Below are 119,950 nucleotides of genomic sequence, written 5' to 3'. Positions count from 1 at the left end.
TGGCCTCGGGGGCCACACGGGCTGGTAGGGTCCTGAGGGGGAGGGTGGGCATGGGGTGCCGGGCAACTGGGCCGTGGGCCAGGCCTGTGCACCTCCCTTCATAGGGGGCCACTGTAGCAGTTTCAGATCCTGGCCTAAATGGTCACAAAAGACTCATTGTCAACTCCACCGGGAATCCAGTCCACCAGCAGGAGACATTCCTTTAAAATCCAACATTTCTGGAGAATTTCAAGATAAGTTAATTGGGGGTACAGATAAGGAAAAGTCTCACAGCCGAGAATCAGAAACCCCAGATCTAGTCCAGTTTTATTTCTTACCAGCTAGGTCATCATGGGCAAGTCTCAACTTCCCTGCAAAATGGGCATACAAATACCTCTGCCTAGAGCATTGCCGCACACTGGTGTGCCCCATTAACTTCACACTGAAGCCGCTACAGGCTACAGAAACATTACTGGGTCTCTGTCCACAAGGGACTTACTGTGAAAACATTCTGGAGAAAAGGAATCATGTGTAAAGGAATTCATTTATTTGCTCATGATTCACCGCAAACCTGCTCGGTGCCAGATACCATGCTGAACACGGGGACACAGTGCCCTGTGGGACATTGAGTTGAGTGGGAGACACAGGCAAGTCAATAGGCAATCGTTCCATAGTAGGTTACTTGCTATCTGTCATGGCGAAAATACAGAATCCTTTGGGACTATTTTGGAGGAGCATGTAAAGCCCAGGCTTGGAAGGTTAGGGGAGGTTTTCTACAAGAGGTGATCTGGAAGCTGGGGCCTAAACGATGAGATGGCAAGGTGGAGGAGAAGAGAAGAAGACGTGATGCAGGCAGAAAGGACAGCAAGTGCAAAGGCTGAGAGGCGAGAGAGGATGAGTGACATTAGAAGCCGAAAGTAGTTCAGGATGGCTGGAGCACCGAGGGGTAAGAGATGGGGGAAAGGCCAGATCGTGAAGGGTCTTGCAAACCGGGCTACGGAGTTTGGGTGCAATTGTAAGTGACAAAGGTTTTGGGCAGGGGAGTGACATAGTTCGATTTATGATTTGAAAAAATTCCTGGTTGCTTGGTGGACAGTGGATTAGGGACAAGACTGGTGCCCAGGAGACCAGTTAGGGGAGAGGGACAGCATAACTTGGGCCTGGGAATGAAGACAGTGGTAGAGTCCCAAGAGAGCTTTCTGGGTTTGGTGTCGACTGGCTCCCAGGGGATGGTGAAAACAGAGTCGAGGCTGACTCAGCAACTGACTTGAGCAACTGAGGAGATGAGGGTGCTGTTTTCTGTGATAAAGAAGGCAGGAAGAGCGGGTTTATGGGAAGACGATGGTTCAAGTCTGGGCATGTTCAGTTTAGTGTTCTGTGGGACACTGTGCTTTGGAAGCAGACTCCTGGGGCTCTAATTCCAGCTCTTCAGTTCCTGGTGATGTGATCCTGGGCAAGGAAAGTGCTTTCTCTGTGCCTCAGTTTCCTCATCTGTAAAACGGGGATAAGAGCAGTTCCAACCTCTAGTATTGTTGTGAAGATAGGTAGTGTGTTTACAAAAATGCTTGGCACAAGTGTTGGTATTACTCTTCTCTAAGTGAGACGGCCTGGCAGGCAGTTGGATATCCAGGGCTAGAGCCAGGTGCCCTCTCAAATGGAAAGCTGTGAGATGTGGGGAGGAAGTCAGGAGCAATGGTCTTTGTTGCTCTCTCCTTCACTTCCTGACAAGTGTTCCGAAGGCCAGAGACCTCCCAAAGTGCCAGGAAAAGATTTGCTTGTGCCAGGAGAAAGCAGAATAAATATCACTGATACCATTCAGAAAGGTAGCTTCTCTGGAATCCTTTTTTCCCTCCAGTCTGCTCTTTCCTTATCTAATGAGATTTCAACCCTTAGCATAAAATGCTCTCAGCGCTCCTTTTATGGAAGATCCTGAGTCTTTTAGGAATCTGATGAGATCTAAAGACCTTTTTAGAAAAATAGACTTTTACAAAAAGCGATACACTATCTCTGGATTTTCACATAACTGTCTAAAACCCATCTATTACCATCATAACCATCATCATCATAACTATTGTTATTGAGTATTGACTATGTGCCAGGCTCTGAGTCCACCATGTGAACAAGGCAGACACAATTCCTGACTTCCTGGTGTTTCCATTTTAGTCAGAGATATGCCAGAAAATAAATACATTAATTCAATTTATAAATAAATGTCATGAAGGAGAAAAGCTGGGTGTGATGAAAGAGAATCCCAAGGAGAAATAATAGAGATAAGGGGGTCACAGAGGACATCTTAGGGGAAGAAACATTCAAGCAACGTCCTGTAGAGTGAGCAAATATATGTAAGCAAATATCGTTAAGAAGACTGTTTCCAACATGGAGAAGCACATGCAAAGGTTTTAAAGCCAAAAAGAGCTCGTCATTTTGGATGAACTAAAAGAAAGCCTGAATGAGTAGATACTAGTAAGAAGAATGGTAGGAGATGCCTTTGGAGAGGTGAACAGGGACAAAACCACAACTGGTTTAAGATTTGGGGCTTTATCCTCTGAGTATTTGGAAGCTATTGGCCTGCTGCAAGCTTGAGGGGTGACTGTATGATTTACATTCTTAAAATTCATTGGCTGCTATGAAGGCAGTGGGTTATAAAGGGATGATGAGAGTGGAATCAGATGAACATAGAGGGCTATTGCCTCAGCCCAGGCCAGAGGTGGTAGTGCCTTGGAGTTGAGTGGTGGCAGTGGAGTGGACATATGTGCGATGCTCTTTGGAGAGGGAATTAGCAGAATGGATGGAATGCAGAAGGTGGAGGAATGGGAGGGTCAAGGATGATTCTCTGGTTTGTGGCTTAAGCAACTGGGTGCATAGAGGTGCCATTTACTGACTTTCATTTGGTAGGTGGGTGGGTGGGGAGCATTTAAAATTAAGAGTTCTATTTAAGACAGAGTTTGGGATGCCTATAGGAGATCCAAGAGATGTCAACTAAGCAATTGAACATACATCTGGGCTCCAAAGAAAGGATCAGTATACACGTATGAAATAAGGATGCCTGCATAAAGATGGTATTTAAAACTTGGGGAATGGATAAGTTCACCCAGAAGCAAGCCCAGAGAACTAACCAGCTAACATATATTGAACCCTTCAAGACTGGGGAGTGAAGGTAGAGATAGGAAAGGTGCCTGAAAGAGCATGGCCAAGCTAACTTTGTGTCCATTCCTTTCTACAGTGGACGGAGGGTATGGCTACCTGAAGGATGCCATGTGGTGGGCTGGATTTCTCACCAGTAAGTGGGTTCTTTCTTACTAACAACAGTGACCCTTTGATGGCAGAGGCGGAGATGAAAGGAGGGGCGGAGGGGGGCCTTTCTGTCTCCATTGTGCCAAGTGTGAATCTGAGACCCAGATTCCCAAGGGGAACATCTTGACCATCTTTGCAGGTTGAACATTTTACCTGTATTTCAGATCTCTTTCTCAACCCAAAGTCAGTCCTTCATCCATGAAACATTTAAGCCCAGAGAGGTTTGTAGAGAACTGGTAATGATAAAGATGTCTTTTCTCAACTTCCCTTGAAACATAGAGAGTTATCACTCCTGGTTGGAGTCTCTTGGATCTCTACATGGGAGGCTGGGGCTCCTCAGCCAATTTTCTCATTCCACAGGCCGTGTGTTGGCTCACTTTAGAACATGGCTGGTCTGCCACTTGCAGTTAGCCCAGATTTGCACATTCACACATTTCCCCTGCTTTCCACCCACCCTCTCTGGCTTTCAAACCCTAATTCTTTTGAATGGAAAATTATCCAGCTTTCCATTTATAAGTCAGGTTTTGACCCTAGTCATAGCCAGGGCTATAACATTCATCATCTACTTTCAAAGGGCAGACCCAGGTCATTCTCTACCAGCAGAGACAGAAAGGGCACTTTCAGGAGTCTGCAAACTAGAAACTCAAATGCAGAGAACTAGGCCCTTTGGGAATGTCACACTTTCTAACCACCTGCCTGTCAATCTGGGAGAGATGGCCTCATGACCAACTGGTACCTGGAGAACCAATAAGTAAATGTTTCTTTATTTGATAAATTAACCTTTTCTAGAACTCACCTCATATATACAGATGAAACATCAACAGTCCCTGAGATACATTTAGCCGTGCCTGGACTAGAAGCCAAGAGACGTCAAGAACAAGAAAGCATCCTTCCACAAACATGTCCTGTGACCTTGGACTCTGGGCCTAGCTTGCCCATCTAAAATGGAAGGATTTGGTCAGGATAGTCTGGGCCTGACCTTCTGATCAGATTGGCCATGGGGAGAGCATAAGGATCAAGACATTAAGGAATGATGGTCTGGGATCCTGTGAATGGTTGACCACTGAATGAAGCTGTCTCTGCCCAGGTTAAGTTGGGCTGGAGATGATGCATCGAAGCCACACTACCCTGTTTTCTCCCTTCATTTCCTAGTGGCTGCTGGAGAGGTTGCCAACTTCGGGGCCTACGCATTTGCTCCTGCGACAGTTGTCACGCCTCTGGGAGCGCTGAGCGTCCTCATAAGGTTATTGTCACCTCTCTTGCTGTCTCTGCCTCCTTCCCATTTTCAGTTTGTTGAGGTCTGGAACTGTCTAGTGGGGTCAGCTGCCACTTGCAGTCAGGGACATGGGTCGATATTAGCTCCCAGAAAGAGGCACTGTGCTGTTCAGAGCTCCTGATCCGTAGATTGTTTGCTGCTGGTTGCTCTAGCCTCTCCTCGAACGATGGGGCAATAGAAGGGCAGGCCAAACCCAGATCAGCTGGAAGGGCTCCCACTGCCACCAAGCTGACTGTCTCATGTCAATGCTTTCGTGCCCCAGTAGGAGCAGCATACAAGTTAAAAAGCATGAGCTCTGTATTAGCTGTCCCTGAGTTCTGACCTTAGCTCTGCCTAATGTAGTAACTATATTACCATGGGCAAGTCATTTAACTTCTCTTAGCCTCAATTTCCCTGTCTGCTCAGTGGGGATGCTAATACTACCTACCTGAAGGCATTGCTTCAAGGACTAAATGAGATGATGCACAGAAAGCACATAGTGCAGGGGCACCTGACTGGCTCAGCGTCCAACTGCGGCTCAGGTCACAATCTCACGGTGTGTGGGTTCGAGCCCCACGTCGAGTCGGGCTGTGTGGTGACAGCTCAGAGCCTGGAGCCTGATTCGGATTCTGTGTCTCCATCTCTCTCTGCCCCTCCCCAGCTCATGCTCTGTCTCTCAAAAATAAATGTGAAAGAAAGAAAGAAAGAAAGAAAGAAGAAAGAAAGAAAGAACGAACATAGTACAGAACTGGCAGTGAAGAATCACCATAGCCAACACATATGAGGGCTTACTATGTGCTAAATGTTTTAAATGTTTCCCATGTATTAACTCATTTAATCTTCACAGCCTCCCTACTAACTAGAAAGTAGAAGACACCTGAAGCCAAGACAGGTTAAGCAACTTGGTCAAGATCAGCCAGGTCCTAAGGGGCTAGGCCAGGATTCCCACCCAAGCAGTCTGATTTCAAAGACCACGTGCTCAAGCCACTAAGCCATGTTGCCTGACAGACATCCAATAGTTTTTAAAATAACTGATACTAAGTATGTGTGCTTCGCATTGCCTCATTCCTCCTGAACTATAAGCATAGTTCCTCTGTGGGGGTCTTGGAGCCCCATTTGAAGCTGGCTGTGATTATTGGCTTAACCTGGGAGCCCTGGTAAATGCCAGCTGACCACACCCAGCACCCATAGTTTCCTGTTTTGTTTTACCATCTTGATGACAATTTTGTAACGTTTACACAATCAAAAACAAACAGAACCGTGACTCACATTGTACAGTTGGCTGATGTAGTTGTGATACTTCTATTGCGTATCTGATTAACTTACAAATTCCCACTGCCAGGAAGTTGGGGGAGGAGGGGAATACTCCATCGCGTGACGTCTGCCTGTGCTCATGCCACCAGACTCTCTTGAACACACATTCCGGGTAAAATGTTATGGGTAGTTTTAAAGGAGAGACAGAAGACATTCAAAGGAGCTTGGACATTAATCTCCCCTCTCTTCATATCTTTAACTAGGATTTGGGGGGAAGAATTCATTCCTAGATCAGCCACTGATTTTTACCCTAAGGTAATGTTACCTTTGTAAGGAAATAGAAACCTACCATGAGATCATACCTGTCTTGCCCCATTTCCCTCCCTTCTTCCCTCACCTCTGCCATCTGAGGATGTGAGGGGGATGAAAATCACATCACCAAGGAATAGCAAGGAACTGGAGGTGTTTTACCCACTTCAGGGAAGTCACAAGAATTCTCTTCAATGAAGTATAGAGGAAAGACCATAGGCTTTATAATTAGACAGAAATTCAGCTAAAATCCTGGCCTTGCTACTTACCAGTTGCATGACCTTGCCAAGTTATTTTAATTTCTATAAGACTCAGTTTCTTGTCTGTAAAATGGGGATAATATATTTTACTTCTCAAAGAGTTGTGAGATGTGAGTGAGATATAATAAGTAGAAAATTCCTAGCCTAATACTTAGTACATATTATATATGCCCAAGACACAGTGCCTCTAATTTTCATTGTGGTTGTTTATGTTGGCATATACAAACGGAAGAAGGAATAGATTTGTTCCGTATAGCTCATGGAATAGAAATAGGAAATGAGTAGAAATTACCATATTTTTGACAATTAGAATGAACCTACAGTAGATCCATTTGCCTTGTGCAGGGGCGAGATGCTTGCCACCAGAGGTTTACAAGCCATGTCTGAAAGCAATCTGTAATGTTAAGAGAAGATGTGCTCATTGGTAGGAAGTTAGACAAGAGTGCTTTGAAGGACTTTTCCGACTCTTGTGTTTGGGGATCTTTTAGTCTCTAAAATGAAACTCCACACATACGTCGATTCCTCCAGCACACGCCATAAGCCTCCCCTAAATAAGTTTCTATTTCAAATGTTTTTGGAGGAGATCAGTGAGCCCTGATCTGTTCTCCATGAGCGCTTGCTCGGGCCCCATTTTCCTTCAGGACACTGGGACAAGTATGGCTTCTAATCTCTGTCTCCCATTTCCATGTGCAGTGCTGTCCTGTCCTCATACTTCCTGGGAGAGAGTCTGAATCTGCTGGGGAAGCTGGGCTGTGTGATCTGTGTGGCTGGCAGCACAGTGATGGTGATACACGCCCCCGAGGAAGAGAAGGTCTCCACCGTCGTTGAGATGGCTGCCAAGATGAAAGACACAGGTAGGCTCCGAGCCCCCGTGAGTGGGAAGGTCTGGCTGCGTGCTGACCATGCCAGGTGCTGCCACCTGGAGGAGAGGGAAGCTAAAGAAAGAAAGTTGGGGGGCTGGTCCTAGGGTTAGCTCACAGGCTTCCCAGCCTGATGTGTATTGATGCCATTTATCATGTGTTTATTATGTGCCGGGCATGGTTCTAAATATTTTCCATACATTGTCTTAGTATGTTCAGGCTGCTGTAACAGAATGTCATGGACTGGGTGGCTTATAAACAATGGAGATCTATTTCTCACAGTTCTGGAGGCTGGAAAATCCAAGATCAAAGCCCTGGTAGATTTTGATTCATAAATGGCCATCTTCTCTCTGTGCCTTTACATGGTGGAAGGGGTGAAGGATCTCTCTGGGGTCTTTTTTATAGGGACACTAATCCCATTTATGAAAGTGCCACCCTCATGACCTAATCACCTCCCAAAGGCCCCATGTCCAAATACCATCACACTGGGAATTAGGTTTCAACATAGGAACTTGGGGGGACATAGTCTTGTAGCATGTATTATCTTATTAAATCCTACCAAAAAAGCTCTATGAGAAAGGTCCCATTCTTTTAACTTATTATTTTATTTTAGAGAGAGAGAGAGAGCAAAAGCAGGGGAAAGGGGCAGAGGGAGGGAGAGAGAGAGAGAGAGAGAGCAAATCCCAAGCAGGCTTCATGCTTAGCATGGAGCCCATCATGGTGCTTGATCCCACGAACCTGGGATCATGACCTGAGCCAAAATCAAGAGTCGATACTCAACTGACTGAGCCACCCAGGTACCCCGAGAAAGGTCCTATTCTTAGCCCTGTTTTACAAATGAGGAAATGGAGGTCTTGCGGTTTAGTTAGTAACTTGTCCAAATTATTCAAAAGTTGTGTCATGGGACTGGAACCCTACTGTGTTACATCCCATCACCATGGATAGGGGCTCTAGATACTAATTGCATCCTCCGTAGCTCAGATTATCTATCTCTTCCCCTCCTGAAGGGTACATCGTGTTTGCTGTGCTTCTGCTGGTGTTCTGCCTCATCCTCATCTTCATCATCGCCCCACGCTATGGACAAAGGAACATCCTCGTTTACATCATCATCTGCTCTGTGATTGGGTCATTCTCCGTGTCTGCCGTCAAGGGTCTGGGCATCACCATTAAGAACTTCTTCCAGGGGATGCCAGTTGTGAGGCATCCCCTCCCCTACATCCTGTCCCTCATCCTGGCACTTTCTCTCAGCACTCAGGTCAACTTCCTGAACAGGGCACTGGACATTTTTAATACTTCCCTGGTGTTCCCCATCTACTATGTGTTCTTCACGACGGTGGTGGTTACCTCCTCCGTCATCCTCTTCAAGGAATGGTACAGCATGTCTGTAGTGGACATTGTGGGCACCCTCTCTGGCTTTGTCACCATCATTCTGGGTGTGTTCATGCTTCATGCTTTCAAAGACCTGGACATCAGCCAGACCAGCTTGCCCCACATGCACAAAAACCCAACCCCATCTCCCACCCCTGAGCCCACTGTCATTAGACTAGAAGACAAGAATGTCCTTGTGGACAATATAGAACTCTCCAGCACCCCATCACCAGAAGAGAAGCCCAAAGTATTTATAATCCATTCTTAAAGTGTGGAATACGAGAGTGAGAAGATGACCACTACAGTACAGCCTGACTTCTCAATTCCAGAGCCACCTGGTTATTTTCAGAACAACTGTTACCGATGGGCTCTCTTTTCTTGAGATGTTCATTTATACCTCATCATTGTTTCCAGAAGGAAAATCCCTACCCAGTGAGCGGTGGTTGCAGAACTTCGTGGAAACAGCCTCAGTGACCAAATACCCTACTTGATGTTGGTGCCAGCAGGTCCCCTGGACCTCCCTTCCCACTTGTTTCCTCAGTGCCATCTCTGTGTTGTTGGGAAGAAGATAGAATTTGACCCGTTGAATGTAGCACAGGCCAAGAACTTCCCTGAGATGCTGGTCGTCAGGAAATACTTAGCACTGGTTCTCCTGAGACTGAATCCCATTCCTCAGCCCAAGGACAAAGTGCAGCTGGCTCCTGGAGGCCCCCGAGAGCAATTCGTCACGCCTCCCATCCAGAGCTGACAACTAATGTGAGACGTCTTGCTGCTTTTGCTACTTCCTCTTCGGAGACAACAGCATGACCTCAGCTGACCTTCTTACTGTGAAAACCACCTGATGTCTCAGGGAACATTTCCACCAGCCCCATTCCCGGAGCACTCCAGCCGGGAGGTCAGCATCTTCGCTTCTGTCCACTCTACCCCCATCCCTGCCCCTTCCGTCTCTCTCTGTCTGTCCTAAGGAGTTGTCACTGAGACATTCAGCCAATTACCTTAGAACTCAAAAAACAAAATGACAAGGACAATGATCCTCTACAGCCAAGCTCTGCTGGCCCAACCCAGTGTTTCATTTTGCCTCCCTCTGGAAAGAGAACAGCATTTGCACTGCTCTTAAAAGTAGTCTGGCTGTCAAAATAGCATTTGGCAGAATGCACTTTCCTTTTCCTCAAGGAGTAAACCAAAATATGATTTGGGGAGATGGGGAGAATTAGGGGCAATGTCAGAATTTGGCAGAAAGCGGCCACAGGCCCTCTAGAAACCAGGGATGACTTTTGTGTTTACTCTGGTGCCCAAGAACCCAGGTGGAAAGGGCTCTTGGTACTTTCTGGGCTGTAGCCTTAGAGGCTTGAGCAGTGGGATCAGCTTTGAACTTCCGTGACCAAGTGAGGTGTAGGCTTGGCATGGGTGTTTTCTGGCTGTTGATCAGATGGCCACCAAGTCCTCAATGCCATTGATGAGCTACCCACCTTGGGAAGCAGCAGGTCGTGGCTGCTCCAACACCATCTACTTTGGGGACTGCCTTTGGTCCCCTCACATTTGGCCAGACGCATTTAAAAAACAAGAGCAGCTGGAGAGAGGGAGAGAGATAATTCCCTTCCTGTCTTCTTTCTAGCTGCAAGAGTGTGGGAGTTGGTAGAAGGGCCATTAAAGGGGAAGTAAGAGAGCCAGTATATCTATAAAGAGGGAAGGCTTGATCCTCAGCCCCCAAGTGGGTGCAGAGCCTCCCCTGTATAACCCCGTACCTGTGTCCTGCATTGATGTCCCATGCCCTAAGCACAGCCAAGCCCGGCCCAGACTCTTGCTGGCCTTGAAGATCTAAAGGCTCGGCTGACCAATACACTAGCTTCCTGCACCTCCAGCCTCAAATCTCCAGTTTTCAATGAATGTGGATTTCTGTCTGTAACTAAAATCAGTGCAACATGTTGGATCTTGAGAGAGGCAGTAATCTAAGGACCCTAAGAGCGTGGTTTACAGGGTCAAGAAAAAAGACCTCTGGGTATGTTTACTTGATACTTGTGTCTTGGCCTTCATCGGACACAGAACAATTAAATTGGTTTGTCTAATGCTGGGGGGCTGGTCTCTGATCTCTGGAGGGTTGTGACTGCCAAGTAAGTCCCTACAGTAACTTTCACAGGCACACTCTCACTACAGTGGGAAAGGCTGTTTGGGGAATAGTCAGTTGAAAATATTCATCCCTTGTTAATACCTGAGCCCATACTGGGAGCCAGGCATAGTATGAACAGCTTTATGTGGATTCTTTAAGTCCTCACAAATCCCCCAGGTAGATTTTTTTTTTTAACTTTTAATGTTTATTTATTTTTGAGAGAGAGAGAGAGAGCATGAACAAAGAGGGGCAGAGAGAGAGGAGGAGACCCAGAATCTGAAGCACACTCCAGGCCCTGCGCTGTTAGCATGGAGCCCAATGTGGGGCTCGAACCCACGAACCGTGAGATCATGACCTGAGCCGAAGTCAGACGCTTTGCTGACTGAGCCACCCAGGCGCCCCAAGGTAGATATATTTTTAAGCCCCATTTTTGAGGAAAGTGTCTCAGGGAGGTTATGTAATCGCCCAAGGTCACACAGCCAGGAAGAGTCCAAGTTGATATCTGGCTCTGGGTCTATAGTCTTACCCACCAGGCAATGCGTCTCTCCGAAGCACTAAACTAAGTCTGGCACTACTTTGCTCATTCCTTTTCCTGTGATCCGTGCTGTTTCCCCTGTCTGGGTATAAGCCTCATGGGAGCTGGTCTTTATTTGCTGCTTGTTTTCAATGCCGAACACATAGTTGGCACTCATAAAAACCATCTGTTGAATAAAGGAACAATACTGTTCCTTTGCCCAAACTGTCTTGGGAGCCAACTCTCAATCCAGAGCAGATATAAATAAAACCCTGGCATGTTCAGCAGGGCAACTCAAAAACTGATGTAGTCAGCAGTCTCTGAGCACTTAGCCCAGGCTAGGCACAGGTGGGTGCTTTCACACGGAGCACTTCGCGTATGATCACACTTTTGAGGTATGTATTACTCCCGCCATGTAGCAAAAAAAGGCCCCGGGTTCTGGAATTTATCCATTTCCACACATCTAGTAAGCAGCAGAGCTGGGATTTGAACCAGGTCTGTCCAACCAGGCTTTGCGTATTGCATTGCTGATCAATCTATGACTATCAACCCAGAGATCGGCTGGCAGAGTAGACATAGTGGGTAGTTTAGATGATAGATGTTAAACAGGCAGGGGTGTTTGGGTGGGGGCTGATTTCATGAGGAAGCATTTTAGTAGTCAAAGCATTTGATATCCTCAGGCAGTCTCAAAATCCTGAGAAGTTAGAAAAATATCAGATACCAAAGACCTCCCAGGGCTTTTGTGAAGATTAAATGAGGTAACGTACAGAAAGACAGTAACATACAATGCCTAGCATAATTTAAGTACTCGGTAAATGTTACCTCCTAGCATGGTTATTATGATTCTCTCTTAGAGAACCTCAAAACCAAGGCAGGGATCAAATGAGAGAATAAGGGTGGGATCTTTCTGCAGACTCAGGGGCACTAATGGATGGCAGTTGTTATCACATAGGGCTCTGGAATCAGAAAGCATACTCAACCCTAGCCTTGGCTCTGCACCTGCCCACCCAGCCCAACAGACCTTGAGCAAGACTCTCCCCATTTGGAAGTGCGTGTTACCTAGCAATAAGATGAGGAGGCTGACCAAGGGTCCTCGCTGTCTCCAAGCACAATAGTGTAGCCTGAGGAGAAACACAGCAGACAATCCCAGGATCATTCTTTCGTGCCTCTAGTGACCCCAAACCTAATTAAACTAGACTAGCCTGTGTCCAGGTACAAAGGTAAGCAGCCCTTCTCAACTGGTCATGGGAAAACCCTTTGCTGTGGCTTTGGGTCTTTCATTGTGGCCTCACAGATGGACTGGTGGTCTCTGTGGGAACTCTTCTCAGGAGTCCTCATGAGATGTACCCTATCCAGGCTGAGCAGTGGGAGATTAACACCAACAAAAAAGAACTGCCAAAGCAGACATTTCGAATGACAATTTATTTTAATTAAATACAAACAAGGGGGGGAAAAGGCACCATGGCCCATTCAAGTATTTTGCATAGATGTACAAATATTGTAAACAATTAATAGGTGGACAAGAGAGAAGAGGATCTGTTTTCCATGAACAATCTCCAAATAAAAAGAAAATTCACATGCCCTAGATCCCAGACACAGACGTACACACAGCGGATGGTGTGAGAGGATGAGCAGAAGGGTGGCTCTGGGGACACTGGCTTGGATTCTGCAGAACCCCTCTTAGCAAGCTTCCCTAGGGATGGGGCACCTTTCCAGTTGGCGTTCCCTTGGCTTTCTTGGGTGGCCAGCAGAGCTGTCATATACACATTTAACACAATCCTGACTTTAGAGCTGGTCCCCCATTTAAAATACACAAGTCTTCCATACCCTTTGCCAAAAAAGAACAAATTTGGACATAGGTAAGGGGAGGTTTTATTCAAAAGGATTATGGCAAGAGACAGCAAGGAGCTACTGCAGTATGGAGAAGGGGCTCTCACAATACTATAGGATCTGCAGGCATCTCAGAGCTGGGGCAGAAAAGGGCTTTTACAGGGAGACGTAAACAACGCTAAAAACAACCGACAGCATGTCGGTTCCTGGGTAAAACTCCCACTGAGACAGGCGGATGGAGATGCTAGCTCCCTTGCGATCCCTTGAGGTTTACTTTTCAGAGATGGCTCCCAGGTTCTTAAGAAAAACATTTACAGGGCTGTAAAACTGGCAGGTTAAGTTAGCTTTTAAAAAGATTTCCATACAGCTCCATCTGAACAAAGGACTGGTTAACTCTACCGGCTTTAGCTAGGCTCGTCTCCCCACCAGACTCTGAACTTGGGCCCACCCTTAGCCTGAGCCAACCTGCGGCCCTTCTGTAGCGGCCCCCCACAAGGAGGCTGAGTGCAAGGATGCTCCAACTGCAGTTCTTTCTAGTCACATCCACTCCATCCTATCAAATAAAAGGCCCCTTTATGAGCTTTGAGATACTTGCAGATCTTACAAGAGCTCACTTGAGCATTCCCCCCACTGCCAGCACCCTGCCCCGAAGGCAAGTTCCCTTTCCTTGTCTTGCAGTAATCCTTTCAAATAAAATCCCTTTTAACCTAAGGCCATATTTGTTTTTATTTGTCACCTCAAAGCAGCACAGGGGCACAGGAAGGAAAAGAGAGCACGCAGTGGTCAGTCTCACTCTTGGGCAGCCTGCTCAGCCTGCCAATACGGTGACTCCCAGTCCCTGGACACAGCCAGAAGTGAAACAGTAAATAGAACCGGCCACCAAAAGTCTCCATCAAATATAAAAAATTCAACCTTCTTCCAGTTCACAGTACAATTTTATGGGATAGAGGTGGTATTAAAATAACGGAAAACAAAAACAGAAAAAAAAGAAAACACAACCCAGGACTCTTTCTGGTATGGCTCCAGGGAGAGTGGATTTCAGGTTCAAAAGGCTCATGCAGCCACAATGGCTGTGGCATTTTCACTTCAGAGCCTTCGACCTCCTGGTATGTGGGAAAAAAGCTAGACATACCACAGGAACGTCTGTGAAGCATGCAGGTGGGCATAAGGGTGACTTTTTTTTTTTTTTGCCAGGGTGTTTTCACCTTTACTTTTCTGGGACCCAACCTTGAGGCCTGGGACATTTGGAGTAGCACAATTACATGGAAGGCTGTCCCCTGACCTAATCAGGCAGCAAGGAAGGTGGAAACTGGCTATGGGGATCAACCAGGGCCCTTGTCTGGGAGACAGACGCATGAATATCAGACTACCTGAGGGAAAGGAAACTCATTTTCCTGAGATCTTTCTAAATCTACCTCATGTGTGTCCCCAGGGGTACATTCCAAATCTCCCACTTGTCTAAAACCCGAGAACACATATCGAGCACCTGTTGTGTGCAGAGAACTGTAAGGGGGCCCTGGGTTGGTGGCTGGGGAGTAAAAGCTCAAGCTTCTTCCTTGTATTGAGGTTTTCAAGCGTGAACAACGGCTCACTGCAGGAGGTGAGGACAACACAGCACCCTTCTGGGGGTGGAGACCGCCACCAGAGAACATCTCCAGTGACAAATTGTCCAATTTAGCAGAGCACCACAAAGCCTTCCTTTCCTGCTCTGGGGAGGGCAGTACCCAATGCAGTGGCATTTTCCCAGCTGCTCCGAGTTCTTTCTATAAAAGTCAGATAAAGGCAGTAACCAGAAGAAAGAACATGAGGAAGTGGATGATAAAAAGCCTGGTGGCTCCAGCTCTGACTCTGTTCCATCAAGACTGCCGACTGCTACTTCTCTACAGATCTCTAGGGACAGGTCAGCTCTTTGCTCAGAGGGCAACAACCGTGACTCTAATCTGTAACCAGACCTAGGGATAGGCTGGGGTTCTGCCCCCTTTGCTGCCCTCCCTGAGGACCTTACTTAGATTTCCACCAGGGAGTAGAGGGTAAGACACCCTCACTCTGCTGAGGTCACAAAACCCAATGGGAAAAAAAGGCTTCGACCCCCACAGCCATGGCCTGAGTGTCCTCTGGTCAAGAGCCGTGAGAACCACATAGGAAATCCAGTGGCCAACCCTTGCAGCAGGACCCTCACTTGTAACTCACAAGCACCAGGTCTCTGGGAGGCTGGGACTGCTGAAGACCCACTCACCGCAGCACCACACCTTAGGTAGATCTGAGTGGGGAAGGAGAAATTTCTGAAGGGAGAAATCAAAAGCGCCGGGCACTTATTAAGACAAGGAAACAAAAGGCAACCAAGAATGATCCCGAGGTGAGAGCCACAACCTTTGGCATTGGCTCAGAGGAGGCCCAAGCCTGGTGCTCCCTCTGCTGTCTATACTGCCCACAAATAGTACCTGTTGGAGTCAGGGCGACCCGTGTGAATAAGGGGAGGTGGGGGTTTAGAGGGGTGGGAGGGGAGCAGACTTCACTTGCTCACATGTGGCCACAGAGCCAGGAGTGGTGGCCTCGACCAGGCCCTGGACAGGGCCACGGTAGAGGCTGGCCTGACCCCTCTCAATCTCAGAGCTAAAAGGGATGAGTAACTGCCCAGCCTCTGTCAAGCCTGGGACCTTCAAGAGAGATAGAAGAAATGGAAAGCTCTCATGTATTCCCTCCACCACAGGATGTGGATGAATGGCTTCTCCAAGCCAAGTCGTGGGCTGAAGGGCTGAACAGGACTTTTCCCAGCTGGGCCTGTATGGTCATACAGCCCAGACCATCCCCACTGGCACCTCTGAGGTGACAGGCCAACCCAAGGGAGGTTGGAGGAGAAGCTTCCATTTGTCTTCATCTGTGTTCTCTCCTCCCTTCCCTGGGGCAGTATATTGCACAAAACAACATTTTGATGCCACTGGACAGTAGTCTCTCTGGGCCTCCCAGGAAGCCAAGGAGGCACTGAGTCAAGAAGGAGATTTTTGGAGATGTGGTGGTTCTGGGAGGAAGGAAAGAGGGGAGGAGGAGCTTGGAGGTGGCCAGACATGCTTTTTCCAGGTTCCATGACCACGGATCCTTTGGGATGAGGTGGGGTTCAGAGTCCTCAAGGAAAGGCAGAAACCCCTTTAGAGGGGTTAGATCTTCGGGCCAATCATCCCCCCAGCCCTCTGTGATCTGTATTCAGGAAACTGTGGAAACAAAGAAAGGGGAGGGAGAGAGAGATCAGCTAAATGTTGACCAATGGGGTCAACGGGATCTGTCCTCTTGCTTTTGACAGGTCAGGAGGATAGACCATCAGCTGGAATGGTTTCCCGTAGAAATGTGTCGCCGTGCCTGTGCGTCCAGACTATCAACCCTCCAGTGAGAGGTGAGGTGGTGCCCCCAACCTGAGCTGCAGTTCAGTTTACACATTTCCCAGGCCTGGTGGGAACAGAGGGCAGTCGGCCAGCTTCCTCGCCTCCTCCCCTCTGCCCCAACTTCCAGGACTGGCAGCCTGAGAACATGTCAGCCCCAGGGGAGAGGGAAGAAGATGGGCCATTTGTAAATAGCCTTTCACTAGCCAGCAGTGTATATAAACTAACTGCCTTGACCTTCACAGCAGCCTGATGGGGCAGACTACTGCTGCTTCTTATTGCCTCTTTCCAGAGAAGGAAGCTGAGACTCAAGAATGATTTGCTCAGGGCTATTCGGCTGGCCAGTTGCAGATCCAGGTTTGAAGGCACCACAGTTCAGACTCCTAAGCATCACCTTTCATATGAAGGAAAAAAAACTCTAACCCTAATTTAACGGATAGTCAGGCAGGCACCAGGGAACACTAAGGTTTGGTCCTTGGCTTTTGCTCTGGAAATTCATCCCTGCAAAAAGGAGCATGAATTGGTCTGTTTTCTCAACCACATTCTTGCCTCTTGGAGCCCTCTGACTCCAGCTTATACCTTGAGGGTTTCCACAGACTCACCTTTGGGACAGGTGCTGCCAGAGGCCGGGACTGAAGAGGGGTAGTGGCAGTGGGCCGCAGCATGGAGGCGCCACCTGGCCTGGGGAGGCTCTTACGGCCTGGCACAGGGTTAGCCGGCAGTGCCTTCTGCGGCGGCCGCGGCCTAGAAACATCCTGGGGAGAAAGTCACAAGTCTTACTCAAAGGCCGGAGGGGCCTGTTTGAAAGAAAATGCTCCCGATATATTACAGATCAAAATCAGTTGAGAAAAAAAGGATATACTTTATGGTCTTATTTTTTTTTAATTTTTTTAAATACTAAACCTTTCATTTTCTTAAACCAGTTTTGTAAAGTGGAAGTGTAATATACATACAAAAATGTGAATCATAAATATACAACTGGATGAATAATCACAAAGTGAGCACACTTTTATAATCCCTACCTGGGGCATGAAATAGAAGATTAACAGCCCCAGAAGCATCTACAGGCCCCTCCCAGGCACTGCACTCCCCTCCTGCCTAAAGGTAGCCCAAAGGGAATCCTTATAAAGGCAAAGTGGATCATGTCACCATGCCCCCACCACTGCCCCCTTCCCATGGAATGCAGAGCAAAGCCTTGACCAAAGCCTGTGGCACAGTCTGGCCCCTCCTGATTCTCTAGCCTCATCTAACTCCTCAGGCCCCAGAGCCATGACCTTGATGCTCCTTCCTTCTGCGGGACTCTCTGCCATCATAAAACCTCCTATCAGCAGGTCCTTGGGCCAGGAAAACTCTCTCCTCTCTCAACCCTCACGGTCTGCCAACTCCTGCTCATCCTTCAGCTCTCACTTCAAATGTCACCTCCTCAGGGAAACTTTCCTAGATTTCTTAGAGTAGATCAACTCTTGCTGTAATTCCTTCTGAGCACCCTGGACCTCTCCTTTATAGCATTGATCACCACTGTAACTACACATGTCTGAGTCTCTTCCCTAGCAGAATATGGGCCCTGGGAGGCACGGATGGCATCTGTTTTGCCCACCAGGGCCTGGTATAGATTAGAAGCTCCTAAATATTTGTAGGGCATAGAGGAGGCTACAAAGTTTCACCACTACCTCTTGAAGGGTGGTCCCTAGAGACCTCCAGAGTGATTACCTAGCTAGGAATGGTGCAGCTGAGATCTGGACTGCGAATGCCCCCAAGACAAGATGATGTTCCCTTCAGCTCGGGGGATCCCAGGGCCTAAGCCAGGACCTGGCACACAGGGTGGTGAAGGGTTTGGAGTCAGACCCTGATTTGAAGCCTGGCTCTTCCACTTACAAATTCATATGTTGCAGCCGTAAGCCCCAGGACCTCAGAATGTGACTATATTTGGAAACAGGAACTTTAAAGAGGCAATTAAGTTAAAATGAAGCTGTTAGTATGGGACCTAATCCAATCTGACTGGTGTCCTTGTGAGAAGAGGAAATTTGGACACAGAGACATTGGGGCCCAAAGGAAGGACCAATAGAGGGCAAGGGAGAAGGGAGTCATCTGCAGACCAGAAACAACCAACCCTACAGACCCCCGATCTTGGGATTTCTAGCCTCCAGAACTGTGGGAAAATAACTTTCTGCTGTTTAAGCCCTTGCTCAGGGGGTCAGTGGGACTCAGGGTCTCTCCAGCTGATGAATGCACTTGCCGCCTCTGCTCATCATTTCTGACCTCTTGCTCTTCTCCCTTCTTCCCTCTCCTCTTGCTGCCTGTCCTTCCCCTCCCTTTCTGCATGGATATTTTCCATCCCACCCTTGACTCAGATGAGAAAAATGGGAGACAGGCAGATTCACATCATTGGCGACCCAAAGCTGATGCTCTCAACTCTGCCGAACTGTGATCCTGCCCTGTGTCCCAGGGAACCTCCCAGAGCTGGTGCCAAACCCACGGATGGGGTCACCCGGGGTCCCAGTGAAGCCCAAGGAAAGCAGTCCCAGAAGGAAAATAAACAGGTCCTCTGCCCCACTTGAAGGGTCACACCAGAACACATAGGACAGCTCTGGAAGGTACCGTGCTGGGACACTGCCTGGGAAAGATTTGTGCCTATGCCGTGGGAACTCCTGCAAGACAGGCACAGACAGGCCAGGTGAACAGGCTGCTGGCAGGATGACTCACACCTTCCAGGGGCCTCTGTCCCTGACTGCCCTCGAATTAGCATCCCTCAGTAAGACTTCCCGACTAGTGGAAAGCTCAATTTGGTGGAATAAGTACTGTGATAAGAGAGGTACAGGGGCACGAAACTCAGGCTTGGGGGTCAGAGAGGGCTTCTGGGGAGGGGGGAGTGACAAGTAGGAGGAGATCTGAGGATGAACAGGGCTGGCCATGCAAAAGGAGGAAAGAGTGTGCCAGTCAGAAGACAAAGCATTCCCAAAGGCCTAGAGGAGAGAAAAAGCACAGCAAACTGAAAGAAGTTCATTGAGGGCACTGGGTAGGTAGTGGCGTGTCAGAAAACAAGCCAACCAGGAAGGAAATCCTCTGCAGTTCAGGGGCTTCCTGGGGAGTAAACTTCCCCAAGGTCACCTCTCTCACCCTCTGTGTGCCCCTGCATTCACCAGGATGCAGGGGAAGTGGCCACTCATGACTCAGTGAGCTCCATCTTCACAGCCTCTGTCATTCCTTGCTGCCGGTGGCCTTGAAAACAGCATTGCTGAGAATCTGCTTACCTGGGAGAGGATGCAATTTGGTGCCGGGGGAACTGGCCGGCTGGGAGGAGGCCTCCTGGATGACTCTTTCCTCTCTACTTGGGACCCGGCCCCTGGGGAGCTCCTAGCAGCCCTGCTGAGGTGCGTTGGCAATGGTGCTGGTGGGGATCCACCATGAAGATAGTCTGGAGGGGGCCGAGGAGGAGGTTGGGAGGGCTTCCGTGGGGTTTCAGGGGTGTTGGTCACCTGTATGCATAAGACAAGGAATGTCTGAGAAACAGGAGCCCTCAAGATACTGAAAAAACTCAAGGAAGGGTGTCCCTGTGTGTCTCACTGAGAAGACCAGAGACCAGAGGAAGGACATGCTGACCTGCCAAATCTCCAGGTTCCCAGAGGTCAGGTACAATCTTTAAAGTCATTAGGGGATGTCGGAACCAACTGAATCTCTCTCAAGCCAAGTTTGGCTTTTTTACCAATCCCACAGGCCCACAGAGCCTTAGGAAAATCCAGCAGGGTACTGAGGGATAAAGGAAAAGCGGCAAAATTCAATGGTACAGAGCCCTTACCTTTCGCTTGCCCTGGGGAGTCTGCAACTTAAACGTTGGGTTAGCATGGCCAGTTCCACTGTTCTGAGACACCCTGAAGGGACAACTGGTAACAAGGAATGGGGGAGAAGGAAAAGGGGAAATGTTTATCAAGGGTCACTGCCTGAGTTCCCTCTGGCTCAGAATGGTCCAGCAAGCAGCTAAATCTCCCCAAGTCTTCTCTGGAGAAGTGAAGACTCCCTACATATGGAGACACTGTGTGGCCAGTGGAGAACTCTCACGTAAAGAGTTGCCCCTTACAAAACAGAGTTTTCCTCATCACCTTCTCTTTACGCTTTTAAGAACTTGCTCCCTCAAGGAGACACAAGGATGTCACCAGCCATCAACCAATTCCCTTCAGGCATAGATCCAGAAAGACTTGGGATTTTAAATCCTTCCATGAAAAGTATAATTTAATAGGGGACTCAAAAAGTACACATCCCCAGGATCCAAAGGAATGAATCACTGGGAGGAAAAGAAAGCCTTTGTCTTGAGTCGATATCCAGCCCCCCCCCCACCCCAGGGACTGACTTAGGTTAGTCCACCTGTATTGCCTCAGTTTCCTGCTCTTTAAAATGGAAATCAAATCAATTACAAAAAAGATGGCAAACAGATTTCATTTTACATTTCAACTTGAACTGGTTAGGGGCAGTCTGATGAAAAGGATTCTGAAGTGACAACCAGTAGAGAATACTTAGAGTAAGATCAATTAGTAATGTTTGCCACATTGGTGAAGCAAGGCAGAAGGGAAGATGGCGGCATGTACTGCTCATTTGCCTTCCCTGATTTAGACCCACTATCACCAGTTGTTTTTACCCGGTTCTGCTTACAGAAAGCTTTATGGTCCATCAATGGACCCAAGTCCTTCATGGCACCCCATCATACCTGAACTGTTGCCTCAACTTGGAAGGGAGGGCTAGAGGCTTGAGCTGGCCCAGTTTGTTGTTCTGTTTACAGTAGTGGTACATCAGCATAAGGAATGCCAGCACAAATATGGCCGTGAACACTCCAGCTATCACAGGACCAGCACCTTCCAGAAAGAGAACCCGAATTAGAAATTTAGAAGCTATTTGGGCTGCAGCAGTGGAATTCAAACACTGTATTCCTGATTCTTCTTCAGATATTTTATTTGCACTTAATTTGTATTATTTATTTTAACTTAAGAAGTATAATAAACACACACACATTATGTACCCCTAGGAAACTGCTAATATTAGCTTAAACAGCCAGGTCAACTTGCTTTGTGCAGACCTCATAGTGAAGCTTCTTCAGACACTTCTGTTTAATTGAAAAGTTCCTTTTGAGGCAAGGAGTTCAAGTTCTATTATTATTTACCACTAGCTTTTAGCCTGAATCATGGTTTTTCTGGACACAAAGCAACCAACCCCAAATGCTGAGAGGCTGAGACCAACCTAGGACTAAAAGTCTCATGGATAATCCACAATTTTATATTTGGTTTCATCAAAGCTGCCTCAACTGTCACAAATTACAAATTTAAATGTACAATGTGCATTTAAATGTAAAATTTAAATGTACAGACACACTACTTTTGTCTGTTTTATAAACTAGAGTTTCTTCTCTAAGAGATTCTGTTCACACAAAAGTACTTTGGTATTAAAAAAAAAAAAAAAAAAAGCTTGGAAACCAAAGGGCTAGAATCTCTGTGGTTTACACTAAAAACTGTAGTACATTTTTCTGGTTGTCTGTTTCTCCATTTGAAGCTTGTTCATTCAGGGAATCTGAACCATTATAATGTGCCCCAGGTTCATGATTGTTTTTATGTGGCTGAGAAGGACAGGTTGTCACTCCACTATCCAAAACTAGATGAGATCATTCAATAACCTCTGATCTGTCTCAATCTCTCTTTCAACCAAGCAGTGTTGCCCTCCTCAGTAGAAATGATAGAGAAAGAGCAACTGACATGAGCCCCACGGCAGGCTGCCAGCCTCAGCCACTCTCCCACTTGGCCCTTCTTTTGTGTTCCTTCGTCTACAAAATCAGGATAATGGAGCTGACTCATTCTTTCTCTACAACAGGCCACCCACCCAACCTCACAAAAATGGGCAGAGGCTCTGAGCAGGCCAGGCACTCACTCTCAGGGGGCATGGGCCCACTGTCGATGCTGCCCCCTTGGCCGGGGGTGTTGCAGAAGGGTGGGGCCCAGCCTCGGAAGCAGTGGCAGTTCTGGTTGTTGTTGCAAACCTGAAGCGAGGGAAGGGCACAGGTGTCAGCACCCTGGAGAGGTCCGGCCTCCCCTAGGGCCTGCCCCCCCCCCCCCCCCGCCCCGCTCCAGTGGACATCAGTGCAGGGGAACCCCGGAATCCCCCCGGGGCACACGCACCCCATGGCCATTGCACTTCTTCCCACAGCCTTCCGTTTCAAAGAAGGAGGTGTTCCTGCACTGCCCCTCGAAGCAAATCTGTATTGAGGAGGAAACCAAACTGTCAGTGCCATAGAAGGGACACTGGTTAGCAATCAGGAGATGGGGGTTTTACACTTAGGACATATGGGACTCGAAAATGCAACTCACTTCAGGTTATTTATTACACTGAAAAATTGAAAATGACCTAAAAACCAAGGACGGGATGATAGTTAACTAAATTCTGCTATTAATTTTGTGATGAGGGAGAAAATAATAAACATTATATTATTAAGACATTATATTTAGGGGCGCCTGGGTGGCGCAGTCGGTTAAGCGTCCGACTTCAGCCAGGTCACGATCTCACGGTCTGGGAGTTCGAGCCCCGCGTCGGGCTCTGGGCTGATGGCTCAGAGCCTGGAGCCTGTTTCTGATTCTGTGTCTCCCTCTCTCTCTGCCCCTCCCCCGTTCATGCTCTGTCTCTCTCTGTCCCAAAAATAAATAAACGTTGAAAAAAAAAAAAAAGATTAAAAAAAAAAAAGACATTATATTTAATATAACAAATAGATGTTATTACATTCTATATTAATATGTTGGTTGTATGTTAATTACTTATGTGTATATTAATATGCATTAATTTTAATATTGTCCTTAAAAATAATGATGGTGACAGCAGTCTACTCTGTGCTATACCAAATAAATGCTTCACGTGTTTTTTCTAATTTCCTTCTCAGTTAACTCTGAGATAGGTGCCTTTATCTTCCCAAGGCTCCTAGACTAGAGTCTAGTCCATTTCTTAAGTCATATAATAATTCATGATGAGGACAAAAGTGATAACAGCTAGCCCTTCTAAGTGGTTTACAGGGATTATCTCATTTAATCCTTACAACAGTTCTCTGGGGTGGGCCATGCTATTACTGACATGTCTTATAATGGAAGCCATGGAGACACAGAGAGGCTGGGAAGCTGGGATTTGAGCCCGGGCACCTTTCCTCCAGAGCTCACATCTCTCAGTCACTCCCCTCTCCCTTGAGTGAGACTGGGACTCACATGGTTGTAGCCACACTTGGTCCCGGTCATCACCAGGCCCGGGTCCAGCATGTCCCCCTCCTCCTCAGGACCACGGTAGACATGGGTGCCCCGGCATCGGATCTGCCTCCCGTTCAAGATGATGGTGGTGTCAATGGGCACTGCATTGGACTCCAGGGGCCGGGCCTCAGAGCTCTGACACTGGATCTTCCCACACTTGGCATCTCTGAGCCCAAGAGAGAGGGGGAGGGAAGGAGGTAGAATCAGAGGAGGGGAAGAACTGGGGGACAGAAGAGCTTCAATCTTTCATTGCTCAGGAGAGCAGGCGTGGATAGGGGAGGGGCCGAGGAGCAACGAGTGTGCCCTAGGGACCCAGCAGGAGAGATCTCATGTGAACTTAGACTAAGGATAGAAAATTAGATCCTTGTCCCCAAGCAGATCTGTGCCAGAGAGCTGGCCTTGGGAAGTCCTCTTTACTGCAAGGACAACAGCCTTACCTGAGCAACCTGCCCCTTATGCTCCACCCACCCCCCTGCACCCAGGAGCTACAGCCAGAAGCCTGGTGTCATCCCCACTCCCCATTCTCCCTCACTCCTGCATTCAAGTAATTCCCAAGCCCTGTCAATCCTCCCTCATATATATTTACCCCAAATCACACCTCCATCCTTTTGTCACCTGGACAGCAAGAAACTGATCTCCCTGCTTTCAGCCTTGCCTCCACTGGTGTCTAATTTCCAAACTCCTCTCAAGCTAAAGTCCAAATTCCCCTAGTCATGCATTCAAGGCTTTTCATGATCTGGTCCCCCTGCTCAACTGTCCAGGTTTGTTTCTCAGTAGCTCCCTCTCCACTGTACCCCAACATTGTACTTGAACTATAACAAAGTTATCAGCTGCTTTTCCCACCAGTGCTCTCCCTCGTACCAGCACAAATCCTTATCTTGTTCAACTGGATAATTTCTCCAGATCTCAGCTTAAGCACAGTTTCCCTTGGGACACCACCTTGACCTACTAATACCAGATTGGGTGGCTCTCTCCACATTTCCATTATCATACAGTATCATTTATTAAAAGTTCCATGTACTCAGCATAGTATCTGGCACACAGCAAACCTTCAACAGATGGATGGATGGATGGATGGATGGATAGAGGATTGGGTGGATAGTTGGTGGAAGGAAGGAAGGAAGGAAGGAAGGAAGGAAGGAAGGAAGGAAATGAATGACAGGGTATTCAGATGAGGGTATAATTAGCATTCCACAGAAATGACCCAAGAGAGCTGATTCCCTGCTCAACTGTAAGAAGGACCCAAAAGGAAGTCTGATCAGCTTTCTAGGAAGCACTGCCATTGATACCCTCCCTTTGACTTCCTTAGGCTGAATGGTATATCATCCAAGAACAGGCCTGGAACAGCTGTCTGACTCTGACAATTTACTTAAAGACCCAAGTGGCTTAGGTGGACAGGAGTGAGGACAGAACAGAAACTGCTCTGTCACTCCTCATCTTATGGGGTCAGCCCTATGGTCATCACCTCATGTTGCACTTCTTGTGTTCCCCATTCATGTCCTTCCCGCAGTTTCCAAAGGTGTCCCCTGCCACATTCACCTTCTCAAAGCAGAGATCGGGAGCGGGCCGGGCTCCTGGGTGGGCAAGAAACATTTATCAGCACACTAGCCAACTTTAGGAGAAGTCAGAAGCCCCTTAAAGTACAAAGCTAGCCCTTGGTAAAATCATGAAGTTAAGAACATTTTTTGGGTGGGGAGGGAATGTTGAGCTTTTTCTTCCTGTATCCCCATCAGATTATTCCACCCCCAACTTCTCATCAAGACCTACTCATAGAAAAGGATGTTATATCAATTCTTTATACCTTACTGAGATTGTATACCTGTGGGCGGTTTGTGTGCTAAACCTACTGTCTAATTAAAAAGCCCTGTTCCATTTTAGATTTTAAAATAGGTAATATACGCACAAAATTATAAAGAAATAAAGCATGTCTTGATATTTCTAACTAGCCATTCCAGCTCCTACTTCCCCACAACCTGGAGAAGCCATCACAATTAACAATGTATCTTCTATCTTGTATCTATCTTGTGTATCTTCCAGAGATATCTATCTAATTAAAAATGGCAGCAATGTTTTTTTCACTTAATCTATTGTACGAAATGGGTTTCTTCAGTACATACAGAGTTGCCTCTTTCTTTCATTCAGCTGCACAGGGTTCCACTACAGGGATGTACCAGACTTAATTGGTCCCTACCGGAGGATATATAGGTTGCTATTGCTATTACTAACAATGTTGCAGTGAATATCCTTATAAACCTATCTTCACATACATGTGCAAATAGAAGTGTAGGGTATACTCTTAAGTAGCAGAATAGATTGGTCCAGTTGTATGGTACCTATAATTATTATTAAATTAATTTGATTAATTAAATAATTATGTTAATTTTTCAGTCTTTGTCAATCTGATATATGAAAAATCTCATTTCATAGTAGTTATAATCTGTTTAATATGAGTGAGGTTAAATATCTTTTCATAGCTAAGGGTCATTTGCATTTCCTTTTCTGTCTCCATGATCTGCGCATTCTTCTGTTGGGTTATTCTTACACATTTACCCGCTATGAGAATTTAAAGCATCAAGGAACTAGGAAGAACACTGTCCACTGTCTCTCTCTGAAAGCCTACCCTGAGTCAAGGGGAAATAAAAAGGGAGTATCTAGAGATGCGATTTTGAAACCAAGGATCTAAGCTATGCTGAGGGCATGAAGGGGGAGGCTGGCTTGGAAGTGGTGAGGCAGGAGGAGGGACATTCTCTGTAGGAGAGTCCTTACCAGGCCCCCACAACTGCTGGCACTGCTCCTGGTAGGTGAGGCACATGCCATTGTAGCAGTAGGCCTGGCCGCCCTCGCAGGGAGTGCCGTCCATCTGGTAGAAGTTGGTGGGGCATTGGGGAGACTTGCCCGTGCAGAATTCTGGGAGATCACACTGCCGTGCCTGTTCACGGCACAGGGTCCCAGGGGCCAGCAGCTGGACCGAGGAAGGAGAGGGGAAAAACAGTCAATTTCCCACAGGCCCTCAACCCTACAGCAAAGGATTCGTGAGCATCACTTTTGTGGAACACAATTTTCCATTTCCATTATTCCAGAGACCGTTATTTTGCATGACCTCGTTAGCTCAGATCATCATCATCAACCTTACAATAATGAATAACGACTCAGAGTTTTCATGGTGTTTTCACAAATGCTAGCTCATTTTCTCTTCTAAGTTTTAAGAAGTAGATAAGAAAAAAAAAAGAAGTAGATAAGAATAATATATATGCGACAATTTACAGTTTACTAAGTAAACTGCTTTACTAATAACAGCTACTTTTATGGAGCTCCCATGTAAGTGCCCAGTACAAATATTCCCTCATTTACTTTTCATGAGAGTCCTAGGTAATATGATATAATTATCCCTATTTTACAGATGATGAAACCTGAGGCAGACGAGGTTAAGCAATGTATCAAAAGTCTCATGGAGGGGTGCCTGGGTGGCGCAGTCGGTTAAGCGTCCGACTTCAGCCAGGTCACGATCCCGCGGTCTGTGAGTTCGAGCCCCGCGTCGGGCTCTGGGCTGATGGCTCAGAGCCTGGAGCCTGTTTCCGATTCTGTGTCTCCCTCTCTCTCTCTGCCCCTCCCCCATTCATGCTCTGTCTCTCTCTGTCCCAAAAATAAATAAACGTTGAAAAAAAAAATTTAAAAAAAAAAACAAAAAACAAAAGTCTCATGGATAGTAAGTGGCTGAAGAGCCAGGCCCACTAATATATACACACAAATGTGTGTCCACACATGCACATACACGCACTAAGCTAGTATTCACAACATCTCTGAATTTACAAAGCACTTTAGCAATAATATATCCCCATTATGGAGCCAAGCACTGGGCTAAGTTATACATACTTATCCTATGTGATCCTCACAATATCCATGAGGCAGAAGCTGCTATTTGCCTCTTTCTGAAGATAAAATAACCCGATCAATAGCACACCTTGGGCAAATGGTAAAGACTAAGTTTCCAGCTTCCCTTTGAATTTTTCAGCTTCCCTTCCACTGGGTGGTCAGATAATGTGCCTAGACTCAGATGGTTAGTAGGCTGCCACCAAATTGCATTACCAGTGCTTGGACTGAAGGTCTCAGACTCTAAGCCTCATCTTTCTGCACACGCTTCTCTCCAGAGAATCCTTTCTGAGACTCAAACTGAATGGGCACTGTCCATACATACTTATTCTTCAGGCCAACGTCCAAGACTCAAAGGGCCCCGCCCAGCACAACCTCCATGGGGAGACACCAGGTCTACTCTAGAGTCAAACCTAATGGTGAGTTTCCCCAGGCCTGCAAGGAAAGGTGCATCTGAGAATAGTGCCCTCCCTACTTCCAGGCGACCCCACGCAGGGGAGAGAGAAGGCAGAGAATGGGCCCAGCTGAGCAGCTTGGCAAAAGCATGGAGCCTCAGCTGCAAGGGTGGGCACTGGCCGTGTGTGGAGGAGGAAGACGCAGGACAAATCTCTACCACCAAGGAGTAGGATGGAGATGGAGAGGATCCACCTGGAGCCAGCCTGCCTAGATTCAAATCCCAGCTCCTTAATCAGCAGTGGGACCTGGGGCAGCTACTTAACCTCTCTGGGCTAGGACAGAGTAAATGGGGATAATAACTTTCTCATGGGATTGTTAGAATGAATGCATTCAAATAGAGCACTTGAACAGCATCTAGCACATAATGAGCACTTCGCAAGTGGTAAGTGGAAACATTAAGTCCACAATTCCTAGCCAAAACTTTGGGGCCAGATGGGCTCAGACTCCTCAGATTTCAGAAAGCAGACATAACACATATGTACATACACATGTATGTATATGTATATGCATGCTTTCATTACATATGTATATTATATAACCCCCAGCAGGGCCTGGGGTTATACTTTATAACCAAACACATTAATATTTCTGCGACATTATAAATATTCACTTTAAGTGTGTCTTTTTTCTTAAGTTTACTTATTTTGAGAGAGAGAGGCAGAGAGAGAGAGGGAGACAGACAATCCCAAGCAGGCTCCACACTGCCAGTGCAGAGCTTGAGCCAGGGCTCGATCTCACCAACTGAGAGATCATGACCTGAGCTGAAATCAAGGGTCAGACACTTAACCAACTGAGCCACCCAGGCACCCCTGGACACTTATTTTTTGAAGAAAAATCTCCCATCTTCCAGGTGGTACAGCCCTCTGAGCTGATTTGAACCCAGTGAGGCATGGCACAGGAAATGGTAAACTTGGACCAAGTGGCATCCCAGCTCCATGTTTCTGAAACTTTGATGCCATCACTTCCCCACCATGGAGGCTGAATTTTGGCCACCAGCTCCCAGCAGAGCACTGGGCTGTCCGGTCAGAACCCCGGGCAGGGGGCAGTGGGGAGGGCCTCCTACCTTACACTGGTGACAGCAGGCACCGTGGGCACACTCCGCGCCTTCTCTCAGGGTGCAATTAGAGGCATTGCAGCAAGGGTTGTTACATTCCTAAGGAGGCAAGGGAGAGTGGCCGTGAGCCTCGGGGGCAGCAGGGCAGGGAGACAGGGGTCAGGGTGCGGTGAGGCCTCTCACCCACCTCCCACATTTCCTCACCCCTCCCCCATATGCCCCTGGGGCCCAAGCTCCCCAGAAAGTCTTTACCAATAATTTCACTTTATAAGTTTATCATGAAGGCAACGTATACTGATCACAGAAAATACACAAATGCATAATCATCAATAACATCACAACTCAGACACAACTACATTTTGAGTGTGAATATTTACCCAGGCCTTTCCCCTTTCACATATATAGATATGTACTTATTTTGCAAAATCCTAGTATCCATACTGCTTTTTAATGTAATACAATAAGTACATTTCTTCCTGAAATCCTATAATCTTCAAAAACATGATTTGTAGCATAAACTTATACTACATAGGAATACTGAGATTTTTCTCATCCCCAATAGAACAGTCAGAGACCCTGTCTTCTATTGCTGCCCTCTGGGTCCCCACACATTCCCAGGGGCTTTAATCTCATTTAAAAAATGGCCATCAAAAGCAAGGGCATGCGGGAACAACTTCTGAACACAGTTTATGTCAGTACTGGGGCCTGCTTCCTCAGACTTCTCTCACTATCTGCAGCTCTTCCTCAACCCGCACTGGCCCAGACCTTTCTGGGAAAGAAGGTCTCCAGGGGTTCCATGTTCTCCTCTCTTCCTTCTTGCCTTATGGGTCCTGATTTGCTGATGTATAGCATGAGACTTAAAAAGATGATGAGACACCCCAATGACTCTAAGTGTCCTTATCCCACTCCTACTATGTTCACAGGCCTATTCTAAACCATTTCTTGACAATGTGCCAGGCTCCATATGCACAGGTCCATCACAGCCTTGTGAGGCAGGATTGCTCCCAATTCATAGATGGGGAAATGCAGCTCAGACAGGTCCTATGGCTGGTCAGGGCACACACCCGGCAAGTGCTGAAGCTGAATTCAAGCCATGTCTGCCTGGGGCTTGTCCCATGCTTATGAACCATATCATAACCATAATGGTCCAGGTGTAGCATGTCGGAGACATGCATCCCATGCCTGACTATGATGCTCATCTGCCTGTTTCCCTAGGAGAAGGAATAAGGACACTTTCCTTCCATTAATCTCCTCCCATCCTGGGCCCCAGGCAGACTGTGCTTCTCCCGCTTCAGGGCATGCTTCCTCCTCTAGCTGAAATGTGCCTTCTCTCCTTGTGCTCCTTAGTAACTCCTAACTGGGCCTTCAGATATGGAGTCAGAAGTCACATTCCTACCTGAGTAGGGCAGCTCCTCTCATACTGCAAGTGCTCATAGCGCAATGGCATTGGCCCTCCTAAGCCTTTAGCACGGATTGTACTCATACACTTTCGCAATTATTTGGTCAGTGTGTGTTTCCTCCAATAGACGATGTGTTCCACAAGGACAGGAACTACATCTATTTTTGCTATCCATCCTATCCCTAGCACCCAACATAGGATCCCACACTCAGTAAATATTTGCTGAATAAGCAGCTGCTCTGAACATAAGCCAAGTGGCTGAGCACACTCATGGACTGTTCCTCAACCCCACTAGACCCTCCATGATGATGGAGAGGGGCAACTCCCTCCTTTCTGATGGGTCTGGACTGATCTCTTTGAACTATGGTGGTGAGAGTGGCAGAGCCTTTAACTAATTCTTGATTTATTATGAAAGTTACGTGCTGACGTTAAGAACAAAAATCAAACCACAGAGAAGGCTATAAAATCAAATAGTCTTACACACACCCTCAGTCTCCCCTCCATACTTTACTGTTTTGCATATGTTAACGTACATATTTCATCCTTCAGAAAATAGACATGAAACTATCCAGTTCTGCTTTTTGCAGAACACACATCTGCCAAAAATGATAGAGCTATGCTGCATACCCCCGACTCATCTGGAAGATCAGAAGGAAGGAAAGAGCCCATACACAAACAGTTCTGTTCCTTCTTCCTCCTAGCAGCCCTTTCCAGACCTAACAGGACTTCCTACATCTCCTTTCAATTACCTCTTCTTCAGGATACGCAGTACATAATGAGCATTTAGCAAGTGCAAGCTTGTTATTTTAAGCAACCTCAAGGCCCAGGTTCAAATTCATATATCCAGCTATGTGGTCTCCAGAAGAAATTCAGTGCAGCTGGAGGACCAAGGAGGCCATCTGTAACTCTACTGGGGAGATTATGGGTTTTGGTTAGACCACACTCTCACAGGAAGAACTCCACCCTGACTTGGACACCAACAGTGCCAACCTCAAACTGAGAGAGTCTACATAAATGGTCCCTATTGAAAGCTTACTCTCCACATCTTATTTGTGATGGGGTCTTTGATAGCCATGTGTATGTGGGAGATGCCTATGACTAAGAAGTGTTCAGTTGCATTCTCTTTGACTTTAAGATTTAAAACCAATGCACATTCTTCCCTTCCCACTAGCACTACAAAGACACCTTACCTCTTCCTCCCCACAGTCACATTCTTCCCCATCTTCCAGGTACCCATTCCCACACCTCCGGCCTCCATACAGCGTCCTGGTGTCTGGCATATTGGAGAGACACATGCCACCGCCTGACTGTAGATACCTGTCCAGCTCCTTCCTGTTGCATCTATTGAACACTCTTGGAAAGGGGTGCCTGGCAGAGAATAAGGGTGGAGTTAGTTGGGAATCTGGGCATCAAGCAGCCAGAACAGTGTTAATCCTGCTGCCCATAAGGCTGATTCCACCTAGACTCAGACCCCTGTAGTCCCCTACATGCATTCTGTTCCCTCAGAACATCACTGATACAGGGGCGCCTGGGTGGCGCAGTCGGTTGGGCGTCCGACTTCAGCCAGGTCACGATCTCGCGGTCCGTGAGTTCGAGCCCCGCGTCAGGCTCTGGGCTGATGGCTCAGAGCCTGGAGCCTGTTTCCGATTCTGTGTCTCCCTCTCTCTCTGCCCCTCCCCCGTTCATGCTCTGTCTCTCTCTGTCCCAAAAATAAATAAACATTAAAAAAAAAATTAAAAAAAAAAAAGAACATCACTGATACATTATCTTACAATTTTTTCTAAGCATTAAGAAATATTAACCACCCCATAATGTTCTTTTTTCCCCCCTCACTGTGCATGGAGGAGGTATTTGAGAATCAGAAGCAGTGATTTCTGCCCTTTGTAGGAAGGGGTTGAAATAAATAAAGGGTTATGAATATGTTACAATAGGTCTGAGCCTTAGAGCTGAATAAAATACTAGCCAACTCAAATTTTTCCTAAAGCTGATATTAAACGGAGATTTTCTTGGGATGGAAGACCAAACCAAAAAAGGCCAAGATCATGGGTTAGATTTCTTCATTAGGTCAGTGATCTGATGACCTCTATTCTAAGGATGCAGGGCAACACTCCAAACTCAACCAGCCAATTCACAAATGGATAGTTTTTATCACAAGATCATGAAAGGTTCTAAGTCCTGCTATTGGAAAAAAAAGAATCAGAAGTCATATATTCTCTAGTGGCAGGTCAGTACTGCAATGTGAGTCTAAAGGAAGAGTTATCTAATTCTCCAAACCAATTAAAAGTTAAACGGTGGAGGGTCCCCTTCAGTTGTCAGCTGTGTCACAAGGAATTTGTTGCCAACAGTTTTTAAACTACTTTAGTAGTTTTTAAACTACTTTAGTAGTTTTTAAACTACTTTAGTAGTATATTTGCATATAGTTTAAAAATGAATTAGAGTCATAATTAATATAACTCTCAACCATATGACTACAAATATGCTTTTTAGATTGAGAAAGCGATAAACTTAACCATGAGCTCTTAGGGATTTGAGCATGACCCATGGAGTTGTATCCTGCATGTCAACATCATCCTTTGTATGTCACAGCTAAGAAGTGACGGACAAACACTGGCAATGAAACTCCAAGAAAACTGTATTTCCTCTTGGAGACACTGGAACACCGTTCTCTAAGAAGCACAAGCAGGCTCTAATGGTTTGGGGTACAGGGAACACAAACTCCCATCATGATGCCTTCCAAAGAGTGACTCAGGTCTTAGAAGAACCCAGTGCTCTCCACCGTATGAGCCCAGATACTAAATATTAAGAGTTGTGACTAAGAGTTGTGGCTGCTACCAGAATTCTCTCTCAAAGGCTCGGGTTAAAAAAATCCTTCACTGTAAAATACAGGGAGACAGAGCTGGCTTGTTCTTCTTCCTCACGGTACATGCAGTCTGTAAATTCCCTGAGGAGTCATTATGTGGGCATGGATGCTCCCCTTCCTTTCTCTTGTTGTGGAGGCTACCTCAGAACTTTCAGTCACCACTGCCCAAATTCCCTTGGGACAGAGGGACTTAAGTTTTGGGGCTGTTCAAAATGGGTCCTCTTCAAAAATTCATGAAGTGAAAAAGACACATGTGGTCGAGCCAATTTTACAGCTAAAGACCCTAAGACAGAAATGAAGTCTGTCTAGGGTTTCACCGGCACCAAATCGCCTGCTACAGACCTAGTGCTCCTTGCACACATTTACTTTCCTGGTTCTCTTCCAAGTTCTTTGTTGTCAACCACACTTCTCTCCAAGGCCCCCACAAGAGGTATAACAGAGGCTCTTAGGGCCAACTGGGAGGAACACTTGGGTTGTACCATCCTCACACGCTCTTGCTCTCCTCACCTTGCTGCTTGACTCACCCAGTGGCAGCTGCCATGATGCACCCGCCATCAGCTGCGCTGGCCGAGCAGCAATCCGCAGAATCATGGCTCATGCCGAAGTTGTGGCCCATCTCATGGGCCATGGTGGCAGCCACGCCAATGGCATTCTCAGAGTGGTCCTGCCCAAGGGGAGAGTTCAGGTCAAGAAGACAGCTCTCCTTACTCCCTATTCCTGTCTTTTCTTAGCCGGGCCTCAAAGCTCTCCACTGATGCCACGATCAGCACATACAAGCTTGGTTATGAAAGCCTGTGCTTTTAACTGTCATGCTACATCTGTGTATAAATACGGGATGGATAAAGGGGTGGACAAACAGATGGGTGGACAAACTCCCCACAGGTTAGAAATGAATATTCAAAACAGTCCCACAAAGCCAGAGGGAATTTCAAAAGAAGGCAGTAATTTCCTAACCAGGACTTTGAGACAAGCTCTTGTTTCATAATGATATGCATAAAAACACAAGACCTAGGATAAATAATATTTATCTCTATTATCTTACTATTCTCCAGCCCCTGGTTTGGAACACATGAGGGATCTAGTGACATCACTAGATGTAACATAATCACTTACAGGGTTTTCTTGAGTTTGAATATTGGGGATAAAGTATAATAAATGAAAATTCAGGGGCACAAGGGTGGTTCAGTTGGTTAAACATCTGACCCTTGATTTCACCTGAGGTTATGATCTCAGGGTTGTGAGATCAAGCCTCATGCAGGCTCTGCTGACAGTGTGGAGCCTGCTTGGGGTTCTCTCTCTCCCTCTGTTCCCTTCCACCACTCACACCCCACTCTCACTCTAATAAAAAATTGACTAAAAAAAATAAGTAAATGAAAATTCATCCTTGGGTACCTCCATCTCTTAGAACTTAATGACTTCAGTTTAAACAATTGCCTTACTAGGGGCACCTAGGTGGCTCAGTCAGTTAAGCATCCGACTTTGGCTCAGGTCATGATCTCACAGTTCATGAGTTTGAGTCCCGTGTCAGGCTCTATGCTGACAGCTCAGAGCCTGGAGCCTGCTTCGGATTCTGTGTGTCTCTCTCTCCCCCTCCCCTGCTCATAGTTTGTCTCTCTCTTTCTCTCAAAAATAAATAAAACATTTAAAAAAATTTTTAAGTAACTGCTCTACTTGATCAACTGTTTTTCCTGAAATAATAAATATAAATTTTTTTTCACAAGATGACCTCCTATCCTATGAGGCAGTTTTCTGCCTTCTGCAGCATCAATATATTGGCTGATCAACTCACCATGTTGACTCCTCCAGACTGGTACACAGAGCACATGGCCATGAGGGGGGCCAGCCCAATGGTGGTGCCGTGGAAGGACATACCCCTGGACGAGGGAACAAGAGAAGGCCATTCAGATGGGAGTTGAGAGGGCTGTTCCACTGTGCCCAGGAGCAGGTGGCCATCACGGTTGTTCCTTGGCCCTGCTGACATCTCCAGATCACTCCCAAGGAGAGAGATCCTGGTATTCTAAGCCAACTGGACAACTTCCAGGTCACCACACCTCTCACTTCCTCTCACCTATTCTCTTACTGCTCCAGAGAAGTGGAAAGAGCAAAAGGTCCCCTTTTCCCACAAATATGCCCAGAGCCCCATTCCCTGGAAGGAAATGGGCAGGTCTTGTAAAGCTGCATCCCATTCCTGCTGCAGAGGAAAAGGTCAGAGGGAGGGGTTGAGGGAAGAGTGGCACAGGTTCTGATGCTGAAGTGACTCATGACCACTTCCGCCAGCTGCCAGGGTCCTGTGCCATATCCCCAGCTCTGTGGTATGCATATGGGGATAGGGTGGGGGGATTGGGCAGCAGCTGTGGGGGCTGATGCTTCATTTCCACATCACTTCGAGCCAAGGAAACAGATGTGTCCCATCAGGAGCCTCACAAAGTGCAGCTGGGTGCAAAGATGAGCTGTTTCTGCCTTTGTTTTGCAATTTGTGATCCTAATCTTCCAACAGCCAGCTACATTCCCCCAGTTCAATACATCCCTCTCTTGGCTGTATCTATCCAGGGCAGGGGAGAAGGGATGAATAAAACACTGGTATTCTCATGCATGCTATAAATATGTAATTTATTTAAAGGTCTACAGAGAAATTCATTATGTGGTACTTTCATATTGTCATGTTTGTCTTCTCATCTAGACCATGATATCTTTGAGAGCCAAGATGGCCTTATTTATTTTGGGGTCACCAGAACTTAGCATAGAATCTGACACATAGGGTGTACTTAATAAATGTCTGCTGTATTGAAGCCAAATTCTTCTTCAGAGAAACAATCTGCAAAAGAATACATAAAATAGGGGCGCCTGGGTGGCTCAGTTGGTTGAGCATCCCACTCTTGGTCTTGGCTCAGGTCATGATCCCATGGTTTGTGGGATCGAGCCCCAACTTGGGCTTTGAGCTGACAGCATGAAGCCTGCTTGGGATTCTCTCTCTCCCTCTCTCTATCCCTCCCGCCACTCTCTCTCTCAAAATAAATACACATTAAGCAAAATTAAAGAGGGGTGCCTCGGTGGCTCAGTCAGTTGAGCATCCTATTTCAGCTCAGGTCATGACCTCACTGTTTGTGAGTTCAAGCCCCACATTGGGCTCTCTGCTGTCAGAGCAAAGCCTGCTTTGAATCCTCTGTCTCCCTCTCTCTCTCCTTCTTTCTGTCTCTCTCTTACAATAAATAAATAAACTTAAAAAAATTAAAAATTAAAAAGATTATAAGAAAAGAATACATAAAATACATGCAAATTGATATGAAGCCCCACGGGTTATTTTATAAACTTAGACATAGCTCTAAGGAAGTCCTACTGGATTCAAGATCTTTCCCAAAGCAGGACATCAGGCTTCCAAAATTCAGGCAAAACCCAAAAACTTCCTAGGTGAATGTATCATTGTGAATAACCAGAGTCCAGATTTTTGGTAGTTATTTCTCCATTTCTTTTAAAGAGTGAACAAATGTTTAAATGATTGTTGATTCAGAGAGATTTTTTAGGGAACAAAAGGAAAATAGTTTTATTATGTATGTGCCTTTTGTTATAATGGTGTCAGAATACCTTTGGATGCCAACACTAAAAATACCGGATAATCACCCCCTGGGGGACATCAGGTATCACCACGACCCCTGTACAGGGTCTATTCTTTCGGGGATTGAAGATATTCCGACACAACTCCCCCACCCCACCCCAATGTCTCCCTCCCACCAATCGCACAGCTCCTGCACTGTCTGCCACTTGCATGAGTTCAGGCTGTCAGCCCTGGGCCCCTGGGAACAAAGTGTAGGACGACCTAAGGAAGGCTCCCTCCTGCTACTGCTTTGGGAGATTGGTATGCGTACGGAAACAAAGCACCAAGAAGACCACAGTGAGCCCCTTAGAAAGTCTGTTTAAGAGCAGCCAATGAGAGTCAGTCACCTCCCAAATACACACCCAATCGGTTCTGATGTTCAACTGAATATGTGTAAATCTAATTTTTTTCATCTAGATTGTAAACACTTCTTGGGGTTGTTATGCCTCTCAGGGTTTTAATATTTTGCTGGGTGTGCTGGGGGCAGAGCACAGGTCTGAGAAATAAGTAATTATTTGGACCAGAGATGCAAAATGGCCAGTACTCCCAGTACTCAGCACTGGGGGGAGGGGGAGGGCAGACAGCATACACACACACACACACACACACACACACACACACACCGAAGGCAGGGGGGTGCAGCCGGGGCTGAGGCAACCTATATGGAAAAGGGCTACTCACGTGATTAACTGTGCATTGTCGTGGTTCTTCTGGGTGAGCAGCTTGCGCCTCCAACTGAGAAATGACCAGAGAGTAGAGTAGGGGTTCTCCGAAACTTCACACATATTCCCATGAGTCCATACTTCCAAGCCCACAAGGGCAATCCGGATGTTCAAGGATCGGTAAAACTGAAAGCACACACAGAAAAGCCACAGCCTCCTCCGTCAGCACCACCTGAGATTTATAAGCCCCTTCCTAGCCTAAGCACTCAGATACCAGATTCCTCTTCTGCACATTCCTCTAAGGACAGGGAGGCAACAGGTGTGGCTATTCACATTTTTTCAGGAGGGATCGGTGAGATTCTGAGCACAATGTGCAACATTCTGGTGGCAGAGCTGGGGTGACTTAGCTTAGAGACAGGACAGGACACAGACTTGCTTTCAAACATGTACAGGGCTTTCACGCACAGATAGGATCAGCGCTGTTTCACTCAATCCTACAGTGGGGCTCATCCAGTAGGTAAAACACGTAAGACCCCTTTCATTTTAAAATAGGAAAAAAGCTTTTAAATAAAGTTAGTCATGAGTAAGCTCAGAGCTAAGCTCTGCCATTGTCTGTAAATAAGCACCTATGGTCCAGCTGCCTGGGAGTCATCTCCCCCAATTCCTTACATGGTACTTACCTGTTTTATACGTGTCTAGAAAGTTCTCTCATACCAAATTCCTCTTGTATGCTGAGGTATAATTTAAATACCATCAAATCCACCCATTTGGGGGTATACAGCTCAATATTTTTAGTTTATTTACCAAGAAGTAAAGTGATCACCATAATCCAATTTGAGAGTATTTTCATCATACCAATAAGGCCCCTCATGTCTATTTATAGTAATTTCCCATTTTCACCCTCAGAACCAAACAATCACAAATCTATTTTCTGTCTCTATAGATCTACCTTTTCTAGACATTTCCTATAAACAGAATTACAGAATATGTGGTCTTTTGTGTCTGCGGCTTCTTTCGCTTAGCATGTTTTTGAGATTCATCCATCTCATGGCCTGTATCAGTTTGTCATTATTTTAAATTGCTAAATAGTATTTCGCTGTATGGATATGCCAAATTGTATATGGATTATTGTGTGATGTCTCCCACTCCTTTTGGAAGTGAATGGCTGTAAATGATATACAAGTAGAGAGAGAACGCTTATTCTCAAAAGTTTCCTTTCCCATCACTGGAGGTGTTCAGGCTTTGTCAACAATACCACAAACAGGTTGCCAGCATTGGTCCGCAAAGGTCCAGATAACCTTCAGAGTTCTGACCAACCCAGAGAGCCTAAGAGTCTATAAATGACACCTGACTCTCAGGATCCTTCAGATTAGAGCTACACCTTACCTTTGTGACACAGTGTCTTTCATCTCACGTACGTAAACAGGAAGAGGGTTTTCTTTAAAGCTAAGCACTACTGGAAGGCGTATGTTCAAGGGATTCTTTGGCCTACCCTAGAGATCACTTGAGGCAGTAACTTTGAAAAAAAAACAACAACGCATGTAAACCCGGATCACATGAACAGAAGATACTATCTTAATCCAAAACCCGCGGGGGCTGCAGCAACTAAAAACAATCCTAACACCAATGTTTATCAAGCACATTCTATGTACCAAGCACAGAAGCTTAGAAAAAGTCAGTAACTTGCCCAAAGTCTCAGAGGGAGGACGGTGGAGCCAGGATTAAGGCCCAGGTTATCAGATCAGGTCTCAAAGTCACTCAAGACCCTCACTGGTTAAGTGCTGGCATATTAACACATCCAGAGAATCATCTTGCCCCCGGCTGGAAGTTGTGCTGTAAGATGGGCTCCAGATTCAGTGAAATATCAGTAGATTTCAAAGGAAATTTTGATTTTCCAGTTTTGTGCCAGGTCGATCATTACAGAAAACAAAGGGTTTGGATTCCAATTTGAACTTGCTTCGTGAGGGAGCTTTTAAGGACTTAAACTTGGCTTTTTCACAGTTAAGGAAAAAACATTTTGGACTGCGTTCATGATTCAGCAAATTAGTGTGATTCATTCCAGTTTTAGTTCAACAACAGTTCAGTTCAAGTAGCTGGGTCAGCAAGCCTCAGAGAAGTGGGTTTGCCTTCCCTCACCCCAGTTAGAGTGACTAAAGTCAGCTGCTGAGGAGAAAACCAAGAGTGCTCGACAGAAGGGACCAGCTAGCAAGGCTAGGGGCTTTGAGTAAGGGCTGGGGCTTGGTGTCCCCTCTTTTCCACTTTTCATCTGCACTCCTGGTTCTACCACCCAGAGCAGCTGGAGAGTCCAGGAAGGGGAGACCCAGCCAGGCCTCCCACCTGCTGAGTCTCCAGAACAATAGATGTCACAGGAGTGAGGCAGGATCTGCCTCCTTGGTATCCCCCCCAGGAAACAAGCTTTTCTTGTTTTCCCAGATGTTGAGTGTTTGGGATGTAGAATCATTTGAATGTTATTGTTGAGTGAATTAAGAGCTAGAAAGAGGACTGAACTGTGTCCCTGGAGTCCTTCCTTCCAGGAAATGCTGATGTTTGACTTTCACCTGTCACTGACCAGTGTTTTCGGAGCCATCTAGGCCAAAACAAAAACACAGACCCCAGACCCTCTCACCTGATGACTTCAGAACACTAGCAAATTTGCTTGAAAATCCATAAAAAAAAATTTAAGTTATCTTTTTTTATCTATTAGTGGCCAAAAAAATAATAATAATAATTTCCCCTGTAGACTTGGGATCCATGAATCCCTAACAGGCCCAGAATTAAGCTTCAGAAGTGCTATGAGTGCCCTGAAACCATACAATAAATGTTTTCAGATTCTCGAGAGACCTGTGACCCCAAACATATTAAAATCTACTTTTAAAAACTATTTACTACTAGCCTATCAAGAGGTTTATCTTTTCCACTGCAGTTTGCAGTTTCACATAAAGTATTTCCAAGTCCCCGACCAGCCTGCTCTAGGAAAATTCAAGAATTTGGGTATTTCCTAAGGACATGTTTAAAAGGGCCTGATCAAGGAAAGCTAACCATTCACAAAGACTTTCTAAGAGACAAATAATTTTAGAATCATTTTACAGATGGAGACTATACAGATTGCCCAAAATAACCCACTCAACTTTTAAGGCCCTGTACTTTTCCCATGCTGACCTACCTCAATTCTCCCCTAAGTCAGAAAATTTCTGGGCTTTATACCTGGAAGGAACCTCAGAGAACCTTAAAGCAGTCTTTTTTTTTTTTTTGAACCTTAAAGCATTCTTAAACTAGGTTACCCAGCAACCATTGCAGGGGTGAGGGGAAGAAGCGAGAGGACATCACTTCAGATCCTCACCCTTGCTTTGGTTTAGAGCAGTCTGTTTTCGTCTGACTTTTATATTAGACATCTTCCTAAGATTTCATTTAAAAGAAGGATTCCACCAGAAAAACAAAAATAATTGCAGGCCATTGGTTTAAGCCACGCCCTCTACTTTGTAAATTAAAAACAGAACAAAACAAAACTGCAAACCAAAGAAGGTAAGTTACCTGGCTAAGGTCACATAGTTGAGGGCTTTGTCATGACCACCCTGAGCCTCTATACCATTGCTATTGCCTCTCAGAAACTGGCTGGGTGACCAATCCACGAGGCAGCTCAGGGGCCGTGTGATCTCCTACCCTGCAGCACCTCTAAGGTGCTGGCACCTTTCCCACAAAGTACACACCTGGTCTCACCTTATCAACGTAATTGGCGATCTCCATGAGCTTGTGTTTGGTGGCATCCTGGTCTCGGCGATTCTTCTGAAACTAAATGGAATAAGCAGAGCTAGGTGAGACCCCAGGACCCCTCCCTGTGCCCCATTTCTTGTCTTTCAATTAGCTTTCATTTTCTCCAGTCTTCTATGAGCAGTTATTTTTATATGACTTCCTCCTCCCTGCCCCTACATACAGTTTCAGCTCAGGGATGGTAGAACCTGGGTCACATTCATCTTGGTATCCCCAACTATCAGTTCAGTGCCAGGCACACAGTAGGCATGTAATAGTTGTGTAGTGAACTGAATTATCTTCCTCCAGCCCTTGAAATCAAATCTGTTCTTCTGTCCTCCAAATTACCAGGTCTCCTGCAAACTCTCACTGGGGCTTAGAAGTGGGACCAATCTGATCCTTGCTTTGGTCATCACCCCAACATGAGGCCATCATCACAGGGATCTCATGAGGACTCCCTACATGTGATCAATCAACACTGATCAAATAGCTGCTGAATGTCTTTGATGACAAGGCATTGTGTTTGGGACGAGGTAGGACACAGTGTGTGAGATCCTGGTACTGGTCTAGAGGACCTTAAATTAAAACAGAAAGAGAGCCAGAAATAACAACAATGGCAGATTCTGTATTTAAGGAGTACACAATTAAAATGGGCACATAAATACTGCATGAGGCCACATGAACGACACACATGGGTGCTGGCAACCAGGACTATAAGCCCTTGGAAAACAGGCTTCATCTGGCATGCCACTCAGACTGATGGCAGTGCCTTTCTACAAAAATTCTGAGACTGCATGGGGTTCAGTAGGAAAGAGTGCTGTGCTCGATTATAAATGTCTGCCATGGGTACCAGGAGGGAGACATTTCAGTGTATAGCCTCACATTTATCATTCCTGCCTGAATGGGATAGATCTCTTTCAGCTGCAATGATGAAGGAAAGCTTCACAATGTAAAGATAAAATTTGCTACAATTGCAACCTAAATTTGCAAATTATGGGCATGTCCTGTACACTGCTATTGTTGTATAAAAACCTATGTGATTTATCTTATATACACACTTATATACATTACTTCAATTCTAACCCTTCACATCCTTCCTCCACCCCATCCTGCAAAAATATCCAAGCAAAAAACACAAAGAACAGCCAAATAAAACACTCTGGGGTATTTGTTGGCACGGGTGTGTGTCCCAGACATGATACAGGGGAGAAACCCAACATTTCTTATTCTCCCACTGCTTTTGGACTTTCCTGGGCTTCCTTAGGACTGTTACTCATCAGAACAGTCAATCATCTCACCTCACCATTGCCTTTTACAGAGATAAATTTAATGCAAAGTCCCATGACTTGGACCTATGACTTGTGAATCCTGAAGTTTCTCTTTATGGAGTCTTCCCATTTCTAAATTGATCTTCCTGCAGAGAAAGTGTTGTAGCATTTACCGAATATTTATTAGAACATCAGATTTCATTGTTTTTCACATATATTAATATTCAAATATATTAATCCTATCTTCAAACAGCTGCCTGATGTTACCACGGTAGTTTAAGTAATGTACCATGTTGTCTAAGAGTCTCAAGCAGGGGTAGCAAACTTTTTGCAAATGGCCAGATTGTAAATATTTGAGGCTTTGCAAGACACATTGTGTCATCTCAACTACTCCACTGTGCCACTGCAGTTCAAAAGCAGCCATGGACGATACACACAGCAGGGAGCATTTGCTCCAGTAGAACTCTATTTACAAAAATATGTGGTGGGCTGGTTTTGGCAATAGGCTATAATTTGCGGACCCCTGATCTAAAGAAAGAAATATCTCAATACTTTCTAGGGTGACACAGGAAGTAAAACAGGGTCACCACCTGGCCTTTCCCAACTACCCCACATTCTGACCAGAATATGAAAGCACTTTGCATGCCTGTTTTTACAACTATCCTGCATCATCTTGCAACATCCTATCTTGCACTTTCCCCGCCTAGATTTCCCATTTCACTTGAGGACTGAATAAACAGAGAACCACCCCAGGCCCTCCCACCTAGGCCCAGGGAGTGAGCAGCTGCCTGGTCATTTTTACTGCAACAACTCTCTCTCTCTCTGCGGCTCTGCTCCCTGCACTGAGTTCAGAGCCCAGAGAAGGAGCCTGGCCTGTCTCAGCATCAGGTTGTAAATCACAGATAAGGCAGCCCTGCCCTGCCTTGTCTTCCCAACCTCTCAGATTAATTAATTGTCAGGGATACATTTCTGCCTGCAGAAGGTGAGAGATCACTTGAAAAGGGAGTCAGGAAGGAGTGGTGTGGGGAGGCGGGGGGTTTGTGAGCCTGTGAACCCAGCCTGGCTGATTACGTCCCACTCCAGTGAATCATTCAAAGCCCAGAACGCTGAGAAATGAGCATATTCCCGATCCACAGGCTGCACGAATCACCGCCTATCATCAATGCCTATGAGGCTGGTGCTGGAGGCTCTCTACTCTGGAACAGGAAGATGGCTCTAGACCACACCCCAGTCCTAGATGCACCTTGGGAGCCACTTTTCCTCTTGGGGGTTTGCTGTGACCCTGAAGGTCAAGAGACTAAAGATGCCCACCCAATACCTACCCCACCCCCACTTCTTCAGCTTCCAGAGTTTCGCACCTAGTAGGTTTTAGAACCCTGAAGCAAGATTCCACTGTGGCGAGTGCAGGGCCAGAGGGGAGGATCACCCCACCTTTACATTAGAGCAGCAGGGTACCAGGAGCTTTCATCTGAACAAAAGATTCTGTGGCTAAAAAAAAAAAAGTTTCAAGACCACTGTATTAGATGATCTCAGATCATCTAATAAAAGCTTAAATGGAAAAATGTCCTGGAGTCAGGAACTCAGCTCTTTTCCAGCAGCCCTCTCACTATAAGGCAGTCCTGCTGGGCAAGGGCCAGCATCTGTTACCTCTCCCCATGACGGCGGAGCCTCAGTTTTTAAATCAGCTTTAGATTTTTCTCCCCACACTGCTCTCCTACCCTACACATACACCAGTCTTTGGAAAGGAAAACAAAAAGAAAAGAAAAAAGAAAAAAAAAAGGAAAGGCTGCTGGAGAAACCAATACTGACATCAGTTACAAAGCTAAATTCTTCTCAAAGCAGAACATGATGTCCCCTTGGCCTGGAATGCCCTTCACCTCCACTTGTCTGCCCCGTTAACAACTCCTTGTCCTTTAAGGCAGTGCAAGGCCACCTGCTCCTGCCACTAATGCTCTTGAAGGCGGCTCTTCAGGCCTGAAGCCTAGCGTTCTTCCCATAAGCTGCACTGCTCCACAATCTGTGCTCTGGGATTATGGACTAGGTAAAGCCACCTTGGGATGAGTTCTTTCCAGGGAGCTGGTAACTGCACCATCTGGATGGGGAATGAGACAGAGCTCTGGGGGATCCCCAGGCAAGGCGGCAGTGTTAGAACATGGGAAGTACTCAGCTCGTCGTGCCTTTCCATACCCAGATGTGCTTAGTTGTGGGTGAGTCACTACATGAACTGAGAACTGGGGGTGAAATATGACGAATTTAGGCAAATATGGGTTCTAAAACCTGAACCCATTCTTCAGGTGTCAGCTTCAACATCACCACGTGGGAGCTTACCCCAATTCCCAAACCATGGGGCACTTCTCATTATCTTGGCTCTGATCCTCTATAAAGACCGATCCTGGCAGTTACCACACTTGAAACTATAGAGTTCTTGTGCTCCTACCATAAACTCTGATGTCAGGGGCAGGTCTGTCTTAATCTCCTGGGGCCAAGCACTGTGCTTGACATATAAGAGAAAATCATGACATCGCTGATGAACAAATGAAATGAAAGAGTGAGAGAGACAAGACAAGTGTTCACCAAATCTTAGAAGCCAAGGCCCATGAAAACCTGGCGTGATTTGAGAAATATAGAATTAGGCAGACAGCTTTTCCTTAGGTCAGCAGTTCTCAAACTTGCCTGTGTACAGAGTCACCCAGAGGGCTTGTTAAAACATTGGATTCCTGGACCCCAGTCCCATAGATTAGGACTCAGCAGGTCTGGGGTGGGGCCCAAGAATTAGCACCTCACAAGTTCCCAGGTGCCGCTGATGCTTTGGGAACCATGGTTCTCATTTGGCACGAACACGATTACAAAAATGGACCCACACATGGGCTGGAAAATTATATTCAATCAGATGATTGCAAATACACTTTTTGTCTTTGCAAAATAATTTTTTTTTAAATTTCTATAGAGAATTTATGGACTCCCTAAGATTAAGCACCAAAACCTAAAGATCTTCAGACTCAGTTTAAGAAATGTTCATCTAAATAACACTAGTTGCCTGATTTTCTATCTGATTAATGTATGGAGACAGAAGAGATTTTTCCTTTTTCCCCCCAGCCCCCCAACTGTTCAAAATAGCAAAAACAGCCCTTGGTCAGATTTAAGGCCAAAATCACATGACAAACTGGGGAAAGATCAATGTTTCAGCATTTCCCCCAAAGTGGTTTGAAGCCTGGAATGGAAGCTATCAAAAGAGTGCTTTTCTGTAAAAAAACAAAAACAAAAACAAAAACCCTTGTCTCCCCCTTACCTCTGCATAATCAGCCACAAGGTAAAGTTCCACGTACTTCATAGAGTGTAAATCTTCCCTTTTCATCTAAGAAAGAGATATATGCAGATCAGAGCTGTAGAAATGATGAGTGTTTCCTCATTTTGAAAAACTACTAAGATATTGAGGAGGGCACCTTTTGGGATGAGCACTGGGTGTTGTATGGAAACCAATTTGACAATAAATTTCATATATTGAAAAAAAAAACTACTAAGAAATAGTGCTAGTTGATAAGCAGTGCTGGTTACTAACTTTACACCCGGCACTAGAGCCATTCTGGCTGCCATTACTTTCACTACACCTTCTGCCTGCCATCTTGGTTATCACTGGGGCTGCTCTGAGACTATCAGTCCAGTCCTCTTTATTCAAAAAGTAATGAGCTGGGCTTGCTAGTACATAGGCCAACATACTGTGAGGGAACATGCTGAAAGTCAAGTTCCCAAAAAGCATTTAAACCACATAGCTCTATTTTCAGTATACATAAATACAAGCATTTTGTGCATATGGTTAAGTGGCTATTCCAAAAAGGGAGGCATAAATTCTTTTCTCACATTTTAAAGTTTCTGAAGTCGGCATCTCAGGGTATTTTAAATGTCATAGTGTTTTTCCCATCCAATTTATCCCATCCCATACAAGAGTATCTCACAGCAGTGAACAAGATAATAACTTAGACTATAAAAGAAAGGTAATTCCTCCTTCTTGGCCATCTCTTTTAATTTAGAAATACCCCTGGATCCAAAGTAAGGATCCTCAGAGGGGACAAGCCTACCCCCAGGTTGACTCTTGCACTGAGACTCACCCTGCGAGGTCTTTTCTTGGTCTGGTTCGTAAACTCAAGGACCCAGTCCCTGGTGGTGGACTTGTAGTGCTCAAACCCACAGTTCCCTAGGGGCAGCTTGAGATGTTCAGATCTGTAAATGAGGTGGTGGCCCTCACTGCCAGGAAGGGGCTCGATGATGTAGCTGAGGTTACTTCTCACCATAATCAGTCCTCTGTCAATGGGAGAAACAGAATCTCTGGTCAAAGATTATGGTCCTGGAAAAGTCTCTTGCTCAGGCTTCAGTTTCCCCATATGCAAAATGACATGTTGGTTTTGATCGTTGGTTTTTAACCTTATTATGGGCCATGCATAATGACTTCTGGTGAGAATCTGATGCAAACTTAGACTTCCTCTCCAGAGAAATGCACATGCATATGAAAGGTGGCACACAATTTCAGGTTTTAAAAGCTTATTATGAAAAAGCTCAAAGATTCCAAAAAGGCTCACCTGGGACAGTTAATAATAGAAAGGATGGTGAGACCAGGATTCCCAAAAGCCTCCCAAACTCAAACATGGCATATGACAAATCAAAAACAAAACTTTATAGACTCAGAAAAAAATGGTATGGTGACCGGAAAGGAAACACTGGTCTAGGGGTGAGGAGGCCCAAGTTCTGGTCTCAGCACCAACATTAAGCTGTCAGATGGACTTCAACAAACCTCTTAAAAAAATAAAATCACTCCAAGCCTCAGTTTCCCCATGTGTAAATGCAAGTAATTTACTAATTTAACAGGACTCCAGATGATTAAATGGATTAAATTTTTGTGTACAGAAACCAAAGCTAGAGGCATTACCGATAGCATTCCTACTAGCCACAACAAGGCCACTCTTTAGTGAAGTGATGTCCACAACCAAGGACATATGATTACTCTGTTCTCTTGGTTAGAGAAACAATGATTGAACTCAGAATAAGGACATGTGTTCATTCATTATATTCTTTCACTCAATGAATCCTTAATCTGTACTAGATGTGATTTGGATATAATCCCTGTCCTTGAGTAATTCACAGCTCACTGGAGGGCAGTCATTCATTCCACAAGTATTTCCTGCGCTCCTGCTATGTGCCAGGCATCAGACTAGTTGATGAGGATGGAAAAGTGAACAAGACAGACAAAGTGCTTGCCCCCACGGAGCTTAGATTCTGAACATGGGAATAAATCACTAGAGTATATAACAGAGAGCGCAAAAAGATTTCATCGCTCCTAACACTGATGGATTAGACACAGCTGCCTGGGAGTGCTACGTCAATGAGGCTTCTGAGAGCTTTATCGCCACAAGGGGAGAAAGAGTGCCATGACTTATTATCAATCACTATCACAAATAATCAATGGAAGGGTGAGTAGAGGCCCACATAGCAGGTATTTGCCATCCTTGATGCAGTGAGATGAATACTATAGCAAGAGAATGCACTCCGTCAGGACTCTGGGGGAGGAAGGAGCTCAGCAAGAGGTCCTGAGGCATCAGCAGCATTTCATGAGCTCCAAAACCTCAGGCCCTCCTCTCTCCAGAATGTTCAAAAGCTGAAGTATCTCCAAGTCAGTCTTTGCCACTCCAAACTGGCAGGACCTCTCTCTGGCTGTCCTGGCTTCCACCTCCGCCTCCACCCCATCAAAGCCCTGCCCAGGCTTTGCCCTTTGGGAAGAGCCCGCGATGCTTGTGGGAGAGATAGAGCCAGCCTCTGATCAGCAGCAGCCTTCCTGGAATCCATCCCTGGCTGACCTCACTCCGGTGCCAGGGAGCCTGATGACTTCCCGTCGGCCTCACCCAGGCTGACGCAGCAATCCTGGACCAGCCCCACAGCAGGACACCCAAGGTGCCCCCTGAACAGCTGGGGGTGGGAGTGGGGTGAAGAGCAAGGGTCACATCCGCTCTTGAGTCCAGACAGGAAAGGGCAGAGGGCAGAGCCACTGCGGGCATCCTGTTCCCAAGCTTTCTTCTCATCTCAACTGACTAAGGCCCCTCCTGTCACCTCAGTTTCTCCCAATGGCTCCAAACATTGGAAACAGAGGGCTTGACCGCAAATCAGATGATGGTTTTGTGTGCATCAGTTTGTGGCTATGAAGATAATACCCAGTGAGTGGAAAGTTCCACACAGGAACCAGTGAAAGTTCCAGTGTAGTTGACCAGGCATCATTTGAACAAGCCTCTGGGCCAAATAGAACAGAGATCAAGTCAAAGACTGGTGCATGGTGAATAATAATAATCATGGTGGCTATATAGAGGCTTTGCTATAGTCCAGGCACTGTGCTGAGTATTTTATTATTCACACCAACATTTCTGATCTTTACAAATGTTATCCCTGTTGTACAAATAAGAAACTAAGGCTAGGTGAGGATAATAAACCGACCCAAAGTCACACAGGTAGTAAGAACCTAAGCAGTCTGGTTCCCACAACCTTAACCATAATCTCACACTGCCTCTGTCACAACAGCCCTGTAGAGTGGATCAGAAAGATATTCCCAGTTAAGTAACAGGCACCAGAAACTCTCCCTGAGGTGTGCTTGGCCTGTCTGAAGTAAGATATCAGTCTGCTGGGAGATAAGAAGACAAAGGAGGCATTTAGCCTAGTTTTCATTTTTAGATGCCATTTTTTGAGAGTTAACCATATGCCAGGCATTGTGCATACAATCATCATTTTCATTTCATCAGTGTTATAAGGTACCATCATGAGTCCCATTTTATAGATGAGGAAACTGAGTCCCAGGGAAGTTAGAAAGCCAGGTCTGGCAGACTCTGGACCCCATGCCCTTAACCTCTATGCCATCTGCCTCCATCGTCTGCCTCCATTAGCAAGTTCCAAACCTATGGGTCAGAGACCTCAAGGATCAGAGCTCTCAGAGCTATCTATTAGAATATTCTACAGAGTGTATTAAAAATACAGATGGAGGAGACTCAGATTCTGTAGGCCAGAGCTTCTGCACTGTAAACAAGTCCCCCGGTAATTCCCTGTGCAGTTACACTCAGGAAGTTTGGCCCGCAGCCCAGGCTTGGGGGCAGGAGCCTGTCTTTTCACAAAGCCCCAGGCGATTCTGCTTCAGGGAGTGAGCAGATTACACTTTGAGAAACACAGGCTCAGAAGGACACCAAAGGTCCTTCCAGCAGTAAGACTCCTGGCCACTTCCGTCCCCTCCTCCCTACTGTATTCCTTGGTAACTCACCCCGTGGCACGGTTGCAACCCTCCCAGACTGCCTGGTTTGGAGGAGAAGCTGGCACAAGCCCGAGCACTTTATAGTGAGCACCAGCTTTGAAGATGGTGGGGGAGGGGGGTTCTGAGACTCTAGTTTCTGGGGCCTCCCCTATCACCACCCTCAAATCCTGCTAGCTGCTCTCCCCTGAGCACCTACGGGTCATTTATCTTTCCAGGAGCCTCAGTTGATCTAATTTGCTAAATGTAAGCACTGGCAGAGCTTAGCCAGAGGGCACGGGAGGGGGGCCCAGGAGGCCGGGTGGCTGGGACCTCACACGCTATCCTCCATTCCATTCTCCAGCCTATTTCTCATTGTTAGGAGCTTGATATAAATGAAATTATACAGAGGAACCCAGGCAGGGCAGGACAGGCAGGCAGCAGTGAATGATTCATGTTTAACTCCTGAACAACCACAGGACTTACCCAAATGCACCCTTGAAGGAACCAGGCACAAACTGCTTCCTGGGAACGTGTCCATTCAGAGCTAAACCCAAGGGGACACATCCCATGCCCTTACATCCAGAGCTGCTCTAAAAGGTAACCACCCTGTTACCCTGCTTTCCCTCTTCCCTCCCCAGTCTCCATCCAAGGAGAAAAAGTTACTGGGAACATCAAAGGCAGCACAGTAGGCAGAAGGCATATAGGTGACGTGCGCCCTCCGGGATAGGGTGGCAAGGCACAAGCGGAGAGTGTGGGCTCAGGAGGGAGACACATCTGGATTTGAATTCTGGCTCTGCTGTCTACTAGCATTATGCTAAGTCAATAATGCTGGCTGGCTCACACTGTGGCTGGGATAACTGACTGAACGAATAGGCAGCCATTTGGTAGCCCTTCAACACAGGTATATTGAACCTACTATGTGCCAGGAGCTGTTGTAGGTGCTGGGGATGCAACATGATCAGAGAGTCCCTGCTCTCAAGGAGCTTGCTCTCATCACCTAATGTAAATCCACCAATGATGTCATGACTATTCCCATTTTATAAGCGAGAAAACTGACACTAGAGAATTAAAGTGAGTTGTCAGGTTTTTAAAAATTTTTTTAATGTTTATTTATTTTTGAGAGAGAGAGATCAAGAGAGAAAGATAGTGGGGGAAGGGCAGACAGAGAGGGAGACAGAGGATCTGAAGCAGACTCCGTGCTGACAGCAGAGAGCCCAATGCAGAGCTTGAACTCACAAACCGTGAGATCATGACCTGAGCCGAAGTTGGACACTTAACTGACTGAGTCACCCAGGTGTCCCGAGTTGTCAGGTTTTAAAACAGGAATGGCTTGAGTCCGGAATCTACACCTGTCATGACTGAACGGTACTGCCCTGTGAAGACTTACTCTGTGCCTGATACACAGGTAGCATTTATTGTCTGTTCTTCAGAAGGAAGGCCAGATATTCAAAAGGGAAAGGCCATGCCACTCCTTGGCAAAGCGAAGACAAGGATGGACTGCCATGTACTTATGAGCCACCTCCTCCTGCCCCAGGTGCCCAGCTCCCTGAGACTGTCCACTGTCTCTGCAACACAGAACTTCCAACACGGAAGAGCCCTTTGCGTGATCTGATCTACCTTCCTTTTTCAGATGAGAGGAACCAAAGCCCAGAGAAGAAGGAACTTGTCAAGGTCAGTAGCTAGAGCCAGGGGGAAGAGCCCAGTCTTGTGATCAACAGGCTCCTGACTCCCCAGTGGGATCCTGACACCAGCCCCCACCCCCAACGCCCACCCGCAGCCCTTGCACCATGAGCAACGTCTGTAAAACTGAGTAAGACCCATGGGAGGTGCCAGCCCAGCCAAGGTAAAGCCAAGGAGAAAATGATTTGGGGAGGGGAAAGCTTGAGATCACACAGCCAGGAGGCGTGGAGCTAGGTCTCAAATACAGGTTCCTTGACTCTAAGTTCTGAGCTCCTTCCAGGCCATCATGCACACATAATCTTGCATTCACTTTTAATCTCATATTCTTTCTCCCTGGCCTCTCTCACAGACTTGAGTCCTGGGCAGGAGTAAGGTATAACCACAGTCAGTGGGGGCCCCAGAGTTTTGAGGACAGAGCCACTGTAGGAGTGAAGCATCAAATAAAAACCACAGATGATTTATTGTATATCCTTCTCTGTATATGAACTTGCCAGACACATGTACATATGCAGCCATGCAAAGAATGAGGTAGATCTACATGTGTCTAAGACATAATGTTAAGCTGGAAAACAATTACAGAATGTTATGTACCGGGTAACCTCGTTTGGATTAAGAAACACCAGGTATGCACACGGGTGTGCCTTGCATTTATGTACACCCCCAACAGTGATTATACATGGAGATGCAATTGGATGGAACCGTGGAACAGGATACACAACTTGCACTTCTTTTAACTGGATACTTCTGGATTATTTGAATGTTTAACACACTAGTTGTACAAGAATAATCTTTAATAAGCATTTTCCTTAAAAATAAACAACTTACCACTGAGGTAAAAAAATGTTTTGGGGTGCCTGGGTGATTCAGCTGATTGAGTGTCCAACTCCTGATCTTGGCTCTGGTCATGATCTCACAATTGGTGTGATTGAGCCCCACATGGAGCCTGCTTAAGACTCTCCCTCGCTCTCTGCACCCCTCGCTTTCACTCTCAAAATAAATAAATAAACTTAAAAAAATGTTTTTTTGCAATCAATACCTCTCTTGATGACAGTGAGCTAGGGACACACACACACACACACACACACACACACACACACACAGTGTATCTCCCAGAACCCACAGACTCACTCACGATCACTTCATCTCAGTACTCTCTAGATTTCTTCACAAATAATCATCCCTCCTCACATTTATACTGTGTGTTACTTTGCAAAGAATTTGTACATGTGAAAAGTCAGGTAGACATCTAGAGGATGAGTCGTTGATCAGAGACAGGCTTCAGGGGCATGGACACCCAGCATCCCTAGTGAAATGGTATTTCACTTGTGTATTTTATGAGTATCCACAGCTGTCACGTGATTCTCAAAGGTGTCAGTGGCCCAAATGGGATTACAAAACACTATATTACATATCAATGTTCTTTTTTTGAAAAAAAGTATTTCTAAAAGGATAAATAAGATAACTGGTAAGAATGGCTGCCTCTGGGGAGGGAGGAATCTGAAAATCCTGGGTGAAAAAGAAACCTGTCCTTCATTATACCCTCTTTTGTACTATTCGAATTTGCTTTTACTATGATCATGTATTACTGCTTCAATTAAAGTCACCCAAAGTACTGTTTTGGAGAGACGAGGGGGCCCAGCAACAATCTGGAAACTCAGGTGAACTCCTCTGTATTTGTATTATCAGCCTGAAGATTCCATTTAGTAGAAGTCCTACCTATTTTCTCCAATCACGAGGGGCATGTTCCCGGGAGGGAAGCACAATCACGATGGAGATTTTTTCCATTGCAGCATCGTTTTATGAGCCTGGGGAGTGACTTGGGGGTTACGTGGGTTAGAAGGCTGCTGCAGCCTCTCCTTCTCTAGAGTCTGAATCAAGACATCTGGCATGCGTCTCTGGCTCTGAGGTCAGCTGGGCCCACAGACACCCGTAAGTTCTTAAGGTGTGTAGTGAGAAGGCTGGAAAAGTCAGATGGGTGGACTGCACCAGAGGGAAGCATGCAAAATAGAAACACATGGATGGCTCACCCGGTTTCCCCCTGTCAGCACGGCTGCGGGAATGATTTGCAAGAGTCCAAGCCAAGTTCCCACTGCTCCAGACCATGGAGACAGAGGAAGAGAGAAGCAAGTCACACCTGCATGTTCCCTTTCTTCCTTCTTGGGAGACACATTGTTTACTTGCAGACTGCAGGTGGTGGTGGCTGGGCCTGTAAACACCACTGGGAGACCAGTTGGTTTGGCTCAACCAGGTCATCTGAGCAGGGGATCTGGAGCCACAGTTATGGTCTCCCAGCCAAAGCTTGTTTCCTGCCTAATTCCCTCCGGCAGACTCAACACGAGGCCTTACAGAGGAGACATGGTCCAATTTATAAACAAACACATGGGATCTGCAGCATGAGGGGCCTTGCACTTGCATGTGAGCCTGGGGTAAGTCTTAGTTAGCATGGCTTCCCTGTTGTAAAATGATAATAATCCCGTAATCCCGTATGTCTGTAGAGTGCTATAGAGCTAACACAGCACTTAACATGGTCTACCATGCCTATCATCAACGCCCATTTTACAGATTAGGAAACTGAGGGCCCAGAAAATTACTTTTCAATGTGTGTCTTTCCTCTACCTGTGTAGGACATGGGCTTAGAGTAGGCACCCGATATTAATTTGAATGAAAGAAACAGTCACTGAATGAACTGACCAACAGAGAGGAAGGGTACACAGTGGAAACACCTCCTACTAATTCATGGGAGCCCATCGTGTGCATACCTCCCAAAGCTGCCTTCAGTAACGTCACGTTCATAGCTTTAAATTGGTTATGGTGGGAGTAGTTCTACCAGCATATTGGCAGATACTACAACTCAGGGCTTTTTTGCCCCTTTTTCCCCCATAGTGCCAATTCATCAACACACTGGGTATAGGTGCCACGTAGTATAGGCAATTAAAACCCAATTGTAAAACCTGTAGTATTGGCAATTCGAATACAGGTTTTTCAGATCCTCATCTCTTTTCCAAAAGAAAGAGAGAGTGGGAAGAGTCTAAATGAATGATATTTATTACTTCAACATACATGTGTAGATCCTACTATATGCCAAGCACTAGCATAGGCTGGAGGAGAGAAACAAGTATTTGAGAAACATGTATTCTCAGGTACAAACTGTAATGTGCACATGAATCCCCTGGGGATCTTGGTAAAATGTAGATTGTGATCCACTTGTTCTGGGTGGGACCTGAGATACTGCATTTTGAAGAGGCTCCCAGGTGGTGTCAATATCGCCCCTCTAACGGGGCACACCTAGGAAGCAAGGGGCCAGGAGGCTGTTGAGTGCTACTTTATGCCAGCCAGTTCTGAACGTTAGAGATCTATTAACACATTCAATCCTTGTGACACTAGGGACATTTCCCCCTTATCCACATGTTACACAGGAGACCACTGAGGTCCAGGGTCACCCAGCTGGTCAACTGCTCCTGGCTCAAACCCAGGGAGTCTGGCTCAGAGAATGAAGAGCCATTCTCTTTCCAGTGGACCTTTCCAAGGACCTAGCTGGACCTTCTTGAAAATGACCTTGCTTTGCCTTTCTCTTCTCCTCTCCTCTTCCATTTCCTTTCTTACCGCCTACAAGTACTTCTACCAGAGAAGAGCAAAGGAGAAGTGGGAATAAGTGCTCACACTCATTTCAACTGTATGAACCCTGTCTTTTATTTTCGATATTCTGATTCTTTGACAGCTAAGGCCTTGCCCTTCTCAGGATCGGCCCATTCCCAGGATGGTAAACAACTTTCAAATTCAGGCTCTCACCCTCTGGGCCCCTGTCCCCCTACCCTGGTCACCCCAGGGCCAGGTTCCAGACAACTGGGAAGAGCCCCTGTGCCTCAGATCCCACTGAATTATTCCAAGTAGCCAATACTAAACATACTTACCCTGCTTCGCCTGTTTCTTCCTGTAGAAACCACAGTAAAGACTCTTGCCCACATCCTCCCATCTCCCACACCCTGCCCCATGACTGACCCGTATGCTTCCCTATGTGGTGTGCCCCTCCTCTTGGGATCTTGAGTACAATAAACTATTTTTTCAATGGCAGTCATCTCCTGGCCTGTTGGCTTCACCATCCCTAAATAATAATAAATTCAAGTTCCTCAGGAAAGAGAGAGCTCAATCCAAGTGAAAATGTGGATCATCAAGGATTCCCCTCTTCTCTCCCAAGCTCAGCCCTTCTTAGAACTGGCTGGCATACACTCTCAACGGACAGCTTCTCAAGGACCCTGCCCAGGGCCAGCCGTACCACTTGCCTAGAGAGAGGGCCAGGTGCTCCGCCAGCACTGTCAGGGCCTCTTACCTTATTCCCCGGCAGGTGCTGAGTGTGACACTGGACTGTTCTGCCTTCCTCACCGTCCCGTGGTAAAAGCAGTGGTCCTAGCAAGGAGAAAAGGGGGGTGGTCAGGCCAAAGGACACTGATAAGCATGGCGATGTTAATGTCTCGTGAAGGTCAGGGATGATTATATAGATCTTAACTTACACTCTGCAAAGAGCTTTCCAAGCCACCATTTTATTTGATCCTCATAATAGTCCTGGGAGGTGGGACAGGGCAGATGTGATCATCCCAACTGAACAGATGAAGCAGCTGAGATTCAGAGAAGCAAAAAGATTTTCCAAAGGTTTCCCTGCTAGTCAGAGAAGCCAGGACTTCAGGCCTAGTTCAGAGCTCTTTCCAGGACATGTGACCACAGGAAACACTGGCTGGGGTCACCTCTGTGGCTGCCCCGCAGAGTTGAAATGTGTGTCCACCCAGAACCTGAGTGTGATCTTATTTGGAATGGGGTCTTTATAGATGTCATTAAATTAAGATGAAGTCACACTGGACTTTATCATTTTTCTTTATTAGAAAAAGAGGAGAGGACACAGAGAGACAGACAGACAGACAGAGAAGAGGCCATTGGAAGACAGTGGCAGAGATTAGAGAGATGCAGCTACAAGCCAAACAGCACCACAGACTCTGCCAGGAGCCACCAGAAGCTAGAAAAGGCAAGGAAGCATTCCTCCCAAGGGACTACAGCGGAAGCCTGGCCCCTGCTGACACTGTGATTTTGGACTTGCAGCCTCCGGAACTGCGTTTTACACTCCCGAGTTCACACTGCTTTGCTATGGCAGCCCTGGGAATCCAACAGCCCCCCTTCTTCCCCACCTCCCCTGAGTCCCTGCGTGTCTGGATCCGACTTGACTTGGCACCTGCATCCATGGATGCATGGAGCTCTGATGCTCTTCTCTCACTGCTGTGTCTCACAGCCATCTGGTCTTCCCGACCTGGCTGGACTCCTCGTGACTACAGACAGCTGCTGAGCACCGCGCCATGCGCCAGGCCCCCCAGCCAGGCCCGGGAGACACAGCAAGGAGCGAACAGACACAGCTCCAGCCTTCCTGGGGCTTACAGGCTTGTGAGAGCCAATCTTAATTAAAAAGCCATACAAAGATTTAATTACAAACTGTGAAGAGAGGCTTGAAGTAAAAGTTGGGAGGTGCCAGCAGAGTGTTTCATAAGTAGGCGCACCAGAGCATCTATGAGGCCAACACAGCTGTGGGAGCACTGAAGCACAAACCACGACTTTCCCCTACAGGGTGATAACGAGGGACGCGCTCCTCCAAGCCTCTTCCCAGATAGTTCAAGAGAGAGAAGCTGGTCAGAACAGAGAGAAGGCAAAATCCCCAGGGCAGAGCCAGGTTCTGCAAAGGTCTTAGGAAGGGTACAAGCTATGTAGCTGCACACCCAGGAGCTCTCTCTTTCCCCCCCAATGCAGAGCGGGGCCAATCAGAAATCTCGGGCATCACGGGATGCCATGCTGACTCAGTCAGTGAAGCGCGTGACATTTGATCTTGGGGTTGTGGGTTTGAGCGTCACGTTGGGCGTAGATGGAATCTTTAAAAAAAAAGAAATCTCGGGCATCAGCCTACAGAACAATCCAAGTGATCCATCACCAGGACCACACTTGCTTGTAGTTGTTCTTTGATCCCCAGCCGGCAAGGATGTGACCCAGGAGACAGCTAACCCATTCCTGCATATTCTCTGGTTCCACCTTCCACCCACCTCGAGGCAGGACAGCCCAATAATTAAATTCAAGCATTTTGGCACAGCCAGGCCAGATTTAAACACAAGGTCCCACACCTGCCAGCGATGCAAACAGTTTACAATGTCTCTCAGACCTCCAGTGTCTTCAGTCTCTACCTCACGAGGTGGCTGTGAGAATACAGTACATCAAGGACCTAGTGCAGGGCGCCTGGCCCAGAGTGGCCGGCAACAAACCTTAGTGGTCATGTTATAGGCGTTAAATTCTCCTTGTCAAAGGCAAAATGTGGCCTCGAGAGAGCTGGAAGCCAACCAAGAACCTGAATCCTCAGTCATCGCCACACCAATTCTATGTCCCATGCAGCTGAGCCACGCAGTCAGATCACAGGACATGGGCCAGGCTGGCACTCAGTTCAGGGTCAGTCCCCAGACCACTGGTGGGTGCCCTTCCACCTGGTGACAACCCACTGGCCAGCAGTGCGGCTCCTCCACCCATTTGGCTCAGGCCCTCCGGACAAGGGACAGGCAGCAGTCCCTCTCTGCATCAAACTCTCCTGGACATCAAACAAGTCAGATCCTGACCAGAGGTGCACAAAGGAAAGCCACTGTATTGCACCTATGAGACAAGGTGAGGCAGGGACAACCTTTTTTCCAGCCACGATTGCATCTGCTTGCAAATGCCAGACTATCACATGGTTTCTCCCTCCATCCCCAGATTCCAAGACCTGGAGACGCATCATCAAATGCTCAGATTCTGAACCTGATCCTTAGAACTCAGCTACAGGGCCATGAACTCCATGGCCCAGGATCATTCACAAGTGGAAGAGGGGGCCTGGCTTTTATGGAGTAAAAGGGGTTAGCAGATGTTGGAATGATGGGGAGTCAAGAAGTTCAGAATGGGGGTCAGCTAGTTTCAAAAATCTAAGTACCTCTACAGATAAAGAGAATTCAGATCCAGGGATGGGAGTGAAGGATCCCTGTACCTCTTTGTACATCTTTGGACTGATGTGTTCACTGAGTGCTCTCTGAAATAGCATTAACAACTGACTTTTGTAACATGCTTTAAATTTACCAGGGGCTTTCACACACATCCTCGTGTGTGATAATGATCCCACCATTTCCTGTTACAAACAATAAGGGCTAACATCTATCCAGCCCTTACTACTGGATAAAAAACTGATGTCGATTTTTTCCTTTTAATTCTGACAATCTCACAGCCTTAGGAGGTAGATATTATTATTCCCATTTTTTAAAAAGGGAAACTAGGGGCACCTGGGTAGCTCAGTCAGTTAAGCATCTGAGTCCTGATTTCAGCTCGGGTCATGATTTCACGGTTTTGTGGGTTCAAGTCCCACATCAGGCTCTGTGCTGACAGTGTGGAGCTTGCTTGGTATTCTCTCTCTCTCCCTCTCTGCCCTTCTCCCACTCATGCTCTGTCTCTCTCAAAATAAATAAATTAATTAAAAAAAAAAAAAAAAGGAGGTGGGGGGAAACTAAAGGTTGGAGAGGTTTCAAGTCTTTCCCAAGGTCACACACCCAGGTGGAGACTGGAATGACAGCAGCCTGACTCCAGACTCCATAGCCACCCCTGGCAAAAGCAGCCCCAGGAAAGTGCACAGGGCTTCATTTGTTACAGCTCTTCTCTCTTCTAGCACCAAGGAGGACTGAGCTCTAGTCTAAGCCTTGCCATTTACTGGTTATCTGAAGATAAGCATGTTACTTTTTCTCTTCTCTCCATTTCCTCATGAATAAAATGTGGTGTTGGGAGAGATGTTTATAAATTCTCATAAAACCAGTGATTCATTGTACCCTTCTACAGCTCTGAGAGTCAGATCTTAGCGTATCCAGTTTTCTGATGAAGAAACTCAATACTAGTGTGGTCAAAAGGGTTGTTGAAGGTCACATAGCTAGTTAAAGCCAAGGCTACAACCCTGGCTTTAGACCCCAAACTCTGTAACTCCTACAGGCCTGGCTGATGAGTTTGAGGAAGTTCCCAGAGCTCCAGAGCTCCCACTATCCCAGGCCCAGGCTGGTAGCAGGGCATGGTTCTCAACATTGGGGTCAAGCACAACCAAACGGTTTATTCTATTCTCATTTCTCTTTGAAGTCCTCAGCTCCCAGATAAGAAAGCTGACTAGGAGCTCCCTGAGGCCGGGTGGGGGCTTTGCAAGAGTCCTGCAGGAGGGGATATAAGAAAACAATGGGTTATCCCATACTTCAGCTAGGATGTGCTTTGGTCAACAAGACCTTCTGGAAGAAGGAGAGTTCTGGGAATGAGGGGAAGTTCTCTTCCATCTGAAAGGCCCTCACAGCATCTCTGCCTGACTCTGAGAGCACAAAGAACAAGTAAATGAACAGTCATGAAGTCATCGCATTCCTTCTCAGCTTCTCGGCCTGAGGGGGCCACCCAAGGGGGCTTTCATAGCAGGAAGTATGAGCTCATGGCAAACTTGTGCACTGAGACCCATTCTTGAGCTGTGGGTAGAGAAGTGCAGGAGCCAAACTGAGAGGACCGTACTTTGTGAGGTCCTTATGTGTAGGGGCTTTCGAGGCGTGCCTGCCCTCTCCCTCCCTCCCTGGAGGCACAGAACTTTAGTCTCAATGATGGAAGAGGTTTTGACCAGGGGTACTGAAGAAGGTGGGGAGCCACAGCTGGATAGCCTCCCCAGAGATGAGAAGACACAGCCAACTTGCCTGTTGTGGGTAGTGGCCACATTGCCAATTCCTTCCCTATCCAGGAAGGCGTTGGTGAGTAAGATTGCATTAATCTTCACATGCAGCAATCCAACACAGCACCTCAGCCACCTGATTACTATCCTCCAGACCTCTTAGATCTATTAAAACTTAGCTGTCCTGAGTCCCTTTCCCCATCCAAGGCTAAGCTGATAAACTAATCTGAGCTTTTACTGACTGATGGTGGCTGCCATGGCCTTTTGGACATCTACCCTCTAACAGGGATATTTTAAACATGGGCCATGCAGGAATCTAAGATTCCACGGGAAGCTGCCAGAGGAGCACTGAGGCAGAGGGACCTACCCTGTGGCCCTATACACCACACCTCCACATCTATATGCCACAAAAGTGCGTGATGTCCTGACCCAAAGGCAGAAGACCACTGGTGTTCCATCTTCCCTTCTTCACCCCATCTCATCTGCATGGTCCGAGAAGAGTCACTCTAATCCAGAGTGTCTCACCTTGGGCACTGCTGACATTTGGGGCCAGATAATCCTCTGTTGTGGAGAGACTGCCTTATGCACTGTAGGACACTTAGCAGGATCCCTGGCTTCTACCCACCAGATGCTGGTAGCGTCCACCTCCCAGTCATGACAGTCAACAACTGGCTCCAGACATTGCCAAGTGTCCCCCAAGCCTTTGCTGGCCAAAATGGTCAAAGAAACAAATAGAATATTTTAGGGTAACTGCATCTGATTAAAATTGATATAAATCATCCTGAATCCTATTTTCTTTGCATTATGTGAGTTACCCACATGTTAACAAAAGTTTAAATAAAAGAAACACTTTAAACAAAATCACTCCCAGCTGAGAACCACTGATCTGACCCCATGAACACTAGCAGGTACTTCAGTAGGAAAAGCTAGCAGACCATGAAACGTGTACAATTCACTACCTTAAGTGCTCACCAGTGGGGTGTGGTGAAGCAGACTAAAATTCATCCTTCTGAGAAACCATTTGAAAGACCATTTTTTTTTTTTAATTTTTTTTCAACGTTTATTTATTTTTGGGACAGAGAGAGACAGAGCATGAACGGGGGAGGGGCAGAGAGAGAGGGAGACACAGAATCGGAAACAGGCTCCAGGCTCTGAGCCATAAGCCCAGAGCCTGACGCGGGGCTCGAACTCACGGACCGCGAGATCGTGACCTGGCTGAAGTCAGACGCTTAACCGACTGCGCCACCCAGGCGCCCCTGAAAGACCATTTTTTAAATGACAAATCTTTTTGCAAATAGCCAAACTCAAAAACACTTTTGAGGGGGAAAATATCCAATATGAAGATGGCAGCAAAACAAGAAAATCTATGAAACCTAAAATCCCATTATAAAAGGCAGACTACAAAACCTTATACATCCATATGGAAAAGTCTCAATTAAACATCTAATTAAGTGCAATGGCAGGATTACCAGTAAATCATTCCTTTTACTTAAACTTTTGTTAATATGTGGGTGATTAACATACAACAGAGAAAATGTCTGCTTTGTAATGATTTATGCCAATTGTAGTCAGAGGCACTTACCCTAAAATATTCTGTTTGCCTGATCATTTTAGTCAGCAGAGGAGAGGGAGCCCTTATGAAACAACAAATTCACATTTTGCTTTTCCTGCTCATGCCCTGGGTCTGGGGTCAGGGCAAACAATCCCTCCAGAGGAGGGACTGTGCCCACCACATATCTCCTCACTTCCCGGGGGTGGCACCAGGACAGGCCAGCTGCTTGACAGATCCCTGCTGACCTGAACTCACCTCAGATTTCAGCATGGTGGTTTGAGCGTTGCCACTTGGGGTATAATGGGTTTCTGTGTAGGCTGGAGCAAAAAGGTACCTGCAAAGAATAAACATAGACATTTGTCTCTTTAGGTGCTGGCCTCCACCCTCCTGGAAACAGTGGGCAGTCATTCTAAATGACCCAGGAAGAACCACCCAAGCATCTCTGTGCAGAAGAAAATGAGCAGCCCTAAGGGCCTACGGAACAAAAAGAAAACCAGGAGGAAGTTTATTAATTTTGTTCTTAATGGGATCATCACTTAGTATGGAGACAACCAGATGAAGGAGACAAAACGACAGCAGTGGTCGCAACTTTTTCTGGGTCCTGGGAATACACACAAGCGAACCCATATTCAAAATTTCCCAAGGTCTTTGGACGCTCTTTTGTACCTATAATTATGCTAGCACTGCATCCACCAACTTGCAGTATTGGCTCGCCAATTTTTCTTCATGGGAATCCTTCCATCCTGTTGCATGTTCTGGTGAGACTGCCAATCAAGGTGTCCTACCTGGCCCTGGCCAAGAGTGGCCCATGTTCCAAGCTAAGCCAATGGAGTGATGTTGCAAAAACCAAACAGATGGAAGCAATTCATCTGTTCCTTTGTTCCTGCTGCCTCGATTCCCAGAGTTGCCTTTGTCTGCCTTTGCTGAGACCTAGTGGTCCAGATGTCCTGAGACCTGGTAGTTCTGTGTTACCCTTACAACAAATTCTTATTTTCTTTTCTTTTCTAAAACTTCACATTGGTTTCTCTCTTGCCACAGACCCCTTGAAGCTGAAGTTAAGAATCCCTCATCAAAGGCAAGGCAACACCAAACAAGGTTCTTAGCATTTCTCTAAAAGTTAAAAGAAAAATAAAAGAGCCAAATGGAAGTTTCAACTAGCTCAGCCACATTAAAAGCAAAATGCATCTATAGAAAGTTGAAGTCTAAGGGCAAAAAGGTGTCTCATGGAAGAGAAATTGAAGTCTAACAAAACAAGAATTAAGAGGATCTAGATGTACTAACATGGAAAAAAATGTTTAAAAATGGAGTTAGATCAAAACAATACATTTCAGGAAAATACACATTTTAAAAATCCCTCCTAATGAAAAACTGATAACAATACACACAAGTGTAGGCATTGAGAACACATGGAGAAGCAAACACCCATTGTTAATGGTGGTTATCTCAGGGCATTGCAGATGTTCACAATCTAAGTTGCATATTTCTAAAAACTGGTTGATTTTAAAAAAAAAAAATAATTATTTATTTTGAAACCTGAAAACCTAATTTGAAACTGCTTTTAGGAAGAAGAAAGTATAGACTGAGGCCAGCACAGAGAGCCAAAGGAATGTGCAGAGACAACCCTGGTTTTGGAAGAGAGGACATTTCCCAGCAAGACGAGGTCCGTTGAAGAGGGTCTCCAGAGTCACTTCTGGCTGTAAGTTCTGGGACTCCTGACTGAGATTCCTCTCCATTCCGGAGTGCAGCCAGAAGGCAAATGTCACAAGAACTGTCTCTTCTACTACATCAAGCCCTTCAACATCAAGGCTTGGACAAGAAGAAAAGAAACCCAACAGAAAGATGTAAAAATAAAGCGAAGTACAAAACCCAGCTTGTGTAGAGAAACTCTCATTCACATGAAAACTCTGGGTCTGTAGCTCACTTGGCAGGGTCTGTCTCCCAGCCCTATGTCTTTCTCCTTAGCACCTAATAAGCCAAGGATCCAAGGAAGGAGTCACCCATTTGTCTGCGGGAGATAAACCATAGGCCCCAGGAGGACTGAGGCCAAGCTGTTTAGTGCACCAGTACATACCAGTGCTTAACATTTATTTAATGAAAGAATGACTTAACTAGTAATTGAATGAATGAGTTGTTTTCAGCATTAGGAGCTTGGAGCATGGTCTGGAGTCTGAGAGAATGAAGTTTACATTCCAGCTCTGACATCTACTGTCTCCATAGCCATGAGTGAGTTACTTTACCTCTCTGAACCTTTGTTTCCTCTCCTTGCAAATATGAGGATAATATGCCTACTTGATAGGGCTATATTAAGAGTATCATAACAAAATGCACAAAAAGGGCTTAACACCAGGCCTGGCATAGAGTAAGCTCTGTAAAGGTCAGCAATTATCATTATTGCTTTCACCAGGGATTATGATGGAAGAACCCAGAAAAACTGATATAATTTACCCATTTTCCCCTAACTCTCCCCAGCCATTAATGTTCCAGTTTATCACTTGAGAGAGATGAAAAGGCAATTAGATTATTCTCGCAGGCCCACTCCCTAGATCTGCCTTCACAGATGGCATCATGGACAGCTAGAAAAGGGTTCAGAGTTTAATGGTCCGTTCCCAGTGCCAGTGGGGAGATGTGAATTTTCCCAGAGGAAATGCACCCCTGGTAAATACATTCTCAGCCTAGTCTGGGTCTCAGGCGGAAAAAAAAAATCATTCATTCAGTGACATTAAGATGCTCCAAAGAGAACATTCCAGATTGAACCTCAGAGGTGTCCACATTATGGTCAGTCCCCAGCCATACCTTCAGAAGGGTAAGCATCTTTCTGCAGCTTCTTATTCTGAGGATCTGACACCATTATCATAGGACTCCCAGAGCCTCAGGGTTGAAAGGGACTTTCGTAATCATTTAGCCAAACTCACTAAACTGTGGGCTCCCTAAGAGCAAGGGCAGAGGTGCTTCATTCAGGGCTTCTCCCCAGCTCCCAGCACGTACCAGGCAGGCAGTACATGTTTATTCTGTGAGTAAGTGGGAGAAGGAATAAGCGAAGGAACGAATGAACAAATGAACCTTCTACCTAGCGTAGGAATCTGCCAGATGGCCCTTCAGGATTGGACATCTCCAGTGACAGGGAACTCATGAGACCACCCACTCCATTTTAGACCACATACAACAGTTAACGTTCTTACAATGAACCAAAATCTATCTCTGTCACTGGCACCCACTGGCCTCATTCTGTCTTCTGAATCTACATGGAACAATCTGCTTCCTCTTCTACCTAACTGCCATTTCACGACCAGCAGCATCAGCATCACCTAGGAATTCGTTAAAAATGCAGACTGTTGGACCCCAGCCCAAATGTACTGGGGCGGACAGAAACTCTGGGGTTAGGGCCCAACTATCCATTGTAATAACTCTCTCAGTGATTTTGATGCAGAACCACCACCCTAGACCACAAGTCCTCAAAATATTTTTAAGGTAGGCGAACTTCAGAAATATCAAAGTGTCTCATTCTCCAAGCCCCTATCACCTTCCTGCCTCTACCACATCCTGGATCATTCTGAGTTTGAAAAAACCAGATAAGTTGCATCACAACAGTTCACACATATTGAAGTGTTAAACCATTTAACACACCTATGTACAACACGCCTATGAGGTAGGTCCTAATTGTTTCCCCGTTTTGTAATTGAGGACACTGGGAATTCAGACATTTAACTTGTCCAAGTTCTCATGGCATGATGTCAGGGCCAGGTTTCAGACTCAGGTCTGTTGGCCCTGACTATGCTTCTTAAGCACTTTTCTGCTCTGTCTCCCTTAGAAGGCAGAAGCATAAAAATAAAGCGCTTCCAAGAACCAGCAGTCCAAACCACAATTTGATGGTAATGATAGTTGCCTTGCAGACACACGGGATGTCACAAAAATGTCATGACCTGTTAGTTGCGAATATATGCAAGAAAAATATAGTAAGCAAAGCACATGGCAGGAGAAAGGGGATGGATGGATATGTTAAGAACTTCAGGGCTAGTTTTTTGAAACAACAACCTTTTCTCCAAATAGGGTTACAGATGTTGGCCAGGAAGGTCTTTCTTTCTAGAAGCAAAAGGAAGGGTCATGTTTCATCACCACCATCTGTGCAATTCTACCGATAGACAAAACACAACTTCCAAATCCTCTCCACTGCCCCGAGCCAGGCCTATCTATGCCTGCGTGCCCATGGGGTGCCCTGGCAGTGTTCTCGGGACTCAGAGAGAGGGCCACAGGGCCACTGAGCAGCACGGCTTGGCCCACCCGCCCCTTCTTCAGCCACATCTTGTTCTCATCTCCTCCCTGACAAGGGGCTGGCTCAGCATATCAGCAGGAAGCCATCTCTCACCACTGGAGTGTATTAGGATTTTCAGGAAACAAGTTGTGAGTGATGTGAGTCCAGGAAGAGAGAAGGACTGTCCAAGATTTCCCACCCCACCCCCTCCTTTTACTGGCTTTGATAGAAAAGCAGTTTCTACAAAGTGTCCCCCCACCCCATACACACACCGTCCAGGCTCACAAGCCCACAAAGCAGGTAGACAGTATTCCTATACTAACAGCAGCTAGCACAGAAATGCTCACTGTGGGCAAAACCCAGGTCACTCAGACCCCCATGTCCTCTACCAAAACCTGCATCTACTGAATCCCACCTGGGAAAATAAGCTTTTTCTCAAATACTAGATATAAGGTCGCTCTCCAGGGAAGGACAATAGAGCTGCCTGTGGTGGCCAGGGCCCTGTTTGTACGCGCAGCCAGACCCCAAAAGCACACTGTAGTCTGAAACAGCCCTGACCCACCTCTGCTAGAGCCCAGTGCCTTCAAAACCAGAACAATCCCTTTAAGGACTATTTACTATCAGACAAATTTCAAATGCCTCTCTAAACTTCAATCTCTACAACTCCCTCTGGAAAGAGAAGCAGCAGGGCTAAAACAAATTTGCAAAACGTCTCTGAGTTCAGTCCTCCTTCCTCTGCTTCAGATAAGCACGTGGTGAAGATAAAGTGATAACAATTTCCAAACTACCTTGAAAAACAACCAATGCAGCCATGCTCAGTATAAGTAAACGTTACTTAGCTCATGCCACAGTGGCTATTTTTACTGACACCTCCTCCCCCAGATCTTGCTCCCTCTAGGTCCTTCAAGAAAGAGTATCCTAGCTCTTAAACACCAGTGATGCTTGGGGAGGTATAGCCTTGCTGAGCCCTCTTATTTCCCCTGGAAGACCTTCACCATGCCCACCCGTGCTGATGATCATGCAAGCCTCTGTCATTTCTCGCTCATACTCCCAATGCCGTAGCTATGGGACTTAGCCCAGTAACTGCACAACACCCGGAAACACTGAAAAAATATAAAATCTCAAGCCCCAGCCCAGCCCCAATGAGAATTATATTCTCTAGAGAAGGACTAAGAAATCTGTATTTTAAATAGTTTTTCCAGGTGATACTGGGATTTTCAGGTTCTGGGAATTCTCGTATCCCACTGGATCAATGCACAGCACAGAAGAAAAGTCCAGGGCTCAGAAAGCTTCACTACCAGCTGCACTACTCTCTAGGTAACTGTTCTTTCAAACCCCAGAAATGAGGCAAAAGATGACTATGTTTTTTTTTCAATTTCGTACAAGAGCACCATGGCGTGGCAGGCTCGGGGAGGCCAGGCTAAGGGTCTTCCGACTCTGTAGGGGGGAAGTGTAGCTTTGAAAGACTATTTACAATTAATTAAGGCAGCTCTTGTACAAGTCTGTAAAATGAGCCGTTAACTTGTAAAATGCTAATAAGACACAATAGAGGAAATGCAAATGATTTCTACCCAGTAGAAAAGATAACTACAAACGTTATGGTTTCATCATCTCTAGGATGATATTAACCAGTTTTATGTCTAACTTAGCAATCTTATCTCAACATTCATTTTTTTCACTATTAAAAAAATACATACATATTTCCCTTATCCAACTTTTAAGCCAGTTATCATCTTGCTGGTTCCCCCATTAATGCATTAATGAGATAAATCGAACTTTGACATGTGCTCACCAGTATTTGTATGAGAACTACTTCACTTGAGCCACCGAAACCTTTACCCTCCGTTTCCTAGACCACAAAATAACAGAGTAATAATTGCTACCTCACAGCATCACTGAAAGGACCAAATGAGAAACATACATTCAAACACTGATACTTCAAGTTCCGGTGAGCTTGGGCAAGTCAGTTAAACTCTCTGTGCCTGTTTTCTTATCTATAAAATGGGAAGAATTTTAGAATCTACTTCACAGGGCTGTTGTCAAATGCCTATGAAATTTTGTTAAGTAAAATCAACAAATGTGAAAGAACTCTTCTTAAAGTATACAGTTTTGTGTTCTACAATTCACTGTTATCATTTTCTCTGGGAACAGCTATGTGCACATGTGGCAAAATCTTGATAATTGGTAAATCCAGATAATGAGTATCTGAGGGTTCATAATACTCTTTTTGGGTATTAATATTTTTTAACTAGCGAGGGGACACTATGCCAGTTACAAGCTACTTGGCCTTAGTCTCCCTTCTACCAAATGGAAATAGTGATGCCCAGGACAGGCAGACACTGGAAGGGTTTCTGAAAAGCAGAGAGTGCTATTCTAACGTAATAGCCTACGTTTACCCATATTTGGGACAAAAAAACAAACTCAGTAAGTATTGTTTTGTTTTCTTTTGTTTTCGAAGAAGGAGAAAGTAAAGGGGAGAAGAGACAGCTGTCTCAGAACCAAGATTTCTAAACCAGTGCTCATTCCACCTCTGACTCCAAAGGAATGGAAACAAACCAACATGCCAAAGGCACGGCCCTAAAGCCAAATAAGGATTGACAAGTCCAGGGGCCCACAGGCAGAGGCATTCCTTTTTGAGGGAACAGAAAGGCCAAGGAAGGAGGGACTTTAAACATCATTCCTAATCTAAAGAGTGGGGATCCCCTCCTACCCCAAGGACTTTCTTGAATAAGTATCATTACTGCCAGAGGACCAGCTCCAGAAGCAACACTTTGAAGCAAGATGGCGCTACCCATAATCCTGGCAAAAAGCCAAAGCTACATGGCATGTTTTCTTTAACCTTTTATTAAGGAAGTTTCCCAACAATGCATTAAACCAACACTCTTTTTCACCAACCACTTCCCATTACATCTTCTCCCAGTCCCTATAAGACCTGGCATCCTTCCCACCAGCTCCTGGTTCTATGTTTTGCTTTTATATACCAAAGGATGTTTGGATGAGCACTGTTTACTCCTTTGACCAGCAGGGCATTTCTTTAATCCTCTCCATGCCTCCCTCTTGGCTAACTCCACAAAAACGAGTAACTTCTCTGTGCAAACACGGCTGATTTCTTGGGATCAGGGAGCTTAAGTGTTAGAGACCTGAGATAAGGGACCTCAAAATCTGTCACCCAAGAGTCTAGAGATTTGTTCTGCAGTGTCCTGAAGAGCCTGTTATGAGTATTTATTGGAGCCGGATAAGAATAGTTAAAAGAAATGGGGTACTATCTCTACCACTTCTCAGAAAATTTTTAAAAATGAAAACATTACCTGATAGCAGTCTCTCTGGCAACCAGATTTTGATAAACAACCACAGTGCTTGTTTAACAGATCAACCTGAAGGGAAGGGCCAAAACAAGAGGTACCAGGCATATTTCAGAGATTTACTTGGTGAATAAGACAAAGGGAAAGGGAAGAAAAGGAACCTCTAAGATCACTGGGCCTACGAAAATATGTTAGGAAAGAGGACCATTTCATTTTTCCTATGAAAAAAAGCATACAAAAAGCAGGTGGGTGAAGACAAGAAACCAACCCACCTTAAATGTGGGTGCTTCGTCCCTTTTAGACTCTGATTAAATATCCCAATAACTCTGCCCCAGGTTTTTTAACATCCTAAAGCACAAATCACAGCTATGATGCAGTCAAGAAGGTCGGATGTTGGCGAGCCCTTCTAGATCGTAATGGACAACTGTCCCAGCCTCTAGCATCTTTGCCACCTTCTTGGAGTAAGATTGCCCCGATTTGCATTCAGACAAATGCTCCCCTGTCCCTGCATACTGACTGTGGGCACCTGGAGTCAGTAGTGACAAGCCAAGACAATCAAATCTCATTTCGCCAAATTCCATGATGGGTGACATCTGGTGAAAATGGCTGGAGCAGAGTCACCCCAGTGGTGGCACCTGAAAAGACTAACTATGAATTCCTAAATCCTTCCTGTTCAAGCCCTAGTTCTTCATCTGGTTTTTTTTCCCCCAACACATTCTATCTGTTGTCCCATATCCTTTCCGTAAAGTTTTTTTTGGGGGGGACGGGGGGGGGGGAGGTCAGTATACAAACTGCAGAGTTGACTGCAACAAAAGAATCTTTTTATGCCACCCTATCTGTCGAATGCTTCTCCTCAATCCACTTTTTTTAAGTTTATTTATTTTTGAGAGAGAGAGAGACAGGTAGAGCGTGAGTGGGGAGGGGCAGAGAGAGAGGGAGACACAGAATGTGAAGCAGGCTCCAAGCTCTGAGCTGTCAGCACAGAGCCCGATGTAGGGCTCAAACCCACAAACTGTGAGATCATGGCCTCAGTCAAAGTCAGACGCTTAACCGACTGAGCCACCCAGGCACCCCAACCCTCGATCCACTTTTATATTTTTTTAATGTTTATGTATTTATTTTGAGGGGAAGGTGGAGGAGGGGCAGAGAGAGAAAGAGAGTATCCCAAGCAGGCTCCATACTGTCAGTGCAGAGCCCGACATGGGTCTCGATCTCACAAACCATGAGATCATGACCTGAGCCAAAATCAAGAGTCAGACACTTAACTGACTGAGCCACCCAGGAGCCCCTCAATCCACTTTTATAGATGAATAATTTGAAAAAGAGCAAAAGCAACTTACCCAACATCACATAGTTATATTTTGCTTCTAAACTCATCAGTCTAAATAAACAAAAATAAGCTAAATGTCAGTGGTAGATAATCCAAGAGTTAGGCCATCCAGATACTCCCAGAAGGCAGAGAGGAAGGATGTTCGTGTAATCTTATCAATAACTGCTTATTAAGCAGCATCATATAGTACAAACTGTGGGGCACATGGCATCAGGGAGACCAAGTTCCTCCTGGCTTGAATCCATCATGTATTTGTTCTGGGTCCTCAGCCAAGCTGCAGTACCTCTTCTGAGGCTCAGGCTCTGCCTCTGCAAACCTGTTTACTCATTCCACAAATACTGACTGAGACCGTGGTGTGCCAGGCACTGTGCTAGGATGCTAAGGGAGTTGAGTGAGTGGCACAAGCACAGTTTTCCTGCCCTCCCCAGCACCTGCATCTCTATTATGAAGATCAGAGTAGGCTGAAGGGTGGCGGAATGTGCCAAGTAAGCATACAGATAATTTTGCACCAAAGGCAATTGAAAAGAAACAGATACAAAAAACATGCTCTCTGCCCTCTACCTATTTGCCTAAAATCAGGACAAAAATTTTCAAAAGCGTCCCTCCTCCCCTCTCTACCAGGAAGGACAAAAGTTAATCACCAGAGACAACTTCAGACCCTATCCGCCTGGTGAAGGCACCAGAGGAATCTACACAACTTTTACTGACTAGCTTTTGTCTCCCATTAGTTTGCCATATATTACCTTCCCACAGCTTACCATCTTTGGAAGTGTAACTGTTTTCCTCTGTCCTGTCATTTCTCTACAAATTTACTGTTCTTTGGGAAAGATGCTACATAAGCCTGAATTCTAACTCTTTGAGTTACTCCTCATTTTTCCCTGGCTATCTCTTATGTATACATGTTAATAAACTTCTGTCTGTTTTTCTCTTGTTAATCTGCCTTTGTTTACAGGGTTCCCAGCTGAGAACTTAGAAAGGTAGAGGGTAAATTATTTTTCCTCCCCTACAAGGTCAGCTGTGAAAGCACTTTGCAAACCAGGCCACACAGAAGGCGGGTATGACCATCTGGTCCCAGGAGGCCAAATCACTGTTAAACAGCCCATCTTCCTTCCTTCCTAGAACTTTTGCAAACCAGTCAGGCAACAACTAGCAAGTACCCGTAACAAGCTGCTTACATAGCTATGGAGGAAGGGTGCATCAGTATTTAGGTGTGTGTGTGCATATGTGTGAGTGTGAGAGTGTGTGTGTGTGTGTGTGTGTGTGTGTGTGTGTGTGTTGAGGACAAACAGGAAGAATGGCATAGAGAACAGGAACTAAGGGTCCTTACTCAACATTGCTGATCTCCTTTTCCCCAGCCATATTCCTATCACCGCATAACTGAAAGGCTTGCGTAATCTTTGCACTCTTACCCAAGCCCCATATTTAGCATCAAGAAGTCAGGAGATAAAGTGCTTCTAGCATACCAGGAGCCTGATATCTTTCCCAACACTTAGATCACCTTTTTTCCCTAGCATTCCAGTCTCCCTTCAAAAGAATCCCTTCCTTTCTGTGTGACTTGCCTTTCCTTTCAGTGGAGGAGGGGGCTTGGAAAAAGAAACCATGCCTGATATAATGCAGCCATTATAGCCCCTTGGCCCATCTGGACTTCTCTCCAGGGAGGCTGATGCAAGAGGAGAAAATGTGGAGGCTGCCAGTTTTCCACAAATCTGTAACCTCAGGGGAGAGAGAAGAAAAGGGGGCAGTGGGGTACATGGGAGCTATGGAAGGGACTGGATAAGAGCCATAAGTACAGAAGTCATAAAGACCCCATTTCTCCTGAAACTGGCTAAGAAAAGCCTAACCCAGCTCCACCCATTCAATGATATCATTGTTTTCAACAAAAGCTGGTTTGAGGACCCCCCCCCCCCCGCCCGCCCAGCTCCCCCCAGAGAGGCTCCCAGTGAGGCCTCAGCTGCTGGACCAGGCAGAAGGCTCACCAGTTCCTGGGAGATTAAGTGCTTAGAATTGCAGATAAGGGGGGAAACCATGTAAAAGCCCAAATTACAGAGATAACCAGGGTAAGGACAGACTTTGCTTCTGCCCAGCCTTTTAGGGTCATGGAAGGAGAACAGGACACTACTTTACACTTGGATTTTATCAGTGAATCTCCAACATGATCCTGCCAAGTTGGTGCATGGGGATTATTACCTTCATCTAATGAGAAAACTAAAGATTGAAAAAAGAAGTGACTTGTCTGAGGTCCTATTGCAAGCTAAGGACAAACCCAGGGGCCGGCAGCCCTGTCCCACTACCTACACATGCAGGAAACTCACATTGGTCTTTGACTCCATCCCCTTCCTCAGCGCTTAGTCAACCCACCTCCCAGTCTCCACGATTCCACCCTATAAATATGCCTGTAACACATCCCCTTCTCTCCTTATCAGCTACCTCTTCCCTAAATTCAATCACCTTAATTTCTCACTCAGTTATAATAAAACTCTTGAATGGGTCTTAGTACCTCTCTGGTCTTGCCCCTTCCAACCCATCCTACACTTCAGTTGAAGTAGTCCTTGTCAAATGCATTTGGGAAGCTGTTACTATCTGGCTTTTAAAATATTCTTCATCAGCTCCCCATTGCCCTAAAGATAAATGGCCAACCCCTTTAAGGAGCCTAAAAGGCTCTTCAAAGATTCACCCCTGCTTACCTAGCCAACTTCCTCTCTCACCATTTCCTCCTGCCCTCCTCCCTCTGCTATAACCACAAAGAACTTATTTTCATCTCCACATGTTACTCTTACCTTCAGGCCTTTGTTTCTTCTACCACTGCAGCTTGAATAGGCCAACTCTACCACCCTCTTCCTACTCCTTCCTTCCTTCACTTCCTCCCAGAAGCCTTCCCTTACCTCCAGTCCAGGGTAGGCTCCCCCTCCCCATGCTCCCACAGTAGCCTCTACGTCCTCCATTACAGCCCTACATTGTTCCAGAAAAGTTTCATTCCCTGGCTCCTCCACTAAGCTCTAAGCCCCACCATGGCAGAGACTGTGCTTTGCCTGCCACTGCTCTCCAAGGAACACCCAGGACCTAGCCCAGTACCTGCCACGTGGTTGGCACTCACAATACCTGTTGAATGAAGGACGAGAAGGAAGGAAAGACAAGAAGTGAAGAGTTACCAATGAGTAGACCAGACCTCAGGCCCAATACAATAGAGATTCCCATCAGTAAAGCCAGAGATTCAGGGTGCCTGGCTGGCTCATTCAGTAGAACATGTGACTCTTGATCTCAGGGTCATGCGTTCAAGCCCCAAGCTGGGCATAGAGCCTACTTAAAAAAAAGAAAAAAGAAAAAAAAGCCAGGGATTCTCTGACCCAATGTCCACCTCCAGCTGAGTTTGAACAAGATCTATGATGTGTTCCAGGGTGCCCAAGAGCCTATTTATTTAGTATTCAAGGTGTCAGCTAAAGGTCTGTGTATGGCACTAAATTCTACATAGAGAAAGAGTAAGCTCATTTTCTTAAAATCAAAATATTTCCTGGGTGAAATGTAAACGCAGTTTCATTCTCAGAACAGAACCAGTCCAGAGGCTCTAGTATTGACCTCCTCCTCCCTTAGATTTTTCCTGAGCTAGTCATGCAACAGGGCACAAACACAAAGGCTGTGGAGTGGAAACATCCTCCACCTTCTAGGGAGTCTAGATGAAGAGCCTCGACACATCCTAGAAGCTAGGGAGAAAACAGAGGTCCTGAAGGTGGCACTTCCACACATCTCCCAAGTCCAAAAGTATATCCACATATCCTTCTGCATCCCACCCAGCATGCCCTGCTTCTCAGGAGGCTTTCCTTGCCTCCCTAAGTTGTGAAGAAGCCACCCTCTGCCTTATGCTCAACCTCTTGCAATCAGTCTATGGCTCCCTCCACCAGGTACACTTTGATCCACTAGACTCAGACCAAAGTTCCCTTCAATGGGGAGGGGTGGGGCAAGAGCTTCTTCTCATCCGATGTGTTAAAAAAAAATGCAGCCTAGCTTTGGAGTGTACCTCAAGGATCTTTCCTAGAGGTACCCCATCTACCTCCCTGACCACGTGGTTTTAACTGAGGGAAGAAAGCCCAACTCAAAGTAAAAAAAAAAATTAACAATAACAATAAAATTAAAAAGAAAGAGAATAAAAAATTGAGCTTTAGGGCACTGAAATCCTGGGGTAGCAAGCTGTGGAAGGAAAATAAACCCTTTCCCTAGTCCCCACATAATACCCTTCTGAGTCAAAATGATCTGGCTAGTTGGAATACTGAATTCCTAAGAGATTATTAGCACTACAGCCCTGGTGCCCCTTGATCCAGACCAAATATTTATATATTAATTTCAGTCTGAATTCCTTTCTCATTTTTCCACACACCTCTCCTCCCTCCCTCATCCAAAGCCTCCCCTCCTTTGGATGGACCCAGAAAGCATAATGCTAAATGAAATAAATCGGACAGAGAAAGATAAATACTGTGTGATCTCACTTATATGTGGAATCTAAAAACCAAAACAAATGAATAAACAGGATAAGACTCATAGATATAAGAAACAAATGATTGGTTATTGGAAAAGGGACAGAGTGGGGCGGGGGCATGAAATAAGTGAAGGGGATTAAAAGGTACAAACTTCCAGTTACAAAATAAATAAGTCATGGGGATGTAAGGTACAGCATAGGGAATATAGTCAACAATATCAACATAACTTTGCATGGTGACAGATGGTAACTAAACTTATCATGGGGATCATTTCATAATGTATAAAAATATCAAATCATGTGCCCCTGAAATTAATAGGATATTGTCTGTCAATTATACTTCAATAAAACAACAACAACAACAACAACCCACAGCCTTTTCTCCTTGCTCCTGCAGGACAGAGCTCCAAGTAACCGTCCTTAGGGAAGTTTTCTCTATGCCCCAGTCAGCAAGTCTCTATTCCCACCTGCTTCCTCAGCACTGTACTTGCAACCTTATTATTAAGTTTGTAATCTGCTTTGAATTATGTATGCTGTTTGCATGTTTTCTCTCCCACAGACAGTAAACTGCCAGAGGGCAAGGACACTGTATTTACATCTATTCCCTACAGCACTTGCATAGTATTTTACACATACATGCTCCATAACATTTGCTGAAATCAACCTTGTGGAATGGAGACAAGTTAGCTCTGGCTTAAAATGCAAGAGATCCGGGGCGCTTGGGTGGCTTAGTCGGTTAAGCATCCGACTTCTGCTCCGGTCATGATCTCACAGTTCATGAGTTTAAGCCCCGTATCAGGCTCCGTGTTCACAGCTTGGAGCCTGGAGCCTGCTTTGGATTCTGTGTCTCCCTCTCTCTCTGCTCCTCCCCTGCTTGCATTCTGTCTCTGTCTCTCTCTCAAAAATAAATAAACATTAAAAGACCACTTTTTTTAAATGCAGGATATCCATCAGCTGATGAATGAATAAACAAAATGTGGTATATCCATACAATGGACTACTATATAGGAATAAAAAGGAATAAACTACTGATACATGCTATTCAACATGGCTAAAACTCACAGATATTATGCTAAGTGAAAAAGGCCAGTCACAAAAAAAAAAAAAAAAAGCAAAAAACAAAAACACCAAAACAACACATGTTGTATAATCTCCTTTACATGAAATATCTCAAAAGCGGAAAACTATAGAGACAGAGAGCAGAGTAGTGGTTGCCTATTGCTGAGGGGGGTGGGGAAAAAGGAGCGCCTGCTCACATCAGTGTGCGAGCGCTGCCTTCACAAAGTACCACAAACTGAATGGCTTAAAAAACAAATTTATTATCTCACAGTTCTGGAGGCTAGAAGTCTAAGATCAAGGGGTTGGCTGAGCCATGCTTCCTCTGAAAGTTTTAGGGAAGGATCTGCTCCAGGCCTCTCTCCCAGCTTCTGGTAGTTACTTGGTTTATTCCATGACCTCAATCTTCACACAGTGTTCTCCCTGTGTGCATGCCTGTGGCCAAATTTCCCCTTTTTATAAGGACACCAGTCATATTGGATTATCCCAGTATGATTTCATTTTAACTGATTAAATCCACAATGACTGTATTTCCAAATAAGGTTGTTCTGAGGTCCTGGGGGCTAGGACTTCAACATGTGAATTTCGGGGACACATTCAACCCGTAACACTGCTAATGGCTTCTTTTTGGAGTGATGAAATGTTCAAAAGCTAGGACATGTGGGGTTATACAACTCTAAAAAACATTCAGTTGTATATTTTAAATAGATAAACTATATGGTTTATGAGTTATTTATCAATAAAGCTTTTTTTAAAAAATGGAAGGAGAGTTGGGTTTGAAGAGTGTGCCCAAGCTCAAAACTCGACCCATTGGTGAGAGTGTGTGAAAAGTTGGCTCCACAAGGGCTGTAGGATGTAACTTAGAGGGAAGTCAAAGGCAATGTGCGTTTATCCACGTGTTCCACATAAAGTCCCCTGATCCAGTGATTGAAACCTAGAAGGTGATCCTCTAGAAGTACCTTCCAAAGAATACAGGGGCGTTCACTTCAGCACTGTTTGTAAAAATGAAAAAAAAGAAGAAACAGCATGAATGCCTACCCATATGGGGTAATTAAGTTAATTCTGGCATCTTTATCATTACTGAATCTGGACGATGGGCATATGGGGATTCATTATATTATTATGCATTTGATAACTTTTCATTATAAGAAATTTACAATTACGCCATATATATACAATTTAATATCACATATATATACAATTTAATATTACCTGATAAAAAATCATCTGATAAATTTCATGGAAATGTGTCTATAATATGCTCTCATATTCTGCTGCATGACTGTAAAAAGGTACAGCCTTCGGGGGTAGAAGCTGTGGAGTGAAAGGTACAACTGATCAAAATCCAAACCATTTTAAACGTATATGCTAAATGACCTTGCAACTCTACCTGTAGGTATCAATCCTACAGAAATGCTAGCAAGTGTTCTTAAAGATAATGTGTAAGCTAATTACTGCAGCATTACTTGAAATAGCAAGAATTGGAAACCTAACTGTCCATTAATAAGGATATTAATTTTGATCTATCCATTTAGTGGAATCCTATGTCACCATTAAAAAGAATGAGACAGACCTATAAATATGCTAATATGAAAAGATACTGAAGATAAATAATAAAAAAGCAAATTACAGAATAATATATTATAAATATGCTAATATGAAATATGCTATATGAATATGCTAATATGAAAAGATACTGAAGATAAATAATAAAAAAGCAAATTACAGAATAATATATACAGTATGATCTCATTTATTTTGAAACTATTTCTTGTGTAATTTTTTTCTAGAATTTTATTATCAAAGTTTTCAAACACTCCAAAACTTTCTTGTATAAATTTTTTTAATGATTTGATGATTGTCCATGCTATATTTCCAACTGAAAAAAATTTATAAAACTGAGGATGTAGTATAACCCTATTTGGGTAAATTTACATGGAGATTTACAAAGGGCTTTAAAAAAAATCTATGTAAGATACTAAGTTCAGCATCAATGTGCACACGCTGGATGCTGGCTATCGTTGTGACCTTAAGGTAAACAGCCTGATGGTAAAGGGATCCTTAAACTCAAGAATCAACTCCTGACTTCCTCCAAGTGCAGTACTTCCCTTTGCTCTGACAAGAGTCCATCTAAGGCCAACAGGGCAGCTGACAGCTTCCTCCCATTCATTTTACCCCGTGCTCCTGCTGAAGGGCTGCCAGGAGAAATAAGCTTGAGACAAAAGAAAACCATGGACATCCTTCCTGGCTACACAGGCATCCCTGGCTGTGGATCCCTGGAAGGAGATAGAGCCGGAACCGGCAAACAAATCCTGACCTCCATATCGGACAGTTCAGGGTTTTGCCAAGGGAGTGGCTGGGCACTGATTCTGCAGGCACAGAAAAGAGGTACAGTTTGGCTGGCTAGAGAACCCTACAAAGCTGTATTCTTGAGATACAGTTAGGTCAAACTGGGCATGCCTGGAGAGCAGAAGTGAATTTCCTCTCAGGGGCAATGGGTTCTAAGGTCAACTCCTCCAAATTACATTTGGAAACCAACCCAGGGGAATTCCCTCTTACTTCATTCTTAACTGTTTTTCCGACCCTGAGAATTACAAATAATAGCGACTATTTATTACACTTTCATGGTGCACCAGGCCTTGTGCACATCCTCTAAGAGCATTACGTTATTGAACTCACACAACATCCAGCGAGGTGGCCACTATTATTAGCCCCATTAAGTGGATGAGAAAACTGAGACTCAACAAGCTTACGTCATCAGTGGGTGCAAAGAGCCAAGCTCTAAATCCATACCATACACTGAAATCCAGATCCTAATCAAGGCCTAGGACAGACAGAAGGAAAGGGAAGAGGGAAGGTAGAATGGGGAAGTAATGCCAGTTCTAACTGAGATAGAACATATCGAGCAAGGGCAAGGCATCTGAGAAGCAATACAAGGCCATGGCTAAGAGCCTGGGCTTTGAAATCAAACAGATCTAGCTTCACATCCTGGCTCTGCCCTTCCAACCCAGGTGACCTTGAGCAAGTCACACTGTTCCATGTCTCAAGGTCTCCATCTGCCAAATAAGGCTAATACAGGTACCGACACCTCAGAGTTGTTGTGAGGATTCACTTAGATGAACCACATAGAGACCTCTGAACAGTGCCTGCTATGTAAGCATCTTTTACATGGTAACAGCTATAATTACCATGGTTGTTGACACCATTATTAATATCTGACCACCATTCCTCAGCCAGAAGTTACCTGAAGGCAGACTGAGCATCAGAGTACATGACCTGGAACTTAGGAAATGCTGATAAGTAATAACCACACAACACTATTTCTCAATATGTTTTTCTCTTGTCGCTTCATGCATGAAGACAGTCACAGGGGCCATGTGCAATGCTATGCATTACCAAGGCACTTTAGAAAACATTTGTTCTTGATTTTGCATTAATGAAAGTTAGTGTGTATTGAAACCTGCTTGTTATGTGCTAGGCACTGTACTGAGCACCTCCTAATACATTACCACTAAACTCATGAGCCCTGGGTATTCATTTCCTGTGGTTGCTGTATATTACCATAAACTTGGTGGCTTTAAACATTACAGGAAATTTTTCTTTCCCGATTTTGGAGGCCAGAAGAATGAAATCCGTCTTACATGGGAACTGTAGATGAAATCCATCTCAGTCTACAAAGCTACAGTTGGAAACAACATCTCCAACAGGACCACTGAGCCAAAATCAAGGTGACAACAGGCCTGCACTCCCCCTGGGAGATTCCATTCCTTGCCCCATCAAGCTTCCAGTGGCTGCCTGCATTCCATGGCTTGTGGCCACGTTACTCCAGTCTCTACCTCCATGGTTATACACTGCCTTCTCCTGTCTACGATCAAGTCTCCCTCTGCCTCCCTCTTATAAATGTATTTGTGATTTCACTGAGGGCCACCTAGATAATCCAGGATAATCTCCCCTTCTCAAGATCTTTAATTTATTTGCATTTACAAAGACTCTTTTTTTGCCATATAAAGTAACATAGTCTCATGTTCCCAGGATTAGAATGTGAATATGTTGGGATGGGGAGCAATTTTCAATTTACCTCACCCTGCAATGAAGGTATTAATGTCTATTTTCTATGCATGTGGTAGAATATAGTAAGAGGCAGATGGTTCTGAGTTTGACTCCTGGCTCTGCCTGACATTGGGTAAATTACTTAAACATCCTTACACTTGAGTTTCCTTATTCATAAAATATGAATAACAATAATACCTCCTTCAAAGGGTTGCCATGAGGATTAAATAGAACAGTGTGTGAAGTGTCTCTGCACAGTGACTGGCTCTCAGCACATGCTAACCAAGGACTGAGTATCATTATGAATATAGATAAAGAAAATATTCAGAAGGCAGGTGACTTGCCAAAGGCCACCTAACCGGGAAGTGTCGGTGCCTGGAACTGAATGTGGGTCTCTGTGCACCAAAGCCTGAGTCTGTTCTACTCTATGGATTATGATGTTCTGGGTGTATGGGCTCACTCGCGGCCTTCAATCAACACTTCTAGGTTATTTCAATTCCAGATGCTCCCCGATACTCTCTTCTGGCAACTGTATAGCTACCTCCCTTCAGATCAGCTCTCCTAATTACTGAAACTAAATTTATGCAACGGACCCTAAGAAAGCGGCATCAAGTCTCCAGTCATTTAGAAATAATAAAGACGCTGCTTATGTGAGAATTTGGCTTGCAAAAAGATCACATCAGATTGGCTGGCGATCCATTCGGTCTGCAACTCTAGGGGTTCTGGGCAACGTGGGAATTGTAGATGAAATACATCTCCGTCTACAAAGCTACAACTGGAAACTACATCTCCAGCAGGACCACAGGTGTCTCTGGGGCAAGGTGCCTAGTGTAGTACTTGGAATTTGTATCCGCTTCTGCCTCCGCTGCCTCAGAGTCAACGCAGCAGGGTTAATGGAGTTCCTGGTACTTCAGAAAACATTTGAAGAAGACTGCATACACTTACAGGCAGCTCTCATCAAATTCTGGTGTCCCCACCCATCCACTCAACCATTTCCTCAGCACCAGCTTCCTTCAGTTATTCAGTCTCAGCTGTGGGGAATGGGGAGCCCAGCTGCATGCCGAGTTTGGAAAAACATTTTGAATACTTTAGATCTGCCAAATACTTGGTTAAAGAACGATATCCTCTAATTTCTTAAGCCATGTGTATTTTAAGTGAAATGTAATCCATATGTCTGTTGACTCATTTAAATGCAACTCAGTGAAGCATGGTTTACCAAGCGGACTGGGATAGCATCTAAGCCTTTCTTAAGCTGGTCTTTGATCCAGGGAAATTGAAGTTTGCCAACAACAAATGAAGCTCCTGACAATAGAGGGCCAGACAGAGCTGTCCTTTATCCTAGATAAGATGTTAAAGTCTACTCTCAACTCAAGAGGAAGCTGGGAAGGTGGAGAGAGCAGAGAGCACAGTGGCCTGGGTGTATTCAGGGTTTTGGTCTGGATCAGCTATATATTTCTCCCAGGCCTCCTTGGAAGGGAAGTGTGGCACTAAGAGGTGCTTAACTAATCCAGCCTCTTACTGAAAAACTCCTTTCCTGATTGCTAATTCTCCCCTTCTCCAACCCTCCAGTATTATATAATTCAAATAGAATTGAGGGGGAAAAGGAGAAAACTAGGGCACTAGATCACTCCATTAGCAGTGAATGTTAATTTTCCAGGTTGTCACCTCTTTCCCAAGCCAAAATCTAAATCTTATCATCATTTGGACTCAAGGAAAGACAGTATACCGAGGAAATTAAGAGTTTCAGAATGTGCTCAAGAGACCAGCAGGGAGAAGTACATGGCCAAAGGTCCTCTGGGCAGAGTGCCCACTAGTTGAGCTACTCATGTGCTTTTGAAGGTGACCTTGTAACCTAGTGATCCTGCCCTTCGGTGCAACCCAATGAGCATCGAGCATCCTGCAAGCTGATTCAACAGTTCAGTGGGCTCTCCTCTTGGGAAAAAAGTGCAGAAAGGAGAAGGGGGTGAACCAAAGCCTACATGTCCTGGAGGTGTTCATCTCCCTAGATGCTTACAGCTAAGGAAGAGTCCATTTGATTTCAGCAAACAGATTTTTGTCCAATACAGTTTCTGGGTTGATGAGGCAGTCCTCAGGGTATGGGGGAAATTATATGCAGAAAAAATATTACGGATTTATGACTCAAAATTTTGGGTTGTGAAAATAACAGCCTATAATTTCTTCCCTGTTGTTTCCCTTTTCCTGTTTATGTTGCCTAAACGGTGAGTCCTGAGCTGAAAGTTCAAACTCTACTTCAAGGTCTGTGGTTTTGGGGCACTTGCTTTTATCCCACTGCCTTATTTTCAAGGATGTTTCTTTAACTGGAGAGCAAACTCCCTAAGGAAGGGACTTATTTTCCATTTTTCTACTTACACCACATCCTTTAAATATGTAGTGAAGGAAAAAGCTCTTAGAGCCCAATGGGGACAAAATCCCCATTTTACAGATGAGAAACTTGAGGCCCAGGAGAGCCAATTGGCTTATTGTTCACCTCTACATCATGTGTCTCTGAGCTCAGTACTCTCTCCACCGGACCGCTATGCCTCAATCGCAAGTAAGATTCTCTTAATAACACTATGCACCAACATTTGCAAATCATGTGTAGATGTGTGAGTTAATGTAAAAGAACATAATATACACTTTATTGGAGTAGAGTACTACTTCAGACATACAGTTAAGTCTAAATAAACAAGCATGGAACAATGTATATAGTATAATCTCATTTCTGCTCCTCCCTCCCCAACAAAAATAGCAGCCGGTATATGTGCTTCTGTGCAACTGTGTTTATGCATATCTGTGCACGTGTTCTCACACACACAGAAAAGGTCCTAGGTAGGCCCACCAAAGAGTGGATTCACCTTGAGCCTGTGAGGCTCTCGTTCCTTAACTTACCATATTTTGGTATTGCTAAATGTTTTACCATGAGCATGTATTGCTTTTGCAATTAAAAAACCATGAGCAAGGAATAATAGTAGCTGCCATTTACTGAGTATGGAATATAAGCCAGGCACAATGCTGGGCCCTTTACACATACCATCTCATTTCATCCTCCCTATGGCTCATGGCACAGCACTATCATTATACCCTGGATAGGGAAACTGAGACTTAAAGAGAATACACAGTTAGTTAAGTAGCAGAGCCAGAATCTGAACCCAGAACTGTCGAACATGAAAGCCATATTGTGGTTAGCCCTACAATGTCACTCCTTTTCACTTGCACTCTATAAAAGATGTGTGTCTCCCATGGGCATACAGCCATTTATCCTGAGTTGCTTCACAGCAGGAAAAGGCTGCCAGTTGTGACGTTATTGAACTAAGGCAACTCTCAGTGTCTGAGCTGAAAGCCTGTTTGCTACACCCCGACTCTCCCGGCCCACCCCCTGCTCCTCCATCCCCACCATTCTTGGAAATCTCTCCATGTGTGAATTCCATTAAAGGCCTGCTCACTGCTATTTTGGGCCATGCATTAGCACATGGGCTTTGACTTGATGGGAGAAGGCCAGACACCTCAGGATGATGAAAAATAAATTAGAAATGTCCTCTCCCTTCCCTCAGAATCCCAGAAGCCCTTGCCCACAGTCCTTGCCCTGGGAGGCCTCAGAATCCAATATGTGGGGAAATGTATGGGGATGGAGGAAGCCTTCATAACCTATCAGGATTTAAACTTGGCTGCTGCTTCTCCTTGGAATTGTCATCTCTTAGCTGTCCACATGGCTCACTTCCTCACCTCCTTTAGGTCTTCACCCCAATATCAAAACACTACCAAAGCCTTTTCTGACCGCCATTCTGAAAAGCACCTCCGTCCTGACCCCTCCTGCCTCCCCCAACTTTGTTTCCTCCATAGCACTTGTCATCGGACATACCACAGTTTACTTGTTTACTTGTGTACTGTTCTTACCACTAGAATATAAGCTCCATAGGGCAGAACTGTTCTGTTCACCCAGCCATGTCCCCAGTACCAACACTGGTGCCTGCAATGCTGCAGGTACATAATAGATGCATGACAGTGAATGAATCGGTGGGGGAAATGAAGAACCAGAGACTGAGAAGTCACCAGGCATAGGGCCTAGCTTCCCCTCAAATATCACGGGATTACACAAACTTTAACACAGCAATTTGAAAAATCAGAAAAGCATCATTCCCCCACTTCCCCCAGCTCCCCTCCCCCCCCCCCAGCTGTTTTGAATCCAGATTCACAAGCACCATGAATGAGAAGGCTTTGGGAAATAAACACACTAGGAAGTCGTGTGCAGTTAGAGTTCCGCTTGCTAACACATGTTCAAAAACAAAAAACCCAATTTGGACGAAAATAGCAGGAAGCTGTCCCCTAGGGATACCTGGTGAGGTCATATTGTTTGGCTCTGCTGCTTCCATTTTTGTCAAGCCTCCTGCCTTCTGCCAACTCAAGGAGGCCAGGAACCACATCCAGCACCCCCCCCCGCCCCCACCCCTGCTGTTCACTGGGAAACCAAAGAGCTGCCTGGAGTAGCAGACAGTAGAGCTGTGTGCCAGGCTCTCCTCTGGAACCTCTCAGTGTGGGACAATAAAAATCACAACAGTGGTTGATCACCATGTGTTTTATAAGCACTTCACGAGCACCACCTCATTCAGTCCTCACAATCACCCTAAGAAGTTAGTCAGCGTCACATTCTGCATTTTATAGATAAGGGCACTGAGTTTCCAAAAGTGGCAACAATTTGCCCCAGGTTACACAGCTCGTAAGCCGAACCTGGATTTCTGTGACTCTAGAACCAAGCCAAGAACACAAATGATCCTACTTTCACCTCTCTCATTTACTTGCTGTGTGACCTTAGACAAGTGCCTAACCCTCTCTGATTCAAAGTTTCTACAACCACACATAAGACGGTTGCACTCAGTGTTTTTCTAAGATGTCTTTCTGCTCTAACTTCCAATGACCTCTTGCACAGGTTCCAAAACATGAGGGAAGGATGACTCCTGGGATCCCATTTACCCATGACATCACCCACATCACTTGTACTACCCAGAGGAAGTTGAAGGCCCAAATGCTTCACTTGGGGCCAAATAGGACAGATGAGGCTCAGGTGGCAATAGCAAATATTCAGACTAGAGCTGGAAAGCTGGGGTCATGGGAAGCTAAAGCAGGCTCCTGAGAGACAGTCAAGAACAGACCCTCTGAAGGCATTTCCTGCAGGACGAAAGGAAGACAATGCAAGGAGAAATCCCAGTCATGCAGAGCCTATGCCTTCTGAGGACATAGCCAGCCAAATCTGCTCCAGGAAAATGGGACAAAAGGAACCCATTCTTGGGGTGGTTTCACTGTAGGAGGAAAGTAGCAAAAATGTTTGAGTTGCCCATCTGTTTAGCTTCCCGAAGGCCACCATATATATACTGGAGACAGAGGAAAGGTGTGGATGAAGTCCATTACTGTACATGCTGCTTAAGGCATACATTTGCCACACTTCCAACACCACTCACCCTCCTTTGCAAGTGTCCAAAGCCCAAATTTGGAATAATTTATATTCTTGCTTTCCACCCAAGCTCAGCAGCCATTCCCATCCTTCTGGATACGGGAAGGTCCCTATCCATCCCTTTCTTGGCAGTGATGCGTTTGATTACTCATCTGCTTCTAGGGGACTCAAGAGGCTGCCAAGAGGAGGAAGGCAGTTCCCTGAGCCATTCAGCCTTATCTGTGAGGTCTGTGAGGCAGAACTGGTTAGTGGGAAAACACCAAAGGCCTCAGCATCCCCCAGCCAAGTGAGCAGAGCTCTCCAGTGGCCAAGCAGATTGGGAATGGCGAAAAAGCAGCCATGCTTTATGTCTATTCACCTGCTCAATAACATGAATCAAGATACAACTGCACTTCATGGCAAATCAATGTGGAAATATTCCTGAGCCAGGCAGCCACCCAAGATGAATGAGGTTAGGAAGATGGAAGAATCAGCCTGATTAAGCCAGGGGACTGCTGACCATGCCCTTATTGGCAGAATCTCAGACTTAGCTGACCCAGAACAGATGGAGCAGCCCGCGTGTGAGGTGCAAAATCCCAGAACACTCCACCCTGCCTCTCTGCTCTCTGCTGTTTTCCTCTAATCTCCTTCACTTCCTGCCATGCGCTGTGCTGGAGCTAGTAAGACAGCTGCCAAAGTCCTCCAGTCCATCCCTCCCTTTGTCTCTCTCTCTCTCTCTCTCTCTCTCTCTCTCTCTCTCTCTCTCACACACACACACACACACACACACACACACACACACACACACCCCTGTGAGCCTGCAGTGAACTCTAAGAGCCCCGGAAATACAACCAGAGGAAATTCAAGGAAGACGTTAAACGGTCCAGTAATTTCACAGCAAATCAAGAGACTGTGGATATGCTGTCTTTGCAAGACATTCCCTACAAAGGAACCACAGATTGAGAGCCTGGGTCATTTAACAAACTGCTTCTTTCCAAAACAATGGCACCTGCATCCGGCGTTGACAGGGAAGTGAATTGTTTCATTTTAGACAAGGAAGAGTCCACTTACTCATTCTTCTTTAGGTCCACGATCAATTCTTGCCCCTCAGCCATTACCCTGAGCTCAGCTTTGAGTGGATGCTAGAAGCAACAACAAAAGAATGTCAGTTCCTAAAAGCAGGGACAAGGCTCCCAGGAACAGACACAGGATCCAGCACAGTGCTCTCACATTGATCCACAGGAAGTGAACGAGAAAGGGTCAATTGCACTTCCAGCCCAAACATGAAATTACTTCAATCCCCGCAGGACCCAATTCCCCTCCCCCATCCACCTCTCTTCAAACACAAAGGAAAGAAACTTCAAGCTGAGATGTGATGGAAGTGCTCACGTACAGGTCTGGGAAAGGCAAACACCCAACAACACAATCTTCAGTGGTAAATTCTGTGTAGAGTCACATCTGGATTCAAGTGCTAGCTCTGAGCTCTGACACTGTAGTTGTGCCAACCTGGGCGTGTTCCTGAACCTCCCACTAGCTCAGTTTCCTCATTTATAAAATAGAGATAATAATAGTCATCCTTATGGGAACCTTGTAGGGATAAAGTGACACAGTAAATGTAAAAACTTTGTCTCAGGGCCTGGCACACTGAAAGCCCCTGATACATGTTGGCTATTATCTAAAATACCAGGAGAACTCTCTTCATAGTGAGTTCTCATTTTATGTTATTTTGGCTCTTGGTTTGGATGCCCCACTCACCCACCCATTTCAGAGGAGACAACTAGAAGAGCCTCTAACTAAGGTTTTATAATATACATTTTAAGCACATAAGAACTTACAGATAGCCAAATTAGCAACACACTCAGAATAAATTATTTGAGATATCATGGCCAATAAGCACACACGCGCACACACACACACACACACACACACACACACAAACATGTTCAACATCACTGGTAACTGCTCCCGCCAAAAAATAAAATTTTTTAAAGATACATTTTAAAAAATCACAGTGACAAATATTTTTTAGGACCCATAAATCACAAGGCAGTGGGGCATAATGAAAAATGGGCACTCTCATACCCTACCAGTGAGAATTTAAATTGATACAAACTCACTGGGAAATAATTTGAAAGTTGGACCAAGAGTTTTTGAATGTTTAGACCCTCTGACTCAGTAATTCTATATTAAAAGAGCAAATGGAAGCACAAGTAAAGTTTTATATACAAGGATGCTCATTACCTACAATAATGATTAATGAAATATGACTTGAATGTCCAATAATAGAATGGTTAAATAAATTATAATCAATCATATGGCAAAACACTAGACAGTCATTAAAAATGACTTTAAATAATTTTTAAACTATCAAGAAAGTACACATGATAATTATTAAGTACACAAAGGCTCAAAACAACACTGTTTATTTTATTTTATTTAAATATGCTTTTCTAGAGAGAAATATATCAAAAGGTTACCACAGTTACTTCTCAGCAATAGGATCATGGGTTAATTTTATTTTCTTTGTGCATCTTTCCATGTTTTTAGAATTGCTTTTATATTTTACGTGATGGGCTTTTAATCTCTTTTTACCTTATAATCATGGAAAATTTCAAAGAAATTAAAAATTCAAGTCATAATAAACTTCCATGCTTCAACAATTCAACTTAAGGTGGTTGAACTTATCTCAAAGGAAAAAATTGTTTATTTGAAATGAGATATTTACATATTTAAACATATCAAAAACAGGACCAAGGGCACCTGAGTAGCTCAGTCAGTTAAGCAGTTAAGCGTCCAACTCACGATCTCACGGTTGTGAGATCAAGCCCTGAGTCAAGCTTCACACTGACCACATGGAACCTGCTTGGGATTCTCTCTCCCTGTCCTCACTCTCTCTTTCTGCCCTTCCCTCACTCATGCATATGCTTGCTCACTCTCTCTCTCTCTCTCTCTCTCTCTCTCTCTCTCAAAATTAAATAAACTTAAAAAAACAGGATCAATTCTTTGGTGTGCTTTAAATGCACATTCTCTAAGTTGGGACCAAGGAACTGAGAAACTCTTGAAGTCTTTTTTCAATCCACAGAAGCTCTTGATAGAGTGGAGCTTCTGTCCCTTTTAAGGATGATCTCAAAGCTTAGTTTCAGCATCTGAGAAAGTGGGCCAACTGCTTTGCCACCTCTGGTTGGGGACCTTCCTCTGCCAAGTACATTCCTCTTCTCATTTGCCCCAAACTGCATCTGCCGTTAGGGTCCTGGGCATCCCTGGGACAGTCACACCACCAAGGGCTCTGATGAGATCTGAACGTTCTGATACAGGAAGCTTGGGCAACCCTGTCCTTTGCTATTTTTTGCACTAATTCATCCTATTGACTTCTCTTAAAAAGGGACATTTCAAAATCATGGGGAGAGGAAGCTAGGTGGATGTTTGCACAATAACTTCACTACGGGATCCACATCTCTATTTCTGATGCCCTGATGCAGCTCTCTTAACACCCATTCTGGTTGCTGATCCTTTGCCGCTTTACTCTGGGATGTTCCAGAGCAAGAACCCTGCCCAATGACACTAAGCATCAGGACACAGTCCCAAGTGGGCATTTGAGGAAAAGTACACACCAACAGAGCTGTGGCAATTCCCTCATTCAAGGAGTAGACGGCCATGTGACAGTCCAGACAAAAAAGGCAAGTTGACACACATCTAAGCACTGTCACGTCTCCTCCAAAGAGACACAAGCTGCAACATGAGTACGAGTATTTATAAGTGGGCACTCCAAAAATATTTCCCTCTGGTGTGGAAGATGCTCAGACACTGATATTTATACTTCCTGCAGGAAAGGGTTAAAATTCCTTTCTCTTTAGAGGTAGATTAAATAAATAAAATAAATATAAATAAATAAACAAACAAATAAATAAGTAAGTAAATATATCTTCAGCTCCATAGGGTATCAGAAATCTGTCCTGTGTATGTGCAGCCCCCATAAGATCTGGTACGATATTTAGTATACAGTGAATGTTCAATGAATGTTTGATGAATGAATTAATTACATAAATGAGAATAAGAGGCCTGAATGAAACCTACCTTCTACTCTCTCTCTCTCTGACACTCATTCATTTGTTCATTCAATGGATACTTATGGCACAGGGCACTGTGCCGACTAATCCTACAAAATATTTTGACCCAGATTCAGGGCAGACAATGGCTAGGAATAAAGACAAGATCTAGAGCTCCACTTTGTTTCTCAGGCCCTTCCTGAGGATGCTAGGCATCCCACATCTAGAAGGAACCTCTACAAAAGTATCGGATCCATTCCTTGAGCAATAATGGATAAATTGGACTATCCAAGATCCTATTTTTTAAAAATAACCTGCTCTAGGATAGCCATCCATCAATCTGTCTAGACTTTCCCTGAAGCTATTTTTAGCCTTTCCTACTTTTTGATGAAATGAATTCCATGCATTTATTGTCTTTAGGATAAAATGTTACTTACTTTCATTTCTCCTAAAATTTTTGCAGGAAGTTCCCTTAACAAATTCAAACTGAAGCATTTTTGGACATGTCTCTATTACTCTAGCCATAACTTCAAGGATTCCAAGCATTTCTCCACCCCCAGCCCCCATTTACCTTTCCAGACTCAAAAGCCACAAAGTCTGAAGTCTTTCCTGCTTTTATATGCTGCCCAATAAATCATGAGCCCAAAGGACCTTATTAACTCTCCCTTCTCCACAGTCCTCTTTCTTCCTATCCCCTCTAAGCCCTATTTTATAAATGAGGAAACTGAAGTTCAGAAAGTAGAAAGTCCCATAGCTGGTTACTGGCACGCAGCAATCATGTCTTACTTTCTAGCCCTTTCATGACTCACTTGAACTATAAAGACCAGAATCACAAAGAATATCCTAGATGTACAGGTCCTCTCTGCATAACAGGATAATATTTTCTGTCTTGCTCCCAATCCCCTTGAGAAAGCCTGTGCATTTTTCTGGTGTTATGGCCCAAGGAGCCCTCCTGCATTTTAAGATGTATTTCCCAGTACTAGATCCCTCCCTGACTCTTAAAAATAGCTTGAATTATTATTTTTCTCTTCAAGTAAATTATGTCATCAATAAAATAAAGCATGTATTATATAGACAAAATATAGCAATGACAATATTTAATCAATTCCATTTGAGAGATCGTGATTTTTGTGACTATTTGCACTTAGCTTGTGTCAGCATTAATAATTTTCATTTCCTCAACTAATAGCATTTGAAAGTGTTCTACAAGTTTGTCACACAATGAAGGAAAGTCCCATCTGGGATTTTCAAAACCAATACACAGAGAGGATGTAGAGTGGGTCACAAACAGAACTTATAATGATGACTGGGCTTCCAGGAACATTAAGAAGGTGGACCACCACTTCACAGAATGGAGCTGTCAGCTCCTGTCTTTGAAAATAAGATATTTTGGGGTCTTACCTTTTCTTTCGTGGGGTTTTCTGCAACCTTCCACTGAGGTATTATTAGTTCATGCTGCAGCTGGGGGCTGCCTTCCCCGTTTTCTCCTGCCAATACAGGATGCACAACCATTGGTATCCCAGGAGTTTGCACCCTAGCTAAGCTAGGCATGCATTGCCAACTGGAAAGAACACCTTATTGGGTCATTAGGAGACCTGCTGGATGCCAGGCTCTTGGCACTTCCTATGAGTCAAGCACTCTGCTAGTTGTTGGCCATATAGTGGTACACAGGGCTTACCAAGGTCTCTGTACTCCCCACAGTTTACTTTCTAGAGGTGAGAGATGCACAATCCACAAATATTCTCAAATGGTCCAACAGGTTCATAGAATAAAGAGACACTGAAGAGGAAGTGCTTATTTTAGACAGGATGATCAGCAAAGATGGCATTTAAGATCTGAGAGACCAGAAGGCAGCCATGCAAAGATCTGGGAGAAGAGTGCCCCAGGGAGAGGGGTTAGCAAGAGCAATCAATGGTCATGCGTGAGCAGAAGTGGACTCGGCCCATTTAAGGAGCAAGCAGAAGGTAGAGGTAGAATCTAGTAAATGAGTGGGGAAGTTGGTAGGAGATGTGGTTGATTGGTAGGAGATTTACTAGGTAGAATCTAGTCAATGAGCAGCAAAGTTGGTAGGAGATGTGGTCAGCAAGGGAGCCACAGGTCTGTATCACAGAAGCCATGGAAAGTGTCTGGATTTTATTATAAATAGACTTGGAGGGGCACCTGGGTGGCCCTGGGTTAAGCATCCAACTCTTGATTTCAGCTCAGATCATGATCTCATGGTTCACAAGATGGAGTCCCTAATGGGGCTCTGCACTGACAGTGCAGAGCCTGCTTGGGATTTCTCTCTTTCTCCTTCTCTCTCTGCCCCTCCCCAACTCACACGTGCACTCACGCTCTCTCTCGCTCTCTCTCTCTCTCTCTCTCTGTCCGTCTCTCTCTCAAAATAAACAGATCAGTAGGCACTGGAGTGTTTAGACACAGAGCAATATGATCTGTATTCAGTTTTTAAAAGATCATTCTGCCGGCTGGGTGGAGATGGGGGGTATGGTGGGGGAGGGTGTGGGAGTGAGAGTAGAAGCAAGATGGCCAGGCTGGAGACCTGGTGAGTGATGATGGTGGCTCAGACTAAAATGACCTCAGTGGAGAAGAATGAAGTGGTCGGATTCTGGGTATGTTCAGAATCATGGGTCAGATTCAGGCCCACGGGTGATTCCCACTGAGCTTCAGCTTGCTCATCTGTAAAATGAAGACCATGATACCCGCCTGCCTATGTCACAGCGTTACTGGGGAGAGTCACCGTGAAATTGCTCCCAGAACCACAAAGCATCGTGGCATTACCTTGAGCTTCCTAATGGCAAGTTTGCATTTGCAGATCACTTCCTACTTTCCAAATCACTATCACCACTTGGTTCTCCTTCATCCTCAAGACAAGATAAGCAGCAGGATTCCCATTTTGCAAAAAAAGGTGAATTGAAACTTGTTTGAGGAGAGATTTGTTCTAGGCACTGCAGACCTCACTTTTGCAGATAACCTCGATAAACTGGTAGTTTCCCAAAACCTAAACAAATTACTCTCCACAAGAATAGGTTAAATCCATAGGACTCCTGGGGTGGGGGACCTAGATTTTGGAAGACTCCAAAAATCTATTCTTTCTAAACCAACCACATCAATCACATAGAATACAATGAGCGATATGAAAGATAGCCACAGCTGTTCTGTTAGAGTGGCAAAATTATGAGTGATTGATGTTCCTTTCAGATTATTGATATAGTGTATTCTCAATCAAAATATATCTGAAAAAATAATCTCTTTAGACTAGCATTAGAATCGTCATACTGGTAAAAATCAGAAGCAATGCATTCATTTACTCATGTTTTCTGAATGCTTAACTATTTACCAAGTACTATGCTAGGTGCTTGATATTCACGGGGAAACCAGAGGCATAGTCCCTGCTCCAGTGGCTCTCATAAGTCTGGATTCTTTGCAACAAAAAGGAATTATACGATATTTAATGCAATATTTAAAGGAATGAAATTATCTTTATGATTGCAAAAAAAAAATGCTGAAAGCAAGTCTAAATAATAGAGGAGCACAGTATATCTTAAGAAAAATTGTTCAAAACTTGCAAATGAGGCAAAAAGCAAGCAGGATGTCCTTTCAATGTCACACTGGAGCACTATTTAACAGGCCCTCTCATACATCACCAAATTTTTCTAGGGGAATGCACATTTGTTTGACTTTTTTTTTTAATTTACAACGAATTAAAAAACCATACTCTGTGAACTTACCATGTTAACTGTAAATTTTTGTCTGGTAGAGAGGCAAATGACTTTAGTATGGGAGAAAGATAACTAAGGATTATGGTTGTTTCCCTGGATGGGGCATTGACCACTTTTACATCTGTCCCAGCACATGATTTCAACAATTCCTGGATACCTGCACCACCCCTGTTCCTCTAATGCTTTCAACCAGCTACACCATCCTACTCGCCGCCTCCTTAATGAATTGAAGGAATCTTTGCCACCCATTCATCCTGTATTTGTAGGAGTCATGTTTTTAACTTTTTGAAGATTACACTTTTCCGATTTCTTGATATAATCTATAGTCATTAAAGTCATGTTTTTGCAGAATGTAACGATGTGGCAAACGCTCACACTGTGAAGTGAAGAATGCAAGACACAAAACTGTGCATATGGTACGGTTCCAATTTTATCGATATATATTTATAGGAACACACACACAAAGACTGGAGAAAGGAGGAGAGACTAGGAAAGCAGCGGAAAGAAGCCAAAAGCAGAAAAACAGTGGGAAAAGAGAAAGAGGGAGAGGGAGGCAAGCCAGGGAGAGGACCGTCTGTTTTCTGCCTGCTCTGGGTCTCCCGGACCCCCCACCACCTCCCAGGGTGCACAACGTGGGAACAAAGCCCGGGCTCCCAGGCTGGGGGACCGCGGGGGAACAGCCCCGCGGAGTTGCAGGGGGCGACTCCCACGTCCTCCGGCCACCCAGCCCACCCATCTCCATCCTCACCCAGCGCCCCCGCACCCCGGCACTTACTTCTGGTCCACGCCGGCAGGGCGAGCGCCAGCAGGCAGAGCCGGACGGCGCCCACGCCCCCGGGCATGGTGGCAGCGGCCCCTCGCGCGCTCCGCGCTCACAAGCACGCGGCCATGCCAGCCCCCCGGCCAGGCGGCGGCGCGTCTGGAACCCACTGCTCTCCCAGCGCCTCCCAGCCCGGCTCCCAGCCATCGGCGACGACGCTCCGCCCTCAGCTCCGCAGGGCTCCGCCGCGGGGTGGAGGAGGGGACGCGCCCGCCAGGAGGGGGCGGAGGGACCGCGGAGGAGGAGCCTGGGGGACCCCTGGGCAGCCCGGTCGGCTCAGGTAATGGGGACCGGGGGAGGGAGGGTCGGAGCCCGAGGAGGGGCAGGCTTCACGGTGGGCAAGGCCTAGGGAGGGTCGTGGGGGCTCGGGCTTCTAGGAGTTAAAACTGGACCCCTGTCTGCACAAGGGTCCGTTTCCTCTGTCCCACACTGTGCTAAGACGTCTTGGGTGACACCCAGAGGCTACTCACCCAGCACCGTGCCCTAGAGGCCGCCACTCTTGGAGGCAGGCTCTGAAAGAGTTAACTGAATCACCGAGCACAAAGAACTAAGTGCTATATGGAGTTGTTTTCTTAGCAGGACACAAATCTAGGAGCCATTCCTCTGACTGGGAGGAGGGGGGTGTCGGAGAGAGGATTCCCAGAAGAGAAGACATCTGAGCTCCGGAGGAGGAGAAATGGAGCACCACGCAGAGAAAACGGAATAGACAAATGTACTAGGGCGGGAAAGCCCACGGGCTGTATTTGGGGAAAAACCGAAATTAGCTATAGTTAGGAGTTAGGCCTTTGGACGGAAATGAAGGGAGATGAGCCTCCAAAATAATAATAAGGACCTCACTTACTGAGGACCTACTCTCTGTTCAAGTAAGAAGAAAAAAAAAGTAACTAAACTGGATACAGCCCTTACCAAGTGCCAGACACTGTCCTCACCACTTTACATACATTAACTTAATTAATTAATTAACTAATCTAGGAAGAGAACTACTTGTATTGCCCTTTAAAATGTGCCAGGGACTCTGCACATCATCTTTCAGTTAGCCCAGTAATACCCTGGGCTAACACTTATCCTGTTTTAGAGATGGGAAAACTAAATCTGAGGGGGCAAGTAATGTGTGCAAGGTCACACAGCTAATGTCAGAGTCTGGATTCAAGCCCACATGTGTATAAGTCCAGAGTCTGATGCAGCATACCTTATTTTATAGATGGGTAACTGATAACCAGAGGGAAGTGGCTTGCCCAAGATCCCTTGGCAAGGTTTGGCAAAGCCTGGTTCTAGAAACGAAGCCTCAGACCTCTTGTCATCTGTTCCTTGACAGCACCTCTTTCTTCAGACCCAGGTTTGTACAACTCAACAAAATACTCTGTATTGGGAAGGTGATGAGTAGGTAGGTCTATCAAAACCATTAGATACCCATGGGATAAATAAAGTATATGGTCTTGCCATTGATGTATTTTTTAAGTTTATTTATTTAATTAGTGAGTGAGAGAGAATGAGAGCAGGGTAGGGGCAGAGAGAGAGAGGGAGAGAGAGAGAATCCCAAGCAGGCTTTACACTGTCAGTGTGGAGCCCCACTCCAGACTTGATCCCATGAACTGAAAGGCGAGATCAGGACCCGAGCCCAAATCAAGAGTCAGATGCTTAACTGACTGAGCCACCCAGGCACCCCAGCCAGTGATGTATTTAGAGGCTATAATCATCTGCTTGAGCTGCCGTAACAAAATACCTCGGACTGGGTGGATTGACACTTTTTTCACAGTTCTGGGGGCTAGAAGTTCAAGATAAAGATGCTGGCTTGGTTGTTTTCCATAAGATCTTTCTTCCCAGCCTGTAGAAGGCCACCTTCTCACTGAGTCCTCACATGGTGTCTTCTCTCCTTGTGTGAAGAGACCAAGCTCTTCTCTCTTCTCCTTCTTATAAGGACACTAATCCCATCAGGTCAGAGCCCCATCCTTATGATCTCACTTAATCTTTATTACTTCTTTATAGGCCCTGTCTCCAAAGACAGTCACTCTGATAGTCGGGCTTCAGCATATGAATTTGACAGAGACACAGTTCAGTCCTTAATATTCTTTCCTTCGACCCCTCCAAAATCCATATGCTCATTGTACACAAAATACATTCATACCATCCCAACAATCCCCAAAGTCTTAACCCATTCAAGCATCAGTTCCAAGTTCAAAGTCTTATCGAAGTATCACCTAAATCAGATATGGGTGAGGCTCCAAGTATGACCTATCCTGAGGCAAAATTCTTCTCTACCTAGATACCAGACAAGTTCCATGCTTCCAAAATACAGGTATAGGATAGATATTCCCATTCCAAAAGGGAGAAATCAACAGGAAGGAAGGGGTGATAGGTCCCAGACAAATTCAAAACCTAGCAAGGAAAATTCCACTAAGTCTTAAAGCTCTAGAATAATCCTCTCGAGGAATGCTCTGCCTTCTGGACCCACTTGGTCAGTAGTGTCATCCTCACTAGGCAGCAGCCTTGCCTCCTCCACTGGGGGCAGAGCCCCACCCTGTGGCTTTTTGCTGTAGCCCTGCCCCTGAGGCACTAAGCAGGGACAGCCCAGAGCCCTGAAACCAAGAGGAGGCCTACCCTCTGAAACCCAGAAAGAAATAGTCTTGCTCTCTGGGCTGTATGCTTTAGGCATATAGTGGGAATGGCAGCCCTGATGATCTGTGAATCACCTTCAGGGTCAATCCTCTTTTCTTAAAGGATAAAGCATATTCACAACCAAATAGCTTTATTATCCTGTCCTGTAGAATCCCAGAAATCCAACAGCCTTCCTTTATTTTACCCCATATCTGTTCCCTTTGGTCCAAACTGACAATGTCTGTGCTGGTATAAATCCCATCTCTATTCTTGGTTTCTGCTGAGATGGCTGATACACTGCATGGGTGACCTCCTTATAGAGTGATTTGCCAGACACACCCTAGAACATGCACTCTTGTTTTGTGCAACATGGATGGGCTGAGAATTTTGCAAATCTTCACACTCTGGTTTGTTTTTGCTTACCAATCCCTTCCATTTGCCTCTCTCATTTGCCTCATGTTTTACTATAAACAGCAAGGAGAAACCAGGCCACACCTTCAACACTTTGCTTAGGAATCTCTTTAGCTAAATTTCCAAGTTCATCACTTGCAATTTCTACTTTCCATGAAACACTAGAACACGATTTAGCCAAGTTCTTTGCTACTTCCTGATAAGGATCATCTTTCTCCCAGTTTCCATTCCCATGTTTTGCATTTCTATCTGAAGCCTCACCAGAATCACCTTTAATGTTCACAGTTCTACCAACATTCTGTCCATGATGATATGTGTCTTCTCTAAAATAAGAGATGCTTTCTTTAATAGCTCTTCTCATTCCTTCCTCAGCCCTCACCAGAATTGCCTTTAACATTCAATTTCTACCAACCGTCCCTTCAAGGCAACCTAGGATTTTTTTTTTTTTCTAGCATGCACCTCACAGCTTATCCAGTCTCTCTCCCTATTACCCAGTTCCAGAAACAATTTCCACATTTTTTAGGCAAACCACCGCCCTCCCCACACTTCTTTCCCCCCCCACCCCCCCCACACTTCTCAATACCAGAATCTGTATTAGTCTGCTAGGGCTGCCATAGCAGAATACCACAAATGCGGTGACTTAAACAACACAAATTTATTTTCTCACAGTTCTGGAAGCTGGAAGTCCACAATCAGTGTGTCAGCAAGGTTGGTTTCTGGTGAGGTCTCTTTTTCTTGCTTGTAGACAACCCCCTTCTGCTGTGTCCTGACATGGCTACTTCTCTGTGCGTGTGCAGAGAGCTCTGGTCTTCCTCTTCTTATAAGGGCACTAATCCTAGGAGATCAGGGCCCTACCCTTATGACTTCTTTTAACCTTTATTACCCCCTTATAGGCCCTGTCTCCAAATATAGTAACATTGCAGGTCAGGGCTCCAACATATGAATGGGTGATGTGGGTTTGGGGGGTGGGGAGACATAATTTAGTTTGTAACAGGGGCTTTTACCCTAGAAGCATGTGAGTAGAAGTCTAGTCCCAGCTCTCTGCAACCAGCTCTGTAACTTTGGGTAAGTCACTTCTTTCTGGGCCTCAGTTTCTAACCAATGACCTGAGAATGGTAATGGCTGTTCCAACCCATTTCACCCAGGAGCTATGAGAACGCTTGACGAAATGGTGGTGAAGGTGCTGCCCAGTGAAAAACACTGAGGTGCCAAGTCTCACTGATTCTATGGACAATATACTTGCAAAAGGTATACAAACTCTGTACATGAAATTTGCTTCCATTTGCTGGCACTCAGTGATCAATATTTAACCATCATGGGCCCCTGACAATTGGAAAGTAGCTCACAAAAGAAAAAGTCAAGTGGTTACTGCACTGACCAAGTACTGAGAAAGTTCCCAATTCTGTCTCTCATCACCCCCTCAACTCCATACTTATACACAGAAACAAACATACAAATGACTTTTGACCCCATGGAAGCCTTTCCATTTATTTGTAAAGAATGTATTTGTATTTGTAAAGAATACTACATCTCTATGTAATCTTTAAAATATTCTTGACATTTAACCTAGTAATTACATTTCTGGGAAACTATCCTAAAAAAATAATCTGCAAGATTTATGGACTAGAATGTTAATAGTGGTGTTATTTATAATAGTGAAAATATTGGAAATAACCTAAATATCCAACTGTGAAGGAATAGTTAATAAATTGTAGAGTATCTATATGATAGATTATTATACATTCATTTAAAATAGCGTTTACAAAGAGTTTATACTCTGATTTTAAGTGAAAAAAAGCAGGGTCCAAAATTACATTTAAGTTTTATCTCAGCTATGTAAATAAAAGACATTTCTGGGGCGCCTGGGTGGCGCAGTCGGTTAAGCGTCCGACTTCAGCCAGGTCACGATCTCGCGGTCCGTGAGTTCGAGCCCCGCGTCAGGCTCTGGGCTGACGGCTCAGAGCCTGGAGCCTGTTTTCGATTCTGTGTCTCCCTCTCTCTCTGCCCCTCCCCCATTCATGCTCTGTCTCTCTCTGTCCCAAAAATGAATAAACGTTGAAAAAAAAAATTTTTTTTTAATAAAAAAAAAAAAAGACATTTCTTAAAAAGACTAGAAGGAAATGTGCCAAAATGCTAGAGTATTTGCCTCTAGGTGGTGAGACTATGGGTGGATGAAGGTTTATTTGTTTGTTTTTTGCATTTTATCTTTTTTTTTTTTTTTGCTTCTTCCATTTTTTATAATTACATATTATTTTAGTGATGGAGGTGGACGGGTTAAATGGTAAACACAGGAAAGGATCACAAGAGGAATAGTGGTTTACCCTGGTGTCTTACACAGAGAGTTTTGCATGCTTGATTCTCCCCTCCAATGTTAGGGAAACTGAGGCAGAGTTAGAGCAACCGGTTCCAAATTTTGGGAGTCCAAGTGACCCAGGTCACTGTTTCTCTGTAGCCACAGTATACTGTCATGTTTAGGAGGTGACCATCATACCAGGGTTTAAATCCCTGTGCTACCCTTTACAACTGTGTGACCATGGGAAAATAAACTTTCCTATGACTTTGTTGCCTTATCTATAAAGGACAGTGATAATGATGGTTCCTAGATCACAGGGCTTTTGTGAGGCTTAAATGGTTGCTTAGAATAACACCTCTCACGTAGTAAGCAGTCAATAAGTGCTAGTTTTTATTATCCTCATTCTACTGCTATTAAGTACAGGGGTGAGGAGTGTATAATGCTTAGCTTGTGCTTTTAATTGTGTGATGTGTGAAGAGTCTAATTATATACCGATTCTTTAATTATCAAAGATAATGATCGTGTTATACTGTAATTTTCTTTTTCTTACCCCACTCCCACTACATTGTGAGCCTTTTGTGAATAGGAGGTATACCTTTTTCTTCTTTTGTCCCACCAGCATTTAGAAGGTATCATAAATGTTTAATTAGATAAATTATAAATTAAATAATTAATTGTTATTATTTCATTCTGGCTCAGCACACTTCCAAGTTGCTCTTAGGAGAATTTTCTTCACTGGCCCTTACTATGGGAATAATGTTGGCCCAGTGACAACTTTGCTTTGTAAACCATTTTTTCAGCAACTAGCTCTTTTTTTAAAGTCCAGTTTGGGTATAATTTACATAATTAATAGTCTCCATTTTTTTAGTGTACATGACTATGAATTTTGATAAATGCATACAATTTGAACAACCACTTCTGCAATTAGGATCGCCCCCAAAACTTCACTCCTGCTTCCTATCACTCCCAACTACTAGCAATCATTGATTGGCTTTCTGTCCTTTTAGCATTACCTTTTCCAGAATGCCACATAAATGGAACCATACAGAATTTAGCTTTTTGAGTCTGGCTTCTTTCATTCAGCATAATGTATTTAAGATTCATCCACGTTGTTGCATGTATCAATAGTTCCCACCTTTTTATTGTTCAGTAATATTACATTGTGTGGATATACCACAGTTAGTTTATCCATTCACCTGTTGAATGACATTGGGTGTTTCCAGTTTTTGACAATTATGAATGAAGTCACTATAAATATTCAAGTTTTATGTGAACCTATGTTTTCATTTCTCTAGGGTTAATAATTAGGAGTGAAATTTCTAGGTCTTGTGGTTAAATATGTTTCACTTCCTAAGAAACTACAAAAAAGTACTTTTAAAAGTGGTTGTATGGTGTTGCATTCCTCCCAGCAATACATGAGAGTTCCAATTGGTCCACATCCTTGGCAGGACTTAGTATTGTCAGTTCTTTTGATTTTAGCCATTTTAATATTTGTGTTGTTTCCCAACAACACTTTTGCATTTCAGGTACTCTGTGAGGGGACCAGATTAGGATTATTGGATCCATTTTGACAGAAGCAATTAAAGCCTAAATGGGTCTTTTACTCAAGTTCTTTGGTTATGTTCAAGATTTTAGTCTTTAGTTCCTTTTTTTCTCTTAGTAATCCATAGGAGAAGCAAATCCCTCCAACCCCTGGGAAACCCATAAAGCTCTTGGAATCACTCATTCAACAGCATTTCTTGAGCAGTTAATTATGTATCTAGCATTTGCTAGAATCTAAAAACACAAAGATTCTCTTTTAAAACAATTTTTTTTTATTATTTTAGAAAGAGAGAGCCCAACATGGGGCTTGATCCCATGATCCTGGTATCATGACCTGAGCTGAACCCAAGAGTCAGACGCTCAACTAACTGAGCCACCCAGGTGCCCCTACAAATACAAAGATTTCTAAGACAAGGTCTCTACTGTAACAATTAGGGTAGGGGGAGGTGAGGAAAAAGAGAGATGGGAATAGGAACTGACAAGTAAATGAAATGACAGTTACAGAGAATGATCAAGTTTCTTGATGTGTCTTGGGCCTTTGAATTCTCAACACCAGGTACTGTCCCCAGAATTGTGGATAATAATAATAATCACTATCATGTGATGGTAGCAAGTACAGTGCCTGTATTATCTCATTCAGTGCCCATAATAGTTCCATAAAAGATATAAGGTTAAAGCATACAGAATTGTTGATTTTGTAGATCAGAAAGGGTCAAACTTTGGCAATGTAATATGGTTCACCTAATAATAATAGTCATAATTGGTTACACAAGGCATACAGTGTAACCAGTGCATTATCACATTTTATCCTTAGGACAACTCTCTACCGTAGGTACTACTGATATTCCTACAGAGGAGGCAACTGAGACTGAAGGTGGTGATGGAAGCATGTTCATGAAGCTGCTAGGTTGGAGACAAAGCTTGAATTCACAACTGAAGTATGAGGAACTTCAGAGCCACTGAAACCATAAAGGTCTGTAACCACTATGCTACTCTAATATTATTACAGATAAGCAAACTGAGGCTTGAAGAGGTGAAGTTGCCTGAGGTGGCTGTGGGATCTACCATGCCCCAAGTTCACAGGGCATCCCAGCTTCAAACTCCTGGCCAAATCACCTTTTTTTCCTCATCTCCTCCTTGTCACTCTGGAAATTGGGCTGAATTCAGGCCATCCTCGGAAACACAGGTGTTGCCTCCGCAGCTGGCAGAACAGCTAGCAAAGAGGCCTTGATACTTGCTTGCTCCTAATTGACCCTAAAGGAAGTACATCGTTTTAAATTAACAAACTTTATTTTTTAGCGAAGCTTTAGGTTCGCAATAAAATTGAACAGAAAGCATAACGAATTCACTACTCCCCTTCCCCACACACGCACCACCTGCCCCACTATTGACATGCCCCCCACCCCCCGCCAGAGTAATATGTTTGTTATGGTTGATGTTATGAGCCTACCCTGATATATCATTATCACCCAAAGTTCATAGTTTACATTAAGGTTCACTGTTAGTGTTATACACTCTACGGGTTTTAGCAAATGTGTAACTATATGTATCCACCATTATAAATACCATACCGAATAGTTTCACTGCCTTAAAAATCCTCTGTGATCTGCCTATTCATCTCTCACCCCAAACCCCAAACTTCCAATCACTGATCTTTTTACTGTCTCCATAGTTTTGTCTTTTCTGGAGTGTCAAATATTTGAAATCATATGATATGTAGCCTTTTCAGATTGGCTTCTTTCACTGGGCATATATCCAGTTAAGGTTCCTCCATGTCTTTACATAGCTTGATAGCTCCTTTCTTTTTATCACTGAATACTATTGTGTTGTTTTGGTTTACGGCAGTTTCTTTATCTGAAGGACATCTTGGTTGCTTCTCAGTTTGGGCAATTATGAATAAATATGCTATATATACCATGGGCAGGTTTTTGTGTGGACAGACATAAGTTTTGAATTCATTTGAGTTAATATCCAGGAGCATGAGTGGTAGACTGTATGTTAAGATTATGTTTAATTTTTAAAATAAAAATAAAAATAAATTAAAAGGTATGTGTAGTTTGTAAGAAACTGCCAAACTGTCTTCCAAAGTAGTTGTACCATTTTGCATTCTCACCAGCAATGAATGAGAGTTCCTGCTGCTCCACACTGTTGCCAGCATTTGGTGTTGTCAGTGTTTTGGATCTTAGCCATTCTAATAGGTATGTAGTGCTATCTCATTTTAATTTGCCATTTTCTAATAAAATATGATGTCAAAAGTATTTTCATATATTTATTAGCCATCTATATATCTTTTTTGGTTAGGTATCTTAAAATTTTTGGCCCATTTTTTAATCAGGCTGTTTGCTTTCTTTTTGTTGAATTTTATGTGTTCTCTGTGTACTTTGGAGAACAGTCCTTTACCAAATGTGTCTTTTGCAAACATTTTCTCCCAGTCTGTGGCCTTATCTTTCCATTCCAATGACATTGTCTTTCACAGAGCAAAAGTTTTTTTTAATTTTGATAAGTCGACCTTACCAATTATCTTATTCATGGATCGTGCCTTTAGTGTTGTATGTAAAAAGTTGCCGCATTCCCAAGGTCATATAGGTTTTCTTCTATATTACCCTCCAGGAGTTTTCTAGTTTTACATTTACATAGTCCGTGACCCATTTTTAGCTAATTTATGTGAAGAACGTAAGGCCTTTGTCTAAATTCCTTTTTTTTTTTTTTTTTTTTGTATGTGGTTGTCCAGTTGTTCCAGTGCCACTTGTGGAAAGGAAAAATCTTTGCTCAATTGTACAGCATTTTGCTACTTTGTCAAAGATTAATTGACTATATTTATGTGAGTCTATTTCTGGGAACTTAATTCTGTTCCATTGATCTATTTGTCTATTCTTTTGCCAATACCACACTGTCTTGATTAGTGTAGCTTTATAGTAAGTCTTAAAGTTGTCCAACTTTGTTCTCCTTCAATATTGTGTTGGTCATGCTGGGTCTTTTGCCTCTTTATGTAAACTTTAGAGTGACTTTGTTGATATCCATAATATAATTTGCTGAGATTTTGATATTTTGATAAGGATTGCATTAAATCTATAGATTAAATTGGGAAGAACAGACTTTCTTTCTTTCTTTCTTTCTTTCTTTCTTTCTTTCTTTCTTTCCTTTCTTTCGAGAGCCCATGTGATTACAGGAGGGGCAGAGGGAGAAAAAGAGAGAGAATCCTAAGCAGGTTCCTTGCCCAGTGCAGAACCCAATGTGGGGCTTAACATGGGGCTCGATCTCCCAACTGTGAGATCATGACTTGAGCTGAAATCAAGAGTTGGACATTTAACCAACTGAGCCACCCAGGCATTCCAAGGGAAGAACTGACATCTTGACAATAGTAAATCTTCCTATCCATGAACATGGGATCTCTCTCCATTTATTTAGTTCTTCTTTAAAAAAATTTTTTTTCAATGTTTATTTATTTTTGGGACAGAGAGAGACAGAGCATGAACGGGGGAGGGGCAGAGAGAGAGGGAGACACAGAATCAAAAACAGGCTCCAGGCTCCGAGCCATCAGCCGAGAGCCTGACGCGGGGCTCGAACTCACGGACCGCGAGATCGTGACCTGGCTGAAGTCGGACGCTTAACCGACTGCGCCACCCAGGCGCCCCATCTTCTTTAAATCTTCCTATCCATGAACATGGGATCTCTCTCCATTTATTTAGTTCTTCTTTTATTTCATTCATCAAAGGTTATAGTTTTTCTCATCTATATCTTGTACATATTTTGTTAAACGTATGCCTAAATATTTCATTTTGGGGGGTGCTAATATAAATGATGTTGAATTTTTAATTTCAAATTCCATTTGTTCATTGCTAGTATATAGGAAAGTGATTGACTTTTGTATATTAACCTTGTATATCTTGTAACCTTGCTAAAATTACTAGTTCCAGGAGCTTTTTTGGTCTGCCTTTCAGATTTTTTTACATAGATGGTTATGACATCTGCAAAGGAAAACAATTTTATTTCTCCCTTCCAAATCTGTACATATTTTATTTTCTTTCCTTATTGCATTAGCTAGAATTTCCTGTGTGATGTTGCAAAAGAGTGGTGAGAAGGTGCATCCTTTCTTTGTACCTCATCTTAGTGGAAAAGGTTTAAGTTTCTCACCATTAAGTATGATATGATATGATATGATATGATATGATATGATATGACATGATATTATTATATTATGATATTATATTAGCTCTAGTTTTTTTCCTTTATCAAGTTAAGGAAATTCCTAGTTTACTGAGAGTTTTTATAATGAATGGGTGTTGGATTTTGTCAAAAGCTTTTTCTGTATCTATTGATATGATCATGTGATTTTTCTTTTTTAATCTGTTGATGTGACAGATTATGTTAATCGATTTTTGAGTGTTAAACCAGTCTTGCATACTTGAGAGAGACCCCACTTGGTCATTGTATATAATTCTCTTTGTGCATTGCTGGATTCAATTTGCTAATATTTTATTGAGAATTTTTGCATCAATTTTCATGAGAGATTTTGATCTGTAGTTTTCTTTTCTTATAATATCTTTACCTGGTTTTGATATAAGAGTAATGCTGGCCTCGTATAATGAGTTAGGAAGTATTTCTTCTGCTTCTATCTTCTGAAACAGATTGTAGAGAATTGGTATAATTTCATCCTTAAATGTTTGGTAGAATTTACCAGTGAATCCATCTGCGTCTGGTGCTTTCTGTTTTGGAAGGTTATTAATTATTGATTCAATTTTTTTAATGGATATAGGCCTATTCACTTTGCCTATTTGTTTTTGTGTCAGTTTTGGCAAATTGGGTCTTTCAAGGAATTGGTCCATTTCATCTAGGTTATCAAATGTGTGGGTATAGAGTTGTTCATAGTATTCTTTTATTAGCCTTTTAATGTCCATAGCATCTGTGCTGATGTACCCTCTTTCATTTCTTTTCTTTTCTTTTTCTTATTTTAAAATCTTTCTTTTTCAGTAGGCTTCATGCCCAGTGGAAAACCCAATGTGGAGCTTGAACTCACGATCCTGAGATTAAGACCTGAGCTGAGATTAAGAGTTGGATGCTTAACCAGCTGACCCACCCAGCTGCCCCTCCCTTCGTTTGCTTCAGATATTAGTAATCTGTGTCTTCGGTATTCTTTTCATAGTTAACCTGGCTAGAGGCTTACTGACTTACTGATCTTTTCAAATAACCAGTTTTGGCTTAATTGACTTTGTGTATTGATTTCTTGTTTTCATTTTCATAGATTTCTGCTCTAATTTTTATTATTTATTTTCCTCTGCTTACTTTGTATTTAATTTACTCATCTTTTTCTAGTTTCATAAGGTGGATGCTTAAATTACTATTTTTTAATTTTCTTCCTTCTAATATACACATTCAATAAATTTCCATTTATGCACTACATTGACTATACCTCATAAATTTCATGAGCTGGTTTTCATTTTTATTTAACCCAAAATAGTATCAAATTATTCTTGAGATTTCTTCTTTGACCCATGCCTTATTTACAAGTGTATTATTTAATCTTCATGTATTTTGAAATTTTCCATTTATCCTTTTGTTATTGCTTTCTGGTTTAATTCTGTTATGGTCTGAGAGCTGACATGGTATAATTTCTATTCTTTTTAACTTGTTAAGGTCTGTTTTATGGCTCTGAATATGGCCTATAGTGAAGAATGTTCTATGTGATCTTGAGGAAAATATGTTTTCTGTTATTGTTGGATCAACTAGTCTATAGATGTCAATTATATCCAGTTGATTGATGGTGTTGTTGAGTTCAACTATATCCTTACTGATTTTCTGCCTGTTGAATCTGTCCCTTTGTGATAGAGGGGTGTTGAAGTCTCCAACTATAATGGTGGTTTCATCTATTTCTCTTTGCAATTCTATTAGTTTTTGCCTTACATAGTTTGATGCTCTGTTGTTAGGTACAGACATATTAAGGATTGTTATGTCTTCTTGAAATATTGACCCCTTTATCATTATGTAATGCCCTACTTTATCCCCAGTAACTTTCCTTGCTTTGATATCTACTCTCTCTCTGAATTTAATATAGCTGCTCTTGCTTTCATTTGAACATTGTTAGTATGGTATATTTTTCTTCATCCATTAACTTTTCATGTATAACTGTCTTTATATTTAAAGTGAGTTTCTTGTACACAACATGTAATTGGGTCTTTTTTTTATCCGCCCTGACAATCTCTCTCTCTCTCTTTTTTTAATTGGTGCATTTAGACTATTGACATTCCACATGATTATTGATATAGTTGGATAAATATCTATTATATTTGTTATTGTTTTCTACTTGTCCTTGTTTGTTCTTGTTTTTGTCTTCCACTCTTTTTCTGCCTTTTGTGGTTTTATTCGAACATCTTCTATGACTCCATTTTCTCTCAGCATATGGATTATACTTCCCTTTTTTAAACTTTAAAAAAGTTTGTAATATACCACAGCTAATCCAAGTCCACTTTCAAATAACACTACACCACTTCAAGGGTACTGTGAGTACCTTATAAGAACAAAATAATCTCAATTTCTCCCTCCTGTCCTTTGCATCATTGCTTTTATTCATGCTACTTATATATAAGCGTGTGTATGCTAATGCCTTGTGATACTAATGCTGTTGATTGGAAAGCACATTTTCAGAACCACTGCTCTCAGATGCCATTAAAAGAAATTGCAATTATCCTTTTGCCTCATTTCCAAATTTTAGATAATTTTTCTCAACAGTTACCAACATTAAAAAAAAAAATCAGGGGGCGGCTGGGTGGCTCAGTTGTTTGAGCATCCCAGTCTTGGTCTTGGCTCAGGTCATGATCTCACGGTTTGTGGGTTCGAGCCCCACATTCGGCTCTGTGCTGTATCTGCTTTGGATTCTGTGTGTGTGTGTCTCTCTGTCCCTCCCCTGCTCATGCTTTCTCTCTCTCTCTCTCTCTCTCTCTCTCTCAAAAATAAACATTTAAGAAAAATCAGGAGGTTTTGTTTGTTTGTTTGTTTGTTTTGGTTTTTTGGTTTTTTATCCTGACCCCGGCTTCTTTTCAAACATTAAAAGATTGGACAGTAATAAGCCTAAATTCTCCCATGATGACAATTGGCGGACAATATTAGCTGCTCCTTTTAGGGAGAATATTTGTTCTCTCCGTTTTGTCACAGTCACCACCACCCCCAGCCCACATCACTCATTTATTTTATTTGATTTTTCTATCCTTGCAAAAGACAGTGGACATATAATGCAGAATTTTGAGGAGGGGCGTCAGCATGGCTGGTTAATCCTATCTAATTAATTCCGGCATCCATGGCTGGCTTCACGGAAGTGCTACCCAGGCAGTTGCACAGGATCCCACTCTCAGAAGGACCCCATACTTGGCTAAATGCTCTGCTGTTGCTATCTTGAAATTCCTGATACTTTTTGGAAAAGGGGGACCTACATTTTCATTTTGTATGGGAATCCACAAATCATGTGGCTGATCCCGAAGCCACCTCACATTTAACGGTAACCTTCTCATCACCAGATTACAAAGGAGAGGCAGGGAAAGGTAATTCCGGGATCAGAGATCATCTTCAGAAATCATCTTATTCAGCAGACGAGGTAATTATTTCATTTTATAGCTAGAGCTACCAAGGTCCAGAAAGAGGGAATTGACTTCTTCAAGGTCATGGACAAACCCTGAAAAAGGAGCCAAATTGGAAATCTAAAGTGATGAGTCTGCAAGGCAGTGAATACTAAAGACTGCCAGTGAGTTTATGTATCTGATGTACCTCTGCATACCAATGAGAAAATCCCTATTTGTCACTTAGCTCAGTCAACTTTAGGCTGATCCAACTGAAACAGGTGAAGGAGGTGAATAAACCCTAAGGGTGGGGGTGTGAGGTTTAAGCCGATCAAGAAAACCGTATAAACAGACTCAGTTTAGAATAAGGACTGGGAAGAAAGAAAATGTTATATACAAATTCTACCCCTATGTTTTGTTACAGAGGGCAGACCTCCACCTAAATCCCAAATAAATTGGAAAGGGAGAAGGCATTCAGGGAATGCCAATATACTGCCTAATTAAAAATGGCAATCAAAGTTCAAGGAAGCACTTAATTTTAGCTGGCCCCACTTAGCTGGAAAATAGCTCAATTACTTCTAGGTCTCAGCTGCCTGGTTTCAGTTAATGGCTGCATACACCCACTGAGAGAGCTGAGTCCCTGCAGCTAATCAAGTGGTAAGTTGGACTGGGAGTTAGGCAACTAAGTTAGCCCCCGGTGGTCTTACACCTCTCCACATCAGCACTTGTGGTTTGGATGGGACAGAGACTCCGCTCCCACCCATCCAGCCCCTCAGAGACAGTCAAGGAACCAAGGCCTGGGTATAGAACTCTGCCCCCATACCCACTGAGCTTGGCTCAATGGTGGGTATGTGTCCCTGAGCTGGACAATCCTCCCCAAGACTCTTGACAGGCATATCAGAAAGTTTCTTCCTTTTCTTCAGGGATGGTTGGCAATGCACGTTTGGGGCTGGTGAGGAGTTCTTTTACTACTATGTAAGGAAACAACCTGGCCTAATAATATTATTTGAACCTGTGGATCCAGGCATGTCTGAAATTGTTTATTTATACCCCTTGAATTTCTCAATTACATGAACCAAAAAATTTTCTTCTTCTTCTTCTTCTTCTTCTTCTTCTTCTTCTTCTTCTTCTTCTTTTTTGGTTAAGTCCATCTGAGTTAGGAGTTTGTCCCTTGTGGCCAAAAATGCCTAACATAAAGGTCTTCTCCATCCTAGGCACTATGCTAGGTAGGTGCTGGGGTTAAAATAGTGGACAAGACATACGTCATTCCTATCTTCGTGGTACTTAGAGTCCAGTGGGAGAATGGCAATAAGCAAGCAACTACACAAATAAATCAGATATAATAATTATGCATTGAGATTGGTAAACAAGAGGAGCTAAGACAGAATAAGAATGGAGGACTACTTTAGACAGCATGGTTAGGGAAGCCTCTTATTTGAGTGTCTTTTAAGCTGACAGTCAGCAGTATGACGAACAGGGAGAAGAGATTTCTGGGAAGAGCAAATAGGAACTGCTCTTAGTCTTGAAAAAGTCTGCTTCATTCAAGGAATTGAAAGAAGTCCGTCATTTATTCATTTGATCACGTCAATTAGTCAGTGGCTTGGTGCTAGGCACAGGGAGACAAGATAAATAAAAGCAGTCCCTGACAAGTTGACAAGATGTATTGTAAGCTGTAAAAATGTTCATACCATTTCATTTAGCAATCCCACATCTAGGAATTCGGTCAAAAGAGAAAGAAACAGAGATATCTGCAAAAACATCACTACAAGGATGTTCACTGAAACATTTTTTCAACTTTGGATTGATGTACAACATACATGCATGTATTGAATGCACAGATAATAAGGATACCACTCAACTATTTTCACAACCGAAACACAGATGATTGGTACCCAGATCAAGAAGGAAGATATGGTGCTTACTTGGGCAGCACATATACTAAAATTGGAACAACACAGAGAAGGTCAGCACAGCCCCTGCGCAAGGATGACACGCACATTCGTGAAGCTTCCGTATTTTTTAATTTTTTTTTTTTCTCAACGTTTATTTATTTTTGGGACAGAGAGAGACAGAGCATGAACGGGGGAGGGGCAGAGAGAGAGGGAGACACAGAATCGGAAACAGGCTCCAGGCTCTGAGCCATCAGCCCAGAGCCTGACGCGGGGCTCGAACTCACGGACTGCGAGATCGTGACCTGGCTGAAGTCGGACGCTTAACCGACTGCGCCACCCAGGCGCCCCAAAGCTTCCGTATTTTTTATGGAAGCCAATTTGACAATAAATTATATTTATAAATAAATAAATAAATAAATAAATAAATAAAACAAGAGAGAGAGAGAGAGAGAAAGAAAGAAAGAAAGAAAGAAAGAAAGAAAGAAAGAAAGAAAGAAAGAAAGAAAAAGAAAGAAAGAAAAGACATGACCAGCACTCCAGAAGCCCTCTTTTGCCCCTTTCTGCTCTCAGATCCCCTTCCCACCAAGGGAACTTTTAGTCTGACTTCTAACAGTATAGACTAATTTTACCTTTTTTGTATTTTATATAAATGGAATTACACAGTATGTGGTTTACCTTGTGGGAGTAGGGAAAGGTGGGGGACAGTTGGAATGGCTTCTTTTGTGAGATTACACATTATTTATGTAGTTATAAGTTGCTTATTCTATATAGTACTCCATTATGGGAAGGTGCCACTAGTTATTTATCTATTCTGCTATTTATAGACATTTGGGTAGTTTCCAGTCTCAGACTATTATAAACAGTGCTGTTGTGAACATATTTTGGTTAATAAATATCTGCATTTCCTTGGGGTATATACCCAAGAATGATCCACCTTAGTAGATAGTGCTAAACAGTTTAACAATACGATTGTACCTGTTTACACCCCACCAGCTTTATAAGAGAGTTCTGGTTTGTTCACATCCTTGATAACACTTTTAAAAATTTTAGCCATCAATAGGGGCGCCTGGGTGGCGCAGTCGGTTAAGCGTCCGACTTCAGCCAGGTCACGATCTCGCGGTCCGCGAGTTCGAGCCCCGCGTCGGGCTCTGGGCTGATGGCTTGGAGCCTGGAGCCTGTTTCCGATTCTGTGTCTCCCTCTCTCTCTGCCCCTCCCCCGTTCATGCTCTGTCTCTCTCTGTCCAAAAAATAAAAAAAAAAATTTTTAGCCATCTGGTGGGTGTGTCAGTATCGAGCTGTGATTTCAATTTTCATTTCCCTGATGATTAATGAGGTTGAAAACTTCTTCATACGATTATTGGTCATTGGATATCCTCTTTTCTGAAGAGTGTGTTCAAGTCTATTTCCTGTTTTTCTACTGAGTAGTCTTTTTTTTTTTTATTGGTTTGTAGGCATTCTTTAAACATCCTGGTTACAAGCTATTAGCCAGATATATGTATACAGATACCTTATTCCACCTTATAAAGTGCCTTTTCACTCACTTGATGAAAAGAAATTCTTGTATTAGGGAGCCTGGGTGGCTCAGTTGGTTAAGTGCCTGACTTTGGCTCAGGTCATGGTCTCACAGTTCGTGGGTTTGAGCCCCTCGTCAGGCTCTGGGCTGACAGTTCAGAGCCTGGAGCCTGCTTCAGATTCTGTGTCTCCCTTTCTCTCTGCCCTTCCCTTGCTCATGCTCTGCCCCTCTTTCAAACGTAAGTAAACATTAAAAATATTTTTAAAAAAAGAAATTCATATATTAACATTGTTGAATTTGTCAATTTTTTATGTTTAGTACTTTTTAAATACTATTCAAGAAATTGTGCAGTACCCCAGGATCAGAAAAATGTTCTTCCCCTGAAAGCTTTACATTTTCGTTTTACCTTTAGATCTGTAATCTATTAGAAATTGATTTTGTTTATAACGTAAAGGTCAAGGAAATTTTTCCATATGGCCATACCAAGTCACCTTTGGGAGCTATAGTGAATTCACAGGGGTGCCATGAGATATTTTGCATTTTTTGAGAGAAGCACAGTGACATCTGTTGGATACCAAACTATTAACTTGAAGTAGTTCGGTTTCAACATTAAATCGTACTACATTCCCTTCCATGACATATTTTTGCAAAGCTGGGTGTTTTGAAGTTGCCGTGATAAAAGTAAATACCTCTTGAAATCAGGAGATGTGAATAATGGTGTTCAGTCTGATTCCAAGGCCCATTAAGACCTGTAGGGCCCACAGGAGCATAAATACATTAGTAAATATTGTGGTTGCTTAAAAATAAAATAAAATATTATTTTTTCTTTCAAATTATATGTACTATCTTTCAAATGATTACTAAATTGCTAGGATATAAGTACTTACTAACTTGTTTGGATCTAACTACTTAACAAAAAAAATTGTTAGGTATTTCTTTTGGCCTAAAGGTGCCACGAAAAGAAAATTTCTGGGACATTAAAGGTGCCATGTATCAAGAAAGTTTGAGAAACTCACTGAGGTTGAGTCTAGGGCAGTCCCCATGATTCCCATACTGGTGCTTATGTTCTTGCGTAACCTCTTCCTCATGAGTCTGGGTGAGACCTGTGAATTGCTTCTAACTGATAAAATATAGCAAAGGTGACAGGATATATGTGATTTTGTGTACATGATTATGTTACTTAAAATTGTAATACCCAACTACTCTCTGAGCTACTCCATGAAGAGAGGCATGCAGTAAGGAAGTGTGGGTGGCCTCAAGCTAACAGCAGAAAATTGAGGTCCTCAGTTTGGTAGCCTGGAAGGAATTGAATTCTGCCAATAACCACATGAATTTGATTTGCAGATCCTTCCCCAGTTGAACTTCTGATAATACTGCAGCCTTAGCCAACACCTTGATTGCAACTTTGTGAGACCCTTAAGCAGAGGGCCTGGTTAAGCCTTGTCTAAACTCTTGTCTACAGACACTTTGAGATAACATGTGTACATTGCATTAAAATGCAAGTTAGTGGTTAAACTGTTATTGCTGTTAAACAGCAATAGATAACTAATACACCTGCTGTATGGTTATCTCATTGACCAGCAACATTTCTTGAAAAGACTGTTCTTTGCAGTGTCATCTTTGGCATAAAACAGACACTGCATTTTTTTTTTATAATAGTGAGAAATAGAAAGCACCTAATTTTGATGAATAGGCCATGACACATTTTCCATCTGACTAGGAATAATAAATGGCCAAGAAAAATCACGAGGAAAAATAGCTAATTTACATGGAAAAGTTTTCACAATATATCACTTAAGTGAAAAAAATGAGTTATAAAGTCATATGTTCATTTATATTCTATTTGTGTAAAATGTGAGTTTTGTGTGTATCTGTGCTATAAAAATTGTTAAAATAGAAGAGGAAAGATTACAAGGGCTTAGCAACGTTTTTGTGTGTTTTTAAATTTTTCTACAGCAAATCACCCACTGATTTCCTACTTTTCCTACTTTTATGAACACACAAATTCATACACATACAAATTTTTTTAAGTCAAAGAACAGTCCTTGCCTTGAAGGAATTTATGGTATGGTAGAAGGAGATAGGCTTTAGACAAGTAAGGGTGCTATAAAGTTAGACGTTGTATATTCATGACTATTTAGAGACCCAACTTGAACTATCTCAACACAAAGGGCTCACAGACTGTAACTGGCCTTGCTTGGGTTATATACCATCCTTGAACCAATTGCAATATTCAGAATATGAGGTTCTAGGCCAGCGTCATGAGCCCATCCTATGAGTCCTGCCTGTCATCAGCACCACATGGGGGAGGGGGGCTTCCCAAAGAAAAGGGGGTGCCATAATCAGAAGAAAAAGGGGAGTAAGAAAGTGACAGTGAAAGACCAAACAAGAAGCTGTCAGTTTTGCCTGAAGGAACAGGGCAAAGGCACAGAGGAAGTTACACCTAACCTGAGTGTTCAAAGGTGAGGAGGTGTTTCCAGGCAGCTGGGTTAAGGAGGGCATTTGAAGAGGATGAAGGGAAGTGGTATGAACAATGGAAAAGGGAGCCAGAGAGATAGAAACCGGATCATCCAGAAGTGGCTGCTGTATTAGGCTAAGGTGTTGAGCCTTCATCCTGTGGGTGATGGGGAGCCCCAAAAGGATTGAAGGCAAGGACAGAAGTGTTTGATAACTTTTGCTTCCCTTGCAAGGTATAATGCCTGATGAATATTATTACAAGCAAGAATAGTAATAATATTTTCTCTCTTCTGCATGAGACTCCATGAATTCTCCAGTGGCTGTGAGAAGGATAGTTAGAGGAATAACCTCCACTAAACCAATGTGTTTCCATGTTTTTGGCCATAATCCTCAGTAAGAAATACCTTTTACGTAACAATTCAATTGAATTTCACTGAATTGTGTTTAAACAAACAAAAAACACTGTCCTGGACTACCAACACCATGATGGCAGTGACCATGACCATATGATTCTTTTGATTATCACTATAATCTCTATGTCTGGCACAATGCTTGTTCCATGGTGGGCCTATAATATTATTATTATTGCCAAGTACGTTTTTACTGAATGAATGAAAAGATGGGTGGATCGATAAATGATTCAAAATGACGCGCTAACTACAAAGAGTAATCCAGATGCAAACAGTTACTCTTAGCAACCAACTTGGAGCTATGTTTATGAGAGTGTGTGTTAGACAAATCACCAGAGTAGGCAGTGGGAGGGGATGCCAAGGGCAGAGCAGAGTTGGGATTTGATGCCAACAGTGGGTGGTGCCTCGTATACCACATTGGAATGATTCATACTACTTCCTGGGCCAGGATCCTTCTCCACAGGCACACTTCCTCTTTTACAGACTGTGAGTAATTTCAATAGTATAAGGGGATCATGATTCACAGATTAGAGATGAGAGGGTTTCCCTTGCTGGTCCAAAGATTCCATCTCAAAGAGAGCATAACAAATGCACAAGGTAATCTTTTTCTCTGAAAAGGGACCTGGGATTGAAAAGCCACTGTTAAAGATATCTTGAAAGTGCAGTTGGGGCACCCGGGTGGCTTAGTTGGTTAAGCAGCCAACTTTGGCTCAGGTCATGATCTCACAGTTTGTGAGTTCGAGCCCCATGGCAGGCTCTGTGCTGACAGCTCAAGAGCCTGGAGCCTGCTTCGGATTCTGTGTCTCCCTCTCTCTCCCTACCTTGTGCTCTCTCTCTCTCTCAAAAATAAATAAATAAACATTAGGGAAAAAAAGAAAAAGAAAAGAAAGAAAGTGCATTTGGCTCAGGGAGGGTCGCCAGGAGCCACTTAAGCCCGTCATTTCCTCCTGGCCTCTTGAAGCTTACTGATCAGTATCAGTTAGAAAGCCCTTCCCATAAGTTCTCTGTAACCAAGTTCTCTATGGAGAAAGCTAACCAAGGAAACAAGTTTAAAGAAAGCAGTTTGCCCAAAGATTCACAGTGCTAACTGGGACTGAGCAATGACTTTGTTCCAGTGTCAATATTCCTACAAGGTTTGAGGATTAAGATCCCATTTGAAGAAGGACTTGTCAGAAGAAATAATGATTTTCCATCTTTTTCAAAGAGCCATAAAACTTCATGATGGACAAAGTCATCACCAAAGATCTTTAGGTTAGGCCTGCACAAACAGTTTAATAGTTATAGATGATTTAGAAGGGGTGGGGGGTAAATTTCCAATATCAATCACATGGAGCCTTTTTCATTCAACAAACAAGTCAGGAGTTGAAACAATGTTCTTTTTTTTTTTTTTTAAGTTTAATTTTGAGAGAGAGAGACAGAGACAGAGAGACAGAGCATGAATGGGGGAGGGGCAGAGAGAGAGGGAGACACAGAATCTGAAGAAGGCTCCAGGCTCTGAGCTGTGAGCACAGAGCCCGACACAGGGGCTCAAACTCACGAATCCTGAGATCATGACCTGAGCTGAAGTCAGATGCTTAACCGACTGAGTCACCCAGGCACCCCAAAACCGTGTTCTTAAGAGGCCTTCAGTTTTTGGGGTGCCTGGGTGGCTCAGTCGGTTGAGAATCCAACTTCGGCTCAGGTCATGATCTCGCGGTTCATGAGTTCAGGCCCCACATCGGCCATCTCTGCTGACATCAGAGCCTGGAATCTGCTTCAGATTCTGTGTCTCCCTGTCTTTCTGCCCCTCCCCCACTCATGCTCTGTCTCTCAAAAAATAAATAAACATTAAAAAATAATTAAAAAAAAAAAAGAAGCCTTCAGCTTCAAGAGTAAGGAACTTTGGGAACAGGCAGACCGGGATTGGATTCCAGTCTTTCCCCTGTGTCTTTTAAGTAATCACTTTGGTTAAGTTAAAGAACATACCTTCCCTGAGCCTCAAATTCCTCAGCTATATCATTTCAAAGACATTTTGAGGATTAGGAAAAAAAATATATGGAAAACCACTTAGCACTGTACCTAGTACATAAATGTTAAATAAATAGTTCTCATGGTGGTGATGATGATGATGGTGGTGGTGATCTTTTTATTATTATTTTGTTCTGAAGAAATATAATATTACATTCATATTCAGAATGCAGTTGGGAAGAAGAGTTGGGTTCACAAATAACCAAAATGCCAAGTAATATTTGAGAATAACTAGCACATTCCTAACTTCCTGCCTTTATATCTAAGGTGTTTCATCTACTGGAAAATACCTCTCACACTATGTTCACCTTTCAAACACAGCCAGACCTCATTTCAAATGCTTTTATTCTATGGGGCTCTCCTTGGTCACACAAGTCAAGCAAGCTGTCCTTCAAGCCCTCCTACTTCCCCCCATCCCTTCACTTGTATGGTTGTCCCCATGCAGCCTTTCAATAAATAGTGCTTTCTACCTGAACTAACTTGAGTGAGTTTCTGCTTCTGTGACCAACAAAGTTTTGATTAGGATAGCACCGATGAATGTGGTTTTAAGCTTTTTGAGGGTGAGGTTGTTGGAAACAGAATTGAAGCAAGCCAGGCAAAAGGTGGGATGTGGGAGTCATGGGCTGATCACCAAAGCTGGTTCAGAACCCATGAGATCTCTGCAGAGGAAAAGAGATGAGAGAAAAGACTGGAAACATGACTGATTTCAAGAAGCACTTAGATAACTTCTTGTCCCACTAAATGAAATGACACTACCATCAAGCACTTAGTGTGTGTACCCAGCCCAATTAATCTAGGTACTGGGAAAGAATGCAAAGTAGAGCAGACACAACCCTCTGCCCTTCAGGAAATCACAGTTCCAACTTCTACTGAGCACAGATGTAAGGATTACCCTTTAGCAGTTCTTTCTCTAAGGGGTCTTAAAGCCTGACATGGAGGAATGGGATCAGATCATACCAAATATATGCAAAAGTGCTTTGTAAATGGGAAATAGCTTTGTACATACAATCGATGTTAGTATTCAGACCAGAAACATTAACAATTCACAGTTATGACCTACTGTGCCAAGAACAATGACAAATCTTGTGTACCTATTCTTTAAAGGAAAATAAAGTGCCAGAGAAGAAAACACTATCATCCCATTTTACAGATAAAGAAATTGAGCCTGAAATCTTTGTCCAAAGTCATGAAATTAGTAGCAGAACCAGAAGCAAACCCACATTTATGTAACAACTGGATATCTATATGGGAACAAAAAGCGGGGGTGGGGAGGAGGTCTTGGCCTCTACCTCACAGTATATACATAAATTACTTCAAAATAAATCATAGAGCTAAGAGCAAAACTAAAACTACAAACTTCTAGAAGAAATAGTAGGAGGAAATATTCACAACCTTGAGATAGGCAAGGATTTCATGGACAGGACAGAAAAGTTTAAACCATTAAAGGAGAAGCTGATAAACTGGACTTCACCAAACCAACCAAACCAAACTTTGCACTTTGAAACACCAGAACTTTGAAAGCCACTATTAAGAAACTCAAGTGGTGAGCCACAATATGGGAGAAAATGTTTGCAAAGCAAAAGATAAAGGGCTTGTAAGCAGAATATAAAAAGAACCCTGAAAGGTCAATTAAGAGAAGGTAACTCAAAGACAAATGGGCAGAAGATTTGAACAGACCCTTCAGAAAGGGTGATATATGAATGGCCAGCAAGCACGTGAAAAGATATTCAACATGATCAGTTAGCAGGGAAATGCAAACTAAAAGCACTATGAGATACTGCTTGAGACCACATTAAGTTACTTATTCTGTGACCCAGCAATTGTACTCCTAGATATTCGCCCAAGACAAATGAATGCATATGCCCACAAAAAGATTTTGATGTGAATGTGCACAGCAACTTCATTCATAATAATCAAAAGAAGCAAACTCAAATGGCTAGACAGATTGTGGTATATCCATGTATCCTGGTATATTACTCAGCAGTGAAAAAGAACTATTGATATATCCAACAACACTGATGCATCTCAAAAACTTTATGCCAAGGGAGGAAGTCATGACCAAGATACTACACGCACTATGATTCAATCTATGTGAAATTCTGGAAGTGTCAAGTTTCAGTGATAGAAAGTAGATCAGTGGTGTTCTAGAGTGGGGGTTGGGGGAGGAGATTGGCTGGAAGGGGCAAGTAAGAATTTTTTGAGGTGATAGGGGTGTTCTACATCTTGACTGTGGTGGTCATATGGGTGCACACATTCGTCAAAATTTATCGAGCTGTATGTGTACTTAAAATGGAGACATGTTATTATATGTAAATTACATCTCCAAGAATTATTTTTTCAAAATGAGAGAGCCTTGAAACATGCCTGTGCAGCAGGGAGAGAGCCTCCATGGGTAGACACGGTGTGGAAGACATTGACGTGGACAAGGGCTGGAAACCTAAGGAGAACATTTTAGTTTATAAAATCACTCCCTGCTTTGACAAGACCTTTCATACTCTTAGAGGTCACAATCGCTCCTCAGGTCCTGTCAGACACCAAGTGCTGGTCTGACAGGAACAGAGCTGCCCAAAGGACAACAATATGGAGAAAGGAGCCTATTTTTCCTACTCAGCTCCCTGGAACTGAAGATAGATATTCTGACTTGTTCTGAGTTCTCCATAGGAACCCTCATGCCTCTCCCCTCCTCCTACCTCACATCCCCACCTTGCTTCCTTAGCAGCCTTTCTCTCTGGCTCTCGTTCTGTGGCCAGGGACCCCTCACCATGTCCCTGGGGCAGCACAGAAACTGTATGTAGCCACCAACTTCCAAGCCCTTTGCTTTTTCCAGAGAAGCCACAGGAAATGCTAGATGGAATAAATCCTGCCACTCACAAGTGTTCAGATATTCTCCTAAGTACTGTTCTTTTAAAAAGCTGGAAAGTTGGGTTGAGGAGTTTGGAGTTATTATTAGCACCAAACACTATAAAAAGGAAATGCCACTGATAATCTTGAGTGGCTATATTTTTATATGGGATAATTCAAGCTTCCTTCTTTGAGTT

At 44.2% G+C, this 119,950-nt stretch overlaps 2 protein-coding genes, 2 long non-coding RNA genes and 1 other non-coding gene across 7 annotated transcripts in view; 3 read left to right on the top strand and 2 right to left on the bottom strand.

The window, feature by feature from the left end:
- NIPAL4 (NIPA like domain containing 4) overlaps positions 1-8,970 on the top strand; it is a 12,648-nt gene extending 3,678 nt beyond the window's left edge. Inside the window, exons 2-6 of one of the 2 annotated variants that reach the window (XM_032594307.1) lie at positions 1-24; positions 3,203-3,259; positions 4,426-4,516; positions 7,045-7,205; positions 8,219-8,970. The exon at positions 1-24 is cut by the window's left edge and continues 216 nt beyond it. In XM_032594307.1, coding sequence (XP_032450198.1) covers positions 1-24; positions 3,203-3,259; positions 4,426-4,516; positions 7,045-7,205; positions 8,219-8,847 — 962 coding nt within the window. In that variant the 3' untranslated portion in view covers positions 8,848-8,970. The remainder of the gene's footprint in view (positions 25-3,202; positions 3,260-4,425; positions 4,517-7,044; positions 7,206-8,218) is intronic. The other variant, XM_032594309.1, reaches the window with a different exon arrangement.
- A 3,633-nt stretch (positions 8,971-12,603) lies between these two features.
- ADAM19 (ADAM metallopeptidase domain 19) lies at positions 12,604-94,378 on the bottom strand. Its single transcript, XM_030328443.1, has 23 exons — positions 94,201-94,378; positions 91,108-91,193; positions 86,732-86,802; positions 62,036-62,114; positions 55,837-55,913; positions 46,681-46,873; positions 45,864-45,929; positions 41,277-41,348; positions 37,579-37,745; positions 35,095-35,179; positions 33,830-33,969; positions 31,636-31,813; positions 29,056-29,145; positions 26,433-26,628; positions 25,132-25,240; positions 23,628-23,832; positions 22,560-22,637; positions 22,312-22,420; positions 21,104-21,248; positions 20,201-20,285; positions 19,656-19,880; positions 17,007-17,159; positions 12,604-16,239 (listed from the first exon to the last, which is right to left on the bottom strand). The coding sequence occupies exons 1-23, from the start codon at positions 94,265-94,267 to the stop codon at positions 16,186-16,188; spliced, it is 2,730 nt and encodes a 909-aa protein (XP_030184303.1). The 5' UTR covers positions 94,268-94,378; the 3' UTR covers positions 12,604-16,185.
- On the bottom strand, positions 76,429-77,776 carry LOC115522907. Its single transcript, XR_003971595.1, has 2 exons — positions 77,398-77,776; positions 76,429-77,177 (listed from the first exon to the last, which is right to left on the bottom strand). It is a non-coding gene; the product is annotated as an uncharacterized LOC115522907 (long non-coding RNA).
- An 84-nt stretch (positions 94,379-94,462) lies between the features above and the next one.
- Positions 94,463-106,092, top strand: LOC115522900. Of its 2 annotated transcripts, none has more exons than XR_003971592.1 (4): positions 94,463-94,525; positions 95,447-95,581; positions 101,901-102,059; positions 106,058-106,092. It is a non-coding gene; the product is annotated as an uncharacterized LOC115522900 (long non-coding RNA). The 2 variants fall into 2 exon arrangements; XR_003971591.1 differs by lacking the exon at positions 106,058-106,092 and adding an exon at positions 103,203-103,228.
- Positions 106,093-110,547: 4,455 nt separating this feature from the next.
- On the top strand, positions 110,548-110,654 carry LOC115526205. The gene has a single exon (XR_003972572.1). It is a non-coding gene; the product is annotated as a U6 spliceosomal RNA (small nuclear RNA).
- Positions 110,655-119,950: the final 9,296 nt, after the last annotated feature.

This window comes from Lynx canadensis, chromosome A1 (genome assembly GCF_007474595.2).
Source record: "Lynx canadensis isolate LIC74 chromosome A1, mLynCan4.pri.v2, whole genome shotgun sequence".
NCBI lineage: Eukaryota > Metazoa > Chordata > Mammalia > Carnivora > Felidae > Lynx > Lynx canadensis.
This window is presented reverse-complemented; position numbering and strand designations above follow the sequence as displayed.

Excerpts from the sequence above, each read along its gene's own strand:
- ADAM19 (XM_030328443.1), bottom strand. The coding sequence starts at position 94,267 with ATGCCCGGGGGCGTGGGCGCCGTCCGGCTCTGCCTGCTGGCGCTCGCC. Across the intron at positions 91,194-94,200 it reads CCTGCCGGCGTGGACCAGAA|GAGAAAACGGGGAAGGCAGC; the intron begins GTAAGTGCCGGG and ends CTGTATTGGCAG. Across the intron at positions 31,814-33,829 it reads ATCATGGCAGCTGCCACTGG|GCACCCCTTTCCAAGAGTGT; the intron begins GTGAGTCAAGCA and ends ATTCTCTGCCAG.